At 40.6% G+C, this 144,179-nt stretch overlaps 1 protein-coding gene across 19 annotated transcripts; it reads right to left on the reverse strand.

Moving 5' to 3' along the window:
• Window positions 1-3,140: 3,140 nt before the first annotated feature.
• On the reverse strand, window positions 3,141-86,273 carry ELAVL2 (ELAV like RNA binding protein 2). 19 transcript variants are annotated; one of them, XM_064140838.1, is made up of 8 exons: window positions 85,272-86,006; window positions 40,671-40,761; window positions 37,983-38,223; window positions 24,187-24,290; window positions 12,251-12,404; window positions 9,831-10,056; window positions 6,696-6,797; window positions 3,141-5,891 (listed from the first exon to the last, which is right to left on the reverse strand). In XM_064140838.1, the coding sequence occupies exons 2-8, from the start codon at window positions 40,740-40,742 to the stop codon at window positions 5,561-5,563; spliced, it is 1,230 nt and encodes a 409-aa protein (XP_063996908.1). In that variant the 5' UTR covers window positions 40,743-40,761; window positions 85,272-86,006; the 3' UTR covers window positions 3,141-5,560. The 19 variants fall into 19 exon arrangements, with proteins under 19 accessions (XP_063996908.1, XP_063996909.1, XP_063996911.1 ...); XM_064140839.1 differs by lacking the exon at window positions 85,272-86,006 and adding an exon at window positions 83,247-83,338; XM_064140841.1 differs by lacking the exon at window positions 85,272-86,006 and adding an exon at window positions 82,905-83,079.
• Window positions 86,274-144,179: the final 57,906 nt, after the last annotated feature.

The following is a 144,179-nucleotide window of genomic DNA, read 5'->3' on the forward strand; positions in this document are numbered from 1 at the left end:
ACCTTTCTTGTGACAGAACAGGCTGCAACAGAACACCTCGTACTTCCAGAAGTTCATATCAAACATTTGAGACAGGGAGACACCAAGAAGGGGTGAACTGGCTTTCAGGGCTATTTAATTTTTTATTAGAGAATATTGTCTTTCATAAGCATTGGCAAATTGTCCTGTGATATCAGCAACCTGCTGAAGCTTTTATCAGCGGAACATTCACGTAAACACTTGAAACTAAGAAGATCCTTGCACTCAAAGCAACCGAAATACATGTGCTGTACTAAGCAAAGGTCCTACTGCATAAATGAGAATAGCTTAGGAAGAGTTGGTTCGCACTGTAACGGCAGCTCTTGTGGTTTTTGTCAAGTGTACAGCATCAGTACCCTAACAGCACTTTAGCAACTCTCCTTACAGTATTACAAGGTCACACTGACTTAAACTTGCTTACATGTAAAAATGATAAAATACATAAATCAGATGTTTTCTTAACATTCTACAGCTGTGCTTGTCTGTTTAGTGCTCTCAAGCATATTTGGAAAAAATTCCTTGTTCCCACTTATGCCTGTGAAGAATGTTAGGGAAAACAGAAGGGTAATTAGAAGATAAATGAAGTAATACTTGATAGCATAAAGTTAGGTGACCTCTTAACCAGCCCAAGTCTTGCTTTGAAGGTATCATAAAGTTTACATTGCTTCCTCAATCTTTGTCATACGTAAGGTGTGGGCAACAATCCAAGCTTTGTAATTAGAACTCCTCTTTACACCCGCAGCAGACTTCCCACTTTAATGTACCTGTTCTACCTTCTCCTACCACAAGACCCACTCTATAACTAAGCTTTCTTTAAAGCTGCATGGCCCAGATGACCTCTGTTGTGCTAGCACATCTGCTGGCCCAAAACATCAGTTGTCACAACAGTTTTGTAGATAGGTGTCTCAACAGTGAAGGGTACCCAGTGAAGTTTCTGTGTTAAGAACTGATGCATTCCTGGGTTTTGGATGTACTGAGAAATGCTGAAGTCTGAATGTCACATGTGAGCAGATGAAATGCAACGTTAAAGGCCGAGCAAGGACAGTTGACCAGGTGTTGACAGACAAGTAGCAGAATCACACACTGTTACTTTACCTGTGATGAAACATCTCAACTTGTGTTCATTTCTTAAACTGCTACAGTGAAAAAAACCTGAGGTACTCTCTCTATAGTGTCTTAATTAGTTGCTATTTTCCAAGATTAACTTAAGTCACCACTCCCACATATTTACTTTCATGTAGTGTCTGAAGTGACAGAGAGAAACAGACTGAACAGTCAGGCCTGCTCACTGCTCAGCAGTTTAGGCTAGTGTACCAGGCTTACTGGTACTTGATGACTCCAAGTGTTATGCAACCAACACACACCCTGTACAACCCCAACAGACAGCTGTCCACTCTGGGAAAAAAACACACAAACAAAACCCAAACCCCCTCACCCAACAAACAGCCTCCCCCTCCCCCCCGCCAAAATACCCCACCCCACAAACATCTTTTCCATTCACTGAATGGTAAATACTCCCTTGCAGAGGCTTTTCCAGATGCAGATGAAAATCTCACCCACCACTGCTGATTTCATTGTACATATTTTTTGCAGAAGAGGCCATTACAAGTCTCAAGCATATTTCTGCAGCAACAAAGCTCTTGCACATGTGCCCCAACTAACACTTGTGTGCTCCAGTTACAGCTTGCTCTCTGCTTCTGGACTATATATTGCTGGTAAGTCCCACACAGATGTCTGTAGAACCCTCCTAACACAGGAGCCATCCATTCTCTACCATATTGCATGAAGCAATTTCACATTTTTTTTTACTGTATAGATTTTTATGCTCAAGCAAAGGAAGAAAAATACTACCTCTGCATAGATCTGCATCACGTTCTTTTACTCCAGAGCTATGCAGAGGTGCTCAGCTGTGTCTAATCATATTTTCAGCACTGACCTCTGGGCAGCTGCACTTAAATTTTTTTGTGCCACCCCTTAACTGCCTGCTTATCTGCAACTAACCCTCGAAATAAATATAAACAGTCTGGATTTTAAACTTAAGGCAATTACATAAACATGTTTTGTCCTCATTTCCATATAGCAATTCAGTCATGGGTAGTTATGCTGTACTCAAACTGGTGTCAGTTGAGAACTAAGACTATCCTTCCATGAAAGAGTGCAAGCTGAACACAGAGATGTCCCTGCTGGGATACAAACTCCAAATATAGCTCCTCATTTGCTGCTAAGCACTGTATATTGCATCTTTTCACTACCCTAGCCACCAAAGAACATTAACTGTGTAAAAAGTCATCAATACACACTTTTTTCTCTAAGTAAACAGAGTCAGCTTGTTAACACTAGTTATGACTGGCATCTTGAGGTACTCCTATCTACAGACTTATGGCCCCATCATCCAAGTAAACTCAACTCTACCAGACTGTACTGATGAGAAATGCTTCATACCACATACAAGGATTTGAATTAAAATCTCACACTAAACATGTAAAAGACAGCGAATGAGAAATGGTTGAAAATAAAAGCTATACAGCATAAGCCACTTCTGGAATTGCATTCTGAAGAGTAGAAATTCACTTTCATTCAATTGAGCAAAGCAAATGAATTGTGTATGAGGAGTGTATGTACATTAAAAAGGCAAGAGACAGCAGACTGATTTTTAAAGAATTTCTTCAAAAGCCAGCAAAGGAACATAACAGCAAGCTAATGTTAAATGGATACCCACTCAATTAATGGAGACCATAAACTAATGCAGTAATTGAACAGCAAATGGACACTGCAATAGAAGTAAATCCTCCCCACTCCTCTCCATTTATCTTAACACACTAGGGCATTAATGTAGCTACACTAAATAGCAGCCCACGAGAGACAGCAAATTAATTTTTACTGAATGTTTTTAATGATCCTCATTTATTGTATCAGCTAAACTATTGAGTGGTTCATATAAAGTGAAGAGATTCAACATTGATTCTACATAACAGTAACTGAACTGTTACCATCTTACCTCCTTTGCTAGTAACTAGGATCCCTACGCTAAATTAAAAGAAACCCAAGAGAAACCTTTTGATCAGATTGCTTACCCATTAAAGGCAGAGAACAATATCGCAAAAGATCTGCTCAAGACACTGTTTTCCCTTCAACTTTGTTTATTGATGTACTGAACATGAAAAAGTACAAAGGATCCAAACACAAAAGAAAACATGTACAACCTCTTAAATACTCAACAGAATATATTTTCTATTCCAACAGATGTGAATTAAGTCATACTATACAACTTCAAATAAATACCAGCCTTATATTTAACTAAGTGCTCTGATAAACACTGTAAAGTGAAGCCAAATTTACATGCCTTCTCATCAATGCCGTTAGTTGCTACAGTAGTATAGGAAAGAAGCATGTAGCTACTGTTTTCCCCACATTGGAAAAGTTTGTGATTTCTATAGTATATACATTTTTTAATGCAGAGGATCAGCTTTAACAATCTAAATGCACCTAAGAATGAGGAAGTGCTCAGGAAGCCAATTGATTTTTGAATAGCATTGAGTGGGTCAGCATGAAAACTCGCTTATTCACTTTAGCACGCGCTTCACAGTATGTACTGTACTATACTGAAAGATTTATAACTACAATTTAAAATAATAAGAACCAAAAGCAACTGCAAAGATAGTGTACAACTATGTTATGCATAGAACATTGCCTTTTCTAAGGGGAAGCATATGAGCATCTCAGTTAATACAAAAAGCAGGACGTAACTACAGAGTTGTCAGTGCATCCTGGTGAAGGCATCGAACCTTCAGCTCTTTTTTTAAAAATTTAATAAGCTAGATGCTAATCAGAAAATATTCTGTATTTTTTCTTAAATTTATTCAATACACGGTAAAGACTTTTTTTTCTATTTCCCCAAATAGTGATTTAAGCGTCATACAAAGTTAAATTTCAATAGCATACAGGTATTTATGGTTTTCTTATGAAAAATGTAAGGAAATTTGTTCAAAATCTATGATTATACTTGTTTGGTTTTTTTTTTTTACCACAAACATATTTATAAACAAAAAATGTAGCATCACCATAAACAGCTGAAGCTAGACTATCTACAGACAAAAATAGCAACAGATCTGATGCACTGTAAATTCAAGTCCTCAGGACAATGAAAATGAGTAAGCAGACCTCAAGTAACAATGTTAATGCCATTTACAAAGAAAAAACCATACAAAAACATTCAAATTTGAACATCACTTGGCATGTAACTTAAAAAATAAACTAAAATAAAAAACAGCTGAAAAATTTGTAACTCAAGGTCTTATTTACATTACACAAAGCTCAGGTGTTAGCCTTGAACATAACCTTCAAAATACCTCCTCCAAATCTACCCAACTCAGGCCACTTCTGCTGATTTGCTGCATTGCAAACCATGCTCAATGTCTTTTCTTAAGACAAAACAATTCTTCAAACAATAGCAAGTACATCACAAAGCACCATGAGCTCTATTCTGAAGGGAATTCTTTAGGAAGAACAGATTTTTTTTCCCCCATCTCTCAGTATTTTGTTTCCTGCTTGCTCTTATTGTCTTTTTTTTTAAGTTTTAATTTGTTCCAAAATCACAAATTAATGTGAGCCACCTATTACTTAATAACCAGGATGATCAAAGACTCCACTGATGATTACAAAAATGAAACCAACAGTGCATCCCATTGACTCTACTTCTTAATACAAAGGTCTCAAAAGTATTTCTACATCATAAATCTTTCTAAATTTCCCCCAACAACTGAAATTTCCTGGTAAGTTTCAAAAGCTCACTAGGTGTCATATGAAGAGATTTCTCAAAGTATTCAAGTCAAAATATTTGTTCCAGGACCAGTAAAAAGTTTCTCCAAATTTTTTTATTTTTTATTTTTTATAAAAATAGATGCTTTTTCTTTTTTTCTTTTTTTTTTTTAAACCCACATCAAAGAGGCTCTTATCTCTTTGGCAAGGTACTGCTTTACGAAAAGTTCTCCAGTATTCTTACAATAAGCTTTTATAATGTGTTCCCATACCCCAACTCAAATGATAATGATAAAATAAATACTGCTTATAACTTTATAAATAAAATGTAAACTTCAATACTTTTCTTGAACAAAACAGCAATGCACTGAAACGTAGAAGTAAAAACACAAGGCAAATGAAGAAGTAACGAAAGAACAACTTAAAACACAAAGCCTCAGTATTTCCTCATAGCTTCAAGGCAGTCACGTACAAAGAAAAAACTTCTTCCTTTAGCTGAAACATTTTAAAAGGTCCACCTTCTTCAAAGAAGGCAATAGAATATGCATCGTGACAGGTAAAAACCCTGTACCTCTTGTCAATATTCAAACACAAAAGATATTTAAGAAGTTTTAATTCAAATATTAGCAATACAAAATCTCACATATTCTTAGGATGCTAAGTAGTCATTTTATCCCCATTTCCACACTGACATACAACAAAGGCATTTACTAATGCATAAAGCTTCTCATAAATTGCCTTTGTTGTATAGTTTTCATGTAATTAATGCACTGAGAAGAACTTGTTAGGCTTTGTGCGTTTTGTTTGTTTTGAAAGAGACCTGCAATACTCTGTCCCCAAGGCGGTATCCATTCAGGCTGGCTATTGCCATAGCTGCCTCATCATAGTTTGTCATAGTCACAAATCCAAAACCTTTGCACTTGTTGGTGTTGAAGTCACGGATGACCTTCACATTGGTTACTGCTCCAAAGGGTCCAAACATCTGCCAGAGGATACTCTCATCAGCATCAGGAGCCAAGTTGTACACGAAAATGCACCACCCAGTTCCTGCGTGTCCTGGGATATTAATTCCAGCCAAGCTGGTCATGCCATCGATGGTCATTGGAGGAAACCTACTAAGGAGGAAGAGAAAACAAAACAGTAAGTCAGCTGATCACAGAAAATCCCAAAGAAATTCAACAACAGAAAACAAAATTATACAGGGCTTTTCACAGCATAAAAATGGTAACTGGACTAACAAAGTAGCATTTCAAGTAATTTTCGGCAGCTGCACAAATACTGTGTACAATACTACACACTAACAGGGGAACAGTTTGAGGACCATCTGAAATGAAGTAACAAAAAGCAAAAGGAAAAGCATGCTAGAAAACCATGCTAATGGGGATTAGTAAATCATCTGCAGGCACTTTATGGACTACTACAAATGCATTCTTTCATGCAAAAAGGCACCTGAATGAACAATTCCAACAGGGGTCTCAACATGCAAAAGTCTAACTGAAGCTGTACTGAAAAGAGTATACAAAATGCATTATTTGCTTGTTGCATGAAGCCTCATAGTCCTTTTTTTACCTCTTTACTCCATAAGCCATGTTGAGCAGATTGTCCAACCTGCAAAACATTTAGCAGACTGTTCAGTCTTCAGACTTTTCCACCTGTTGTCTTAAGGACGCTTGGCATATTAATGTTGCGTCCTTTGTATTTTACCTCATGCAAAGCTAGAAGCATCACCACTGAATGAGCTGTGGCACATTACTACCTGATACAGTTAGTGAATACAGAATAGTTATTATTGCAGAGTGTCCACAACCCACAAACAGTTCAGAAAGTGCACCACTACCACAAGTTAAGCCTATGTCAAATACTGTTAGCTGAAAGTTATGGTTAGTGACCACCACAGTGAAGGTTTCTATGTTACTAACTTGTTTCGGATGGATTTTCTACCAGAGCCTCTGATACGTAGCTGACATAAACATGCAGGCAGGTGCAGAGTTTTGCAGCAGAAACAAATGTTAGGACACAAACTGCAAAGAAGAGTTGTAATTTTTGTACCGTTCTCAGAACGGTATTTTTAGAGCATATGCACACACACATTAGACTGTAAGCTTTCCTCCACGTATTTCTTTCCTCACCTTCCCCCAGGCTGCTGAACTGCAGAAATTAACTGCAGCTCTAAATCCTTGGGAGCAACTTGGCAGTGGTTACCAACCCTACTAATCCTATTCCTGAAGTCATTCACTGTCCTCCTCTTAAAAAAAAAAAACAAAAAACAACAAACATCTGTCCTAAAGAAGCTCTTTTTTTCCTCCTGGCAAGGCTCAAACATGTAAAAAGAAAGTTTTGTTAAAGGTTCTCTTCAGCAGTCCATAATGTAAGAGCTTAGGTAGAAAAGATAGTCTTGACTTAGTATTTAGTTTACAGTTACCTCCAGATCTCTATCACACTGTGATTTCTCTCCAGTAATGAGCTAAAGGATATATGAACCACTAATGGTATATGGAATCCGAACTCAAGTGCTGCAGTAGTTCAACTACGCTTGTCCACAAAAAAAGAAACCAAGAAAAAAAGTAGTGGGTCTTGTTTGCAGCCAAGTAAAAGTCTCCAAGTGGAGAGCACTATGATCCTGCACCAAGAACGGTTTGCAGGATGCACAAGAAAGTCACCAAATCCTTAAAAGAGTAGGAAAAGAGGAATTTTTTTTCTAAATGCAAGTGTCTGACTACTATCAGTAGACTTAGTGTAGATGTCACATGTCACTAACACTTGAGAGTGGAGAGGAAGGTGAAAAGTTTCAGAAACACCACCCACATGTCCCTGATATAGAACAGAAGGGTTTATGCAGTAATGGTATCATCATCATAGCAGTTTTCATATGCTACCTGGACAACATAAGATATTCTGGAAAAATTATCAGGTTTTAGGTTACACGTCCTATAGAAACTGAGAAAATTACATAGTTGCTTTTAAAAGTCCAGCCCAAATTTTCTCAACATAAAAAAGCCAAGAAGGATAGAAATTACTCTGTTTGTTGCTACTAGCGTTTATGCTGTGTAGTTTTATGCCCTTGTCAACCATTAGTAAAGACAGGGCAACTGCATCAAATAATCATGTCTGAAATGTCAACAGCTAAGATTTCTTGCATGTGAAAGACATGAAAGATCTGAAGAATGAGGTGCAATGTGAACTAGAGAGTCAACAAAAGAACTTGGCTGCTCCAAAAGCAAAGACCTAAAGCCAGAAAAATATTATTTTCCTTTGTGGTTTAAAAAAAAAATTAGATTTTGGCACGGATGCCCCCTTTAGGGAAGAAACTGAAAGCCTTCTCCAAAAAGAATTCTGAAGAAAACAGTTCATGACCTCCATTTTTGTCCAATCAGATCAGCTTTGTTCTTCCTCTCACATCAATAAAAGTGAGAATGACTTCTCTCTCTCTCCAATTCACTATGGGCTTTGTACCTACTCAGTTCTCTGCAACCACTATACACTTTACATTGAAGAAATCTTAACCTCTTACAATTGTTTCAGCCATCAGTTTACACTTAGGATCTCGGAAAACCCAAACAACAAAACTACTTTTCAGTGAAATTTAGATGGACATTCATAAAACTACCCTTTAAGCTGTCAAGCAATGTAATAAAATTTGAGGTTCAAAGTCTAATTTTGCAGAACAAGAGTAGGCTAATGAAATAACTATAAAGAAATTTTAAGTCCCAAAGACAGCAACTCCAGAAGCTGGAAATTTTTTACAAATCATAATAGATGTACCTGGAGTATCAGGCAGGTGCTATGCTAGTATGAGTAATAAGGAAGAGAGCCAGTTATCTGGAAACAAGTGCACTCAGAATAACAGAAGGACCCAGCAGGACAGACTTCCAAGAATATGCTGGAATATTCTAACACCCAAGCTGCGCAACAGCTCCCTCATGCACTGGGGTCCATCCTGCAATTACTTCTGCCCCTGTGCTCTGCCTGTGAAACAACAGCAAGTCTCCTGTCATTCAATATTCATCACACTTGAAATTAATTATTTTATTCATCCTAAGAAATGGCAGAAAAGCCCACTAAATGAATAAAACTAGTTATCCTTTTCCTCAGAGCAGAAAGCCTGCTTTACTGCTGACCTTCGCACCTGTAAAACACTCAGAGCAAGGAAGAATTGAAAAGCTGAAAAAAAAAGATTAGTTTAGATGTTGTGCTTGAAGTGCAGACCATGAACTCTGAATATTCAGCCTAAGACTGAGAATAGCCATTTTCAGAGCTTTTGAAGTTTAGCATATTTTTTCTGAAGCATACTGCCAGCTGATTTGATTTCTTGAAAAACAAACCAGAAACTGTTTATTACTGGTTTTAACACATTCCAGTCACATAGCCCAGGGGCAGAGGGTGGGAAGAAACAATCTCAATCACAGAAAAAAAGATCTGGAGGTACTTATGAATGTAGACAATGCAGTATTTGTTTCACTTTGTTCTCACCATCTGTCCTTTTCAATACACTAAATATCATAGGGAACATTTATCTGCAAAAACACATGTGCAGAAAATATTTGAACAATCTTCATGACTGAAGTTTGCAATAAGAGAACACAAATTGTAGCATGCAGGATTTAGACAACTGACTGGGAAAAAAGACTGAAAACCAGAACAAGGAACAAAGTTAGAGGCTGCAGAAGAGAAAACTGGCTGTGTCAAGCCACATGGCTAAGAAGCAAATTAAACTGCCTAGGTCAGTGTTAACCAAATAAACTTCTACATTTATCAGCAATAATGTAGGAAAATGAAAATAACCTTTAGAAAGGGATTTATATTTTTTAATGACTGAATGCAAGAAAAAGCTGTTTGCTCAGTTTAAGTATGTTTATTAGATACTGAAATAGTATCAGTGGGATAGAATACACTTTTATCTGTATCGAAGAAGCATAGCTAAAAATTCAACGTGTTCACATATTTTCCTTCACACAGAGGTATCTGACAAGAAGAGAAGGGAAAGAGGAGAGGGAAGCAGGACCATAGGAACACATCTTCCATCATAGTTGCAAAAAAGTATGTAGGTGACTTACCTAAAACGTTGAGCCTGCTGGGCTAAAGGTGTTGGATATCTTCTGTTTGGAGAATGGTACAGCTGGGAAAGGATGGCCTGATTGGTTTTTTGGCTTGGATTGTTAGCAAACTTTACAGTGATAGGCTCTGTGGCACTTGGAGGTTTCTGGCCATTCAAGCCCTTGATAGCTTCTTCTGCTTCAATTCGTTTGTCAAACCGGATAAATCCCACACCCCTTGATACCCCTGCATAGGGTGAAAGAAGCACATACTAATTAATTCAAACACTCTGGAATATTAGATGTTAATACTTGATTTTGGAATATTAGATGTTAATACTTGATTTTCAAAGCCAATTGATATGTTAATGACCAGTTGCTGTGAATGCATAATTTGGAGCTTATTCAGAACTGAAGTTTTGCTCAAAGTTTTCTACTGCAAGCACTGTATTTTATTTTTATTAAATGCATCAGACATTAAGACCCTGTGTAGAAAGCTTAGAAAGTTGAGAGAAAACAGTGAAGATGACAAACATTGCAAGCCAAAAGCTAATCATGAAGTAATTTTTAAGTAAAAGGCCAAGTTTCAGCATTCCACCATAATTTCATCGGTGTTATTTTTTAAAGGCAAGTTTTCTTGGGCCGTAGTCTTTCTTGGTATAGAAAATTCAAGCAGCAAGGTTCCATGGGAGGTCTTTGGAACATTGCACCTCAAAATTCTATTCTGTGGCTTAAATATAAACACAGGCGTCAACACCTAAGCCAACTAACACTAAAGCTACTACACCCAGCTCTAGTGCTGCACACTTTGTAATATTCATAAGTCTACTTAGAGGTTCCTTGTATTTTGGTTCATGAATAAACATACAAGTTAGATGCCCATCCTCAAGACAGACATTAAGGACAAGAAATGCATTCTTTTCACAAACAATGATGATTTAAACCATCAAAGTGACAAGAAGCAGGCATAAGAAAGCTTTAGAGAGGCAACTGTCACAGCTTCAGCTTTGCATTTTTTCATCTGTCAGTTTGTGTCACAACCTTATTATTCATACCAATTTGAGGCTACCTCTTCCAAATCATTAAAGAGAAAAAAGCTTACATCTGAACAGTCTATGCCAGCAAACTACTGTGCACATACTAGCATCTGAGTACTTGGCATTAGAGCACACATCTAGAAGTTTAATTATATTTACTTATTTGGCCCATTTGTCAAATCTCACCACTTCTATGCATGAATATACAGGAACACACTGTAAACAACTATTCATCACACAAAGACTGGAAACAAGACTTGCAGATCTACTGCTTCTGTAAGTTACTATTTAATCTCTAGCTTGCCTTTCCCTGTCTTCTCTACATTCTCAAAGTTCAGTATTAGAACAGTCCCTAAGCATTTAAGTATCATGTGTCAATTAGATTTGTGCTGATACAATGGAATTGCAAAAGAGTACATGTGGGTTCCTTTGACATTTCAACTGTCACAACACTGGGATGGACAATCCTCTGGAAGACCATTTGAAAAACTTTGACCTCCTGCATCTGAAAGCTGTTTGTCACCCAAGATGACAGATGACTTTGAAAAGGTCAAAACAAAAAAACAATTCAAGCCTGCTTATTACTCAGAGTAATTATGAGTGACTTAACTCCTCCACCTTACACCTCTACTTCTGTTGAAAGCTTAGTATTTTGACAGCCCCATTCCTTCGTATTTTGCTTTGCACTCTTAATACTTTTGTCATGTCATTGGCATTTAATTTGATGTCTTATTTTTGGAACAGGTCTAGTGGAAGCAGATGAGGTAGTAAATTACACAGCTCCTCAAGATCAGCCATTTGAGTCATCATTACTATCCAACTCTGAAGAGTAAACCAGAGTGTCACTGACACCACCCAGCCACTGGTTAAAGCGCACCCTGTAACAACAACTAACCTGTGAAAGCTTAGCACTTTAAGGCACTGCTCCCAAAGAACTCAGAAGTTCATGTTCTTCCGTGTGCCCAAACTTAACAAGGCAACCTTGAACACAGTCCTAAGAGCAATTACCAGCCTGGGACTTTTGTAATCCTAGCCTCAGAGAACCAGCTGTGCATTTCTGCATAAAAAAATTATGTGTTTAACAGCATTTCATATGGCATGTAGGGACTATTTCTATGCAGCAGCTTGGAAAGGAAGATTACAGCAGCTGTAAATTTATTACAAGCCATGAAAACAGGCTTCAAACCTGAACCTTCAGGGTGGAAATGACTCAAGCTGGCTCAGTACACTCCACAATCTATTTTTGTCCATGCATATTTATGAACAATCCCAGCAGAAAACTGCATTTTCTGGCCTACATACACCTTTCATATACTCTAGAGACAAGACTATTGTACTCAAAGGTGAAATATTTCTTTAACTGTCAGTCCAAAAGCGAAAGAAAGTACAAGACTGCCCACTTACCAGTGACTTGGTCAACCAGAATACGAGAAGTGATAATGCGTCCATACTGGGAAAAGAGCTGTTCCAGTTCTTTCTGGGTCATTGTTTTTGGAAGTCCACTAACATACAAATTTGCATCTCTGATAGAAGCTGAACTTGGTCGCGCATAAGAAACCTTAGGAAAAAGAAGCAGAAATCAAGCACTTTACCAGCAACTGAAATGGGACACTCATTTGAGACACTTAGATGGTTAGAAATGTAACCAGGAGGACTAACTGCAAAGGTAGTGGAGTCTTTTGGTGCTAGCTTCCATAAAAACACTAAAGCAACACAACAGCAACCATACAGGTGAAGCTGACTGCATGGGAGTACTTTCAAAGAAAGGAGATAACCTAAGTACATACTCCAGCAAGCCTTGAGGGTGAAAAACTGGTCTCAGCTAGCTTAATATAGGAAGACAAATTTAGGATGACCCAGGGACACCTTCCTTTAAATTACCAGTTTAAAAAAAACACTTAAAAATACAAGAAAACTTTATTCTGGCATCTTGGTTAAAATTACAGAAAGACAGTCCAAATACAAAAGGTTTTCATGTATTTTTTCAAGTGCTGTGCTCTTTGTCCATATGTTGAGCTTGCTAACAAAATAAGATAAACTCTGATACAACACCTTCACAGGCCTAAGACGAGGCAGGACTAAGACTACAACTTGCCAATTTTTGCAGCATGTCTTACAACAAAGTGCCATGGAACAGTGAGCTTCTTGGGTCCTGCTGGACAGAAGATTTCATCCCCTATCTCAAAGTGTCCACCAGAAATAATTTATTAAGATTATAGATTAGATTCCTCAACCTTTAGGCACACAGTACACACCTAGAATATTAAAGACTTCACTGCTTCCCACTGAAGTCTGTACAACTGGTTTATCCTTACTACAGGGAAGATTAGAACAGAATATCCATGCACATGGAACAGGACAGAACAAAATATTTTTGAATTTTCAACTATACAAAATGTAGAAGTAAAAAGGAGCTCTGTAAGCCATAATGCCTTGCTCTTTTAACAAGGGTCATGTAAGAGCTGAAGACTTGTGTTCAAAGTCATGTCTCCTGATCTCCCACACAGGCAGCTGGAAGCACTTCAGCCTTTCCTCTTAACTTAATCCTTCTTGTGAGGATATGCCAATTATCATCATAATGGAAAAGCTGCTAGCATCTAGTTCTGCAGTTAATGACAGAACTTCCCAGTTCTCATACAGTTCATTTCAATACCAGTGAAGCCACACTAAGGAACAGTTTATTCTTCACTGGAGACTACTTATTCCACTAAAGATTACTGAGTCCTGTCTCTTCTACATGCCCCTCTCACTTTTTGGTACTACCACGTTATGTGAACAGCAGTCAGATACTGTGTGCAACAGAATACTTAATTCTCAAGAGTCTTTCACAAAGTAAATGCGAAATTCAACAGAGTCCTTCAATGAAGGCAAACACATAATTCTCATTTCTCAAAACCTGACAGAGTAGATGCCACACTCAAGCCCCATCTCATCAGTAACAAACTCTGAAAGGAAGAAAGGAGAGACTTCACTGTTGTATTATTCTGCTATTCTTGTTAACTGTGCCCTTTTTTTAGGTATTTGCAAGACCCAGGACAATGAGAATTAGTGGAACTGGAGAACAGATAAACAGAAAGCAGTTAGGGCAACTAAGAGAACAGGAATCAGACTTCAGCTACTAGCTGTATGGTAGATTCTGATACAGCTTGATCAACTGAATGATTTTACCAGTTCTGTGCTGAAGTTTTGTAAAAACAGTTGTTTGGGGTTATTGTTTTTGTTGTGGTTTTTTGTTTTTTGTTTTTTTTTTTCCTTGAAATGTTAAATCTATGTAGCCAAAGCCTAACATTTTTGTGTTTAAAACTACATTCTTTTTTTATTATGGTGATTACCATAGCCCAGCAGTGGTAACCACACACATGGGTAGCAGTTCTTATGAAGCAAGCTGCACCCACAGGTACCAAGGGAGCTAATGGAGGTCACTGCAAGCTAAGTCTTGGTTGTCTGAAGGGTCACAGGGAACAGGGAAGAGTTACGTGGAGTGGGAGGAAGCAAGTAACACTCATCTTCAAGAGTGGAAAAAAACTCTTGCTGTCTGGGCAGCTACAGGCTAGTCAATCTTAGCCTCTGGGAAGGTAATTGAGGAACTAATGAAATCATCTCCAGTGACATGAACATCAAGAGGGGTGGATTTATAAAATCATGCCTGACCAACCTAGTAGTTCTCTACAGTAACACAAATTCCTTCCCAGAAGACAGGAGAACAGTGGATGTTGTTTATCGCAACTTCAGTAAGACCTGACACTCTGAATGTGATGTTAGCCATCAGCTCAGAAAGATGTTAGCCATAAAAAATTTTATGGGAGGCAGATTTTTCTCTGTAGTATCAATTGAAAAAACATGAGGCAACAGGTATAAAATGAAAGACAATGTAGATATTGTTCTGTAAGATGACATCTTTTCATGGTTAAAGGGTAGTCAAGCACTGGAATAAGTTACTCAGATTGTATACGCTGAAAACCCAACTAGACACAGCAATCTGATTATGCTGAACTAGCACTGAGCAAGAAGTTCAACAAGAGGCATCCAAAAGTGCCTCCAAACTCTGCCATTCCACAAATTTGCAACAAGAGGTAAGAAATCTTGTTGAATTTCTATCCAGAGTCTGGAAATCAGTAAGTATGAATTCTTTCATAGCAATCTGTGATCCAAGGTTATCTGTAACCCATGTCCCAGTTGGGCAATGCTATTTGGGATAGAGTTTAACATAGTAGTCAAGGCTTACATTGAATGCAATATACAGAACATAAATGAAAACAGCAACAAGGAGCAGAGTAAAAGTAACATACATCAAGCTGACACCTGTGCTTCATTATCAATATCCAAACACTATCTCAAGTCATCTTGCCAAGCACCAGAAGTTCTGGCCAAATAAGAAACTGGAAAGAACTAGAACTTCAGAAACCCAACATAATTGAAGCTTGACCTGTCCTGGCAAAAGATTACTAGTGATCTAGGATTATTACAAGTCAGCATCAATAGAGAAAAATTAAGGACAACAAAATGTTACAAATAAGGAAATCAATTCCCATACAAAAGAAGCTTGGCTGAAGTATGGGATACACATCTTCTACTCATTACTGATGTTCAAAGTCCAGCTATTTCTCTTGTGATTTAAATCAAAGACTTTCCAGATTCATCTCCCTACCTCTACCCTGTCAGTTTCCTTATTTGTTAACTACCTGCTGATAGTTTTAGATTGTTTCTTCAAACAGTATACATATGCACTGAGTTAACAGCTGTGTTAGAATAGTTCTTCTGAAGCTACTTCAACAGGTGAATGTTTAATAGAGAAATATTAAGGTTATGCAATGTCAAAAATGCCAAACGCAATACAGTCAAAAAGCAGCCAGAAGGCCTACAGTTTTGAATATTTAATGATGACACATAAAGTACAACACTGAACACAGCTATTCTGTAGACACCAATTTAAAAATCAGTTTTACTGGAATCTTCCACTGCAGTTAGGAGGAATGACATTTGTTTTTAGAAATGCAAACACTACCCTATCAAGTCCAAGTATTTTCACTGCTTTAATATTTAATTTCTTAACATCAAAATGAACAGATTTACAGTAAAAGTCAAAACTGTGAAAGTTAGCAGGCTAAACAAAGAGGCTGCAAAAAATAAGAGACAGTCTCTACAAATGAATGTTTTGTTTTCCTACTATCTGTTAATAGCTTTAGACGCCTCAGCAACATCTTTCCATTCTTTATCTTATAGGTTACTAATTGTATAGATGACAAAGTGTTTATATTAACTGCAAGAACATTAGGAAAATACGCTTTTAAATTCTAAACACCTCTAAAGATACTGTATATAGTTAAATAAAAAGTCTTTAAATGTTAAAACCATGATTTTTAATAAATGTTTAGACTAAGTAACTTCCAGTATAAAATTTCAGCTAAGAACACAACTTGCCTTATGGATAGAGTACCTGGTTCTTTTGAAATGCATGTTTCAGTGGAAAAAATAATATGCAAACTATCCAGTTTGTGCAGATAAAAATGGGTTAAGTCATCCCACAAGAGAGTGCATTAGGAATATATAAGCCCCTACTAGCAAGCTCAACAAAAACAAGGACATATTTCTTTGTTTTTTGTTATAGCCATGCTCTCAGAGACCACTGTGCCTGGCAAGTCTTTTTGACTTGCACTTAAAATCAGTATGTGGTGAGATACGACGATTGAAAAATTCTTCCTCCTAATTTCATTTTTAGTAACAAGATGCTACTGCAGCACACTGCAGAGGTCTCAACTGTCACTAGCTAGTGATCAGTTGTCTGAAGCTGGAGAGTACATTGCTGTATATTCATGTCTATTATGTCTCCTGTCAAATGAAAAACAGCTCCATTCAAAACAAAGCTTGAAGACCATTTTTCCCAGTATATACAAGACTGCCCTGTTAAATGTGTACATGTTGTGCTGAGTTTAAGTTCATTATGCCAGCTTGTAGAAGCATTTGTTTCTCTGAGCAAAGCAAATGGCAAACACAGTAAGACTGCCCTCTGTAAAGACAAATTTAGACTCAGCTCTGTGGAACTACAAAATATGCTATTCAACACAGCTTTCACCTGTGTGTAGATTAAACAAACCATATTTCATGCAGTCTTTGCTTTTACAGCCCACCCTGCAACAGGAAATGCATTCAAAACATGAACATACAAGTAACAGCCTTTTAGCACTTCCATCAGAAGAGTTTTTACTATTTTATATTTTGATCCTTGTCTGCTGAAGAGTGCCAGCTCCAACAATCATAACCAGCTGCTACAGTTGCAGGCCAGAGATCAGCCCCATAGGATCTGTCTTTTCTGTGCCCACACAGCTGATGACATGAACAGAATGCCTGACAGTTCGCTCCTCCACGAAAGAGACAACTAGAATCAGATTCGGCCATGAAGTAGTAACTGGTGGGGAAACACAACAAGTTATGCTCCAGACACAAATAGCTCAGATACACTGTGCTGATATCAGAGCTTTCTTTTCAAGGTCTGCACAGAACAAGATGTAAGAGATCCCTGAGGTTAGTAATTGTCTCACAATATCACAGCACAATTTTGATAGCTGCTACTTGACAAATACCCCTCAACCCTGGCATACATGGAGAACTACACTGATCAACCATTAAAATAGCCAAATCACATGGTGTTCAAAGTGATAGTAGTTCATGTAAGCATCACTAGTCAACATGAGTATCTGTTTTTATAAAACTCTTCCCTTGAATTAAGAGTAGTTTTATCTAGATAACAAACTGGCCAAAGAGCTGCATGCTGCACTAAAACTCAAATCCAATCTGAGGGGCAAAAATGACACAGGAAAGTGATTTTTAAACTGAGGAATGACCTCTCTGCAGGTAAATTCCACTGAGGTAAGGAAAAGTCTCCTTACAAATGCAGTCTTTTGCAGCTTTTGAGAAATAACTGCTCATAGGAAAGTCTTCACTGCTAGATATTTATCAGCTTCATTCTTGAGTGTGTCAACGCATAGTTTGGACACTGAATACAAAGGCTCCAGCATGTGAGGCTTCCATCAGTTTTCAGATTACCTAAGACAGAGAAGCATCACTGATGCAACCAGTACCAGAGAAAGATTTTTTAACTTCTGTTCCTTTTTGACTATATTTTGGTATCTGACTATACTTTGGTATCAAACACTGATCAGCAACTACAGTAGCCATTTGAGTTGCTCACCTGCAGCACAGCCCATGCTCTCCCCACTTTCCAGCAATGAGTCAAAATCCCTAGATCCATAACAAAGCTCAGAAACTGAGCCAGGCCCTCACATTACTTGGATCAACACTGAGCTCCTCTTCTATGGAGACTTTCAAGGCCTGTCTGGATGTGTTCCTCTGATCTGTGTTAGATAGTATTGTCTTGCTCTGGCAGGGGGGTTAGACTCGATGGTCTCCTTGGGGTTGCCCTAACATCCTGTGATATTCTGTACTCAGGATTCTGATCACTCATGCCCAACCAGTAAGAAAAAAAATCCAGACACCTCCAGGAAAAAAAAAAAAAACAACAAACAAAAAACCCCATACCATCTCAGAGTAATATCCAACCTTCCAACAGGAATACAAACAAAAGCTATCTCAGAATAGCAGACTCAAATTCTCCTGTTTTTGGAGGTGAAATGAATCTGTTCACAAGTTTTCCCCTCTTCTGAAAGAAACAAGTATACTTCAACTTCCCCTGCTGTGTCTAGGGAGCTGCTGCTGACAGACACTAGCAAGTACATCCCTTGGGTATCTCTTACATTATTCATTCCACAGACACACCTTACAGAAAGGCACAAAACATATCCATTGCTACTGTTACTGCTTTAGTAGAACATTTTGCAACCTTTCAGAAAAAAATCTTTAATTGGTATTACAGAAAAACTTGAAAGCAAATAACTCAATTCCTATGGAGAAAACAAATAGCTGGATTTAAAAAAAAACAACCCAGAGAGATCTCTATGACTAACATTAGCAGTGTATTGCACCCATGGTGTTGACCTCTTCTAACATCTCTCTGTTATATATCACCTGCACAGGCCCAGAAAAGATCTCACTGACCTAATCAGGGCTTTGGTTGCAATCTGCTCATCAGTCTTAGGGTGATCTGCATTGGCCCCAGGGAAAGCACAGGCACACTCGGTAGAAGATACTCTAATCAGCTGCATCCCCAACTTGGGGTCCAAGCAGGAAAACGGTTTAGTTGCTGAAAGTAAGATTTAGCACATTTTGCAGCTCTGTCTGACACACTGCTATCCCTCAGAGTGGTTAGGCATTAATGAACAACCACATGACCATAATGTGGTTTACAGAAAGTGACAGCAATATGCATTCAGAAACGAATTCTCCTCTCAATGTTTTTCAGCAACATGCAACACAAGCAACCAGCTTAGGCTGGTTAAGTAACATTCGAAGTCTGAGAGGATTTGAATTTTAGTGAAGAACATATTTAACCTGGGGGTGAAAAGGCATGTGTAGGGCGGGGGCTTAAAATGGAAATGCTGTCAAATCTTTAATTGTAACATAGCTAAAAGACTGTATAATTATCATTTATATAACTCCTGAAGAAATTTAAGGGAAAAATTTCCCACCTTTACCTTTGTTGCAAGACAAATTGTTCTTCTGCTTCAGATCTGCCAGAGCACTTCAATTTTACCTTGAGAATACAGTCCAGAGCTATTTAATTACTCTGTCAAGACCACTAAATGGCCTGGCACCATGCTCCCTATTTCAATCTTTGCTGATTGATAGTATCAGTAAAACTCACTAGCTTTAATTAAACCTCCAAATAAGATCCCCTTTTGCTGCTCACTAGATCAATGTTCTTTAGTGCTGGGAGAAAAAAAAATAATCAAGAGGGTAAGGAGGGTTTCTCTCACTGTCACAGCTCACTTGGCTCTGGTCTTTTAATAGACTTTTTACACAACTCATTTTATTGCACCCCAAGGGCATTAGTTAATAAAAAAATAGCTATAAAAAGGGACACCACCAAAATTTACCCCTGCAAATATCAACGGCAAAGACAGGACCAATTTTTTGCCTGTTAGAAACTGAATTAGGATGTTTCTTTTTTCATCATTTTGTTACTTTCCATTAAGTACAGAGCATTTTCAAGACTACTGTGTACAAGAGTGGAGCTCTTGAGCACTTAAGAGGGCAACTACTTTAGTCTTACTGGAAATCTAGGCAATGGTTCAAGGCACTGAGTGAAAACTGCATCCTGTAATGTCAAGTTCTAGGATGCTCTGTCTCAGAGGATACCAGTAAAGTTGTGGAACACTCTCCACTCCCCTTGCTGTACTGCGCTCTAAAAAAGACAGTTCAGTACTGACTCTTCTACTGAAGTCATAAACTATCTCTCCCCACTACACAGCTTTCTACAGTAGGGCAGTTAACTAGGTGGTGACAGCAAAGTAGGACGTCTGTACTTGTAGCCAAAGAATTTCAGACTTCATTCCAACATTAGCAGAACATTAAGTTTGATTTGTCCTTTTTTTAATATATGCAAAGCTATGAAAGAGTGGGAAGAAAACCTACAGATTTAATACTTTAGATATTTCTTAAATCTCTATTCCCCTGACAGGTGATAATTACTCATGTAAACACCCTAATGGTCCAAAGAACTGAAGAGGAGGAATTTTACTCAATCTAATTTTTAAGAAGCACTAGGCTAGGTAAAATAGAGATAGATAATCAATGTTATCTTACAAAAAAGAGCAATTCCTAGGCTTCTAGACTGGACACACTGTTTTCTTTACCCTTTACAATGTGTATTTGTATACATGTTCATACAGTTTTTACCAGCATTAATGAGTAAGAAAGCAAAGTTTGGTCCCTCTCACACTGGAGATCTGGTGTGACATGCCAAATAGGAAGTTCCTCAGCCCCAGATCACCTAGTGAGAGCATTGCTGCCATCTGCAGTGTCCCTTCGACAGCTACAATGCATAGAATGCCATATCCATCATTCAAGCAGTCTAGCATCCAAGAAAAACCAAATGGGTCAGTGTATTTATCCGATACCCCAGTAACCTAGGTTAAAACCTGCCTCCTACTTGGGCATCTTGCAGAGCTGTATGCCAGTTGAAGGATGAGACATCTGTTTGCCTGCACTTCCTTTGGGTAATCTCATCACACTCCTTGTTAACATAGAAGTCTTTTACATCACACTGAAATATATTCCTAGTCAGATAATTTCACAACAAATTCACCTATATGTTTTTACATTTTCCCAGGGGCAAGTGGAGGGAAAGCCACCAAGAATTTCTTCCCTCCCCAGTGGAAGCCAAGCCAACAAAACTTGCATAGTGTTCTGATCACTTTGGGCAAGTCAAAGACTGTTTTAAACCATTTGTTTTTCCCCCAAAGTGGAAAACTCAGGAAAAATCTTTCCAGGACAATCCAAAAGCAATAAGCAGAATAAAATAATTCATGTGCTCACTGGCTTTTTAAACAGAGAGAGCTTCCCAGCAGCAACTTCTTACCAGAAGAGGAACCATAGAAAACAGTTTGCTTTTGCTAATATACAATGTTTTCACACTGAAGCTGCAGCATTAAGTGAATCCCAAGCTTCACAGGCTACCTGCAATTCAAATCAGCCTATTTACATTGCCAATAAACCATAACTTATGCCAGAGAACACCATGTACAGTACATTGCCCTGCAGAATGCAGTTCAGGTATCCAACACCTAGACACTCTTTAAATGTCAAGGAATACCCATCCCACAGTTACAATATTCAGATCAAGTTCTTCAGAGGCCAGCACAACTGGCACCAGGTTTGACAAGACAAAGACTGCTATGACCTTTGAAGGCATGCATCTGATATTTGGTTAACGTGCTCTGCAAATAGTTCAATAAAATATTTCACAGAAAACATTCCACAAGATGTCATTCTTTTAGAAGAGGTATCATGTACTGCTGGTTAATACTGCTACTCACACACTCACGGCAGCATTTTGCAAATCCACCTTTTCAATGTATTTTATTTCAAGAAAACAGTAAGTGGCATCCCCTCTTAGGGATCAGAGAACTTCATTTAACAACTCACAGGTTAGTACAGAAGCAGTGGATCAGAGATATGCATCATGGGCCCAGTATAAAACATTAGGGGATCATGGGCCCAGTATAAAACATTAAGGGGAACTGTCTTCATCCTGATATCCAAGTGGGAATACTCTCAAGCTTAGTTACAATGTGAGGGTCCATGACCTAACCACTGAAGTTCGTTCCAGTTTTGTGGACTTTAGGGTAACAGGAAAACACTTTAAACCTTGCAAAGTACTTAGACATTTCTGTGGAAGTCCCACAAATGTAGAGACAAACAAACACTTTTTTTTTTTTCCCCCTTGGAAGTCAAAATATCCACTAGCATTATCTTATTCCACCATTTTTCTTAAGAAGGTGTATGTAAAAATCCCAATGACACTCAAATTTCAAAACTGACAGTAAATCTAAGGGTTGGATTCTGAGTTTGCTAAACAGTTAATTTAAGTATCAACCCTGGACAAACAGGAACGATGTCATCTGTAACATGTAAGTAGTTTGTGCAAAGATCTTGGCACTAAGATCTCATAGGTGACTCCCTCCGTCCCAGACTGCCCCAGAGACAAAGACCTCATTGACTTCATTTTGTGCCTCCAGGCTGATTTGAAGTTGAAGTGCTTCACAGAAGGCTAGACATTTCTGCTGGTTTGAAGACAAAAGTCAGACACTTCTGAGAAGCTTCCCTTGAAGTCATTGCTACATAAGCAAGTTCTTTTAACTGTTCAACGTACAAATGCCTTCAGGATGCACTTAGCTTCTGCCCCCCTGCAGCATTTAAATATCACACTAGGAGAACACCGTCATGAAGACCTGGACTCAAGATGAGTTTCAGGCCAAAACCAAAGATGAGTAAAGGACAGAGTAAAGCAGTTTTCCACCCCTCAGGTCATGCACACTGAAAAATGCTGCTTAAGTTAAGCAGGGATGGTTAGAATTTTACCTGGAACATGAACAAGCAACATTTACAGGTTATCTTTCTCCGACCTAAACAGACTATCACCTGCACTTGTATTTTGACGCCCTGAGAAAGCAAGGAAGAAAAAGCACCACTGCCATCACCCACATTTGTCTACACTCTTTTCCCTAGATTTTCTAGTCAGTTTCTGGTTGCATAAATACAGTAGTCTGCATTAATCACTTAGTAAGGGGAAAGGGGATCAAGAATTGAAATACTGGCCTTATAATGTAACTTACAAGAAACTCCCTCAAAGGATCATTTTGATTTGAGACACCTGGCTTGATTCTCTACAACATCTCTTTACTTGGCTACATAGTCACCAGAAATTCCAACACTATGGACATGTGCATTTTTTGTCTAATCCAAGACAACAAATGCCATGTACCAGCAATACTATCGTAATGCAGACCCTTTCCTTTTCTCAACACCACCTAACAAACATCTTCAAAGACCCTGGTACACAAGATTACATTACTCTGTTCTCCCTTAAAGCAGAAAATGAAACAGATGGCCTCTGGACAAGAAGTCTGCCAGAAGTACACAGGCAGTTTTCTCCAAAAGAGCATCTATCCGCGTCTTGTTATCGTAAGCCATGTTTCACCATGTCTTAATTTTCAAATAATGTAAGCCACTTTATTAAATCTGAAGAATCCAGAACCGGTATGGCATTCTAATCATAATTACTGCCCTCTTCTTTGTTGCCTCAAGCCATCATTAAATGACTCTGCATTGTTTCATAAGTTCAAATCTTTTTAGAGGTGAGCTCTAAAAGCTCAAACATGATCCTAGAGGGCAGTCACTACCCAAGTCATTAACTAGCAAACCCTGCTGTTTAATGAGAGAGAATGAGCTGGAACGTGGATTGCCTTCAAGCATCTATACCTGTGAGACGTGCTCAGAAAGCCCACATTTCACGGAATACTAACATGTTATTTTCAGAATTTAATTGTAAGGATTTGCTAGTGACAAGACACTAGTAAAGTGTAAAAAACCCAAATTAATAGGCAAGTTATCCATTTTCTTTGAGAAAGTTAAAAGGAAGTCCATAGTATTCAGACTATATGCAATATTTGAGTTCTGCAACTAAAGCATACAACACCTTAAAATAATTCAAGTTCAAATCTACAATGTTTAAGTAGATAAAAATCTCAAAGTTTTCTATACTTAGTCGTAACCTAAATTAATATTAACAGATTACAAAGGACCAATTCTGTCACATAGGGAAGTCCTACTGATATTAGCAGAATGGTTAGGTTACACTTGGAAAAGGAAAACAAGTAGTACATCTGATTAACAAGAAGTCAAAACATTTCAAGTTTCTTTAAATCACAATTAGCACTACATACTTTTATGGTTTTAGTCTGAAGTCTCAATCCATTCAGAGTGTTGATAGCTTTTTCAGCATCCTTGGGGTCGACATAGTTCACGAAACCGTAACCCAAGCTTTGTCCTATTTAAAAATAAGGGCAATCATTAGTGCTGCAGCATTACTAGTGGACAACTAACAGTGTTTAAAACCTATACAGACACACTGAGCAAAAACTGCTTATACTAAAAGATGACTATCTGCCCCAGACAGTACTTCAAATGCTCACAACACCTCGTTTTTACAGCAAGGTTAGTGGGTGTTAACTAGCTTCTGTTCTCATGGACTGTCTTACACTCAACACAAAAATGCCTACAGTGTGCTTAATGAAAGAAACTGCTATGCAAAATAGGTTCACGAGTTATAATCTGTTAAGATACTAGAAGTGTAGAAGATTGAAAGTTAAAACATCAGACATTCATTGCTTCCTTCTGAGCTTCTCAACTGAACACAAACTACAGCAAGAAAATACTGGACCAGTGCTTGAGAATGAGTGCATTTCAAATATAGTTCAATATCAGACTTTGAGTCAGATTTGAAGCTGAACACTTCCACGTTATGTTCTTCACAGACTGAATACAGCCTCTCAGAAATAATCATTTAAAGGCTTATTTTGTTCCTACATTCAAATGAGCTAAACAGCATCCAAAGATGAAACATTTTCTGGTTCTTTTAACATTAGTGATTCAGCTGATAGATGGACATAAAACATTTTTAATTAGCTCTTAATCACTGAACCACAGCCCATTTCCAACAGTGTGTTCTGTTCAAGCACTCTTTATTAAACACTTGAGAGTTTAGCAGTAGCCATCTCTTGGCAACTTCAAAATCTGAAGCATAGCATCCTTAAGCAGCATACTCTTTTAGAAGGTATTTTTAGTGTGTTGAGAATGTAAATAGGTAGAACAAAAGAATTAACATTAGCAATTCTGTGTTTCTATGACAAGCAATGTTGAAATACGCAGAAGTATTACTATATTCATTTACAGTTCTACCTAGATATAGCTAAGCTCCTTATCCTAAGAGTGTCTTTCTCCTTACTAGTTTGATTACAGTAGAGTGATTTCTACACTTGTCACCTTCATCACTCCCACTGTCTGCAGAAACTCTTCCCAGCAATGTCTCTTAAAACCAGCAATTTTTTATTCATAGCTTATTTCAGTCTTGCCTCCTAATATTGAAATGACGATTTTTGGTGTATTTATCTCCTAGGAATTAACCTATTTAAGCCATAACCTGAACAGATGTTTAAATCTCAAAGAGGAAGCTATTTCATCTAAGATGTTCCAAATACACTATCACTATCTGCTAATTCCAGCGTGAACAAAGTGTGCAGCAATGATTTCTTATATTTTCTGCTATGTCTCCATTCATGTGTTCTGTTTTTCACATTAAGAACTCCCTGACCACTCCAAACGAGCAGACCTAGATACTATAAAGGTCATAATTCGTAACTCATGCTGGAGACAATCTATTAGTTAAGTCTGATGAGTATTCACAGACTAGTCTAGGAAGCTGCACAAACAAATGCAGTCATTTGCTCAGGAAAAGCTTGAACTCATTTCTGCATATTTGTTCTGTCATTTTGCAACTGAAAAAATGCTTACACTATGAGGGTGGTGAAACACTGAGTGAAGCAGGCCATCCAAAGGGGCTGTGGAGTCTCCATTTCTGTAGATACTCAAAGTCTGAGTGGATACAGCCCTAATACAACTGCATCAGGGACAATCTGCTTGAGGAACAGAAGCTGACACAGGGAATCGAGTCTCTTCTGCCCTGAATGATTCTGTGAATCGTAGGAATGATTTGGGTTGGAAGAGACCTTAAAGAACATCTACTTGCAAACCTCCTACCACGGGCAGGGACATCTATTACAACAGGTTGCTCTAGCAACCTATGATAGGCTTCATCTAGCAAAGTTATGAACACCTTCATGGTTGCAGCCTCCACAACTTCAGGTAACTTGTTCCAGTGCCTCACCACTCTCATTGGAAAGAATTTCTTCCTGATAAACCAATCTTCTTCCAGTTTGTTGTATCACTACATGGCTCTGCAAAAAGTCCGTCTTCAGCTATCTTGTAGGCCCTTTTGAAATAGTGGAAGGCTGCTATTAGGTGTCCCTCGAGCCTTCTCTTATCCAAGCTGAACATTGCAAACTCTCTTGGCCTGCCCTCATAGGAGAGATGGTCCAACCCACAGATTATTTTCATGGCTCTCCTCTGGACTGGCTCTAAGAATGCCACACCCTTCTTTTGTTGGGTGCTCCAGAGCTGGACACAGTACTTCAGGCAGGGTAGCAGAAGAATCTGCTCAAATGTCTAAACTTTTTGCTTTTCAGACAAACCAAGCAGTAACTAGATGCACTTAAACCAAACCAGCCACCATTAAAAATATCTGAAGAGGAACTGTAATAATTGTAATCACTAATTTGTGTTGTCTGGACTCGGGGATTAACCTGAATGCTGTTGGAAAACAGTTCTGGATTCTTCCATCTGTGCCTCTTCTACACTAAGCTCCATTTGCCAAGCCAAATTTCTTGCAGAACACACTTCTTTCCAAATCTAGTAACACGCTTAAAAGTAGATTATGTGTCTGTGTCTACAATGGGGTGATAATTTTCAGATTTAAATATCTATTAAGGAGCATCTTACATCCTCTTATGTTCTGAGAGAGCTCCAGGATGCTTCAACTTTGTTTTTGCAACCAGTGTTTAATGACACTGTGGCTTGAAAAACTGGTATCTCTCCACGTTACCTCTGCCTGCTATTACTTGTTTCAATTACTCTGCATATCCATTTTACCATTTCTCTAAAATTATGGCCTAGTCAATCTCTTGTCTGTGTTGAGGTTATCTGTACACATCAGCTATTTATTCTGTAAATCAGACCAATAAACAGTATTATGTTTCACTTATCCTGAAGGAAGGAGCATCAGAGTTTATTTTTCTGAGTTATTAGTTGTGCTAGGCAGAAGAAAACATTCACCAGCTTCAAGGGAAATACTCTTCTTCTTTGCAGAAGTGAGTGAAACTTCAGAAATTACATGCTTCTCCTCAATAGCTCTTGTGGCTACTTCGCAACACTGTTTAAAAGCTGCTTCTGTACACATTTATGCCTGAGACATTATGAATATTAGACAATGTAGTGTAGAATAAAACTCAGTTCACTAAATGACTGACAAATGAAACCATCTGAACCAGGTCAAGTTAAAATGATAAAATGATCTGGAAGGAATAAGGAAAATAGTTAGTAAAGACACTCTGACTTGAATTTTGTTTCAAAGAGCCTGATATAAAACACCCCTGCAGAAGTGCCTCAAGTTTATAAAGAGCAAGAAACTTGAAGCAAAGATTATGATTTCAAGTTCATATTCATTAATTACATTTTATGTAGCTGATACTGGCAAAGTCAAATTCAAATGCAAGTGCCAAAAAAAGTCATTGCAGTCAGGCAACCTAGGAATGCTGTATCTGCCACTCAGTGGGCCACTGGCAAATGTTCAAGCTTTTACATGAACTGGAAAGCATTATGCTACTCTCATTTATGTTTCAAATTTATGAGCTTCATAAATATCATCTGACCCTCACGTACAATGATCATGTGAATTAAAGAATAAGTTGTTAGTGCCGAGTAACTATTTAGCATCAGTTAATACAAAATGGATTTTGAGGAGGGGGGCAAAAAGTGATTTCCAACAAAGTAATTCTAATCAGCCATTTTGAAGTAAACATTCAAGAGTTTCAGTGGAGATCCATCAGAAGAGTGAAGACAATGTAATTTTAACTTGAATAAGAAAGAAGTAAAGAGCACACTGAGGTGTTCAAGAAAAGACTGAATGAGGCACTTAGTGCCATGGTCTAGCTGACTGGAAACGCTGGGTGATAGGTTGGACTGGATGATCTTGGAGGTCTTTCCAATCTGGCTGATTCTATGATTCAGCATTTCAGAAAAATCAGCAGATAAACTTCACAGACACTGTTCAGCAAAAGACAAAACTAAAGCTAAAAAAGAGAAACGAAGAAACAAGAAGGTACAGCCATGGTAATAATGCTCCTAAATTTACTAGTTTGCCTTGTAAAATGTTCCTTTTCTTTTCCTCTAAAAATGCAGAGGCTCAAATTCACAAAACTTATGAGGAGAAAAACAGTCACAAAAATCAGTTACATCCTGCCCAGGCTGTCTCACCAGTGTTTATTGTAAGTTAACCCTATTTACATATTGAACAGAGCTAGGAAAGTCCTCTGCTGTTCAACACTCAGAGAAGGTCCCAAAGGGATGCCATCCACAAAGGAATTGGTCACACAAAACAGATGTGACAAGTGACACCTGTTGTCCATTCATGACATTTTTTATCTTTAAAAGTGGCAGCAACATGAGAATGGAACCTTTTGAACACAGATGTTAAAAACCAGCTTTTTCCTCCTGACAAGAACATTCAACTTTCTTAATAGGAATAACCTCATTCTAGAACTACACTCATGTGAAAGTACACCTTGGTTGCTTCCAGCAACTGCTTTAAAATTTTTAACTAGAAAGATTATAGTAGTCTTGTTGAAAAGATAAATTTTTTGAAGTACAAATCATGAGTGCAGACCTGCTGTAAAAATTTTTCTGTTACATTTTAAATCCACAAGCTAACATTCAGTTTCTGGAAGAACATTCCTTAAAGCCTCCAGGCACTTCAGAACCAAGAAGAAACCTATTTCAGCCGAGCACCAAAGGCAGCATCTTCACCAGCTCTTTACTTAATGCTGCTGGGCTAGATGCATAGTAAGAGAGTCCAATAATCTGAACGATGCAGCTCTGCTAAGAAGCATTCACTCTGAAAGTGCTTAAGTGTCACATGCAGTATGTTACATCTTAAAAAGAAGGCTTGAAAGGTGGCCAAGTATCAGCTTTATAGTAACAGATATTAAGTAAACTCCTTCAAAAGCTACTTAGGGAAAACTGAGAGCTCTATCACAGAGGGGTGGGTCCTGTGAGGATATGAATCATACTGCATTTTCAGTGGTCTCACACATTTTATGACTCTTGAAAAACAATACACATTTAATGCATAATGCTGTGATTACAGAGTGGCTAATTAGTATGGTAGCTTTATTTAGTAACTGATTAAAACACCTGGGTAGTTTATTAGGTCTTGTCTGAATTTGGGGCAGGGGAGGCATTAAAAGAAAGTCCTACCACAGAAATTTCTGGCCAGTATCATGCCTACTTATCTTCTGCTCTGAAGTTTACTGCTGACCAGGTTTCTGCTGAGTCTGTATCCTCATCATTCTTCTATATGCATGACTACAAGAAACCTGTCTTGCCCAACAAAATCTAATTGCTTGAGCACACAGTTGCTGTCTTTGTTTCAGTTCTGTTTCATAATTATACAACAGTATTATTCACCAGAGGATTAACCAGTGCTGAGAAAACAGTAGCTTTAGCACCGCAAGAGTTTCTATCACTGCATTTCTTCTTGGGAGTCAACTGCTTGCATTACTTCAACGTGTTCTCCTTAGTCAAATAAACTAAAACATTTGTTTTTGAACAAGGCAGCGAGAGGCCTTTGAAAGCTTGGCACACCCACCACACGAGGGAGTCCTTGGCTGCTGTTTCCTGTCAGAGCTAGCACCCAATAGAAGGGACTGAGTATTTGGAAATAGAACTGTTGATTACATTACCAGACTATCCAGCTAGTCCTGCACCTTGTCTGAAATTCTTAAACATTCCTGAAAGATCTACAGACCAAACAGAACAGATAAATCAAATGTTCAGGTAATTGCTTTTCCCACCAAAAGCAGTAACTAAAGCAAAATGTGGTACTAACAACTATCTGAACTCCCAAAACCCTCAGAATGCACTCCACTTGTAAGGTAGGAACTGAATGAGTTCTTAGAAAAACTGATTCATTTAAAGGGGTATGCAGACTTAAGTTCCACCTCTTCTAATCAATCTCTTTTACAGGTGCAAGTAATGTAGGCAAAAGTAGCACACCACTAATTGAATGCTGTCAGTGTTAATTCTTAGATGAAAGACTCCAAATCCATCATTCACTATCTCCAATTATCACCTTGATACACTTAATTTAAAAGCAAACAGAAATTTGGAAATACATACCTGGATAATGATATATCTTAATACACTCTACTAAGCTATGAAACTAGTCCCATGGTCTAGTAACAAAAAACAAGCACGTATTAGTCATGCAATTCACTGAACTGTAGAACTGTATGTACAGCTGTCTGAGCTGTGGACTTTCCAAAACGATGGGCCAAAGAAAAAAAAGAATGGAATATAATCAAGTGTTCCTTTCTTCCCATTTACTTTTAATGTAAATTATTGTTCCAAGTTTCACAGTCCTCTGGGATTTTGCAGTAAAGCCTGAACTGCATTTTAAAAGCAAATTCAGCCAAGTGAGGGAAGTTGCGTGAGCCACTGAGCAATCCTCAATTTAACTGCAGTTTGCTCATAGTTCCAGCAGATGGATTCTATCCACTGAACAGTGGTTACACAAACACCACTGACCTAGCACGTCAGGCAGCTTGTAGAAGAAAACATAACCACTACTAGATTTCAATATTTTTATATTTTGAAGCCTCTTTCCTCAAACTCAGTTTCTCAGCTATTACTCCAAATCTGGAAAAACTGAAGTTCAATACTGAATTATAAGGATCAAAGGCTGACTGAAGCATTCAACAGTTTATCCTGCCATACAGTGAGAAAGTAACTGTTTAACTACAGACATAACCAAAATTGAGATCACTTCATCAGTTCAAGTTAACATATGGATGAACAAACTGTTTAACCACTGAGGAAAATGGCTATTTTTACAATGCCTTGTAAGGAACAAGACAACTAACCGAATGAATCCCTAAACAGATCACAATGGATTTAGTCAAAACAGGTTCTTTTCATCTTTTTATTTGTAAAAACAAAGCCTATAAACTCCTGAAAGGTCAAAACAGTGCCAGGCCTGCAGAAGAATGAGAATCAAGTGGAAGTGTAAAGACAATCAAGCTCTGTATCTTGGGTAACATAATATGAAACAAGTTCCTTCATCTCCACCTGCTTGCGTGACTCATTCCAGGAGACACATAAAAAGCAATAAATTAGACGTTTTTGATGAGAAGCACAATAAATGCCACTAAGTAATTTTCAATAACATAAAATAGCAATATTCAGCATTAGGGAAGACTAACTACAGAATACAACATAATCCCCAACACAAGCATATCAATTTGTCAGAGCAAGTCCAAGGGAGGGCCACAAAGACGATCAGAGGGCTGAACCATGTCCCCTGTGGGGACAGACTGTGAGAGCTAGGGCTGCTGAGATTGGAGAAAAGTGGTTCTGGGGATATCTTACAAAGAGGCCTAAAAGAAAGCTAGGATTTTTCACAAGGTCTTGCAGCAACAGGATGAGAAGGAATGGACTGAAGCTGGGAGAGGGTGGACTTAGACTGGGTACTGACAAGAAATTCTTTACAGTGAGGATGGTGAGACACTGGAACAGGCTGTCCAGGGAGACTGTGGATCTCCCCTTCCTGGAGGTATTCAAGGCCAGCTTCATTCAGGCCTTGAGCAACCTGGTCTAATGGAAGGTATCCCTGCCCATTGCAAGGGGTTTGTAACTCAATTTTTAAGGTCCCTTTCAACCCAAACCATTATGTAATTTGATGATACCATATTAACAGGCTTAAGGCAAATCTCCAATAGAGCTCTAGATCTGCATACAAGACTTGTTTGAAAATAACTCCTTTAGGATTTTCCTGCAGTCCAGATAATAGGACAGTACTCCACCTCCTAGCTAAGTAGGCCAACTGCATTTTAGCCCAACGAGCACACAAAAATCCAAAATTACTTCATTGCTTCTGTGCTGCCACACACCAGCTCTCTCTGCCACATGAGAGGCTGTGTTTACAAAATTCAAAACATGGACTACCTTCAAAATGAAAAAGCTGGTTTTGACAATGCTTACCTTCACACCCATTCACAGAGAATCTATGCATCCAAGTCTTAAGCAAGATGCTCCGGAGATATGAGAGTCTGTCAGGGAACATCTTTTATCTACATCCTTACCTAAATAAGAAATTGTCAGGCAGCCAGAAGTAGTTCTTTAACCTTAGCACACCACTAAGCAGCAGCCCCCCAAGAATCCCTGCCTCTACAACTCCAACACACTACAAGAGCAGCTAGCTTCAGCTAGCTCCTCCTTTAGCTGTACTATTTCAGGTTGCAAGATCCTGAAACTTTCAAGGGTTACAAAATCTGAAGAATTTCAGAAAGCCTAAACTGTTGACCATAAAGAACCCCCACTACAAAATGACAGCTACCAGTCACAGGGCAAGTGGGAATACATTTTTGGAAAACGGTGTGCAAGAGGATCAGGCTTTCAATCAATATGTAAACATCACAGTAAGGCTGGAAAACGAAGCAACCAGCAAGAATATTCTGAATCAAACTTTAGATGGCAAGAGGTTTGATAGCAGGAGTGATGCAGAAAGAAACCTTCAGGTGGAGAGCACCTCAAAGAGTCTATTACTAGAGTTTCACACCCATATGAAGACCTCCAAGATCATCAAGTCCAACTCTTGTGTTTAGATCTCCAAACAGATCCTGCCCCATTTTCTAGGTAGCACAAGCAGGCATGCTTAACTGCAAAATCTACACATGCATTATTACTAGTTCAAGCACAATGTCAAGAAAGAAGAAAAAAATACCTATGAAGCAGGGTTTCGAGAAAAGTTCTGAATTTCATGATCATATGACTGTTGCAACAGAAAAATAGTAAAAAGCTGTAAAACTAAGAAATTCTCCCCAATTTATGACATCAAATTTCTACTGTTCTCTGAGTTTAGTCTGAAGTCCACAAACCACTCAGGGGCAGATAAAGAAGCAAAGGCTTGAAAAATAATTTCTAAAATTTGCAACTTGAAAATTATGCACTTCTCTTCCACATCTACAACTGAATTCACACCAAAGAAAACAGGCATTTGAAAAGGGCAGTCTTTTCTGTAAGGACACCACATTAATTGCCACTTTTACCTATATTCAAGTTACAGAAAAGCAGATTTAGAAAATGCAGTCTGTTGTATTACGCTAAGTCTTCATTTTCAAGTAGGAGGTACTAGCATGCTTTGCATTTTGTCAACAGCTGGCAAATCCATCTGTCTTACAGAAGCAGAAACCTTGCGCTCCTAAGTGCTTGAACACAGGTTCTTTGATAAATAGAATTTCATCCCATTTTACCTTCTTCCTTCACATTTAATACCAAGCTCAAAAAACTTTAAAGTAGAATGTTACCTGCTGCTTTTTTATATGTAAAAGTACTCGAAAATCTAAATTAAACCACTATGTAGAACTGATAAGAATTCAGTTATGACGGTATGTTGAGATTAGTCTCCTATCTCTTGTACAACTATGATTACTTCATGTGGTAGTTTTGTATGTTGTATTTAGATACATCTGCATTAGTCAAAAGCATGAGTTAACAGCCTCCAAAATATCTGGGCACAATGACTCATTCTGAACAGACTCTCTGGTTAGCAAGCAAGGGTGTCACATTTGTGCCCCGCTTCTCAAACACTGCTCTTGATGGGATTCTCACACGAATAGACAGGACCTTCAAAAATCTTCATTGGAATCAAGGTGTAATTTCTGCACTCTCAGTAAAGCAACAGAACAGCAGTCAGCTGTTTTAATTCTTGCTGAGAATACTTCCTGTGTTTTTCCATTAGCTAGGCAACTAAACTCCAATTCACCTACTAGGGCTGCCCCAACAGCAAAGTGTATTCATGAGTCGCGTGTGGCCAGAGACAGCAAGAAGGAACCTTCTGCAATTCAGCTTTCTCCTCTACCTCTCTCAACTAAACCTCATGATAAAAACCAGGAAGTGATGCAAATCTTGTTGACAGTACACTGCCAAGACCCATTGATTGAAACCGTTAAGATGTCATTTAAACAAATTCCACTCCACATAAATAGCATTACAGAAACTACTAGAACTGCCCTCTAGAACAGGACTTCAGATTGTTCAGATGAAAACAAAAGTAAATTCCTGTGTGCCTCTCCTTCCTCCAGCAGGTTTTTCAGAGACCACGAGGCTTTCGTCTCAGACTTAAAGTGTGAAGACAGCTTCAAAGAACTAGGGCACTGTCGTAATACAGTCTTTAAGTGCACTCTAGTGTTGCAGATGTGACTACAGACTGCATGTTAAATAAAAGAGTAGGAGATAATTTGGTTCTAATCCACAGGATGCTCTGAGAAATATTCAGGTCAAGATGGCAGTAGCTATTCTTGATCTCTTGGATTTTAATTGACCCAATATGTACTGGGCTTTGCACCTTCAAATTTGCTAGCACACCACATTAGAGTCTGACACCACCTAGTAATGTGCACACAAGTCAGCTGTTTGTCAAAAAGCCTCAGTGACAAAAAATCAAAACACACAGGTGAACAATATAATTTGCCAGACTTCTTAGTACTCTTGTAGTAGTGCAGCTGTCTTATCTGCTTGGCAAAAAGCTCTCTGTTCCAGCACATCATAAACAAAGTTACACCTCATGAAGTAGCCTGAGGTACATTCAAAACTGCTAAGGACCAACCTCAATTAGACAGTCAAATGCAGACCAGAGCTTTACCCCTTAATCGATCCTTATTTGCAACTTCGCCTGTATAAAAGGGTATTTCAAATTCTATGCTTCCCTAACTTCTAAAAGCATTCACACAGTACCTAGTGTACTCCTAACTAATTCAGTTAAGATAAAATTACCTGGTTTAGCTCAAGAATTAAGCCAATGTAACTCCTAAATTCATATTAAAACTTCCTTCACAGAAACTTGGTAATAATCCTTGTTCTGAATTGTAGAAACAAAATTTTGCTTTTCTAGAACTGTGGAACACCTGAAAATGAGTATGAAGAAGACTAGAAGAGTATTCTCTCTCTCATGCTCACAAACATAAGAAAGGTAATCTTGCTCCAGGCTACTTATCCTAGAAGTATTGCTCCAAATGCAGTTGTAAGGTCAGGCATTGCATTTATATTAAACTTTTCGGAACATGACTGATGGAATGGAGTGTTTTTGCTGGCAGCTGAAAGCATGCCTCAATAATGATACAATGTTCCGCAATAATGCTGAAACACCCATTCTATCTCCAATGGTTCTAAATTTAATTTAAATTCAGGATCCTTATTAAGCTGTCACTATATGCTACACAAGACGTTGTACTTTCAAACACTAGGTCTGAAGCTAAGTCTTGCTCCTCTGGAGACTTCCAAAATGTGTCTGGACATGTTCCTGGGCAGCCAGATCTAGATGAGATTGCTTTAGCAGGATGGTTGGACTGTATCTCCAGAGGTCCCTTCTGACCCCTACCTGACCATACACAGGTCTATGGGACCTGACAGGAAACAACCTGAAGCACCCGATTCATTACTTGCCAACTCCCTCTCCATGATATTTGGAGTGTCATGGCAGTTAAATGAAGTCCCTTGTTACTTGAAGAAGGGAAATAATGTGCCCATTTTTACAAAGGGTAGGAAAGAGGATCTAGAAATTACGAACCTGTCAGCTTCACTTGCATGCCTGGGAAGACCACAGAACAAGATCCTCCCAAAATCAATACTAATGCACATGGAAGACAGGGAGGCGATTTGAAACAGCCAGCATGGCTTCACCAAAGCCCTGCCTCACCAGCCTAGTGGCTTTCTACAATGGAGTGATTATATTAGTGGACAAGGAAAGACCAACAGATATAATATATCTGGACATCTGTAAAGCCTGTGACAGTTCCCCACAATATCCTTCCCTCTGAACTAGAGAGATGTCAATTTAGTATGTGGATTGTTCAGTGGATAAGGAACTGCTGGGTGGTTGCATCCCAAGGGTAGAGGTCAACAGCCTGATGCCCAGGTGATAAGTGGCATCCCTTAGGGGGTCTGTACTGGAGATTAGGTGGTCATATTTAGAAGAGATCCTCAATTTGGCTCATTCTGCTCACCCTCATCAGGTGCAAATGGACCAATGGACAGCATCAAAAATGATGGATTGACACATTTGTCTTATAAAGAAACACTGAGAGACCAGGGACTGTTTAGTCTGGAAAAGAGAAGACTGAGCTCTTACTAAAGTTTACAAATACATGAAGGGCGAGCATCAAGAAGGGGACAGTCTCTTTTCAGTGCTACTCTGTGATAGGACAAGGGACAATGAATACAGAACTGGAATACAGAAGTTTGACTTCAACATGAGGAAAAACTTCTTTATCGTAATGTGACAGAACACTGGAAAAGGCTGCCCAGAGAGGTTGTGGAGCCCCCTTCTCTAGTGGCTTTAAGACCTGTCTGGAGGCACTTGTGTGACCTGCAGTAGGTGATCCAGCTTTGGCAGCAAGATTGGACTCACTCTCTGAAGACACTGCCAAACGTTAGAATGGTATGATTGGATTATACTGTGAACAACTTGGAAATACTCCCTTTAGTATCTTTATGCTGCCAGATTCTTGTTTAAGGATCATTCTTGTAACAATGACATAACTGAGAATCACCCATCAATGTCGGAAAAAGGTGACACAGCTTCTTTAAGTTATGCTCTAGGAGGAATTGTGTCATCAGGACAAGAGGTGAAAGTAGGCACTGCATGACAGAGAAGCCCTGCAGTGCCAGAGCTGCCTGAAGGTTTTTAGCGCTTGTACTCCACTTTTCATGTACACAGCTGGGAAACATCTCTCTAGCATATACAAGCCATCAATATAAAGACGTACTAGGGGCTCACAACACACAATTTGCATCAATTAAAGCTCTTCTCTTCCCACTTCTCACTGCTGCTGCTCAGAACACTAGGTCAAAGGTTTTTTATTTAGCATGAGAAAAATGTCCACCTTCTGCCACTACCCTTTTGGAAGCAGGGAAGCACTTACTTCCACTTACTAAATCAAAGCATAGAGAGCATGGAGCCTTAGGCATAATTTTAAATGCAGAAGCTAAACAGCACATTTAGGAGCTGCAATCAAGAGTATGTTAAAGATGTGTTCTTGAAAGTTGTGTATTTGAGGTTTCTGCACAAAAAAGCCAGGAAATGTAACATCAGAAGTTAACACTTCTGAACACCAACTTAAGCGGCACAATAATGTTTTTTAATTTGAGAATTTAAGAGTTGAAAATGGAGACGTGACAATTGAACTCTGCCAATCATTCATTCTTGTTTTAAGGTGCAAGCATCCATCTGGTGCTCTTTTGAAGTTAAACAACTGGTCTAAATACACAAGACCTGTGCACCTTCTATTGTTAAAATGATTTACTAAATAGAATCCATTGCACTTGATTAAAAAATAACTTAAGTGCTGCAATGCAAAAGCAGCTTCACCTACAAAGTAAGGTAGCCTTCCCCTTTCCCAAGATAGAACTTTAATTACTTGCACCCCTGAAAAAGGAATTTTTGCATCATGTGGGGCTAATGAGGTCATGACTCCAACGCAGTTGAATAAAAACTCAATTAAACCTTGTAAAAATACCTGCTTCTCTGCATCTAAATCTCCTTTCCAAAGACTGTAAAGTTCAGATCTAAATGTCTGGTTCAATGACAGTGTTCTCACAGAAACCTGGATGAAATGCAAATACAGATACCTAATTTCTCAATGCAGAACCTAGATAATGACGAACCTAAGTTCCTTCCGATTAGCATCAACAGCATTGGTTTCCTTTCTCTTTCTTTTAAGATTGAAAGAATTGTTGAACACCACATGACTTCTTGGAAAACGAAAAAATAAAGAAGATCCCCATATCAACATACCTGTAATTTTGTCCCTGACAAGCTTGCAGGATTCTATCTCACCAATGCTGCCAAACAGGCTCTTCAGTTCCTCTTGTGTCATGTTTTGTGGAAGGTAGTTGACTATCAAATTGGTCTTGCTGTCTTCTGTGTTTCCAGAATCAACTGGAGATGAGCAATTATTTATAGTGTTTGAACTGTGGGCTGTGTTATTGCAGGTTGGTCCATTAGACAGTTGTGTTTCCATGGCACCAATTACCTGCTGAAAAATACAGAAAACAAGAACCATCAAAATTCATATTTCACCATATATTAGGAAAGTTCAGACAAGAACCCAGAATACTTGTTCCTAAGCAAAAATATAATTGTCTGGGCCATACACTGCCTCTGTAAGGGAAAAAAAACCAAACAAATAAAAAAACAACCCCATCCACCCATACAGAAGGATTTTAACTGTTAGGGCAACACTTTGAAAGCTTGTAGGCAAATAAAGTTGCTACTAAAGTCTTTTAGGAGCTCTCTCAATTAAGGCAACACTCTAAATTTCCACCCCCTCCCATTCTCTTCATTTAGATATCCCAGCCTTTCTAGTACAGATGTTACCAAGCAGAATTGGCCTGTTGCAAGGGTAACAGTTCAATTAACTCACAAATGATAAATGAAATTATATCAAACATAGCTTTTAAAGTTATGTACTTTCACTATTTTCAAAAACAGGTTAGAGCTAACTGTATCTTGACCCTATTTCTTATGAGCAGTAACAGGAAAATAAGATAAGTAACTAAAGAGATACTTTCAGTGATTTGTGTATGTGCTGGGATGGGAAATAAAGTCTTCCTTGATAACTGCTAGGTCAACTTTCTGTTACCACGGGTTGCAACAGGCCTTTAAATGTCAGTTTATTAAAAGCAATTCTTGATTCTCACTTCTTCCCCTTCCTTGAACCCTAAAAATACTTAAGTTTGTTAAATAGTTCATGTTCAATACTTTTGAGTTACTTGATTTACTTTTAGACAAAAGAGTAATCACCACTCCAGGAACTACTCTTTCACCCCAAAGTAACTGACTGTATGACTGGCAGGTAACAGCACTAATCAGTTGAAGTGACAGTACTTGCCTACAAGCTAACACAGAAAAGGTTCTCTGCCATCTCAGTCAGTCACTGAATTGTAACAGTTGGTAAATACAGTGCATTTTTAACAGCAGCCTAATATCCAAGACTTGGGCAGACTACTCTGAGACCAGCAACACAGGAAAACATCCATAGGAAAAAAGTCTAGAAATTAATTCTCCAGCAATAAACACTTCAACACAGAAGTAGAACTTATCAGGAAGTTTCACTAAAATTTTTTTTTTAAATCCAGCAAACACTGAAGTCCAACCCTGGATTTCTAGAAGACAAAAATGCCTACTGTAAAATGGCAACATAACCTCAGGAGGTTATCTGTCCTGACCATCCTGTTCAAAGCAGCATAGGCCACCAGTACATACTTAAAAAACTGATTAGGTCAACTGTATTCAGGGAGTGTAAATTTAAATTTCCTAAAAACATGGGGAGCTAAATTGTGTGACTTAAACCACAAAGCAAACATTCCTGGGAATACATTTCTCTGATCTGCACAAATTTTCCAAGATGTTACTTTGGCACAAAGTGGGAGAGAAAAAAAAGGGAAGATGTGTCTGTTAAGAAGATTTAATATAAAACTGTGATCTAGTTTCCCTGAGGAACAACAACTCGAACAACATTTGCCTCCCTTGTGACAAACTCCAAGGGATAACCCGCTCCTGGCACTTCAATGAAACAAGTCTGCTGAGAAGATGATAAAGCAGATGATCCTAATGAAGATAAATTACTTTTCAAAACACTAGTTTATCTGCAAGGGCTAGCAGCCACAAAAGATCTGACTTGAGCTCTCCCAGATTGCTTTTTCCCCCTTAATTTCCTTTTTCTCCCCTCAAACTTAAGTGTTCATTAATAAAAATTAGCAGGACTGAGCAAGGACAAACAATTCTCACTTAATTACACATTTATTCTTATGTTCAGGTGGCAAGAATGAAATCCTAAGCCAACGTTCAAGTGAACAGCTGCAGTAGCCTCTGTGTGCTGAAATTACAGCACTTCTCAGTTATAGAACCATCTGCTCTGAATGAAGTGATATAATATGTTGTACAAATAATGCATATTCCATTGATAGGCTGAATACAACTGTTCATAAAACACAAAGCACATCTTCGGCAGTTACCAAATATTTTCCACCCAGAAAAATAGTTTGAGATCAATTTACAGTTTTTAAACAATTTTCAGAATAAGTACATATACTTTTAAAATAGAAATCATAAATACAGAGCATACAGGTTTTAAAGTTACTGCAATTTAGTATTCAGACCATACCAAAACCATTTTAGTACAATACTACTCTTCAATTATCCACCAAGTATTTTGAATTAGTACTAAATTCTAATTGACATTTGAGGAAAGGCAAGCCACTGCAGCATAATTTCTACAGGAGATCACCAGATTATAGAAAAACTTGTCATGGTACACCAGTGTGCTCTAGGTTCTCACAGAATAGGGACATAACCTACAGCCTGTAATGAAATGTAGGAGAGAGTTAACATTCCAAATGAGAGATTAGAGTTTGGTATGGCCTCAGCACTATTAACATGTTAGAAAAGCAGCCTACAGAATTTAAGAAAAATCCCACAGACCCCAGTCCAAGGCTCTGCTGCCCACGAACCACTTCTAAGCAGAGAAGCCACATCACAGAGTCTGACTGCCATGTTAGTTTGGAGTTGCCGTCTGCAATATGGACACAAAAAGTACCGTATGTTAGATTAGCAAGATAATGCAACAAATCAGTTTGTACAAATTTACAGTAATTGCATTTATATTCCCAGCACGTCCATGCAGTGTGGCTTAATTGGATTTGAGGCAATTCCAATCTAATCTTTCCAAATTCAGTTCTAAAGTTGTTTTTCTTTCATGAAATAAGATGCTCCATCTACCATGGAAACTACCTCTAGAACCACACCATGCCTACAAGGGACTCTACCACAAAAGAAATTTTTTACATCTTCAAGACTGAAGAGGAAGAAAGTATAGTGAGTTGATTTGCCATTTGCACGTAAGATGACCTTGCACCAGTGAAAAACAGCTCTCCTTACATGCCCTTCCCAGCTAGAAAAATAAAACAAGACTATAAACTACATTGCTAGAATGGAGTTTATTTTTAAAATCCTGGGGTTTAAAAATTAAGTAAAGTCCTGCACAGGTAGTATTCAGTTAAGTTCCTCGCAATAGCTTTTTAAGGGTACCAATGGACATGCAAGTGGCAGCCGAGTCAAGGATTTCTCAAACTGAGTAACTGCAGCAAAACATGCAAGAGATTTTTGTCCCCAAGTACCTTTTTCTTAAATAAAACATCGTAGCAAACCCAGTTGAATTTGAATTGAACAGTGCTAGGAGGATACCACAAAAGCTAATGGGCCATTTACAGATAATTACAAGTAGTCGAGATGTTAAATATCACCACAATAATGGCATAAATAGGAAGACTCCTGGCTGTTGCCACAGCTTGAGATTGGTGTAAATAAGAGATTCCTCTTGCCCCTGGTTAGCAGATGCCATAAATCTAAACTAATAAAAGGACTCCAGTTTTTGGAAGGCTGCTGCATATCCAGGCTGTGTATATATATATATATACACATACTTTGAAACATCTTTTTCCATTATAAAACCATGTAAATTAGCCTTCACTTCAGTTTGCTGCTTCAGTCTGTATTAACTTACTTCATGCCTGGTCTTTATTTTTAACTTAGATTGATAAGAAGAGTTTTTTAAAAATTTAAAATTTACAAAATACCAAAATTTTAGTATCACCTGCAAGCTTGCAAACCATTTTTGTCTCAACCCCCAAAAGAATGCTAACAACTGCTGTTCTGAAGTTCTTCGTTGTGTATAACCTATGTTTAATGGAATGCTTATTACATTAAAAAAAAAATCCAAAGTCTCAACTGTTTTTAAATTCTGACAATTTTATTACAGAGGCTGCACTGAAGTGTCAGTCTACAACGGTCTGTCCTGCAGAGACTGTGGTGATGTGTAGGAGGATATATTCCAGTCTCCTTGACTCTCAGTAAAGCACCGTGACCTGGCAGATTTGCTTCTTGTAAGATACGGGCTGCAGATGGACAACTCCCATAGGACTCACACGCACAGGACTTCTGCTGAATTCACTACAAGGACTTCACAATGCCTTCAAAGAGCTCTTCTCATCTGAAGTACTTCCAGTTTACACAAGTATCTTCACAAGGTACTCACATCACAATCAGATTCTAACTACCACACAGCTGTCCCAAAACTTCGGTCCTCAACACAGAGTGAGCCGTGAATAGTCTAAAAAAAGCTTGCAAAATACTGCAGTACTGAAGAATCAATAGAACCATTAAGGGAGCAAATACAGCTTTTTACTATTAGACTCTCAGAGACAATATTATACTTCAGCTTATTAAAACAGCTCAGCAGTTACTGCACTCAAAACCGAAGAAATTAGTAAGTTCAGGAAGCTGAGTGGTCTTAAAATACATTTGTGTTAGGAAAAGAACAACTAAGTGAAACTGGGAGAAGAAATGTACTTTCTTTACAGTCCTGAAAAGAAGCAGAACTGAGTACTGTTGTTCAAACTGGGCAGTTCCCTTTTTTCAACATACAGAGCAGAGCATTGGGAGCCATCTACCTTCCAATAAACTTAACTGTGCTTGGTGAATTAAAAGATTTTAAATTCAAATACCCTATTGTTTGTAACATCAACTGCAGTTCAAGTCAGTCATGAATAAGGTTTGTCTAGCAGAGAAACAAATAGGCTTCTTCCTAAGACCAAAGACACCAGGAGTTAAAAAGCCATATGGTTTATGTGATTAGTTCTGGTTGCCATAGAACAGTTCCAATTATATCAACAGTAGATTTTTATATAACAGCTTTAGAAATGGAGTTAGCAAGATGAAGGCCAGCAAAAAAATAGTCACAGTGGCCTACTAATTTTCCCCATAAAACACATTTTTGGTATGCAACATACACAACTTCTGATGCTGAGCAGAAAATGGAAGCTGAGGATGGATCCTGACAGTCTTCAGACAGAACCAAGGTAAGATAAAACATAATAGCCTTCAACCACTGTTAGCACCTCAGGTATACATGCTAGGGAGAAATCTTCAGTGCATCACAGTCATGGGTCAAAGCCTTTCTGCCTCTTGTTTTGATTCATACCTGTGCATCCCAGCCACATACACACAAAATTCACATCAAATTAAGCATATAAAACCTATTTCTAGACAGCACTCCAAAAGCACTGCACAACAACATACTTCTAAATTATCTTAGTACACAGAAGTGATGACAGAAAAAAAACAATATCCTGAATCTAGGTGAGGAGTCACCAGATATTAGACACATCTGCCTCTCTTAACAGGTTACTGTTCTTCAGAGGCAACTGAAGCTGTAACAGGAGATGTTTCCAGTCTCCAAGGCCACAGAACCTTGAATAACTCTCCAGGAATGGGGCCCCAACCACCTCCTTGGGTAATCTGTTCCAGTGTTTCACCATCCTCATTGTAATGAGCTTGTCCATAGCATCCAGTCTAAATCTTTTCTTCCCTAGTTTGAAACCATTGCTCCTCAATCCTATCACTGCAGGCTTTGTAAATGGTCTCTCTCCAGACTTCTTGTAAGCCCCCTTCAAGTACTGGAAGGTTGGCATCAGGTCTCCCTGGTGCAAACCTCTTCTCCTCCAGGCTGAAAAACTCCCTCAGCCTCTCTTTGTAGCAGAGGTACTCCAATCCTTGATTTTTTCTGTGACCCTCCTCTGGACCCATTTCATCAGATACCAATCCTTCCTGCATCGAGGACTCCAGACCCGGACACAGTACCCTAGATGAGGTCTAGTGAGAGTCTTCTCTATGTGAGAATAAAATGGCAGAACCAGAACCATCTCTCTAAGTCTGCTGACTGCACATCTTTTGATGCAGCTCTGGGCTGCAAATGTGCACTGTCTGCTTATGTCCAGTTTCTTGTGTATCAGCACCTTGTGTATCAGGGTTGCCAGAACCCCTTTTATGCAGGGTTGCAGTCTATTACTTCAAGAGAAGGGGCAACAGACAGACTACAGCACAGGAAGTTCCACCTCAACATAAGGAGGAACTTCTTTAAGGGTCACAGAGCACTAGAACAGATTCTCCAGCAAGGTCATGGAGTCTCTGCTTCTCTGTAGACTTTCAAGACCCATTTGGATGCATTCCTGTGTGACCTGCACTAGATGATGGTCCTGCTCCGGCAGGGGGGCTGGACTCAATCTCTGGAGGTCTCTTCCAACCCCTAATATCCTCATTATTGTATTGATAATGAGGATTGTTATAGCCCAGGTGCCGAACCCTCAACTTCTCTTGTTTGTTCAGCCTGGAGAAGACTCCGGAGAGACCTAATAGCATACTTACAGTACCTGAAGGGGACCTACAAGGATGGAAAGAGACTGTTTACAAGGGCCTGTAGTGATAGGACCAGGAGCAATGGTTTCAATCTGGAGAAAAGCAGACTTAGAATCTATGTTAAGAACAGGTTCTTTACTACGAGGGTAGTGGAACACTGGAACAGGTTGCCCAGGGAGGTGGTCAGGGTCCCATCCCTAGAGATAATCAACATGAGGCTCTACTGAGCTCTGGGCAACCTGGTCAAGGATGCCCCTGCTGACTGCAGGGGAGAGTTGGACTAGATGACCTTAGAAGGTCCCTTCCAATCCAGATCATTCTGTGATACTATGAGGTTCACCTGGGCCCACCTCTCCAGCTTGTCCAGGTCCCTCTGGATGACACCCCATCCCTCTAGCACATGGAGAGCACTACTCAGCTTGGTGGAGTCTGCAAACCTGCTGATGTTGCCCCTGACCCCACTGTCTATTATCATTGACAAAAATATCAAATAGTACAGGTCATGGTACGGACCCTTACAGGGAACCATTTGTCACTGCTCTCCATCTGGACTTCAGGCTATTGAGCACTATGCTCTGGATGTGACCATCCAGCCAATTCCTTATCCACTGAACAGTCCACCCATCAAATCTGTACGTGGAGGATCATGAGGCCTTTGACATCCACAAGTCATCCCTTGTCCACTGACAGTCACTTTACCAGTCACTATGTTGGTCAGACAAGACTTTACCCTAGTAGAGGGTAAACTCTCTACAACTACCTGAAAGGAGGTCGTAGCCAGACAGAGGTTGGTCTCTTCTCCCAGGCACCCAGTAACAGAATAGGAGTACACAATCTCAAACTGCACCAGGGCAGGTTTAGGCTGGACATTAGAAATAAATTCTTCATGGAAAGAGTGATAGCCCATAGGAATGGACTGCCTGGGGAGGTGGTGGAGTCACCATCCCTGGGGATGTTTAAAAGGAAGCTGGATGAGGCAGTGCCATGGTTTAGTTAATTAGAAGGGTTAGGCGATAGGTTGGACTCAGTGATCTTAAGAGGTCCTTTCCAACCTGGTTAATTCTGTGAAAGCCATGCTGACTATCATGAATCACCTTCCAGTGTTCTGTGTGCTTTAACATGGCATCTAGGTGGATATGTTCCATGATCTTGCCAGACACAGAAATGAAGTGTGGCCTCCACTGGTCCCTGACAGCAGATATTGTAACGCAACAAAATCTTGGAGTTCCTGAATGTGCTCCAAAATACTCCGCTGATGTCTAACCAAGCATGATGACAGATATGCCCATATTAGGTAAGCAATGAGAAAACAAGTGGACAACTGAAGACAGCTTAACCAGAAAGCCATGAATACCAGCATGAGTTCTAGCAGAAAGAAGAACAAAGGGTAAATTATGTACCTAATGAAAACTTTTAGAGAGAATATTAAAAATTAGGCCAGCATAAAGATTTGCCATGGAGTTCTGAAAAATTCATAGTGCATGTACAAGTTGAGGACACTGCTTGACCACAGAGTCATCTATAAACCATGCAGAAGATTCTTCGGTTTGACTGAAAGCACTACGTTGCCAGAAAGGTATCAATTGCAATAATCTTCCATAAAGAAAAACATCTACATTCTGTTAAGTGATCAGTTCAAATGAAACTGCAATAAACTAAAATATTTTTTTCTCTAATTATTCAGGTCAATTTAGACACATGGTACCAGTTTTACCAGCGTAACTTATTCCCTGAGCAGGACAACTGACATGCAGCATTAATTAGCTTATGTAGAGGATGAAAGAACTCACCACAAAATTACATTCTTCCTTTTCATTGCCCTCTTTCATTTAGAAGTTGAAACCTAGCTCAGGGGAAACAATTACTTTTGTTGTAGCTGAAATCCTAACGAAATGTCATGTTGTACCTGTTTGAACGCAGCCAATATTGCTAATGTTCAACAACAGTTCCTCCTCAGGAGGAGGCCTCAAAAAATATCAAACCACAAATACGGTGGGAACAAATATAGATCTGATTGAAATGAGGCTGGTTAAAGGAAAGGATGTGCTCAGACTTTTCAGCTGCACCCTACCTTTCACAGTATCTTGCCAGCTACAGTTTTTGCTTCTTATTCAACACTTCTGCACACTGTCCCAGTCTTGTGTGCTAGCTCCCAGCCTTCTAGCAAAGCGCTCCCTAAGGCAATACAATTCTGTCAAAACACACATGTATCCTGCAAGAAGCAACAGTATCTTACTGCAGACATTTCCCTTCAGCTTTACACGTCAGAAGTCCTCTTGAGCCTACTGAGAGTAACAGAAAATCGATTGAATGGGGTGAAAGGAGAGAACTTGAGGACTCTTGAAATACAGCATCTTGATAGCTTGAAGGGTTTCAAAGTCAACATCCACTTTTAGACACACAGCGCCTGCTCCACTTGAACTCGTTGGGATGCCTACTTCAATTTTTCAGTGTTTACCTCACTGCATAAAACTTTTCTTTCACGATACACTTACACCCTTCTGCCCTACTGGCAATTTTAAAAGCTTAAGTTTTACCAATAGGCAGGAAAAGAAAGCAAATCAGGTTAGCCTGACTGCAAAAGAGATGCCCAAAATAAAAAAAAGGGCAAATAGTATTTTCCCAATCAAAGCAAGTGTCAACTTCAGGGCCACTCATTACTGCATTTACTCTCCCATTCCTCTCCCCCTTGAGAGAGCATGTAGCTAAAAGGTTTTGTCCCTCCTGACACCAGCTTTCCTCAACGCAACAGAGAAGCCATCAATGAATGCCTAGACTTATCTTCTAGATTTAAGATGACACAATTGGAGAAGCCTTCGCTTTGCTTATTTCACATGGCAGCACTCCTACTGCTCACAGCTACCTGGTAAACTGCAGTCAGTTGGGCCCAAAACCCAGCAGTAATGGAGATAACTCCAAAGTGTGTGCCCCAGCAGACCTACAAGGCCAGACTGAGAATTTGGAACCTCCATCACAGCTTAACCCCTTCAAACCACAGAATGAACCCCCCAGGTTTCTTCCCTTCAGAGGAGGTTTTTACTCTCACAGTGAATTTTGAGCTCAAATATACAGTAAGTAAGGAAGGAAGAACTCCACGATTGAAACCATTAAATCTTTTGGGGAAGTAAAGATCGCTACTAAGACAAGTGCTCAAACAAGAGGGCAAGATATGATGGAGTTTGCCATGAATTCACCATTACAGCAGATATCACAGCAAACTATCTAAACAGCACTGAATATGGCCTTGTCCAAAACAGCTTCAATGACCTGCATGATGTCATACAGATGTTAAACACTATTCAAATAGTAAATATCTGCTCCTCATCATTGATGAAAGGCCTTAAAAGTTACATGTAAGGTTAAAAAATGGGCATGTGTAGAACTGACTTGAGCTGTACGACCTGCTTCATGCTGGGTATGAGAAACATTGTTCAAATCAAAATACTTCCAATTAGCACTTTCTGCCCTCTACAGTGAGCTGATCAGATTGCTTTTAACAGTTTTATGAGGCTTCCATTACTTCACGTCTTTAAAAAAAAACACCAACATTTAAGATTATCCAGAATGAGGGAAAATACCAATAAGGCATTCTTGTTCAACAACTCATAATTGAGTAACAAAAAATTCTAGTCTAAGTAGCATTCTTAATGATGTGAGGTTAATAATCACATCTTTTAGAAAAGAAAACAAACTAGGCTTTAGCACAGGAGCAGGAAGTCACTGTGGTTCCATGAATGCAGCACAAAAGCTTCCAGTAGCAGACGAAGATAACTTCCTTAATCCTTCTATACGAGTAATGAATAATTCAACACAGATGTAACATGGCAGATCCATATGCTCTACTGAGATGACTTATGTGGAGAAATCTATTTGTATAATCCAATTAGAAATGCAGAGAGATAGATACTTAAGTTTTCCTATTTTAAAATAATCTTGCTCTTGCTTCCAGTAAGCACAGAAATCTTACCAAGTCCTACAGATTTCTGACCTCTATGGATGGGAAACCCTGCAAAAAGAAATTCAAGAACAGAAATATAGCAGACAGTATGCAGGGAAACTTTTTTGAGTATCTTAAGAATCTAACACTGCATGATTAATACTGCTGATCATATTTACCTGTCATTCTGTCCAGAAAATAAGTTTGAGGCCATTTGGCTTCCATACATTATCTTTCTCTAAACCTTTTTCTCATGTAAAGCGGTATCCAAATTCCACCTCTATTTTTTTCCAGTACTTCCATTTCCATTAAATTATGTATCACTAAATTGACTTATCTCTGTTCCTGACACAGGCTAACATATGTATTTTCATTTGCTTTTTTTAAGCTGCATTACTTTGTGCCCAACACTTGGCATGGAATAATGCACAAACTATTAAAACTTCAACTTGTTACCTTGTAGACATTTCTATTATCTAACACACTAAATACTGCACAGACATAACTGATATTTAGACCATGTAACAGCAAATTCCAAGTAATTTTCTTTCAAATTAGTTTTGAAATGAGAACCTCACTCTTAATCATTGTATCAAGAAACTGAATACACAAACTCATAGCAAAATTACATGCTAAATTCAATGGCAAGAAAAATAGTGGTCATAAAATACACCACAGCCACAAAGCTCCCACATACTCACAGTTGTATCTTTCCCAGTTTATTTTATTCTGTGCACACCTTCCAACTTTACTATGAAGGCAAACAAGAGACTTGTTTGCAAGGAATTTGTGAGAAGTCTCAAAATGACATGATGGCAAGAACAAAGTCAGTCCAACAGCACATAGCTCCAAATGAACTTTTTTCCTGACCAGTATCAGTGCACACCAATCACCAGAAGACACACAGCAGCTACTAAAAATTTATTTTGTCAACATCAGCAGGTCAAAAATACAATTATCCAACTTCAGAAGACACCCTACCTTTCTATACAGACCAGCCTGCATATTTTTATTATACTAACACACTCTCTAGTACAGAAGGTCTGCTCCTTTCACTGCGCACCCACATTTGAGGTCAGAAGCTAAGACCTGGTTATCCCAGTATTTGCTATGGCACGCAAAGACTCTCAAATGTCGACAAAAACTGAAAATTAGAGGGTGGGTTTCATGTTGTGACATTCCTCTGACATGGAGAAATGAATCTTAAAGTTTTTGTCTTTGTTTCATAAAAAATTGCTTCCAAAACAGCAACAAGACTACCTCCAAAGGGTGAACATTAGTCTCGGGGAAGGAGATGACATGCCAGAAGTATCAGTAAATTAACAGAAGCTGCTCAGAAATAGTATGTCTTTCTTCCCAGCATTTTTATATTGCAAAAAAGATGACAGTTGTTTATACTGAATTTTCTGACCTACAGGCTACTCCTACTCTACCAACATCAAGAATGTGTTTTATCAGAGCAGCTAAACAGAATCTTGAAAAGCTGGAAAGGTAGACGCTACACCAGTTTTTCTCTGTAGGAGCTGAATTTCTACAGACCTCATTTTCAGAACAGTGCCAGTCAGATTCCAAGAGATGCAATAAATAGTAGAAACGAGTTTGAAAACGTCTGTTTCATTAAGTGTCAGCATAGTGTAGCTAAAAAAAAAAAAACACCACCCGGAAGAAATCAATTTACTCTATACTATTCACTCATACAGGCTGCTCATTTAAGCTGCCCACATCTGAAACATAAGCGTTTAAATGACCAGCATAACTAAGAACCATAGGACAATCATCCACTTCTGGAACTGAACTTACAATCAGGATAGCCAAAATTGTAAAAGCAGTCAGTTTATACAAAGTGCTATACTGAGCCAGAAAGCATGGCTTCTTTTAATTTGCACTATATTTAAAGACATAATTTCCTGGAAGTAGTGTCATCATTCCACCTTCTCCCTGATACCAAAATAATATACAATATAGTAGAATTATCTTCCACCTGTTTCCTAATACACAGACCAGAACTTGTAAATCTTGAAATTCTGGTATCAATGACCCACACAACTCCACCTAGAACATCAAAAAAATTAATTGATTGTTGCATATTTTAAGTACATATTCAAAGACCAAGAACACAGGGTTATTTTAAAAACATTTTAGAGTCAAAATATACCTTCATCTACTTATTCACTCTGTGGGCATATTATCCTATTCTGTATTAAAAATAAACTTTCCAGTCGATACTCTATTTTTTGAGTTTATTCGTTGCTTTGTAGTGTTCTGGGGGAAAGCAGAAAGAAAAACTTTCTTACTGCTAATCCTGCACAAATGCTGTACAAAACTCATGGTCAATGCAAGTTACCTGCAAGTTAGTTCTGCAAGACAGTGTCTTGGCTGAAAGATCTGTAAGTGCTCAGCCTGTACAGAAAGGGTAATGCAAAAGCTTTACAGCTCTTTTACTGTAAGCAGATATACTGTTATCAGGGTCAGATGCCTAAGGCTAACAGTAGCTGGCACCTGCAGTAAAAACATTGAAAAAATACATTATATTAAAAAGACATTGATTTGAGACTCGAAACTGCAGATGTTCATCTAACCATACCAAAGTCCTGCAACTGATGTTCATAGCATCACAGACTAGTAGGGGTTGAAAGCAACCTATGGATATCACCTAGTCCAGCCTCCTTGTTCACAGTGGTATATCTAGATCAGGTTGCACAGGAATGCATTCAGGTAGGTTTTGAAAGCCTACAAAGAAGAAGATTCCACAACCTGCCTCTCCAGGCAGCCTGTTCCAAACTCCATCAGTCTCAAAGTAAAGTTTCCTTAAGTTCAAGTGAAACCTTCTGTGTTCTAGTTCATACCTGTTGCCTCTTTTCCTATCACTGGGCACCAATGTACAAGGCCCAGCTCCATCCTCATACCTTTCAGGTGTTTATATGCATCAATAAGATCACCTCTTGGTCTTCTCTTTCCCAGGCTGAAGAGCTCCAGCTCTCTCAGCCTGTTCTCAAGGGAGATGCTCCAGTCCCCTAATCATCTTCGTAGCCCACTGACTCTCTGTAGAAATTCCTTGCCTATCTTTAACTGAGGACCCTGGAAATGGAAACAACACTCCTGCTGCAGCCTCATCAGAGCAGAGTAGATGGAGAAGAACCTCCTCTGACCTACTGGCCACACTCTTAAGACAGACCAGGTCTGAGTCCAGGTCTCACTAAATGGCAGCAAGGCCTTCTGGTGTCAGCCACTCCTCCCAGTTTTTTATGATGAGCAAGTGTGCTGAGTACACTCTGTCCATTCATTCATGTTACTGATGGAAGACAATGAACAAGACTGGACTTAGTCCTGAACAGTGCAGAACTAGACACAAGCCTCTATCTAGACCCTGAACCATTGATTACAACCCTCTGTACTCTGTTGTTGTTCAGCTAGTTCTCAATCCACCTGTCAACCCATCTAACGCACACTTCCTTACTGGGATGTCAGAAGAGGATGTCAAAAGCTCTTCCCCTCATCTATCCAGCTGGTCACAACACTATAGAAGGCGTCAGTCTAATCAAGCATGATTTCCTTGGTATGAATACATACTCACTATTCCCAGTAATCTTTTCCTCCATGTGACCTGGAGAAGGCTCTGGGTAGACCTAAAGGGGGCCTACAAGAAAAGCTAAGGAGGGACTGTTTACAAGGGCATGTACCAACGGGACAAGGAGCAGCAGTTCTATAAGAGAGAAAGGTAGATTTTAATTAGACTTTAGGAAGAAGTTCTTTACTTTGAGCATGCCATATTTAATTCCAAGAAGGCCCTCAATTTCCTCACTGCATATGCGTGCAACGTTCTTATATTCTTCCCAAAGACTTCTAGAAATCCAGTGTATGAGGAGGCTGTGAAAACTACAATCATAGAATGGTTCAGTTTCAAACCCCTGCCATAGCCAGGGACACCTCACATTGGAACAGGTTACTCAAGGCTTCACCAACCTGACCTTGAAGACCTCCAGGTAGAGAGTATCCACAACCCCTCTGGCCAACCTATTCAGTGTTTCACCACCCTCACTGTAAAGAGATTCCTCCTAACATCTAGTTTGAATTTCCTCTCTGTCAGTTTAAACCCACTGCCCCTTGTCCATTACAAGATCTTGTAAATAGTCCCTCCTCAGCCTTCCTGTAGGTCCCCTTCAGATACTGGAAGGTCTCCTCGAAGCATTCTCTTCTCCAGGCTGAAAAGCCCCAACTCTTGTAGCCTGTCCTCATAGCAGAGGTGCTCCAGCCCACTGGGCATCTTCTTGGCCCTCCTCTGGACTCTCTGCAACAGTTCAATGTCGTTCCTGTGCTGGAGGCTCCAGAGCTGCACACTGTACTCCGGGTGGGGTCTCACATGAGCAGAGTAAAGGGTGAGAATCCCCTCCCTTGCCCTGCTGGCCGTGTTTCTCTGAATGCAGCCCAGGACATGGCTGGCTGGCTGGGCTGCACGTGCACACTGGCAGCTCATGTTGAGCTTCTCATCAACCAAGACCTCCAGGTCCTTTCCTCAGGGACTACTATGACTTGAGTCACAATGCCACAAACTTACAAGTCACTCTAGATTAAGTCCATACTATCAGAAGAGACAAACAAGAGAATGAGATCAGGGTATTGCACAAGTTAACCATGAAGAAGAGAGTCCTAATACTGAAGATCTGCCATGAAAGTATTGTTTGACTAATGAAGCAAAGAGTTTGTAGGAATTTGCAATCTGGGGGGGAGGGTAGGGAAGGGGAATTAAAAAAAAACAGTCATACTATGGGAAACTTTTTTCAAAATTATCAAAAACTGCCAGCAGAATCCTACACTAATTATAGGATGTGATACTCTAGTGTGTTCAAGATTAGAATTTGCTTTCTCTACTACATGCCCAGGAACAGGTATGCAACTGCTCTGTAAGCATCATTCTGTTTGCATACAACAGCATTGGTGGAAAATGGACTCAGCATAGGCAAATATTTTATGTTTTCTTACTTGTCTCAGCAGCTTTTGAACTCATTACAACAGCAAGAACTACTGAAGTTAAGGTCTATCAGGAACATCTCTGAACAACCTCCACTGAAACTACAAATTCTCACTAGGCTGCTAGAAGGTTATGCAACAGAAGCTGGTAAAAGGTCAGGCGTTAAGATTAAAATTTGTGTTATTTTTCAGTGTGAGATCAAAGTTTTCTCCATTTTGTTTTTAACTGAGATCTAAGCGAGACCCAGAAAAAAACAAACAACAGATTTCTGCAATATCCAACCCTACTAAATTCAGAGAAGTAAGTACCTTTCTTCCTAGATCTGTGTACAATGAGAGCAGCTCTCATTCAAAGCCATATGATGACTTCATCTACTTCAAGAAATCGCTAAAAATGTTTAGGCACAGCAAGTGCTTCAACACAAAGGTTGGCAAGTAGCAGAGGCTGTCCTCACAATAAAGACATCCCATATGGTAACTATTTTTAGTCTGCTAAGTATCAAGAGGTTAGAGAGAAATCACATGGGTGTCTCTAAACTACCAGCTCCTCAACTCATTTTTATCCTTTGCATATAGAAAAGGCAAGCTGGAATCATTTTTAGAACATAGCTCAAACTCAAAAACAGTCTCCTTCAAAATGTATTTAGCTTTCATATCTAAACATTCTTTTTAGTAAGGACTCAAAAGGAAAGCAAGGCTGGCTGTATGTCTGACAAAAATACCTAGAGCATTCAAAGCAAATCAGCAGTTATATTTAAGTTGGTTCTAATTCACTGCAGCTGCATCTAATGAACCACAAAGAAAAGCTTATTACAACAATGGAAGCGACACATCTCAGAGCTCAGTGGCTGAACACTTTCCAAGTTTCCAGCATCCTCCAGTTGGCTGTACTCTCCATCAGTGACTGAACAATCTCTATACTGTAGCTAAGCACATAAAACCATCACAGACAACACCACATCTACCTTGAAACCTCCTGGATACATTATCAAGGGCTGTACTACACAGGGCATGCTACCTGATATGTTCAGAAGGTTTCTGGTAGACAATGTCTGCATTCCTCAATCTCTGAAGTACTCGCTGGCTTTAAACTCCGAAAAACATAAATCCTCCCTTTGTGAAGGTAACTTATTTTGCCATCAGGGCTGATGATCAGCCACACTGAGATTAGGTGAACAACCCAATCTTGTTCATTTTCCCAACAGGTGACTACAGGTGGTGCAACTTGGACAAAGTTGGTTAAGAACAATCCACTCTTGACAGCTGCACTAATTTCACAGTAGCTCTTAAACACATGAAAATGTTCACAAATCCACTGGGAAATACAGAATGAGGGAGGGACAAAAAGCATAATAATAAACTACCACTACAGAGATCTCACAGCTTTCTACTTCAACAAAAACACACAACTAATTAAGTAAGCATCCCTAAATAAGCCTTTCAAAAGTCAGGTAAACATCAAGATTTAGATCAACACCACAAAGCTGCAGCATACAGTAGCAATGCCTTTAAACAGTCTTCCAGCTGGAGACACTAACAGGTATTTCAGAAGTAGGTTAGTATGCTCAAGCACTATGGCCTAAATTTAGAACGGTTTTCCCCAGAACGGCTTCTCTAATTCTCTTCTCACACAGCACCAAAAGCATTGTGTTCTATTCATCCAGACTTTCCCAAATCATCTGTAAGCACTACCTGTTCAGTGAAGTGCTTTTTCAGAATTGACATACCACAGTTAGCAAGTGTTTCTCCCCCTTAGTAGCCTCCTATGTCCCAAACCCAACAAGAACAGTGCTGGCAGGGAAAGTCTTTGAACAGTAAACCAGGAACTAACACAAAATGGTAGAAAGAAAAAAAAAGTATCCACATTACGAAAAACTATCCTTAGTTCCAGTATTTTAAAAATGTGATGCAGTCTCCCAACTGTCAGACCAGTCTGTTACATTCTGTTTTGCTCACGTAGAGTAATGATTGTTGTATTTCTCCACAGAATCCACTAGTTAAGTGGATTAACTACATAGACCAACACTATTAGCAAAATTCTCCTATGAAGCACTAAGAAGAGGTATGGCTCTGGGGGTACATTTCTGCATTTATTGAGACAAGAAAAGAAGCACTAGGAATATTTTACAGACCTCAGAAAGTAGTTAGGTAGTAGAAGAGATTCAGCTGGCTAAGAGAGCACACTTGACAAGCAAGTGAAGAAAAGCAACATTGATTGGTTGGCAAACCTATCAAAATTGTACTACCTGACCCAGAATAAACTGCATGAACATACAATGACCTAGCAGATTCTGTTCATCCCAGGGACCAATCTACTCTTGGGACTGTCTGCTCCTTCTGGTTTCCAGAGAAGTGTTTGTGATTCAGTAAATCAACAGCACATAACCATTTGATCTTGTGAGCTCATTATAGAGGGAAATATTCTTACTAACTCCCCAATGAAACAAATTCTGTCATCCCAAGAAGCTGTATTCCCCACACACTCGTGCTGCACAATACCACAAAACTAAACAGGGAATACCAGTTCAAGTTTCCTAGCTAAAACCAGATGCTCAAAGCTTACAAGTATGACAACTTGACATCTTAGTATGTTATTAATAACATCTACAAAAAGTAGTGTCTAGAAGAGACCTTCACCCACCTCCAGAAAATGGAAATAGGGATAGATAATTTGAGAGGAATACCAAGAGGTTGTCCAGGCAGCCAGAAATAAGTTTGGGAAATAAGGCCCAGGTAGAACTACATCTGTCCAGGGACATCGGGGTAACAAGAAAATCTATTACGATGTCAGTGGCAAAAGGAAGAACACAGAAAATGTGGAGCCTCTCCAGAAGGAAACAAGGGATCTGGTCACACAGGACATGAAGGCTGAGGAACTCAGCAACTTTTCTGCCTTGGTCTTCAGCAGTAAGGGCTTTAACCACACTAACTACGTTAGAGACGGCAAAGACAAGGGCTGGCAAAATCTGCCTACTGTAGAAGACAAAGTCTAAGACCATCTTAAGGTGCACAAGTTCATGGGACCTGATGAGTTTCATACACAGGCCCTAAGGGAACTGAAGTTGCAAAGCCACTTTCTACCATAGCTGAAAATTGATGGCAATCTGGTGAAGTTCCCACTAACCTGAAACAGGGACGCAACCCCCATTTTCAAAACAGGAGATAAGGAAATCTCAGGGAGGTACAAGCCAGGAGCACATCCTCCCAAAGACTCTGTAGAGCATGAGGAAAACAAAGAGCTAGCTGACAGCAACCAAAACAGCTTCAAAGACAAATCCTGGCTGACAAGTTTTGTGGCTTTTTATGATGGGGTCACAGAGGATAAGGAAGAGCCATGAACATCATATTCCTGGACTTGCAAAACATTCAACACTGTCCTTCATGACATCCTGGTGTCATGTGTGAAGAACATAAGTTTGATGGATGCTCTACAGGGTAGATAAGGAATTAGGTAGATGGGACAGATAAGGAATTTGGTAGATGGTTGCTCTCAGAGTTCTGATTAATGGCTCAATGCCTAAATAGAGACCTGTGACAAGTGGAGTCCCTCAGGGATCAGTACTGGAACTGGTGGTGTTGAACATCTTCAGTGGTGACATGAACAGTAGGATTAAGTATACCTTCAGCAGGTTTATGGATGACATCAAGCTGTGTGGCTTTGTCACAACACCAGAGGGAAACGAAGCCATCCAGAGGCAACTTAACAAGCTAGAGAGGTGGGCCCATGCCAACCTCATGAAGTTCAAGAAGAAAACCTGCAAGGTCCTGCACCTGGGTCTGACAAACCCCAAGCAGAAATACAGGCTTGGTAACAAGTGGATTGAGAGCAGTCCTGCAGATAAAGTTTTGGGGATGCTGGCTGGTGAGGTACTTGATATGAGCCAGCAAAGTACAGTCACAGCCCAAAAGGCCAACTGTGTCCTGGGCTGCAACAAAAGCAGCATTGTGATCAGGTCAAGGATGAAGGTTCTGCCTTTCTACTCTGGTCTTGCGAGACCCTCCCTGGAATACCTTGGGCAGCTCTAGAGTGCCCAACAGAAGGACACAGTTGTATTGCAAAGCTGAACCACAAATATAATCAGAGAGCTGGTGCACCTCTCCTAATAGGGTACTGGGCCTGCTTACCCTGCAGAATAGAAAGCTCCAGAAAGACTTTAGCCTCCTACTACCTGAATGGGGCATACAGGAAAGTTGGAAAGGGGCCTTTAAATAAGAGCATGTGATTGTAGGACGTGGGGCAGTGATCTCAAACTCGAGCAGGGTAGATTCAGATGAGACATGAAGAACTTCTTTACTATGAAGGTGATGAGATGCCGGAACAGGCTGCCCAAAAGCATGAATGCCTCATCCCTGCAAGTGTTTAAGACCTGATTAGATGTGTCTCTGAGCAACTTGGTCCAGTGGGAGGAATCCCTGTCTATGGCATTAGTGCTGGAACTATATGATCTTAAAGTTCCTTTCCAACTAAAGACATTCTATGACATTCCAATTCAAAACTGACATGTTAAGCCCTACCACTGATAAACTGACAATGTCTGAATGAGATCTTTAAGGTACTGGGAGCCCTCCATTACATGGAATCCTTTATTTCAAGCCTTGTTCATTTCACTTACTCTTTTTTAAAAAGCTACCAGTAATCAATTCGTACAGACAGCTGCTATAGGCAGATGTCTCAACAGCTTCTAGGAAATAGCTTTTAGATACACAGTAGCCATACCACTACTGTCAGTGCCACCAACTTGTCAATCAAATCACTGCTGAAAAAATCATGCCTCCACCCTGTCTGAAAACCCAACGATTATCCACATCAGACTTTTTCTAATCAGAGGGCTTTCAAAGGGCTTCCTAAGTTTAGCACATTAAGTTTATTACTAGGTGAACAAATATCCTAGCAAGGGACAATAATGCTTAGTATCACTGTCAAACATAAAGCCATCTCCAAAAAGTAAAATTCAACAACAAAGCTCACAAGCTTCTTGACTGAATTTGAATTTAGAGAAGATTTCACAATCTACAAAGAACACAAAAATTACCTTTCACCTGCAGACCTATTTTTGTAGACCCTGGCAAGCTCCAGCTTCCACAGATGCTCCAACAGCAGCATCTGTTTCTTAAACTTGAAATTCAGGTCAATAAAACACCATATACATTGTGATCAACAGAATCAGTGAATGTTTTGAGGTTGGAAGTAACCTCTAGACAACGCCCTGCTTGAATAGAGCTACCTAAAGCTAGCTTCCCAGGACCATATCCAGACAGCTTCTGACCATCTCCAAGCTGGGACACTACCACCTCTGTCAGCAACCTGCGTCAATACTTGGTCACCTTTACATTTTGTAGTGTTCCCTGATGTTCAGATGGAGCCTCCTCTTTTTGGGTTTATGCCCATTACCTCTGTTCCAATGACTGGGCACCACTGGCAAGAGTCTGCACCAGTCCTTTCATTTCCTTCCTTACCTTTCACTGGGCTATCTCCAATATTGTCCATGCCTCTCCTAAATTTAGGAAACTAGAAAGCAAGTAACCACCTCTGGGCATAAGCCAGGCAGAGGCTTCATTAAATGGGAAATTAAACTTGTTTCATTCCTACTAACTGTGCACACAAACTCATCTGAATTTGAACAAGAACAGAAATAGCTGGAAATGTAAAAATGTATTAGAAAACCTATCCACAGAAGGTACCACTGGCTGCTACCTCAGTTACTTTATTAAAATTGACAGTACTGTAAAAATGGAACACAGACTCTCTCTGCTATCACTTCCTAGCAATTTCACCAGAGTGATTTGGTCAAGTTCCGAAGAGATGTTAAATTAAGGATATTGCTCCTTTAAGTGACAAGTAAGTTTTCTCTGTGTTCATAAGCCATTTGAAGCCTTCTCCTGCCATGACAGCTAGAGTATATATTTCAGTAGCTTGAGAAGGACTCAAAAATCCAGAATACCTGAGGAAACAGCAAGCCAAATTATATACTTGCAAAGACCTTTCTTGAAACATGGGTAGAGAACAGAGATAACTGATTTAAATCATTGATCCAAACCTATTTAGGCTGCTCAAATTCAGCGAGAAATTAATCCAAAAAAGCTGTTTCCTCCACATCTGAGGATTTGTGAAAGCACTTTTCACTGATGCCAGAGTAGATCCGACTATTATGCTAAGTTTCAAAGCTTGGTCATCACCCTTTGCATCTTGCAAGCAGTGCATGTACACAAACACATATAAATCATGAATATAAAAAAAAATCCAACCCATAACCTTGCACTTAATTACCCAGGGCACTATCAGATGAAACACAGCCTTGCAGTTCATTTCTGCTTCTTCATACCAATAATACCTCAAGTTCCACCTGCAACTCCAAACACACTCAAAAGGCAACTTTCCTTGCACCTGAAGTTGCCCAAGTTCAAACCGTAGTGCCTGCATGAAAATAGGAAATCCCAAATTTAATAGTGGTAAGTAGTAGCCATATACAGCCATCAAAAGAAACTGCTAATTACCAGCATCATTTGTTTGTGCCTTAAATAAGGGAAGCTATTTGCTTCCTGGAACGGTTCCAACAAACATGTGGCACAAAAAAATGCTTCAATACACAAGCTGTTTCTTCAAGCAGGTTTTCTCCAATGTCTCATAAACCATACCAACAATCTCACACAATTCTAGCAGGTAAATTGCCTTCTGAACATTTTCCTTCATACTCTGTGAAAAAGTCTCGCTTCAAAAACAGTTGTTTGCATCAGAAGACAGCTGGAGTTCAAAAAATAGACAAATCAAGTCTCATCTTTATTCTACCGTTGAGATTATTTAAGACTACTTGTTTCTTTCCAAAAATTATGTGCATTCAATATTAAGTTTTGACACACCAGATACTTATCCAGCACACTGCACTATAACACCTGGCATCTGAAGATTAATTTGACCTCAAAAAAGGAAACTATGCCAAGTGGTGTCAACATACAACATCAACTTCACTTTTCCCAAATTACTACCCTACTCAACCCCTTTCATTAAATTCAGTTTTAAGAGTGACTTTCATGCATCAAGTGTTCCACTGCCATTCAGATTTGTTTATACTAAATTTCTTTCTATCTATTAACTCAGCAAATTAAACTCTTACCTTCCTCCTCAGCACAATCTGTCATACAGGGATAACACTGCTTCACAACCAGAAAATCTCATATAATGAATGATTCGAGCTTATTGGAAGTGTTAATGGCCATGAGGCACAAAATAACTTTTCCTTAGCTCACAAAACACTTCATTTTTGTACAGACTACCAAAGTCCTTTTAATTCTATTTTCTATTCTTCAAACTGGCTCAGCTCAACTGGTATGCAGGACACAAAGTTTTGGCACAGAATGAAGTTATTTAAACAGTGACAGCTAAACACAACCCAAAACAGATGGCCAGTTCCTCTTTAAGACTTGAGAGAGCCACGCAAGCCTTGGTGTGCTCACTATAGGCCTGGTTTTCTGATAAGCCAGGGAACGTAATGAACCTGCCAACTGAAGTTACTGCTTAGAAGTGCTACGACTAGTAGACATAGAATACCCTGCACAGATTCAGCCTGTCTTCTACCTTTTCATCACAATTAGACTTTGGACATCTGCTGTTTCTTCTGCTCAAAATAAAAGACTCGAGTCAAAACCTGTTAAAGCAAGGGAGTTCTTATTTGTGCCACAAAAACTAAACAGGCTGACACCCATCAAGTCAGCTAACACGACAGTTTCTCTTTGAAGTTCCTCACTCTAGCTCAAACCATGCAAAGCAGTAGTTCCAGTTCACTTTGGTCCACTCAGAACAAAGATAATTGCAGGGACTTAACTCTTCAGATTTTTCTCACACAAAGCTAGTCCAGAACCTACAGTACTTTGACTCTCAAGAGACAAAGAGATAATCTCTGGCTGTGATGCCGTATGGATGTAATAACATTTTCTCACAAGGGTCCTGTGAATGAAACTTGTCCAAGTAAGAGTCCTTTGACAAAAAATGACATTGAAAAGTACTACAAAAGTTTCTTCCTGAGCTCGCAGACCTATGACAGTTCATTTTCAGTTTCATCATTATTCTTATCCTTTATTTAGAAATTAAATTAGGATGAGGAAATGCTGAGTCTGTCGAAACCAGAATGACGCTAGAACTAGCTCAAACATACTTATCTATTTCTGTAGCAAGAAAATTATTTTTACCTTCCAAAGTATGTCATTTCTGTTGGTGCATCAGTTTATAGACAGAAAGCCATCATGTAGCATCCCTGATGCAAAACATGAAAAAAGAAAAGCCAACACCACAAACAGAAAAGGTAAATGCCACCATGCAAATAAAATTTTCAGTGAACATTACGAATGAGTATTTTATCCATTAGCTCCAAAATAAAACACAAACTTTAAAAAAAAAAGACAACTTTTAAGTAGTATATACCAGAATTTCATGCTGCAGCAGAATCCAAGCAGTCTCAAATGCAGATTAAAGCTGAGTATTACTTGTTAGAGGAATTAATGTTTTCTCCTTCAGTTTTACTGTTAACAGGTCTACGAACTGTTACGCAGATTAAAGACCTCCCATTCTCAGAATGAACATGAACAAGCACTGAACAACCTGCCCATAAAGGATACAGATGGTCTCTGGGCAGAACAAGAGACATCTGAAGTCCACTGTGCTGGGCAGCCTGCACTACGATAACCCTGCTTTATACTGGGAGTTGAATTAGACAATCTCCTAAAGTGCCTGTTAGTGTCTAAAATTCTGAACCACTCCAGTCATTAATATAGCTCAAGTGCCTTTGATAGTGCTTTAATGGACTAACAAAACTTTAGTATGCAACAAGAGTACTGTTAACCACTAGCACCAGCTCTAGTCATTAAAACAGCACTGAACACAAGCAGAGTGTATTAAAAGCCTGTGTCCCATTTTCCTGCAACCAGGATAAGAGTTACTGAAGCTTCCATCATCTCTTAAGTGGTTCAAACTTGTCTATCTGTCACAGTCAGAGGGACCGTGACACGCTGGATGGGTGAGAGAGGCCAGTGGGATGAGATTTAAGAAGGACATGTGCAAGGTTCTACACTTTGGCCACAACAACTCCAAGCAGTGCTACAGGCTAGGGACAGAATGGATGGAAAGTACCCAGGAAGAAAGGGACCGGGGGGTACTGGTAGATGGTAGGCTGACCAGGAGTCAACAGTGTGCCGAGGTGAGCCAGTGGCATCGTGGCCTGGATCAGGGACAGTGTCACCAGTAGGACAAAGGAGGTTTTCTTCCCCTGTACTCAGCACTGGTCAGGCCACACTTTGAGTACTGCGTCCAGTTCTGAGCCTCTCAATTCAAGAGAGTTGTTGAAGTACTGTGTCCAGAGAAAGGCAACAAAGCTGGTGAGGGGCCTGGAACACAAGCCTTATATGGAGACTTAGGGAGCTGGGCTTGTTTAGCCTGATGAAGGCAGCAACTCAGGCGTGATCGATCTCATTGCTATCTACAAATACCTGAAGGGAGGCTGTGGCCAGGTGGGGGGTCACTTTCTTCTCCCAGGCAACCAGCAACAGAACAAGGGGACACAGTCTCAAGTTGTGCCAGGGGAGGCACAGGCTAGATATTAGGAGTTAGTTCTTCCCAGAGAGAGTGATGTGCCATTGGAATGGGCTGCCCAGGGAGGTGGCAGAATCACCATCCCTGGAGAAGTTCAAGAAAAGACTGAATGGAGCACTTCATGCCATGGTCTAGTTAATTGGATAGGGCTGGGTGAGAGGTTGGACTAGATGATCTTTGAGGTCTCTTCCAACCTGGTCGATTCTATAACTCTGTGTTATTACCTACATGAAAACATTACTGTGTATTGTATTTTATGCCATTTAATGGCTGAAATAAACCAAAGCTTAACAAAAAGGCATTCTGCTCCACAGTATATTCACCAGAATGCCTTTTTACTACAAGCAGCAAGTTCAACAACTCACTTCTTTCTAGACAAATGTTATTTTTTAGCTAAAATTATTTTATGGCTATCTAAATTGCTCTTCTATGGGAAGATTTATTTTTCACTTAAAGACAAAAATGCTTGATTCTATAATCAAGCTATTATTCTGCAATGCCAAATAGTTCATTTGTATTGTATTTCACTAACATTCAAATGCATTTGTTAAGTTCAAAAGCTTACAGCCCTGCCACTGTTATCAGCATAATACAGATCACACTTTAACATAGCTGTTTAAGACAATGTTTCTGTCAGAAGTACTGTCCAACATTACCCTCCATTGTTTAAGGAAATCAATGCACTCCAATAGAATTAGCAAGAAAGTTCAGAATTTCATTATTTTATGAAGATGCACCAATGTAAGAAGTTGTACCTCCAGCTCTGTTCTGACATTTCTACTGCTCAGACTTCTCCCTCTTGCATATTTCTGACAGCTTCCTTATCAAGTGGAGACAAGACAACATGTGTCATGCCTTTAGAGGCTCCAGAATTCAATCCTTCAATAATACAGAACAGTTGTATGGAAAGCTATGAAAAGAAACACCTGGGAATGAAATGCAGAAGAAAATTGCCTTGAACAACAACTGTTGCTTGATGCATTGTACAAGTTCATCATCACTGTCCTGGTTTTCTGGGGTATTTTTCCCTTCACATATCAAATCTTGTCTATGGAATTCTTCACCAGTCTCCATTGACATCTCCTGAAATCACATATTGTATAGCTGTGTTACACTGAAATGATTTCATGTACCCCCAACTGCCAAGCTTTGAGAGTACACCTGTGTTCTGTTACAACCACCACTGCAGTGCTGTAGCTACCAACCACCTCCATCTTGAGTTAACTACGGACAGCAATTTTGCTTCCCACCCATCACTTCCCATCCTGATGGATGCCATAGTGAGTTTCACAATGATGTGAGGCAACATGTCTGGACAACTGTAATTACTTCTCACTTAACATTTCCACTCAACCTGACTTGCATCAAATGTCTACCTCCCAAAAAAAGTCTGCCTATTTAGCTGAAACACAACTAGAAACAATTAGCTCAAGTTTAATTAAGGAAAAAAAAATAACACCTTTGTTGATTATCCAAGGAACTATTTTTTTAAGCAGAACAGGGTTTTAAAATGCTGTACACATACACACAGAAGCATTAAGAACAGAGCAGGGATACTGACCTAATGAACAGTGTTGCACATCAGTAGTCCTGACATTCTTAGTCTTAGTGGTGTCCTGGCTCATGCTGAGAGAAAACTGCCACCACAGACAGTGTGTACCAGAACCAGGCACAGCTATTCTGAAGTGGCCACTTTTGCTTCTAGGAACAGGCAGGCAAGAACTCCTTCTAGCACAACTTCGTACTTCATGTCCTGACTCATCTTACATAATTTTGTGTTAAGTTCTATAGGAAAAAAAATGCTGACAGCTGATACCTAATTTTGTAGGTTGGGAACCAATTGTCCTACCAGAGAGATAAAATCCTCCAAAGGACCTGACAGACCAAGGGAGCTGACAGTCCATCCCAGAGGGAGGACATGGGGTATCACAATACGTCATTCCATATATATCCTGCATCTCCCCATATATGGGGCAGACCTCACAGTCATAGCTCTCCCTCCTCTCTTGAGCATATGGCTGCTGCTATCACTTCAGTCTGTGTAGGAGTAAGCCCTGGCTGGCAAACTATTTCTTACTGCATAGATGAGGCCTAATCTGGGCCTATCTTGGGGCCTGTGGTGGTGTAATCAGGTCTAAAACAGGCTGGGGGGAGGCTTGGATGGCTCAAGCCTGGTCCTCAGCTGGGCCAAGGCTGATTCCAAGCATGTATCTATCCTTTGTGCCTCGATACCTTTTGTCCTTTGGTTTATTTTTCTAAACAGTATTTCTCGTTAACCTCCAATTTTGTGCAAGTGTTTTTAATTTCACTCCTTTGGAGTAAAATACCTTCTGCCTCAGCTCAATCCAGGACACCTCATATTAACAACAGTATCTTACTGCTTGTGGACTGAAAGTCTACAACTGTAGTATCAACGGTTTGATCGGGGCAGGAAGCCTCTCGACAAACATGGCCACCTAAAGTCCCCACAGGTTGCGCTCACTGTCTCCAACTCAACAGTATTATACAGCACAGACAGCTTCACAGCACATTACACATTTCTCTCAGGGCAGTGGCAAACATGCCAGGTCATTTACAATACATGTTAACACAGTCCTTTCCCTGCCCAAATCCTTGTGGGGTAGAGGAAGGAAGGGAGAAAAAACAAACACAGGTCTGTATCCTTGTACCATTCCCAAGCATGTTTTACTGACATGCAGCAGTAATACTGCAGGTTTTAAGTGCTGCTACATTTAGCTTAAGCAAGATTAGTTTCATAATGCAAAAAAAAAAAAAAAACCAAAAAAAAAAACAAGAAAATGTTGATTAGACAGCAAGAAGTTGCGCTCTGGCTACACCCACGCAGTACACTAAGTCATGAGCACTTCCTAATAGAGGAACAGCAAAGCAGTTCAGGGAAAACGTAACTGTTATGAAGTGAGCTTTTAGAGGAAGAGCCGCAGAGATTGCCAGCTGCTCACTGTTAAAAGTATTCCAAATGCCACTCTCCTTAATAAACTAATACCACTTTGGGTCAGACTAGAACCTGACCTTGAGTTGAAGCTATTTTCTGTCATACAGGCTCAAGGATGTACAATTCTTTAGATTGAAAGGATGTCCCAAAAACTCATGCAGGTGTATAGGGTTAACACTCCTGGGGGAGTAACCCTGAACCTGACCCTAGGGGTCCTGGCCCCTCCCCAGGGGTGGGCCACACTCCAGGTGATGGTTAGCCACTGCCCCCACTTCCTGTCCTATAAACCAGAGGAGCTTCCTGCTCCTCTTGCTCTTTCCTTGGCTCCCTCTAGACACACACACACTCACACTGCATACCAGCACACCACGTGGCAGCCATGAGGCAGAGACACCATCACATTGCTTGGGTTGTATCCATCCCTTGTTGTATTTTGCTGTTTTTCCTTCCTTATCCTTTGTAAACTCCCCTACCTCCAATACCTTTTCTAAGTTATTGTTAAACTTTTCCTTTTTAACTTCCAAATTGAGTGAGATTGATTTATTGGGGTGTGCTTATCTCTTTTCTCTCTCCCTATCTTTGGGGAAAGGAGGGGGAAGAGGGGAGGGCACTCTATAAATTCTATAAATTGTCATTGGGTCTATTAAATTTATTAGAGTCTCTGGGAACCTGCATTTGAACCCAAGACAGCAGGCATTTTCAGAACACAGCAAACAAACGTCTTTTAAGTCAATCCTTCTTATCACTTGGAAAGGATGAGTTTCAAGGCCTTACCTAGACATGAGAAAGCAGCTATCATGGTAGAACAATCTATGAAACATCCAGTCACATAGCATGCATTAAGGACACTCAAAAGTGCATTATCATTAATGCATTATCACAGTATCACCAAGGTTGGAAGAGACCTCATAGATCATCAAGTCCAACCCTTTACCACAGAGCTCAAGGCTAGACCATGGCACCAGCCCGCCAAAGAGGTAAAGAACCTTCAGAGCTAATTCCAGGCTTCAAGTTTCTTCTGTTCCTGTTCATAACTGGATTCAGCAGCTTGAGTAGACCATGTTTTCCCCCATCACTCTCATGTTTTGGTTACATGGCTTGACGATCTATTTTTACTACCTCACTGAGCTCCAGTGCTCCAAATTCAGGCTTCTGAGAAAGAATTAATCAAGAGAGCAGAATGAAAAGGACTTTACCCTTGTTTTATTAGATGGAAACATTAATGTTCTAGCTCTGTAAAGCCGAAGACAAGAAGTGCCACATTTCAACACCACAATGTTCAGTTACTTCCAGTGTCATGTGAGTAATTTCAGATACAGTTTTCTTCTACTTAAAAACAAGTTCTTCTTCATCTTAAAAACTGTCTTTTGAGTTTCAGAGGTAATTTGACTGCACAAAACAGTAACTATTTTGGCTTGATCTGCACAGATAATCCCAGCTGCCAGTTATAGTGAATGGCCATGAAGTGGAATACACAGAATCACAGAATGTTAGGGGATGGAAGGGACATTAAAGATCATCCAGCCCATGCCTCCTGCCAGTGCCAAGAATCTTACTTTTAAGTGCCTTTAGGAACCAGCAGTATGACATATGTATTGCACTCTGACTGTAGACAGTAAAGGACATATCAGTATCAAAGCAAAAGAGCTGAAGTCATATTTTCTAATTCTCCAGGTAGTTACCTGGTTTACCCACAGAAGGCACTGGGAAAGCCCATTTAAGCACGTGTTTCATTCCTTCCTACCTTCAAGTTCTAAAAAAATCAAAAAGTCCATAATTAACACAATTAACTATTTTCTGCAGCAAAGTGAAGGAGATGCAGGACAGCTAACTATTGTTAAAATATGTGAATGAGAGACAATACCTAAATCATTCGCAATCCCTGCCGGCTTCTGCCACCATTGCCTTTTGTGTTCAGTAGAGTTCTTAAGTGTGTATCTGCATTCTAATTCTCTTAAGACCACCCATTATCATGTGACACAGAAACTGATAGCTAGCAAGGTATTGTTAATACAAATGAATTGTGGCCAACTGCTCACAAACTGGTAATTGCAGAAGAGGCTGCTTTTTAGGTATTATGCATATCAACCAGAAGTACACACCAAAAGCAATACTATCGACAAGTAAACGGTTATAGACAAAGCTTCTACATTTTTTATTTGCTATACAGAAGTCCTTCTGTTGCATAAAAGCATGCCAGACCAGCTGTTCTTTTGCCTCTACTATTTAAGTTACCATTTAATTACACAATGACACAGTCACTTCCACAAATAAGCAAACTGCCAAAGAAGCAAAATTCACCTCTGGATGAAATGGGATACCCAAGTCTTAACACACCATAAAAATAAGACACTATTCTGATGCATGAATGAATTTACTTCAATCACTACAGCCATTTTCAAGTCTTCTGACTCAGTCACATCTTCCTGTTCTTCCCTTCTCAAGCCACATCTCCTCTTGTTGCACCAAAGGCTGTTGTAAGAGAGAGAGTGCCTACACCCAGTTACCTTGACTGATAGGACACTATGCTGCCAGATACACATGTCTTATCCTATATGCCTATAGGATGCCCTGTCTGAAAAAAACTAAACCTGGCCAATGGTCAAATATGTTCTCTTCAAAGTGTGTTCAAAGCTCTCTTTGTCATCTGAATATGCATGCTCAAAAAAAAGGCCAAACATCATACAAGCTGATATACAAGCAACAACCCTGAATAGCTTCTACTGGGCACAGATTGAGTCAGTATTGTCCAGCAGCTCTCATTACAGATCACCTTTTATCCAGACAAAGCATAATTAACACACCCATACTGAACATCCCAGCTGTCAGGTCCTCTTTTGGCCAAGAACTGCCCTTAGGATTTTCCTGAAATGCCTTCTGGCAGCTCTCAAAAGTTGTTCATGCAGAGGCCCTAAGACTACTTAAAAATCTAATTATGAAGCCTGTTTGCCTCTAGACTGATGCCTACCAAGAAAGTGTTCAGTCATTGCTATTTATCTCTTTGTAAATTGACCTCCTGAGAGAATAACTAAATTCTTTCATTTCAAAAAGACCATCACACAAAAATCAGAGTATTTGACTGTTTCTACTACTAGTGAGAAAGCTTAAGGAAAAAACTTATTATATGCATTTTAAGTTATCATGCATTGAATGTATAGAAAACTCGTAAGCACAGCTTATGAGCTATTACCCTTGTGGGTAACAATAGCAGGCATCTAACTGCTGTTCCAAATACCTACAGCCTGCATGAAAGGACAGCAAAATGGTGCAAAGGACTTAATTTCACTTTAAAAGGCACTCAAAAACAGGTAGTGGCTTCACACAGTGCTGACATTTCTGATTAAAATACTTCAGCTTATTTGCCACCCTCTTCCCTACATAATGCTTAAGTCACGTAAAACTGAAAGCTACAGCAATTCTTCCAGACCAGTGACCTCTTTAAGAGAGCACAGATGACAAAGCAGAATCTGATCTTGATGTCCTCCATCCCCTCTAGTGTGTCACTCCAATACAATACTAGTTGGTTTTAAGGTCAGACATAGCAAATCAAAGCTACAGTCCCCAAACCAATTTGCCGACCATGCTATGAAAACAAGGTGCCTATTTCTTTAACTGTAGTTGAGCTGGCTTCCTCCTTCTCTAAGACTCAAATAAAATGATCTTGCCATGCCTGCATTCCACAGGCAAAATGAGGTTGGTAGAAGAGTCATAAAAGCTAGTAGGAACTTCAGGTCTCCCTGCCCAGAGTAGGCTCAGCCACATCATCAGACCAGGTTACTCAGAACTTTATCCAGTGCGGGCAGGATATCCTCCAAAGAGGGTTCCATCAGCTCTCTAGACCCCCACTATGAGATCTTGTCTGGGGAAAAGCTTTTCCTTATCTCTAGTATCTCCAGCCCTATTCAGCTTACTGCTTGCCTTCTCCCCTGCAGTTCCACCAGCACTGCTGCCTCTGTCCACCCAGGACAAGGCTGGATATTTTTCCTGCCTGAATTGCATAGAGATGCCTGGGCCTCTGGTCCCTCCGTCTGGACAGCATGACTGTCTTTGCGAACAAGAGCTACAATCCACAGTTTCTACCTGCACAATTAGTGAGGGTCAACTTTATCCCTTTCCCGGAGCCACTGAAGAAAACAGCAAATACAATACATTAGGTGGCAAGTCCCCAAGACATCCAGTTTTAACAAGCCTTCAGACAGACAGCACAGTTTTAACCGCTGAACTTCCAAGCTCTCAAATCCTATCAATTTTTGAAGTACCTAGTTGCCCATTCACCTCAGCCTTCATATTCCAAAGCTGTTACAAAGATTCTATGGGAAACCACATAGAGTCAAGCTCTACTCAATGCAGATGTCATCTACCACTCTTTTCATTCACAGAAGCATTTATTTCAAGATCGATTTACCAGTCAGTCATTGAACAGTCAATGCTAGACACCAATACCCTTGTTTTAAGTTTCCACATAAACTACTTCAAAAATAACCCACACAACTCACTCACTTCCAGCTCCTGTACACTTTTTTTTTGGCCTGGTAATGCTGTTAATTTTCCCAAGTGCTAGGAAACCTCCATGTATCTTGCTCTTCCAGATGAAGGGCAGACTACTCTCTCCTCTTTCCCAAAAGAATCTGTGTACCTCCACCACTGGACAGCATTCACATAAGCAGTGCCACTACATCTCAGTTCCTTCATTAGTCCCAAAGACTCTGCCTATCACTTCCTCCCACCTGGGCTACATAAACCTGTGTACAGGCACTCAAAGTCAGATTTCTTTTGGCCTGCTTTATCCTTTCCAGAGGATGCTCACATTCCTGTAACACTACCCATATTTAGAGTTCCAACTTCAATTCTCCTAACAACACACATACACACCACCCACCATATCTAATTTAAAGCTCTTTTCCCCAGGTTGGCAAATGCTTTGGCAAAGATACTCTCGCCTAAGTCAGCTGTCTCACATCTCTCACCAAGTCATCATTCCTCAAAGTGGGCCACACTGGCATAACAAGCAATATTTTGTGCATAACACTAGTCACACAACCATTAACTGTATTTGCTTCCACCAAAATTTTTACTGATTTCCTCCAGAGCTCATGTGTCCTCTGCTTGTATTCCCAGAGCTCTATGGTCCACTTCATTTACTTCAGTCTTCCCCTGGTTCTCACTTTTGCTCAGAGGAATAAGCAACAAATATGGGACAACTGTCCAGTAGCTGGACAAGCCTCAAGCCTCATCAAGGGCCCTAGAGGATCCTGAATCACAGATCTGGCAGCAATCATCCTTCTACGACAGTATGTCTTTAAGGCAGATGCCCCTCCACCTCAATAAAGTCTATCTCAAACCCCTACCATCAGCCTCTACTTTTACACTGATGTGTATTAAGGTTCTACACTGACACAGTAGAGCCAGATCATCATTTATTTACTATGGATGACGAAAAAACAAGACATGGGGTAACAAAAGGGACTATCTGCTTTTTAGCCAATGAAAACTATGACAAATGAACAGACAAGTATTAATGCTCAATTTCAATTACTATGCATCTCTCACTGCTCAAAAGAACAGAAAAAGACCTAGCAGAGTGTCACTGATGGAGAAGGATAATTGCCTATCTTTAAAAATGGTAGTGAACATCAGATATTGAACAACAGTTGCCTAGAATATAGACAGGTGGTAAAACCAACACCAACAGCTGACTTCTTTGTTTAGCAAGCAAAAGAATAATGGAGCAAGTCATAACCCATGAAACTATTCTCTATCTACAAACTAAGAAAACATTCAACTTCTGAATAGCTCATGTGAAGGACAGGATTTATAGCTGTCAGAAACACCTGCTCTGACAGGAACACCCATTCCACAAACTATCAAATGCCAGTATGAATTAGAACAAAAACCTGTTATTGTATACCATTGTAGAAATGCATCTAGCACCTATCTTGCCCAGGGCTCCACAATATTTACATGCAGCAACAATCTCTTCCTGAAAGCTCAGTTTAGAAGTACAGAAGAAAATGAAAAGTCACTTTATAGCCTGGTTATTCCCTCTTGACCAGGTGATAGTTTGGAGAAACCACAGCTCGCAGGCACACAACATGCCTAACTTCAAAAGCCTTTCAAATGCACACAGCACAGCCATCTTGACCCTCACATATTATTTTGCCTAGACAACTCTATGTCCAGCCACCATCACTGTTTTTCCAGAGTTTCAGTGACACACGCAAAGCTACCTGTGTGGTGGGCTTGCCAGACACCCACCTCCAACAGCATAAGGGCAGAAAACAATGAGAAATCTCATGGGTCGAGACAAGGTGAACACTTGCCAATCAGTGTCACAGGTAAAATGGATTCAACCTAGGGAAAACTCAGTGCATTTTAAAGTTAAAATGGGAGGGAAAAAAAATGAAAAAGACTTTCCCCCTTATTGCTAACCCACATCTTCCCTGGATCAATTTTAGCCCTTCATTCCCTACTCTTCTCCCACCTTCCCACCACCCCACACAGTGCAACAAAGAGGATGAATCATTATGTACACACTTTTCCTCAGCTCTAGCATGAGCATTCCTTCAGGAAGCATCCACCTGCTATGGCACAGAGTCCACCACAAGCTGCCATGTGTGCATCTGATCCAGCAGAGTCCTCTCCATGGGGTCCAATGCTGTCTCATCCTTAGGCTGCAGGGCCAAGTCTGTCCTAGGCCACTGCTGCCACTTTCTCCTCCCCTTCTCCAACCTCAATGCTCACAGAGCTGTTTTCTCCCATTTCTTCCGATCTGTGTGTTACTGTCTTTTCTGAGGTAGATTTTCAGAGGCATCAGAGTCCCCTGATGGACTTGTCTGAGTCCTGCAGCAGTGAGGCAATTGTGGAACTGAGTGGAACCAGCTGTGACTGGTACAGGCAGGCCTGAAACTCCTCTGTGAGCTAGCCCTGCCTTGGCTACCCAAGGCAGCAAGCTATCACTGCAGAAGAAAAGTTAGGCAGCCAACTCTTATCCAAGCCCAGGAAGAGGTGAGCATTAACTAACTAGGAAGTTTCTAAGTGAACAAAGAGGAAGCCCTCCTCAAAGTCTTACTTCCAGTATCATTGGTTGCTAGTTTCCTGGAGAAATCTGGACAGTTCAAGAGCCATCTAGGGAATTTCTCCTAAGTGTGAGATTTCAGACAAAGCTATTTTGCACACAGGATTACATAAGTAGAAAAAGTAGTATTTTCTTGGAGTGAAGCATCTCATCTAGGTGTCTATTACCATGTGAAGACCACAGCTGAGATACATAGAAGAACCTTCTAAACAAAGAAAAATTCTGCTGTGTTCCTTGGGCTCCAAGCTTCAAATTTCTGAGAGAGAGACTGAAATAGGTCATTTGGTTTTCATTCCCCCAGGGAAGCGAGTCACCCTAGTGGGGCATCTTCTCCTCCTGGCCTCCTTAATTCAGGACAAGCTGAACATGCTTCCTCTCAATGACTGTTACTTTTGACTACTACAGCAGGTCCAGGGGGCCACCACTTCTGTAAGTGACTGACTTTGCTGAACAATCTCTCTGGGAACCAACACCAGGTGGTTAAAACCAAGACAAGCTACTTCACCATTCAAGACGCCTGAGTATGTCCTCATTTGAAGCTTGTTTTCCTGGAACAGGGTGAAGGGAATGTGGAGAAAAAAAAAACCCAAACACTTTTAGAAATCCTTGTAGAATAAGCAAGGAAGCAGCCTGCTTCTTAATCTACCCAGAGAGCTTAGAGGTTCCTCTACTACAGGCATAATAGAGAATAGTCTCAACTATCTCCACAGTAGAGAATTTCCTCTACTATGGGAACAGTCCCTTCCAGTTTTGTGCTACACACAACACATCCATTTTTGAAAAACAGCCACCACAACACCAAGAAAAGATGCGGTTCTCAAACTGGCCTGGCAGAGCAGCCATCTGTACAAAACTACTCTTCACACATTCATAGAATGGTCTGGGTTAGAAGGGACCTTAGAGATCATGTAGTTCCAACCCCCTTGCCATGGGTAGGGACACCTGCCACTACACCAGATTGCTCAAGGCCTTATCCAACTTGGCCTTGAACACCTCCAGGGAGGGAGCAACCTGTTCAGTGTCTCACCTGTAAATAATTTCTACTATATCTAGTCTAAATCTACCCTACTAGAGCTTCAATCCATTCCCTCTTGTCCTGTAACACTTTTCTTGACCCAGTAGCTAAAAGCCTGATCTGACACTTTTTAGTTCTGTGGAAAATGACTCTCCATGCTAGGAGATACAGTGCATAACTTCCCTGGCCAAACCTAAAGCCTAACAGAAAAAAAAAGGCAATCTATACTATCTAAGATTACAAAACAATCTTAAATGTTTGCCCATCCATCTTCAAGTCAAAGAAGGGCAGAAGCTCTGTAATGAGTAGATCAACAAACAGCATAAACCTTTGAGCAAACTTTTCATTTAAATTGTTTAACATGAGAGCATGATGATACCATGAGTTTCAATGTGAAAGCTGTCACTGACTTTATACTAGCGTCATAAATTCATCTTCCACAGGTCAGGAAAGAACTGACATGTACCAGAAGGGCACATGTCTGAAAACTAAAGATTCAGAAGCTATCACAAACTGTCTGGCTGAGTTTTCACAGAACATTACAAGCTACAGGGAATCAAGCACACTTTAACGGATCAGCTTTACAAATTACCAGATTTAGGCCAGAGACACTGTTCAAATTATTCATCTTGCATTCTAATATGAAAGGAATTTTCCCATGTTCACTACATCCACAGTATCTCAAGTACTTTCACATTTCAAGAACTTGATGCCTCTACTCCCACTCAATCCCGTTGTACAACTTCGTTATTTTTCCACTAAGGATTGAGCAATCCTTCAGCACAGACATTACACTTCAACAAAACCTACCTCTCCACATTCAACTGGCCAAAACTGCCCATGTATTAGATGCTGTCTACGTCATGCTGTACCCAACTGCACCATTTTGTACCCATTTAAAGAGGTCAATGAAAAGTCTTGCACTCAAGTACTGCATTTCATGGGAATTTACTCAGTTATCTTATATAATTAAATTATATAATTATATATAACATATATATATAACATATATAATTAAAATCATACACAGTCTTAATATATCTGAAAAACCTGGCTAAGTGAAAACAGCAAAGCCTTATAGGTAAATAAATCAGAGATAAATCAATCGTTTTAATGGGTGAGTCATCCCAGCTTAACAAAGAGGACAGTCTGCAACTAGACAGTCATTAAATTTTCTGTATTACAATATTTGAGCAGGTACTAGCAACAGCCACTAAAATGAAGTCCTTGACCTTGTACTCTCCAACAGTACCTACACAAGATTATGTGAAATTGATAGGCAGAATTTTTACGTTAAATCTGACATTGCACAGTTAAGTCAGAAAAAAAAGAATCTATCGATTCCTGTCCTTACATATCACTTTGAAACCTTATGTATTTGATCATTCTATACAATTCACACCAAAGATGGGCAATTTGACACCATTTCTGCAGGAAAAGTGACATTTCTCATTTTAAAACATCTTAAACATGTTCCAAAACAAGTAATCTTTACTTCACTTGGTTACACATATGCTGTATTTGACAAGATCAAAAAAGGTCACATCTGCAAAAGCCAAACAGGCTGCATGTTTGATGGAGAAGTGTGCAGTATCTGCTCTTTTTGTAATGGCTATTTTGGAAAGATTAAATCTTAAATTTGATGTTGCTGTCTATATTTCTTCTGTTACTCAAATTGGACAATTAAGTTCCCCTCACAGACACTCTATCACAGAATGGTTTGGGCACAACCTTCAAATACATAGTTTTTAAAATCTCCTGTCATCAGCAGACATTTTCCACTACAGGAGGCTGCTACCTTGTACAGAATTTTGAAAGAAAACGTTCATGAAAAAGAACAAAAAGCCACCACCAAAACAGCCCTACAGCCTAGTTACCTCAGCAGACAAGAGATCCTTGATCATCAGATCTACATCCTATTAAAATAGAGAGGGCCCTAGTCTCCATCAGAATGGCTAGGTTTATATACTTAGCTGCACTGGTTCAGAGGAATTTTACTACATGAAACTCCCTACAAAAATAGCCCTTAAAGACAAGCGTGGCTCCATTTAATTTTCTTCAGTTTGCTCAACTGTAACAGAAAGAAGAAAAAAAAAATCAGCTACTCAGTTGGTTAATGAGGCTGTAATTCTCATCTTGCCTACCAACATCTCAGCCATGGATGCAGTCCAAGGCAAGTGCTATTGCTATGCCAAGTTTCACAGTTTAGCTATCTGAATGCAAAAGCAGCTTCTAAAGTCTTCCTCACTTTATGCAATTCACTTTGTCAGCAATTTTCGAGTTCTCTTCAGAAGGGGTGCTCTGGCCAGATTAGCAATAGCAGTTTTAGGTCAGGAACTCAATTCCGCCTATTAGCTCAAGATGTAAGCACATCAAAATGAAAAAGTGAAACTCATTAATAAACTAATTTCTTTGCTACTGCAGGCATGCAGTGCATGCATAGTTTTCTAAAAGAAGCATATGGTGTTTTAGAGTTACAACTTTAGTTGTCTCTCTTTTGGAAACAGAAAGCAGCTTTTAATTTATATTTGGATAGAAAAGAACCACAGCAGGAAGTCTGGCAATATTTCTAAGCATGTTACTAGAGATAAAAGTAATATCCTTAATTACAATGATAGTAGTTATTAGGATTTTAATATTTAAACTTGAAAGATTTAAAAGACCTTCTTAAGTCTACTGTGATATGCAAGCAGCATATCTCACTGTGTTGCTGGTTCAAGACTATAGATGAACAGCAGATACATAAAAAGTAAATATATCGCAAGATCTTGCTCTGCTTTTCAACTGGGTTGGATGCATTATGAAATTTAATGCTAATAGATGAATAGAACCCGAAGGCACAACATTAACTTTTATGGCATTTCTGGAGGACAAAATATGGACAACACTACAAACACAAAACAGCATCGTGAAAGCTGTTAGCATTTCTGCTATGTACTACCCATTTCAGTGCCATGGCTATGTATATATATGTTTAAAAAAAAATCAAAATCCAAATACCCCCTTAACAGTCTTTTCCTTTGCTATGCCAGCCACAATACCCACTCCCTCCTGCACCCAGTTTCCTCATCAGAAATAATATTTACTAGACCAGAGCTACAAGAGACCATCTCCTCCTCCCTCCCTTGCATACACTTCTCACAGGGTCTTCTGGACCAGTCTTGCCAGGACCTTGACTGCTTCTGCAGGTTAGTGCACTTGTGCAACACTAGCTCCATGAGCAATCAAAAACTATTTGGCCATTCAGTATACACTTCTCCAAATATCCTGCTTAAGTTCAGGCACAGTCATTTCATGTGGCACGTAAAGAAAGCAATCATAACTTCATGACTCTATTCAGATACCCTGAAAACATGGAAGCTGATTCCTGACAAGTGGAAAAGTGTTCCACTCTGTTACTGAAATAAAATATAACAGAAATATGTACAGAGCAAAGTGTCAAGCTCACAAGGCAGAGTATAAACACTAGGCAAACAGTTGCCCTTTTTCTGGCATTTGGAATACCAGAAATATTTATTTCTATATCCACTGTAGAAAGCCTCAAACATGGAACCTAACTCCATTTCCTAAAGGACCTTTATAGGTCTGTTATTAACCAAAGGTGTAACAATGAAATATTTTGTTAATTTTCATTTATATTAAGGTGTATCAGCAGTACTTTTCCCATGCCGTTACATAGGAACAAAACCCTGCAGCACATAAAGGTCAACTGTCCGAATGTCAGTACACATCAAGATACATTTTCAGATTCAAGACACTGTCAAAAGTCAAAGATGCTGGCTCCAAGTACTCCTTCTGGCCATAGCTCTAATTTTCTAAGATAATCTAAGAACAGTGTTGATAAGCAGTAGAGTAAGGAGCAGAGATGACACTTGTAGAGAAGGTAAATTCACATAATTTCTCCCTTTCCATAGCTGAATCTCATTCTCTTAAACACCGTAAGTTAAAGTGACTACAGCATTTGTCCACAAATGCTTAATTTTCTGGAAATTAAGTTTATCTATTCTGTAAAATAAACTCTAGTAATTTCATCTGTCAGTAAGATTTAAAGTACAGACGAACATCAGCCCTCCAGCAATCATGCAAGAGCAATACATAAAGCTTATTCATTTAAATCTAAGTAATTGGTTAAACAAGCTCACCTTCAGAAGCCTGAAATCAAATTCAGCCAGCACATGCCTACAGAAAGGCTGCTCAGCATTAACCCGTATTCCAGGACACCTTGAGCAGCCTTTACTATCAGTGCTGACTAAATTGTTAACAAAGCACTTAAATGTTTTATTTCTGCCCCCTACCAGTACTCAGGTATTTAAGTATTCAAGAACTTGCACATACACACTTTACACTGCTTTCTAGAAATCCAGTAACTGTCCAGTGTAACTTTTCTAGGCCTGCTTCATACTCAGATGAAGACTAGAGAAGCATCTATAGTCCTTAAGACCATTTTACAGAGTTTTGAGCAATTCAGTGCTTTCTAGCTTCCAAGTTATGTAGTCAAACACTGCAAGTTTACTAGGATAACACTGGCTTTTTACTAAACATCTAACAAAGATGCTAATTCTTGCAATACCTTACAGCCTCACCTAGCCTAAGTAAGCATCTGTTTGTGTATTTCCTGATCGTCAGCAGCAGCATTAGAGTCACTAGCAATATCAGGACTGTAGGAGAGAACAGAGAATCAGCATCACAAATATCTCACAAAATAAAGCTTAGGACTTCCTAGAATCATTCATATTATGATCCTAAGCTGGTGCACTCACAATCATGAACCATTGCTAAGACTTAAACATGTAACATTCATCTCAAAGTCCTATTAAGTAATAACAGCTTCTTCCGAACCCACACTACGGCTGGGCTTACTATGACTATCAAAACAAATAAGCTCCTGTTGCTTAAGTACTGGAGTAACACAAGGAACTTCGGTAGAGTTTTAAAAGTGATACTGGTTTAAGCTTCATGTGGAAGGCTTCACTCTTGTTCCAAATTTGTGTTTTGCAAATATATGGAAGACCTTCCCATCATGATTTTTACCATTCTATTATTACTGCTCCTAAAACTCCAGCTATTTTGCCAGCAAAGTCAGATTTAGACTGTAAGCTATTTTAAAGATTTGATGTAGGTTTGGAGTTAAGGAAGTTTCTGAGAAAGCATATTTTACTTTTCTTAACATTTGCCATAAATGAAATAGTTACAATCTGATTAAGTTACAGATAAAAACCCCAACACACTGCCTACAGTAACACTAAAGCATCCCACTGAGATCATCTTCCCAAGGTGTACTTTCTGAAAAGAGGTATACTAATAAGTCTATGCAAAACAGTAAGAATTTCAATTATAGGCAATACCAACAATTAGCTGTTCTCTAACCACAGCTTCTGTCAAACTTTGCACAATATTAAGTTGCTCAGTGGCAAAACATTAGATGCTAGGAGTCCCTACGGATCAACAGCAATGCCTACTGGGCAAAAGCAGTTTGATCAATGTTGGCAGCTTCTCCCAGCTGGAGTCAATCAAGGAGCTCACCTCTGCTTTAAGTTAGCCACCCAAAACTCAGGATGACTTTTCAAATTTCAGCAACAAAGATTAGGAGAAAAACATCCTCATCTAGTCCACTGATTGTAGTAGCTGAAAGCCATGAATTCTAACAGTTACACCAGCTTCTCCAGAACTAATCCTTCTGAGTAAGTCAAATTAGGTAGATTTACACAGGCAACAGATAAAAAAAAACATGTAGTAGCTTCCTTCAGATTTAGAACTACAGATGTCAAAACCCAAAGCACCATCAGCTAATCCTGCTAGATAGCACTGTGATTTTTCAGTTGATTTAGTGGATGCGAGGAAAAGAAAGCTCTGCACAAAGGTAACATTCTCACACTGTCTCAGCACAGCTGGTAGCATTCTCAGTCCTCTGTAGATAATAGCATCTATGAGAAGTATTAAAGCAAAAACGCCTTTACAACACGATTGAAGTGTATGTTCATCCCAAACTGATTTTATCCATCAGTTGAGTTGGTTTTACTGCTAGGAAGGGTATCAGTGGCGAAAAATACAATCAAAAGCCATTGTAAGACACCAAGACCCCTATAAAAGCAGTATTTCAACACCGCTGTTCTTAAGAGGGAGACTGTGCTTGCATTCTTGTACTATTTTTACCTGCACCATCTACCTCTGCAACGGCATAGTCTTATTTTAAGATACACAGGGAAGCTGAAGTATTTCTTGGGCTTTTAGGGTAATAGATCCTGTGTGATCTGTTTCCTAATTAGTCCCCATGCAAGCTTGGCATTACAGAGAACTGAACACAATTTAACTTGGGGCTTCACTCCAGCTTGAATATTGATATCCAGAAACCTCAGAAATAATCTGAAAGTGGTTTTGAGTTTGTTAGGATTTATTTTTGCAGTGTTTCAAGCAGATACCCCACAGATCTAATAGCTTTTTAGAACAATTTCAACTCACCACACCTAGATCACCCAAACTCAGTTTCAGGTGTGGTAGTTCACCTTTTTCGAAGAGGCAATACAACTGTAACGAAGAGCACGTTAATAAAAGGATCTGCCCCCCTCATTGAAGAGCAGCATTTAATACAAATTCAGGGAGAATGCAAATGGATGTTTACACCAACATGAAAAAGTTGCAATAAATTCACATGTAAAAATATTACACTATTATAATTAAGAAAGTAACAGAGGGGATTTATGCAAATATGAACATACTGAAAAGGCATCTGCCTTAAAGGCTACAGCAACTAAAAATATCTACAGCATACAGAAAGAATCGACCACTCCACCAGAATAAAAACATACAAAATTAAGCCAACTATTGCTGAGGAGATGAATCAGTTCAAGTGAAGCCATAAGATATTTGAAAGGGGCACTAAATATGTGCTTTGTCACATTTTAGTAAGCAGGATAAAATTCCTTATCTGTTTCAAGGTCACGTATTTGTCTATAGTTGCACATGCTCCCTACCAAAAAGCTTCAAATACCTACATTAAAAAAAGGTATTTAGAATTAACAATTTTGTATCTGAAAACAAAACAATTTAAGCACACTTCAGAACATTATCAAAGCCCACTCCTAAGCTGAAAACTACCACTCTCAATATAAAATTTTCAAAAGGGCAACAGAAAGGAGGTAAATATAATTTTAGGAGTTAGAATTCAAAGGATTAAAAGGAAAAATGCAAAACAAACTCTTTACTAATGTTCCAGTGCCCGTTTCCTTAAGAGAGCAAGTTCACACTTACTAGAATGTTCTGAACTCCCATCAATTTAAAACTGAACCAAGATAGCTAAAAAAGTCAATCATGCAAGTTTTTAGCCCATAAAAAAAAAAACACCACACACACAAAAACCTAACAGAAACCTCTTACATTCCAAGAAAATACACACATACACACACATTATGAAATACTAAACACATGGGCACTGCTACTTGATAAAATACCACTTTTAATAAGACCAGACACTGAATGATTCTATGAACACTTTTACATAGCTACTAAACCATATTAACAAAATCTTCTCAAAACTCCATAAATACAGCAACAAAACTTAGAGAAGGGTGGTGATCAGCTACAGTAAGACTACCTGAGGTTTTGTTAAGTACTGTTTTGCAGTTTGCTGGTATTGCTTTGGTTTATTTTAAATAATGTCCTGATTTACTATTCTAGCAAATTACACCTGTATTTCAACTGAGGTACATGGGCGATTATGAAGGCGGCAGGGACACCGAGCTATGCCGCTCGCTGCCCGCCATAGTCATCTCATCTTCAGCGCCACGCAGATGAAACAAAAGCCACCTGGCTTCCTAGGCACCCTTGGCAGTGTCACAGTACGGCGGACTGTAAAGGCAGGGAACACACAAGTCAAGCCCTCTGCAAACCTCAGTTATGTCCGAGCTTAAGGACATCTAACCCTGCCCCTAGGCAGCCACGTCAAGTCGGCCCGCGTTCCTTCACCGTACGCACAATGCAACCTTCGAAATAAAACATAAGCGATGACAAACGAGCAGCACACACAGCTGAGCCTCTAATCCTTGCCCTCCACCCCTCCCGGACTCACTTTCCCAGCGCGGTGAGGCCCAGGCCCACCACAGCCAGTTTGCACCGCGGGACTCTTCTCGCCTCCATTGTCTTCGGCCGCCAGGACTGGACGGGACAAGGTGACAGACCCGGAGCTAACTGCGCTTTCCTCTCTCGGAAAGACTGCTAACACAGGCTACGGAGCCCTTCCTGCCTCTACCTGCGCGCACCGTTCGCTCCGCCGACACGTCCCTGCACACCTGCCGCTCCGCTCTCACACAGGTGCGAGGGACGCGGCTACAAGCCACAACTGCCTTGCAGCTGACCCACTCCTCTGCTGCAAGCTACAGCCCTCGCGTCCAACTGTGTCTGTGTCCCGGGGCTCGGAGGAATGAACGGCACCTCCAGCACCAGATGAAGCGGCCTGGGCGGAAGACAGCAGATGCTCCGTTGTAGAAAGAAGCAGTCCGGTTACAGCAAGATCAGACCTGAACAAGAAAGGTGCAACTTGCGCGGAGAATAGAAGCCGCACTCAAGTAGTTGGGCAACGCACAAGGAGCGGCAAAGTCATTCAGAGGGATGCTGCAAACAACGCAAAGGGTTTGATGAACAGCGTTTTGTCGGGAGAACATGTGCTAAACTCGCTCAATTAGCACCACATGGGAAACAGGGGCGCCGAGACACTCAGAAAACCCCAAAGGGTAAGTCAAAAGGTGCCAGGAGGAGAAAAGACTAAAGAGCCGTTTGAAGAAGCAAAAATCAACGAAACAGAAGAAAACTACTAGTTAGCAACATAAAGCCCTTGCTGATGCAGTGCCTCAAACACCTTCAAAGTTCACAACCGGAGTGCAAAGGCCCACACGAGTCACCTACCAGAGGGTGAACGTCTCTGCACACGTCAAGCTCTCACCTCTTTTTCCCAGGGGCGGTCTAGTCATGTACTAGTGACCCCCAACTCAGCCTATCCTTCTGCTGTACTCCCCACGTGGGCTGCAGACCCGCTCTCCTCCGCGCGTGCCTCACCTCTGCCAGGACAACGCCGACGGCCCCACTTAAGTACCGGTGTTGTTACCCGCCCCTCCACCCGCTCCCTTTTTTGAAACCCCGGGACCGGCCGTGCGCGTGATTAGCGGGGGTGGCCGTCAGGAGGTCCCATGGAGCGTGCAGGCTGCCCAGTAAAGACAGAAGAGAGGAGGAAAAGGAAGGAGCCGCTGCCTCAAGTGAGCTATTCAGCATGCCGGAGCCTCCTCACCCGACGGCTTCAGTGGTGATAGTACCGCTGCCGCTCCAGTTCTGCCGCTGTTGCTCCGCCACAAGTAGGAGGTAAGCTACCGCTGCCGGGCTAATAAGGACAAACACTCTACCCCGCCCCCCCCCCGATCCGTCCTTGAGGTTGCTGCCTGAGTGACGTCGCCGGTGGCCACTCAAGGAGCCCCGCCGCCGCGGGGCCGCGCCCCCGGTGCCGGCGGACACTCCCGTGGTGGCCGCCCTGCTCTTTACTGCGGCTGCAAAGCCGGCCTGGCTTCGCTCCGCCGCCAGGCACCGCGGGATGCGGGCAGGGATAATGTGGCAGCGGGCTGGACTAAGCAGGATGGCGCGGAAGCGGCAGCTCTCTTTTATTCCTAGAGGGGTTAGGAATAGAGCCGCCTCAACGCTCTATCGTCTCCTTTGCGTTTCGCATTCTGCCACTTTTCCTTACAAAGCGGTAAGCCCCAAAGATCCTGCGCTGCCTCCTATCCGAACGAGGTCTGGCAGGGCAAACGAACCTCCGAGGCACTCGTCCCACGGAGAGCGACGGAAGAGGTCCTCTGCGGTCAGCCGTGATGGCTCGAAGGACCGCGGCTGACAATAGGTGCTGCGACAGCACCGTACCGCCGTTTCCCGGTGGCGTCCGACAGCGCAAGGACCTCCTGAACCCCCCGGTAAAGCGCAACTGCCGAGGGTCGTGGCCGCCTTCCTAGGCTCCGCTCCTGCAGGCCGGCAGTTGCTCGTCCCCCGGGCACTCCAGGGGCAGGAGGCAGAAGAGGGGGCGTCCCGTTCCCGGGAGGTCGCACAGTTTGTCCTTCGCTCTCCCAGCCCTGCAGTGCACAAGACTAGCCAATATAAACTCGTCTCAACGTTAGCATCACTGATCGGACCCGTAGGTGACCAAGGATGTCCAACTACCAATCTGACCCAGTTGTACAGCTCTCACAGTAACTATGAAATAGGTAAGTATAGAGCAACGTGCTGAGCATAAATTAAGCAACAATGGCAGTGCTCGGGCTGGTCCTTGTCGGGAGCACACGCTGCAGCGCTAGCGTTTACAATCGACCCTTCCTCCTACTACTACCCTCCCACCGACGCGGGAACGAAGGGCGAGCGGTCAGCAAACGCGCCCGAAGATGGGACGCCCCGTCCGTCCCTTGGCCCACAGCCCGGGTCGATTCACCGCGATCGCTGCCGGATGCAAACTCGCCCCCAGAACACACCGTGGACCGCCCCCCCGCGTCCCCGCCGGACCGGTAGGACCACGGACAGAGATCTGGACCACTTCCAACGCCGCCGCGCAACCACCGCCCCGCCTACGCTGCCCGCGCACCGCCGCGCAGCGCACCGAACAAAGGGACGCCTCCCCCCTCCTCCTCCCGCGGCGGGTTAATCATCTCCACAAAAAGACACGGTGTGTATCCTGTATGTGCCCCCCACGATGGTAATCAACTTCGCCCACAGCGCTCACCGGCTCTCCTCCGCACCTCGCTAATACTGCTGGCCGGCAGCGTATTTTGCGCGGTGACGCGCAGCTGCTTTGTAACCCCGCAGAGAAGCCACAAAACGCCGAGCGGATAATGCAATTAGGCGCAGGGGGTCTTATCCCGGCTCATCTGCAAATGCAGGTTTATCTCCTCAAAGCGATACGCCTCCTCTTTCCACCAGCCCTGTGCGGGTTCGTCCCTTCGGATGCTTTCCGCAATGGGCACACGTCTGGAGCCGGACGGGCGCGGCGGTGTTGGGAACTTTGCAAGAGCGGCAGAGATGCGCACATCTTAGCGAGCGGTAGTGCAGATGTCCCCCGGCCCTGCTGCCTCCCTTCCCACGCTGCAAACACCCACCCACCCACCCCATCCCTCCGCGGGAGTGAGCGAGCCGCCCGATTCAGCACCGCCGGCACGAACGGCGTTAAATGCGATGCGGGCAAGGGTAACCCGAGGTTAATTCTGCAGGGCACGCACCTCAGGCGTCCACATGGACCCCCTCGCACAGGCACAACCACGGGAAGAATCGAGCCACAACTTACCTTCCTCTCCTCGGCTTAAAAAATAAAGTAACGGTGCAGTTCTCTCAATAAAGAGGAGCAAGAGGCAGACGGACAGTTCTCTCAAGACAACACACAAGAGCTAGAATTGGGGACAAGTGCTAAATGGAAGGGGAAAAAAAACCAAACCCAAAAAACTCATAAAACAATCCTCTTCCCCCCCTCCCCCAACAGTCCAACACTGGGGAAAAAAATCAGAAACAAAAAAAATATGGAAAAGCAAAAAATGAAAAAGGGGGAACTCAAAAAGAGAGCGTGACAGGACGACCCTCCTTCCGCAACCCCGGCGAAAAAAAAAAAAAACAAAAAAAAAAAAAAAGGGGGAAAAAAAAAAAAAAGGAGGGAGGGAGAAATAAAGGAACAAAGAGCAGAGGCTGGAAGGGCCGATTTTAAAGACGGTCTCTCTCTCTGCTTCCCTGCCCGCCTGCCGGTCCCTTCCTAGCACCGAGCCGCCGGAGTCAGCTGCTGCATCGCGGAGAACGCGCGGGGCCGCGGCTAGGAGTGGGGGGGAGGGTTAGGGGGGAAGGACGCCGTGCAGTACGGTGCGGTGCCGTTGCTCGTGCTGTGCGATGCCGCGCCGTGCTGTGCCTTGCAGGGAGGCGGACCGCTCGGCAGATTTATAGCAGCCCCGCCGCCCTGCTCCCTGCTTGCAGCCGCCGCCGCCACGCCGTGCCGTGCCGCGCCGCGCCAGGGTGCGTGCGTCTGCGTGCCGTGCCCGGCAGCGCGCCCGTGGGGGTGCGCGCGGGGAGCGTGTGTCCGCGAGCGGCTGCGCCACCCCCACCTCCGCCCCTTCACCCCCCCCTCCTCCTTCCGCCAGCCCGGCGGCCACCCCGCGCGTACCCTGGCGCCACGCGCGGCAGCGTCTCCGTAACCACAGCGCAACGTAAGCTGCTGGTAGAGATGCCGCGTGTCCCTATTGGTCCAGCCACCGCCCCCTCGTCCCGCCCCTGGCGGGTGGCGGTCGCCCATTGGTCCAGCATGCCGCCACTCTGGTGAGGCCCCATGGCGCCCTGGTGCCAGGCTGCGTTGCGGCGCGCGGAGCGGCCTTCGCGGGTGGGGCTGGTGGGGTTACGGGCGGGAGGTTATGGTCCGCAACCGGCACGGCATCGTCGGCGCGGTGGGCTTCGCGCCTCCCTTCTCACGAGGGGCGGCGGAGCGAGGAGCGGAGCACGGCTCCGGCAGCTCGGGCAGCTGCGAGGGGAAGCAGCTGTTCGTATCATCTCGGGCGGCCACGTGGGAATGGGGCGGTGCATCAAGGCAGTGCCCGGGGCGGCCGCGTTCGGCGGACCTCTCCCTTACGGGGACAAATGCCGGGAGAGCAGCCGTTATGTTCCTTTTTTCCTTGCCATGCACTTCTGGTCTCAGGCGTCTGGGCACTGTGCGTGTGGAGGTGGTACTGCTAGCCAGGAACCGCTCCTGTCATTTGCCATTCCGAGAAGGGACATGTCAATGACTGATGAGGGAAGGGAAGGGAAGGGAAGGGAATCGGGAAGGAGAGGGAAAGCATGGATGGAAAGAAGGGAAGGAATAAAAGGGAGAGAGGAATGAAAGAAGAGCAAGGGAGGGGAAGATGGAGGAAGGTATGAGAAACAGGAGTGAAAAGGTCAGGAAGAAAGGTAAGAGAGGGGGGAGAGAGGAAGGAGAGGAAGGAAAGAGAAAAAAAAAAGAGCTCTTACTCATTATGCGATCGATTCCTAGGTCTTGCACAGATAAGTGCAGAGAAAAAAAGGTGGTTTGAAAGAAAAAAATACCAACACGGTAGTAAGAAGCCTTTTATTCCTTATACTCCTTGACCTTCATTGTGGTGGGTGGTAAGTTTTCCAGATTCCAAAGTGCTTCCTAGACAGTTTTTCTGACATGGAATACACAAGTGTATATAATGTGTTTTCAATAGCAAAGCACTTACACCTTGCAGAAAGTAAATGCTTATTCAGAATATTCTAGTATTTGCATAGAGCAAAGCACTAAAATAAAGAGACAGGCAGTTTCAAACAGAGACATAGTGTTCCGTGAGAGTGTCCTTGAGTGTTTATAAATGATTAATACAATGAAAGAGAAAATATGCATGTTTATGTATCATCTGTTTCTTACAATATTCTTATCCTACCACGGTGACAATAACTGAGTGTTCTACAGGGGCCGGTTTTACAAATTTATGTAATTAGTTATATGCTGGATGCATCCAATGTTTTTTATAGAGCACACAGTCTTTAGATAATTATTTACAATCTATCACCAAGGTTTTGAATCAGCAGCAGTCTGGAAAAGGGAGTAAGTCCCTGGTGGAATAAATGTCAAGCCAGCAGCTATACAGACTGAATAAATTACAAGGTGGCTACTTCCTCAAAGCTACCTGTACAAAAGTCCTACATGAAGTCATGTCTATTAGCACAGTTTGTAGAACTGCATGTGTGAACTGTGCTCTCAGAAGTGTCTAAGTATTCGAGAAGGTCTTCTGAGTTTACACTTGTTCAGGTTACATCTGATACTCTTGTCTAATTATGGCAGCTTACCTTTTGATGCAACAAAACTGCTTTTGAAATTCTTCTAGTGACAGCACAATTGATAACAAGCTCATGTTATTTATGTGGCAAATGTGCACATAAAAAGTGAAGTATATATTTTTTTAAAAAGAAGTGATTATTTGTTTTAGGCTGAATTTTGAAGGATGGGTTAGATCACACATTAAGTAGAAAACAGCTGCAAAACCCATGCACTGTGGAGTTGTCTTTAGAACTGCTATATTTAGTTGCTGGTTACTTTCTCACCTCATCCAGTTTTTGCTGAATGTATTTAAGTGTTGCTTAGCAGAATGTCAGACAGGTATGAAAAGAGAAAACAGGAGAAAGAAAATAAATAAGATCTCTGAAATTCCTAAGCATTGACACCGCTTACCAAAATCAACCGAACAAACAGAGTCATATGAATACACACCTGTTCTTGGAACTAAGGAGTATTGACTCAAAGGGGAATGCAAAATGTGTAACACTAGAAACAAGAAGTGTGACTGTCCAGACTTTCACAAAATTGATTCTGCTCCCAGCAACTCTCTTTTCAGGTTTGGTACTCAGGATTCCACTTCTATCTGCCTCTTTCACATCCCACCTCTCTCCCCCCACCATGCATCCTACCCTGCTACCCTCAGAGAGGAACAATCCTCCAGCTGTAATTAGTGGCCAATCCTCTAGCAACAAAAACTAAACCTTATGCATTTTATTTTGAGGCTTAATATCTCTACCAATAATGCACTCAATGTCTGTCATGTTTGTCAATATATGAGGCTGAAGTGAAATCAGGCAGAAAATAGCTGTTAAAGTAAATTGTCTTGTCATCGGCCTCTCTCTGGTGCGTTTTCAGAGGCCCTTGATGTTGGCAGCAGCAGCAGAAGGAAAGCTAAATTCTCCCCTCTCCCGGGAAAAACGCATTTTTCTGTGAAATTCCCCTTCATGTAGGTAGTATGTCTGGGAGGGAGTCCTTATGATTAGCAGTCTTTATGACAGCAGTAGCTGTCTGGACGTAGCCTTATGCAAAAACGTGTTTGGCTTATCAAATAGTCTTTGAACATAGGAAAGCTACAGCAGGAGGGAAGTGAACTGCTGCTGAATCACCCCAAAAGGCACTTGAGAGCTCAGCAAACGGTGGGGAAAGCAGCAGTGGCAACGGAGTAGCTGAAGGACGTTTAACAACTAGGAAAAAAAAAAAAAAAAAACAAGAAAGCAAACAAAAAAAAAATCCAAAACAAAACCATCACGAAAGGGGGAAAAGAAAGAAGAATGCAGGTAAGCACAGCTGGGCTTATCCGAACGCTGCCGGCCGGGCGGTACCGATGCCGCCTCAGCACCATGGACAGCGGTGCGCCCCGACGGCGCGGCGCGGCCCGACCCGACCCGACCCGGCTCGGCTCGGCTCGGCTCAACCCGGCTCGGCCCCGCCAGTCCGGGGCCGGCGTCTCTAACAGTGCACCAATCGACAGCTTTGCGACAAACCGGAATATAGTCCTTCCTCTCCTGCCCTCACCCCAGGAAATAAAACACCCGGGTAAGGTACGTGATGCAGGTTCGGCTCTCGAAGGCACGTCAGGCAAACGATTGGTGCCTAGAGGTGTCCGCACGCTCGCAGGGGTACGTATGTGTGTGCTACTGCACCTCGGAGAACTCCACGGGTCATTCCTGCAGTGCAGGCTTATGTCTGCTCCATTCACTTTGACAAATAAATGGTAATAGGCACGAGGGCTTCATATCAGGTCAAAAGGTTGCATGGAATCAGCATATGTGCCTGACTGTTACCACCTCCTTCTTTGAGCTCCTCTGTGATCATCAGATATGCATATTGCATAAAACTTTAAGAGCATGGATCCTGTAATTGAGACTGCTACATTCTCTATTACACAGCAAAAGAGGTTAACATTTGTAAAGTGTTTCACTTTTTTCCAGTTGAGACTAAATAGGTATTGCAAACCCGAGTTCCACACTAGGTAACCACAACTGCTTGGATTTTCTACAATCAACTGTGAAACTTTTATGGAGATAAATATAATAACCTGAGAGAAGCTGTCTGTTTATTGAAATTATTGTATCTTTGCTTGTTTCCTGCTGTGACCAGGCAAAGGCAGATTTCTGCTGCACCACTGCTTAGGTAGCTTCTTCTATTGGAGACTTTTATTTCCAGTGGTGTGTAATGCACATTTAATTGAAAAATAATAAGACTGTGTCACTTGCCAGTCAGTCGCTGCTATCGACCTCTTTTGTGCTTGGATCAAACGCTTTCACAACAGAGAAAGTGACAGCATCAGGGCACAGTGACAAAGCTGTAGTTTGCACCGAGAAATGACTGAGGCCCAGAGAGACACTGAAGCTACAGAAACAGCTGTCTTATCAGCACACTGCAGAGATGGAGATGGCTCAAGAGGTCCTCAACAGATAATGACTTGAATAGGTTTGCAATACGCCAAACTTCACGCTTGATAAGACCAGCCCAGTGTAGAGAGCAGCAGAGATCCAGCTCTATTCTATTTTATCTATGCTGTAAATTAAGAAATTGAAATTCAGGTGGCGCAGCCAGTGTGTTGCTGATAATCCAGGAAAGTAAACTACCATAAGGATATTTTCAGCAAAGGGAGATAGATTTATTTTATTTGTTGCTACTTTAATAAAAACACCTTAGCATCCCCATCCCAAATCACTGTCCCAGCAATAATTGAAGTGGGATGGAGGTTCCTTGTCTGTTTCATTCTTGTGATAGTTCTTTGAGTCTCACAGCAAACTGCCCATTTAGCTGTCAAGTTCTTTGCAGAGGACAAAACACTTCCACTTTGAAACTACAGCAGCTTATTTTCAATTCCCCATTTCCTCTGCAGGAGAAGGAACTGCACTGTGATTTTTAATAAACAACAGTCAAGCTTATATTAAAGCACACAAGCTCAATTCTGCAGCAGACAATAAAAGCATGTGTTTGTGAGCACAGATAAACTAAAATTAATTGCTGATGTGAAAAAGACCTATAATGACCTTTGGAATTATTCACTTGACAAAACATAAGCCATGGTATGCATTTAGCCATTTTCTAGGAACAGAAAAGCCTGTTTCAAACTGTGTTTTTTGACTCACTAATGGCATCAGATTAGAATACTGTAGCTCCACTTTTTTCCCCTCACAGAATAAATGCTTACTTTACATTGAGTTTAGTTTATCTTTGATCTGGAGATTGTGTTGGGTTGTTTGGTGGTGATGGTGGGGTTTGGTTGGCTTTGTGTTTTTTATTTAAGAAAGCTTTGTGGAAAATATAATTAAATAGAATGTAGATGGAGCATATAACCTGGGGTCACAGAACATTATTTTGCAAAGAAATGTAGGCTACATTCACTTAACTGGCTACATTCACTTAACTCCTTATGATTGATTCCTGAAGAGCCAGAGTTATTGTAGGTGCTCCTAAGCCATTATGTTACCTAATTTTGGCCATTAAGGCTAACTTTCCACCTACTTTGGATAATAATTTAAGACAAGGTTAACTTTACCGCTTAACAAAAGACAAGTTGCTAGGTACTTAGGCCAAGAGGAACTTGAAACCTGAACAGAAACATAAAGGCTTACAACTCAAGACTTGTTAAACGGAAGTCAGAGAGGTGAGACCAGTTCTGTCCTCTGGATAATGTAACCACATATATTTGTCTTTAGTCTGCCACTTAAGCATATGTGACAGCAAGGAGGAAGAGGAAGAGGAGTAACAAGGACCAATAAGGTATTTATTATCATGATTTTTTTTTTCATGATTTAACACAGCAAGCTTTCTCAGAGAAGAAAACCCAAATTGGATGGGGTAGAAAGGGAGGTGTCTTTCGCATATACACTCTGCTGGAAACTTATTTGCATTTGTCCCTGAAGTACGGAGAATGCTGTGGCAGAGAGCAACACAAGTGGACTGTGCAATTTTATCACGTACAAATTAGTGCCAAGTAGCTATTGCAAAAGCTGAAAAACACTTGTTTTATAGGATGCTTTTTAGTAGTTCACAGGTAGGTATGTAGTTTAATGAAGATCACAAATCAGAGAGCTCTACTGTAACAATATTTCCTTGCCCCTTCTGATTTGTGGGGAATATGTAACCAGAGCCTGAAGTGATTGATATACTTGCCAGTGAAGCATTGTGTGGATGTGAGGAAAAATAACCCTGTGTAAAACAGAGAAATCAAAAGCAAAAATGTAATCAATATTTTTAATGCTGTTTGTTATCCAAAAATAACAAGTCCATTAAAATTCTCCTCCAGTACATCATTCCAAATACTGTCAATTCAGTTAGATTAGACTTTCACCATAAGTTTCTCCAGGAAAGAGATGTATGGTTATAAACTTACTGTAATTAGTATATCCTCTCATGGTATTAGCGCTATAGGAATATTGACTTAAAAGATGGATTTTCCTCTTTCAAAAGCCTGTATTTGTTTTCATTTGAGGGAAATGCATGAATTAACTAAAGATAGCTTTTTTAGTATGCAAGCATATTTCCTGCAGACAGCATAGTGGAGTAAAATAGTGGCTGTTGCTACTGTATTGAAAAAGTCCTTAGAAATTCCAGAGTGTTTGTACAATACATAATTAGATCATTTTCAGATAATCAGATCACATGCGTAGCAGATGGATTTTTTTTTTCTGACCTTGTAAAGCAGTTCTTCAAATATTTCCCACAGCATTTATTGTACCAACTTGAATGTTGTGTTTTATTCATTTAACATAGCATGAATCCAGCTGGCAGTTCCAGTTCAGTGGACGTACACATGGTGTTCTTCAGTGTGTAAGGTGGGAGTTTAGAAGGTGTATGGGTGCACTGTATTTTCATCCTCCTTCAATAACACTCACCCTTGTTTAACATGCATGTACTACTATTTGTCCAGTGGTAGTGAGTCAATGACTACCTATACACTCTTAAGAAGAGATATTAAAAATATTTTATTCTTAGTATTACATTAAAAGCAGTTATCTCATTTTTCAGTCATCCCTGCATGCCTGTCACATAACTCCTCCTAATTCTTCACACTTTCTCTTCTATATATGACAATTCATTTACAAGGAAGTGGCTCAGTGTTGGAAAACAGTGGAATTAGACTTTGCTGATTACTCCTTGCAATTACTACCTGTGAAGATCAAATCTTAGATCTAAAATGTATTCGTCTTACCCTGATCATCAAGATGCAGCTTTGAAGGATTAGGCTAAAAATTACCTAAATAATGACTTTTTCTTCTTTTCAACGTCAAAATAATTCACTTGTGGATGGCTTAATGGTCTTTCACTGATGCTGGCCTAGTTTTCTTGTCTTTAAATGCTGGTGGGTTTCTTTCCTCTGCTTATGCAACTCAGGTTTTTTGCATCAGAAGTGTTATGCATAGCTCTGTAGTGCTTTGATTCTATTGGAGATGAGTCATCAGCAAAATCCAGATCGTAAATGATCATGTAGCTGCAAATACCTAAAAGGTTATTCAAACTAATAATAACATACTGCACTGTAATATGGTTTAGTGGAATATGTGACAAAATTACAGTAAACAATTCTGATGATGTCACAGACATCTCTTCACTGCCGATATCTGATCATTAAGAAATATATACACACACTGCAGAACGTGTTTAAAGGTGCTGTTTCTTGCCTTTTCTTAGAGAGAGATTCAGGAAAAAGAATACTTCTTAGTCTTATTTCTGCATCATAATTAAAAAATACAACAACAACAAAAAAAACCCACACTAAAAAAACCCAAACCTCCCCCAAAAATACAGCATTAAGAAATGCAGGTCTGCCTGGAAAAAAAATGTTGGCCCAATCCTATTTTCTTTTACAAACATAGCACACTGCATCAGGCAAAGAAATGTTATAAGCTGATTTCTGAAAGTTTGTTGCTAGCCTGCATTGCATTCTCATGGGACAAAAAGGAAGCAGAGTGTTAATTAAATTACTGTTAAAAGGGTGTACAAAACTATATCTAGAGAATATTAAGTGATAGTTCATTGCCACACTAATGGCTGTGTCAGGTGGAGACCTACTGGAGTGTATCTTTCAAGGTCAAGATATTGTTTCTGTCCATGGTTTGGAAGATGGAAAACAGTGAATGATTATGAAAACTGCGAGCACAAGTAAAGAGAATGATCGTAAACATCTGGTTGAATACAAAACGATCTTTTCAGGATAGACTACCCAGCAAGAAAAAGCTCGATACAGGTAAGTGGCAAGTGTCGGTGATTAGAAAGGTGAGACTGTAATAAAATGTGTAAAATAAAAATCGAGATGTGTAAGTAAGAACATGATTTGAAAAGACATACGTGTATACATTTCTTACTTCACACTGATAAGCTGAAAAGAGAACGATGTATCTAGTTTTTCTGATTTAAGAAAATCAGATAAAGCCACATAAGGAGTGTTTAAAAGTTAAGGTTTTAGAAAACACAACCTATGAATACATTTTAAAGAGAGAAATTGTTTAGAAGTAGCAATAGTGGTGAAGGGTATATGGAACTGCTCTTATAAGTAATCATTATTGACAAGTTATGAGCAAATAACCTCCATGTGCATTATAAATAAAAAGACTCAATTCACAACACATAAGAACTAGGTTAACAATTGGAAAACATTATTGGAGAGTGTTTATATACTGTACCATGTTACTCAGACAACTTTCTGGGGTTCAAAGTTAGACACACACTTTATTTTTCCCCAGAGAATTGTGACATTATCTGATATCTCTTTAAGCTCCCTATGGATTTACACTTCTCATTGATATCCCCCCCCCCCAAAAAAAACTACCAAATTGTGCTTTCCACTTTTTGTCTTTTAAGAATTGACTGAGAAAAAAAACAAACAAAAAACCACAAACATACACACGCAAAAAAACCCCCAAAAAAAAAAACAACCCACCAATCAACCAAAACCTAAATCCCTCAATTCCTCCACACACCCCCAGAAATACCCAAGACAAGGCCAAAACAAACCCGATAGGCTCAGTAAAAAAAAAGCTGTAAAATACTAAGCAAGATCTCTACATGTGTCTCCTCTTTTGTCAGTAAGCATTGAACCCAAGCAAATACAAGTCTGATGAACAAAGCTATTTGCATTCTAGCATTTTTTCTGTAGATTAATTCAAAGACTGACTGTTTTTCTGATCTTCTAGACGTCTATCTTCAAAGTGCTTTTCAGCATTTGGCTCTTGATTTTTAATTTGTTGTGGGTTTTTTTTGGTTTTGGGGGTTTTTTTTGCCTTTTTCTGGGGGGGGGGGAGGTTGGTTTTGTTTGGTTGGTTGTTTTAGTTGTTTTTTTTAGTTTTTTTTTGTCCACTTGAGACATGAGAATCCAGAATTAAGCTAGCTGCAAACAGTCTGCATTCTGAAAAATCATGCATCCTGTCCTAATTCAAATTTGAGCACCTTAAAAATGGTGACATATTAATTTACTAATTAAAAAATTGTGCTAAAAAACACTGGATCATATGCATAAATTCACATGCCTATCAAACTCCATCTCTATGAAAAGAAAAAAAAAACCTCTACAGTTTAGACATTGTTATCAGACATGACCAAGGAATTAACTGCACCTGTAACCTATTGAAAGTGAAACTCCAATGAAAGGTCTGTATTCTACTTTCAAATAACAAAATCCTAAAATATATGTCCAAATTTGATTTCCATAGTCTAGAAACAGGTCCTAATGACAGGAATTGCTTTTCCACAGCACTTTCTTGGTAGTGCAAAACTTGACTGAATTTTTCTTCCAAATATTTCCATAATCATATTTAGGTTATTTTCTTTATCCTTTGCAGAAAATTAAAGATATGAGACCTAAAGCTGATTTAAATCATGCAACACTTAATATCAGAGAGTGAAGTCACACCATGTGCCAAGAAGCTGTGAGATACCTCTTGGTACTTAAATTTGTGTTCTAAACGTAAGACCTGTCTTCCTTTCTCAGATCACTTTTAATGGCATAGAACTTTTTTCTCTTTTTTTAATGTGTTAAGAGGGAAAAATGGGGAGAATTAGCATTACAGAATGACTAAATATTGCCTTTTCCATTCTTAAAGCATACAGCTCCTTCCCAAAGACATGAGACCCATATTTCCAGCGAGCATTAAAGAAGATGAAAGAAGCAAACCTCATTAAACCACAATTATAAAAAGTCCTGTTAAAAAGTGTTACTCAATCTTTCCACCCACAGTCCTTTTCCTGTTCTCTCCTGCATGACAAATCTTGAAATTGTAAAGATTTATACCAGATGTATTTATTATAGCTAGCACTTAATCAGTACTCCTGGCGACTACAGTAAGACAAAAGGTAAATATCAGATTTCTTTCTAAATAGCTATTTTATAGTTGATGGGTACAGTTCCTCCTTAATCTCTGTAAAACATCCTTTTAACTGTCATTAAGCATTCAGCACAAGAGTACAATAGTTGAACTGTGAAAAGTTATATCCATCTTCTCACCTTATACCACTCAGATATGTGGCATCTACTCACTTTCAAATGGGACCTTTATTAGTTCTCCTGTTCTTTCTTTCACATATTCAGGTCCCCCTGATTTTTAAGCTTGTGCAAATAGACTAATACGTTCTTGTGAATTTCCCTGTGTTGACTAGGTGGTTGAGATCTGAAAAGCCTAATACGCAATCACTACACAAACAATCAATTTGTGTAATTCGATCTTCAGGCAGCACCTACTCTGTGGCATTTTGAGTTTGGAATAATTGTGTTTTCCTCAGATGAACTATTTTTAGCTTGTACCTGTGTAGAGTCACCATAGTTTTGATATAGTGTACATCTTAAGATAATCAATATTTAAATGCTATGAAAATGGTTTATTAATGTGCTGCCCAACTCCACACAACATGGGATAAAAAGGTTTTTCAAGGCACAGGCAAAATCTTTCTCATTACAGTTCAGTTGCACAGCTTCACCACCTAGTTTGGTGCTAACTTTTGCAAATGATGTATCACCCTGTGTCTGGAAGATGAAAGCAGAAAAAAGAAGCGACACCAGCAACTGGATGGGCTGTGAGTGTGAGGTCATGAAATGTTCTCTTTGTGGAGAGGAAACTCAGGAAGAGCAAAATAAAAGAGTGAAAATAGTTTTTTAGACTGTATACATCTGAATTATGAGAAACTGTCTTGTTTACACATAAGAAAATCACCCATAAAAAGAGACTGCATATAAGGAACCGCATCAATTAACAAAGGGGAGCTGTTGCCCTGGTTAAGTTTGGAAAGAAGGGAGAGTTTTACACTGAGGAGGTGAAGAACTGTAGACTTAATTCAAAATACATCTTTTTCATCCCTCAGAATCCGTTTTTTTCCCCTGGAACTTCATTGTCAAGCTACCTCCACAGCGCATGAGAACAGTTCATCTAACATCTCCCATCAGTCCACAGGGCTATGGCTTTCCTATTCCTTTACAATATTGAGACAAGGAGGAAAAAGGTTATGCAAACCACCAAAGCTGAGGTTAGTTCTGTATAATTGTTGCATTTTCAGCTTTCTTACCCATTTATTCCACTCCTACTCCCCAAGTCTCCATTGTAAAGTGCTGACTCAGCCATATTCAAGCACAGATACAGGCTGGGTGGCAAATGGCTGGAGAGCAGCCCTGAAGAAAAGGACCTGGGGGTCTTGATTGATGAAAAGCTCAACACATGCAGCCCAGACAGCGACCGTGTGCGGCTGCATCAAGAGAAGCACGGCCAGCAGGGCAAGGCAGGGGATTCTTACCCTTTTCTCTGCTCTTGTGAGACCCCACCTGGAGTACAGTGTGCAGTTCTGGCGCTCCCAACACAAGAAGGACATGGAACTGTTACTGTTACAGAGGAGGCCACGAAGATGCTCAGAGGGTTGGAGCACCTCTGCTATGAGGACAGGCTACAGGAGTTGTGCCTCTTCAGCCTGGAGAAGAGAAGGCTTCGAGGAGACCTTGTAATGGCCTTACAGTATCTGAAGGGGACCTACAGGAAGGCTGGAGAGGGACTATTTATGAGGTCTGGTAATGACAGGACAAAGGGTAATGGGCTTAAACTGGAAGAGGGGAGATTCAAACTACATGTTAGGAAGAAGTTCTTTACAGTGAAGGTGGTAAGCACAGGTTGCTCCGGGAGGTTGCAGAACACTTCTCAAGGATTTAACTGCCATGAATTTGTATTACATAACACTATACATGTATCACTTTGCATAATTTTTGTACTGTATGTAGGAGCTGCTCTCAAATGGAATAGCAACGTGCACCAAAAGCATCGCCTCCTTAATTCTGCAGTTTCATATGCTATGTAAATATTATTTTATATTAAGTCCAATATCTTAATGTAACTTGTAATAAAGATGGGTTTAAACTGTTTGAGTAGCAACAGACATTTTCGTTAATTGCTCTGGTATTATGTACTGTGAAACTACTTTTAAAAAAATTCTTATTATGTTTCTATTTTCCCTTAGTTTTCAGAGGACTGAAGAATCCTTTCTAGCCTTACAATGTTTAACTCCTATTATGCTGGTATTTTTCAATTAAGCTTTTTTTTTTTCTTCCCTAACATTGCCTTAGTTTTATCGCTGTTATCCATTCTAGATATTAATTCTTCTGTGTTGTTTTTTTTTTTCTGATTTCCCTCCTCTGTAATTCACAGACCTCTTAAAAATATTTGAGGATAAAGACACCATATTTTTTAAGTAAAACCTTGTAAAAATTTATCTAGTCAATTTCGACTTACACCTGTAAGTACTTTGACATCTTCATTAATTTCTTTATAACATCATAGCTAATTTTACTGGTCCTGTAAGGACATTTTCTAATTCTGTAAATGATCTAATTTAAGCAAGGCAACTAGACCAGAAGCAGACAACATAGGGTTGAGATCAAGGATCCTGAATAAAGCAAACCCTTAAAACTAATAAAAAGAAAACCAAATGCAAACTACTGTTGTTTTCCATTTTAATGAGGTACTCCTAACAGGGAAAATTATATTCTGCAATTCATTATGAAATATGGTACTTACGCACAGTTTTCTTTCAGTGCTTTTTTTTGCATATGTTTTCAATACCTTCCATGTTAATTTGGCTTAAGATGCTTACTCTGAATGATAATGTAACAAGAAGTAAATGTAAGCAAGTAATTACAGAAGGGGCATCAATACTTCCCCCTGTTGTAGACTCTAAGAACGCTTTGCCGCTAAAGGTAGGTAGGGAGGTTAGTTTGTAATGAAGACTATCAAGTACCATTTGCCATTGTGAAAATGCACTGTCTACAAAGAGTTTGGTCTGAGAGAGACGTGGCAGAATGCACATCATTATGTTATAAACTCATTAGTGCAGAAAAACATATCGATTAGTTTAGGAAGCAGATATGCAATTAAGCTACCTTAGAAAAGTTAATAAATGTAGAACCCAGATGTAGCAGTTTGTTTAATAAACCATTTATAAAAATAACTAATATAAAATTCCTTTTCTACACTTTGCTTTCCTGAAGCTACCTCCTGCTCCCTTCCTTGTTAAGTGCATGGCATTTTAAAAATACAATATTGCATTCCCAGCAGTGTGAAAACTGAGATCTAAATACTTAAGAAAATACTTAAATACCTAGAGTTTGAATAAATACAGATTCATAATAGATGAGAAATAATAAAAAAACAAAACAAAGAATCATAGAATCATGTAATCAACCAGGTTGGAAGAGACCTCCAAGGTCATCCAGACCAACCTATCATGCAGCCCTGTCCAATCAATTAGTCCATGGCACTAAGTGCCTCATCCACTCTTTTCTGAACACCTCCAGGGATGGTGACTCCACCACCTCCCTGGGCAGCCCACTCCAATGCCAATCACTCTCTCTGTCAAGAACTTCCTCCTAACATCCAGTCTATTCCTCCCCCGGCACAACTTGAGACTGTGTCCCCTTGTTCTGTTGCTGGTTGCCTTGAACAAGAGAAGTTTGAGATAGGATTCAGGATTTCCTAACCCCTGTTGCTCTGGATTGAGCTCTGATTTTCAGTCAGAAGCAACATGATCAAATGTTTATTGGTAATGAACAAAAAGAAGACAACAACTCTGATAAACTCTTACTTGCTTTTATCATCAGCCACCTATTCCTTATTTCCTTTATACATAGGACTGATCTCAGCATCATATTTCCTCTTTTGGCAAACAATTTCATTTTCCTGAGGATCTGCACAAGGAAGGGTACTGCTGCAGCCTCTGAAATCCTCCTGCCCCAGTGGGGCAAGTGAGGTTGGAAAAAACAGCTTGACTTGCACAAAAGTGAGTAACTTGGTCTGAAATGAGTGAAGTAGAGAAGAATGCGGCTGATGCAATGTCAGGCCTTTGGAGGAGCTACATGATGTTTCAGTCTGCTAAGCCATTTTCACAAGGAAAAGCACCTCTGCTATTTCTCAACCATACTGCTACCATAAAACCTAATCCAGGTCTGCATGTCACGGGGACAAAACAGCCTTCCATTCCAGCACAGACCTTGCCGCTGTGGCTCCTACATTACAGGAGAAACTCAGCTTGGTAATATGGGATGCTAGCTAGAGGTGAAACTGCCCCTAAATTGTTGGTAGTGCTGAATACAGCTTGAGAACTGAGCAGGCTGTGTTCTTGGCAGCCTGCTATATGTGTTTTGGGATTTGCACTGTCTGCCTTTTGGTCTCAAGGAGGTGTTGAGCATACTGCTGATGCTTAGAGCCTTGTTAGTTTACAAGAGCGAGTGCCTGACTCCTGCTATGGTACCAACGAAACTGCAGTCATTTCTTTGCAGAGTTCAGCTGTCTCTATTCAAAACAGACTTCTTTTCTTCCCGTCTGTAGGACCTGAACTTTTTTTCTCTCAGCTTACATACATCACTTTAGCCAGAACTCAGTAATATTCCAGAGAAGCTAGGAAGACACGAGCTGAGAGAAGTCTTGCTTCTGCAATAGAGAGAAGTTTCTGATAGTTGGCTAAGTTTAACCTCTTCTCTCATATTGGTATTTAAAAATAGGGGGAGGAAACCCACATTCATCCCTTTGTGAATTCCTGTTTTCTCCTGGTCATCTCCTTGGTAGGAACATGTCACATGGGAGACTAAAGCTGTGAAAGACTGATGCTTTCTTTGATGAAAGAACCAGGTTTTCTCACAGCTGCTGCAGTCTGTCTTTGAAGAAGAAACTGTTGATGGTACTGTGCTTTTTTTTTGTTTGTTTTTGTTTGGTTTGGTTTTTTTTTTACAGGTCCCCTTGAGTGGTAAGCTGTGATTGATACAGAAATGCTGAGCTGATTGCCAGTGTAAAGCAAGCAGCGGAGGACAAATGGCAACACATATGGTCAGGCTCCCTCCTGTATATTGCAAGAGCCTCACTTCAGAGTACAGGTAGGATAAAAAACCTCTCCTATTTACATTTGTAGATACATGTAGATATTCAAACGTAATTTTTTAAAAACAGTTATGTGAACCAAAGAATTTCTTTAGGTCTTGAGAAACCTCAGTGCCTTTCTACCACAGTTTATGCCACTGTTAGCAGACTGCAGCATCTTGATGCAATTCACAGTGACCTGCTCCTCTTCAGCACTGGTCTTCATTGCAAAATTTCTGCATTAGTGGAATTAATGGACTTAAACTGAAATTTATTATGAAATTAATTTTGGAGAAAGCTTCTGGTCTAGACCAGCTCATTCCAAACACCACTAAGTCTGACAGATATGAAGAGTGAACTTGTGATCAAAGCTTGTACCATTTGCCTATTTGATATCTATGCTTATGCCTGCTGTAACCTCATTTCCTCCTCTCCCATCTTTCTACTTACTCTGACATCTCAGTTCTTGTGGAGGAGTCAGGCCAGCAGATGCCTTACAAAAGAGCTGTCAAACTACTTTATATTTTGTCCTCCTGAAGTGGCCCTAACTGCAGTAGGTATCTTCTGTCATCTCTGGCCTCTAAGCACCGTATTTCAAGCTGACATGAAGGATCTGGTCTCCCAGTTGGCAACCCGATTATAGTACTGGCTACATTTGAGTGTTTGAAAGGAAAAAGCCTCCCAGCTTTAACACCTCCTGTTATCTCAGTAAAGTGATGTTTAAATAACTGAACTGTCTTGAATGAACTGTAGTTACCATTTTCCTGCTTCTTAGTGAGATAAAATGGAGATAATTATGAAGTGGATGAGCAGGTTTAATGAAAGCCAGTTTCTTTTGGTATATTCCTGAAGCAGCAATCATCATCTGTTTGGCTTTTGAAGAGCAACAATTATAATCACTTAAAATCCCAAAGGGAACAAAAATAGAACTTAGATTAGCATATAAAATATACAGCTGGATTGGGCAAGCCTATAAAAATCTGGGAAAATCATTCTAATTTGAAAGCTATTCAAAATCACAAGCAAAATGAGATCAAGAGTATTTTACATGTTTCTTCCTTTCTTTTCCTTTTCAAAGTAGTAATACAACAACATTTATAGGATTTTCCTAAAAACACAGAAATGAAAACCCAACACCAAGGAAGACACTAAGTCAAAAATAGGCTTAAGGTGTGCTTTTAAAATAACAGATAAACTCAGGTGTTGTAACACTGTCTTCAGCAAGTATTAATCTCCCAAAGCTCTGATATAACCATATTGCAAAGCCACATGCTATACTCCTGACCAGGAAAATAAAAACATTGCTGAGACAGACATTTCAGCTTTATCAGGCAGCTGAGAAACGATAATACCTGAAGGAAACTAACAACAGACAATGAAGTAATTTGCAAGCAGTGATGACAGCTGCATAGTTTAAAATAATTGAAGCTTTCAGTGATCATTTTATAGTAAACACAAACTTAGCAACTAAAATTGTTTTCTGTATGCTGTAATGTCCATGTTTTGAGCCATTACCTAATAACTTGAGGTTATGGAATTAATATGAACTCACAGATGGAATTGCCTTCTTTTCTTTTAATATTACTGAGTATGGAGTATTTTTAGTATTTTTTGCCTTCAAATACCAGATCTATTTCTCAGTTAAGGTTAAGTAAGAGAGTATGCACCTACAGGAGTAAGATTCCAGAAAAAAAAAAAATCATCTTAAAAAAAATTCTGTGAACAAGAACATGAGGAATTTGGATTGCTCCCTGTTTGTAATACAGAAAAACGTGCAAACATATATTCTCAGCATATTTTCACTGTCTTGCAAACTCTGCTTTATACAGGAGGGTCTGTTTAAGGTTCCCTAGTAGTAAATACGCTGTTTGTCTTTGATTAGAAGATGCTACATGCTTAGGGATTTTCATTAAAAAACCCAAACACGTCTTAAAGGCAGAACTGTTAGCTCCATAAGGAGACCTCTGAAACAACCATTAAAATAAAAAATTAAAGCTTGCAGAATTTGGCTTCTATTACATTGTGCATAAAAATATTTTAAATGGCCTGTGAATAAAATAAATCTTCTGCCTATCCCTGTGATGAACATCTACAAGAAAATGTCTGCCATTCCCCATTCCTTCACTGCAATTTTCTGTTTTCTTTCTTACATTATCAAATTAATTTCATTTTTTTTAATTGTTCCATTACCCTCAAATAGATACTTGTTTTTATATGTGATACTGTGATTGAGTAAGCATTCCTTCAGAAGCCTGAACTTGCCAAAAATTACAGCAGACTTACTCATCCTCTCCTCGCTTTAAGGTAGTATCAGAGAAGGCCCAGCAGGTCTTTTTGACAGTCTTCCCAAGCCATCTGTTTCATATTCTGCATGCTTTGAACAACATAGTGTGCTACCAAATAAAAAAACCCATCACAGCATTTTAATGTGGACTCCAATGGCCACTCACTTTTAAGGAAATAAAAAAGTGAAGCACTAATTAGGGAACTAGTTTTGCTTTTGCTTCTCTCCCTTCTCTCCCCCCCCAAAAAAAAACAGCCTAGACACTTTAAAAATACTTGGGGAGAGTCTTTCTTTATTATTTTTAAATAGTTATATTTCAATACCCATATTGAAACATTTTACAGCATCTGAATTTAGTACTTCAGCCTACTCTAGTGAACATACAGTAACTGAAGAGAAAAAGTGAACTCACAAACTTTCTGGTTGGAGAAGACCCTCAGGATCACCAAATCCAACCAATATCCCTATTCCACAATGTTCATCCTAAACCATATCCCCAAGCACCACATCCAAATGACTTTCAAACACATCCAAGCTTGGTGACTCGACCACCTCCCTCAATAGGCTTTAAGATCTTCATATAGCTCAGAAGAATTTAAACCTTGACTTAATGGTAAATACTGGCTAAACATAAACATAAGCATTCTCTATTCCCTGTGCCTCAATGCCCACTCCTGCCACTCTGTTTATAAATTATCACTTCTGCAGATTGTCTGAATGGTCAGTAGGGCTACAGGAATAAGAAAGTGTGAAATCATGCCCAGAGGAAATAACCAGCTGTACTTCAGACCATGCTGTTTCCAGCAGCTAAGGCACAAAGTAGAAAGAGTAGTCACGGAGGATGGAAACACTTTCATGGCACCTTAAATTGTGCTATTAGAGGAAAAAAGTATTTGAAATGCAAATATTTACAGATTTGCCTCTATACTGAGGCTGTATGTGGCCATACCTATTGACACTGTTAACGGTGTTATTAGAACTCCTACACAACAAAACAAAAGAGTGCTCAGAAATGTGCTAATTTCCCACTTCTGTGGCCATAGACGACTGTGTATATTTTACTTATGTAAGAGAAGTCTTAACTCCCAGTCTCAGCATAGGCATCAGGTGAACAGGGGAAGAGAGGCTTTTTCCCCTTAACTCCAGTAAAAGCATAGGCACCAACATCACAGCACTACAAAAAGACCAAACAAAAGCTTGTGCATTTTACAGAAACAACTTGTCACTGGGTCACGAAACAACACCCAAGGCAGGCAACACAATCTGTGAAGCTGGCTTCCAAGAAAACCACAGCTTTGATGAGTGACACTCTGCTGTTTACGTGGTTTGGTTTCCATACTGATTGTTCTTCATAGACAGTGCATTTTTCCTAATGCTAGAGGTCTATGAATGCCTGAAATCTGAAGTAATGTTCTTAATATCAGTAATACATTAAAAAAAAAATATTTTTAAAGCACTGAGGTTTTAAAAGATTTGATGACTTAACCGGTTCTAAAGTCCATTTTAATGTATTTTGCACTTCTACGATGCTTTAAAAAGCTTTAATTCCAAGGACCAGGTGAAATCACAAATGTTTTAGCTCTCTGTAGTGAGGAATGCATATCCATGTAGGTGTATCTGATTTGAAACTCCTGACAGTATTGTTTTGAGCATCAAAGATATATACAATTCTGAGGTTTTGTTGACTGCACAGGCATGCAGAATTCTTTGCAGGATTTGGGTCAGCAAGTTAGGAGAGTTAGCTGCCGTTATAATATTTGTACAAAAAAAGCCCAAGTAGCTTATAAGAAAAGCATTGCCTTTTTTTTGTTGTTTATTTTTCTGCATGTGAAATCTCAGAAGGCAGAAGACTCAGGGATGCAATTAACTAAGCTTAATATTTGGAAGTTGCTGCAGTGATTTTCTGAATTGGACTGAGCTAGCTTTTGTACATTTCTAACACTTCTGAGTAATAGACATCTGCATTATTTGAAGATGGAATCCTTGCAACTGCTGTGATCTTATATTTCTATGGCTTCTGTTCTCAAAGAAGGACAAAGGAGTCTCATTTAGAATGTCAAACATTTTTCTAAGGAGAGAAATCATTACTGAAAATGAGTATTTGAACCACTTAGTAGTTCATTTAGAAACTTACGAGGCAGCAGAAGAGGGTGCCCAGGAAACTCCAACTACTGTTACTTTAAATTTTCAAGAAAATCTTTCCTATTTGATGCAGTTCTGGTACTTTTGCTGTTGCCCTTCAATTTGAATTCTCATTTTTCACACTAAGGCTGGCCTTTGAAGTAAGAAAGTGTGATATTCATATGGATCGGAAGAATTTAAACTCATTTCCTACTTGTCTGCTATGAGGTTTGTACACGGATTTCCCACCCCTTGCAATTCCACACAGAAGTCTCTGTGAATTTTTGCTCACAGTCACTGCTCTAATTTTCAGTAGCATTTCCATCAGAATATCCATTCATATGTTCTTCAGGAAGGCAACATACACAATGTATTTGCATAAGCATGCAGACTTCTTCCTAGGTATTTCTAACAGCTGAGGAACATAAAGACTTTACTATCATCTACTTAGATTAACAAACTCTTGTCTCCTGCCAAGCAAGCTAATTCTATCAAATCTTGCATCCCTGTATCTCCTGTTTTTCTTAGCTGTCAAAGCATTTTCACAGCAGTCTGTATTAAAGTTGATCTGATGCATTGTTAGCTTTCATTTTTAAATTTTTTTAAACGTTTAAGGTCACTAATCGATAACCTGTGGTATCTCCAAAACCAGCTGCAGGTAAGGGTAAATTAAGGTACTCCCCCCCCCCGCACCCCCCCCGCGCCACCACACTGGCAGAATGGGCGAGCTCAGGTCAGGGAGCATGAAAAGGCTGAGCAGGTAGTTGGTTGAAGCCACCGAGGCTGAGCGCATCTGTTTGAGGTGTGATAAGAGAACAGACTAATAGGCACGAGTAAATCTATCTACCCTCAAACCATTAAATTAATGGCATTTGAGGAGAATATCTGCAAGAAAAGTGAGTTCCCTTCTAGTCAAGGGAGTTCCCTGGCAAATTCAACGTTTTTGTTCTCTACGCTCACCACTTTTCTCCTAAATAGTGGTTAAAATACCATGGAAATGAAAGGTGAAGCTACTTAGTGAAAGACTTCAAAATTTTAAGTACTTCTAGCACTTACATTCTGTTTGGTTTCCGTGCAAATGAACTATTAGTAAATGTGGTGGATCCCATTTCATTGAAGAAAGAGCCTTTCTGGCAGGAAAAAAACCCCAACCAACCTAGCTGCAGAGTTATGTGTACAGTTTACCACCTGCAGCCTGTTAGAATGGTTCAGGTAACCACTGCCAGTGCAGGGTCAAACTGCTGGTGTTGCTGCCCCTAATGAGTATTAAATAGAATGTACTCTTATACTTTATGGTTTACCGACTTTGTCAGAGGAAGAATAATTTTTGAAAAGATAGTTTAAGGCAAGCTGATGCAGGAATACCTTCATGTTCACTGAGCTGTATTTGTGGGAAATATTAACCTAAACATTACTGCCTTTCAATAGACGATTCAGGAAAAGAAAACCTCAACCCAAACAAAAAAATACATGCAAAACCAAAACCAAACCAAACGAAAAAAGAGGCAAACAAACCACAAAAGCCCATAATAAAACTCTTCTCACAGAAAAACAAACACACAAACAAACAACAAACTAGCAACAACAAAAAAACACCAACTAAAACAAACAAACAACAACAACAAAACCAAAGCACAGAAAAACACAGAAAACCTCCAAAACTTTCTTTATTAAAGATTGCATGTTAGGAAGAAAAAAGAACACCCAACCAAAACAGCCTCTCTCTATATACAGCTAGAAGTGTATAGCTTCTTCTTATCCAGAGAAGATGTAATTTTTCTTTTTATTTTTTGCCAACTGGCCCTTCTGTTTATTCACTTTAGACTGCATATAAGTTCTAGTCATTTACTGTTAATAGATAAAAGTGTTAAACAGAGCAGTGGTTAGATTTGTCATTGCTGATGATTATCTATATGGCTTTACAGAGAATCACAGAACATCAGAGGTTGAAAGCGACCTCCAGAGTTCATCGAGTCCAATCTCCCTGACAAGGCAGGCTCCCCTAGGGTAGGTCGCTCAGGAACGCAGCCAGGCGGGTTTTGAAAGTGTCCAGAGAAGGAAAATGCACAACTTCTCTGGGCAGCCTGTTCGAGCGCTCTGTCACCCTCGCTGTAAAGAAATTTCTCCTCCTGTGGAGGTGAAACCTTCTATGTCCCATTTTGTGTTTAAGTTACGGTGAACTTAAATAATAGCAGCTTACAGCTGATTCGTATAGAAATGATTCCGTTATCCACAGAACCAAGCTTGTGCAAGCTAACTGCTACCTGCCAAAGGACACAAACCCCAACCTACAGCTAAATGTCCCAATGAGAAAAGTTACTTCAGGTAATAATGATTATTCCTTTAGCTGGCTCAAGCAGCTATATCTGCCTGTCCCTTAAAAACAGTCGTAGTGATAAACAAACAAATCCTCAGCAAACCCCAAATCAAATACAATAAAAATAAAATACAATAAAAGAAATATAATTTTAAAAGAAAACTGAATACAGTCAAGTTGCGGTATCTGGCTTGTGTTGTGAACTACTGTTCTCAGGAGTGAGTGGGTGAGAGTCTTTGCTGTCCGAATGCAGGTTTGGGTGCACAGAGGCACTGTTTTTAAGGCCCCCCCGCCCCGGGCTATAGAGGACAGACGACGGGCGTGAAGGTCGCCCGCGAACGCAGCAGATGCGACCTGCCCTGCAGATCCGTGGGAGTGTTTTGAGGACGGATGGCAGCGTGGAGGAGCAGGAGGGATCTCCGACGTGCCCTAGGGAAACTGGGATCCCTCCCGGTTTTTAACAGTAGCGACGCCCCCTCCCATCCCTGCACCGAGGGCAGACACGAGGTTTATGTCGTGTGCGAAGGTTTTATTCTCCACCCTCCCCCATCCGCAGTGCTTCCTGCCTTCCCCCCCCCCCCCTTCTCTCTTTCTTTCCCCCCTTTTTAACCCTTATTTCCAGAAGAAATTGCCATAACTAAAACAAAAATATGTATATACACTTACCATTCTGACCCCATAGTGCTTTGCCATAGGCTTAGAGACAAAACCAGAGACACACGCACGTATTTATGCGTTCTCAGAATAGTTGTGCTGGGGCTAGAGGGGGCTGGAGGGGGGTGGGAGGAGAATTGCCGGCGCTTAAGGTACATCTAGAAAGCACCGCACAAAAGGAGGGCGAGCTCAGCAGACCTGATCAAACAATTCCCCCCCAGCCCCCTCCAAAACGCGCAGGAAAAGCAACGAAAGCGGCTGGAGAGACGTGGGCAAAGGGGAGGGGATCCACGCTCCCACCTCACCGCAGGGAACGCCCGCCTTAGAAACAAGAAAAGACAAACCCAAGAAGGGCAAACCATAGTAAGCTGCGCTTGGCTGCAGAGCCGGCGGGGTGCTGTGCCCCGGGGCTGCTGCTGGCGGGGCTCTCCCACCCGGTGCAGGTCCGGGGTTCACCTCGCCAGAGCTGAACGTCCCAGTTATTTTCAGGCTCTTTTGGAAATACGGCACCCTTCTCTTCATTTGCTCCACATGCAATTGATACGGTGCAGCTGCATCACCTGCATGCACTCCTTACCCCGCTGTCTTCTTAAAGCCTGGGCAGCCCATGGCACCCTCCGGGCACCTTTGCCTTTGCTTAACCTGCTCTTCAGTCTTTGCAGTTGTAGGTGGGGAGTCGTAACTCTGTCATGTAACTACAGTCAGTCTTGTCCAGAATGTTTCTTCAGGAGGTAGATAACTCATTATGCACGTCGGGAAGGTGGGGTTTCCTGCTGTCGAGTGCCATGTGGAGTATTGACGGTCACACATACTGGCATCCACACAAAAACTGTCATGTTTGCAAAGTACTCTTCCCTGTCACACCCCACCCCACACGGTTCCTCGTGTCCTTCCCAGACACTGGCATCACCTCTCTGTTACAGTCAGTCTGGTAGCCAAAACACCATGGCCCACTGCCATAGACATCTTTGACTGGATAATACAGGGCTGCTTCCCTAGTAGCCTTCCTTCCAGATCATTAATGAATACTGCTGCCTCATCCTCCTTTACTCGGCAGCTTTGCTTCACATCCCTGGGCTGTCTGATGGAGACTTTAGCTCCTTTCTAAAGATCAATCCACGTCCTGGCACAAGGGTGCACTCCATTCCTCTGCTTTGTAGTGCAAGTTTTGATAAGCACTTTGGATGTATTAGGTCAAAAGGATCTGGGCATGCAAGGGATAGTGACTGTGGATGCCTGAGCTGTGTTGATCCAAAACCTGTTTTGCTCTCTGGCGGTCTGGGTAGTTATAGGTTCACCTCCTTGTCTGAAATGAACACTTTTTAGGTGGTAATTTCATTTTCCCATCTGCTCAAATGCTGCCTGAGACCTTCAACAGGATGTTTGACAAAATGGAGATTCCTTGGCCCCTCCAGAGGCTTGTTGTAATCTGTCCTAGGGGAGAGGATAGTTCTCTTGTTTTTATCCAAATTCCTCTTGATGTGATCCTTCACAAAAGGCAGCTGTGATGCTGGTATTGATCCTGCTGATGCTACCCAACTAATACATGATGCTGTACCAGTCAGAAAACTTGAGTAGAAAATAGGAGGAATCCAGTAATTAATTTTTCACTTTTGGATGCTTAAAGGCATATCTCCTAAATCTCACTATGCATAGTAGGAACTGCCTACCTTTTTGTCCAAGCTGTACTGGCTTGTTGCAGGAGCTTAAAGGATCAGCAGATAAGAACGTGGCAAAGAGGAGAGGGCATAACTGCACTTTTGTTACCATGCATAGAACAAAAGTTGTGTCTGGTCTCTAATCTCGGGATTGCTCTGGGAACTTTTTAAACATAAGATTAAAACTGTTCAATGTTGGTTTCTGAACTACTCTAGTGAAGCGTTTTCCTCTTTGTGCTTTTTACTGATCTCATGTACTCTGAGTGCTGTGCTACAAAGGTGTATCCTGGTCTATCTAATTCTCAAATTTAGAAAATTCTTGAAAGTCCTTTATCCTAGCTCATCTGCTGTCTACTGTTTCTCCATCTGTGATAAGCACCAGCAGTATATTGCTGTTAACAATGCAGAGGTGCTTCTATCCAGTGAACAGTATCGAAGGATGGTCTGTGTATGTTAGTCGCATTTCTCTGTGCCTGACCTAGACCTGAAGAGCAGAATACACACACACAAAAAAAACCCCTCGAATCTTTTGTATCCAAACCTGATACATGCAGTATGCAATCTTAAAAAATAGCATTATTCTTGTGCATTAAAAAAACATACAATAGGCAGCCTGCATGAGAACCCAGGTTTTGGACCATGCTTTTGCCAAAGAATGTTTTCCTGTTAAGTCATTACCCTGGTCTCTACAAGAACTTCCATGGACAAAGAGATGAAGGTTTGTGTTTGGAAAACGTCTCATTCCACTCATAGCTCACAGGGAAATGTCTCTCTACTCTTTCACAAAGGCTTGTTTTAGACCCAGTGAACAACGACAAAGAATGATAGCTTGTCATTAAGTGTTAGGATGAATGCAGCCCTCAACAAAAATCCCTAAGCATTTGGTAGTTGCAAAGTGTTGTGGTCAGTGCTTATACAGGAGTGTGAGTTCACGATGGAAGAAATTATAAAAGTAAGGAGATAATTGAGATTGTGTTGAGCACTACTCACCTTTTTGTTTTCTTGTTTAGAAAGCATATACTGGATATGTTTGCTCCAAAAGTTTGCGTAAGTGGGAGTCCTGTAGTACTTTCAAGTACTGATTTTTGGCAGTTATGTCCTTCTCAGCCTATTTCATAACGTCCCTAATCCCTCTTCACCTTTTACAGGCACTCTCATTGATGCTATGTCCCATTAGCTATTGAAGTCAAAGGGCAGGTTTCTATACCATGCAGTGAGAGATGAATTGAGTAAAACTTCTTTTCCTTAGTTTGGTCTTAGATTCCTCTCTATATTTCCATCCCGCTTTCTGTGTTTGTTCAGTCTTAAGTTACTGAAAACATTTGGAAAATTAGTGAATTTCTTCATGGAGATCAGGATGATCATATCTTCAAAAGATGTCCTGTACACTGACAAGATTTCCATCCCTCCAAAAAGGCAGAGAATGAGAAAAAAAAAAATGTGTAACATTAAAGTAGATGCTGTAGGCTTTAGTAAGCCTACAGAGGCATTGAGAAAAGTGTTTGAGAAGAAAAATTGATCAGATAATATATAACCATGCTGATTGCCGTGGATCACTTTCTGACTCAGAGCTCTTTTCTTTTTTTTTTTTTTTTTTCCTTCTCATTGGAGGTTGTTCTTTCTTCTGTAGCTGATTTTATATCAGCTTACAGGTAGCTGAGCATGAGTGAAGTATGAATGCAAGGTTTGAGCTCTGGAGTCATTACAGTGTCCAATTATAAGGCACTGCAAAGCCAAAATTCTTCTAACAAAACTCCTATTTGGCTATCTGTCTTCACCGTTTCAGCAGATTTTTGTGCTCTCACAATCTGTGTTTTTAGGTCAATGTTATTTACGTAACATATGACAAACAAAGAACAATTAGTTTCTCATTAGCTGCTAGGCAAATGTCATGCCCTCGGATTTTAATCAGCCAATGCAAATATCATCAGAATATAATCTACTTGCTACATTCTTCTCATTATGTCCTCTAGGATAATGGCTAATATTTTTCATTTCAGTTCATGTGTGTCAACTTATTTTTAGATCTAACTTACTAAGTAGCTACTGGTTACATAAATATCCAAGTGTTTTATTAATAGCATTATGAAAAGAAATTCAAGCTTGGCTGTTCAGTGTGGAATTTAGTGAAACGTGTCTTCATTCTGGACTCTGAAATGTGAATATTAATAAATTCTAAACTTCTGGCCTTGGCATTCTGCCAAGACAAGATGGCTTAGGCTTTCTGCTACATATACCTCTTGGCACCTGCTGTGACTGTGTTTTGCCATCTCCAGTGTAGTTGTACTGCCCCCTTAAGTTACAGTCACTCCTGTGGCAGAAAAAAATGGGAGTCTCCAAGCTGAAAAGACAGGACTTGGCTTGTTTCTTTCTGTCTTTCATTTTGTGATTCTGCGTAAGCAGTTCCAAACTTTCTCTTCTACCCTGGGGCCTGGACATATTTAGGTACCATCTGGAAAGTGGGGTCAGAGTAAAGCATGTTGATTTTTTTTTCTATTAATAGAGTAATGTCTTATTCTAAACAAATAATTACTCAAGCTTTAGCAGTAGAGATACCTCATGCCATCAAACAGCACCATAGACAGGCACAAAGCCATTGCATTGTGGTATCACAGTATCACAGTATTATTAGGATTGGAGGAGACCTCACAGATCATCAAGTCCAACCCTTTACCACAGAGCTCAAGGCTAGACCATGGCACCAAGTGCCACGTCCAATCCTGCCTTGAACAGCTCCAGGGATGGTGACTCCACCACCTTCCCAGGCAGCCCATTCCAGTGTCCAATGACTCTCTCAGTGAAGAACTTTCTCCTCACCTCGAGCCTAAATTTCCCCTGGCGCAGCCTGAGGCTGTGTCCTCTCGTTCTGGTGCTGGCCACCTGAGAGAAGAGAGCAACCTCCTCCTGGCCACAACCACCCCTCAGGTAGTTGTAGACAGCAATAAGGTCACCCCTGAGCCTCCTCCTCTCCAGGCTAACCAATCCCAGCTCCCTCAGCCTCTCCTCGTAGGGCTTGTGCTCGAGGCCTCTCACCAGCCTCGTTGCCCTTCTCTGGACACGCTCAAGCATCTCAGTGTCCCTCCTAAACTGGGGGGCCCAGAACTGAACACAGTACTCAAGGTGTGGTCTAACCAGTGCAGAGTACAGGGGCAGAATGACCTCCCTGCTCCTGCTGACCACACCATTCCTGATGCAGGCCAGGATGCCACTGGCTCTCTTGGCCACCTGGGCACTCTGCAGGCTCATGTTCAGGCGGGTATCAATCAGCACCCCCAGATCCCTCTCTGTTTGGCTGCTCTCCAGCCACTCCGACCCCAGCCTGTATCTCTGCATGGGGTTGTTGTGGCCAAAGTGCAGCACCCTGCACTTCGAGCTATTGAACGCCATGGTATCCTTTTATAAAGAGATAATGACACATCAGAATTATCAGTCATTGTAATATGCACACTCTGTTTAATGATACACATGCAACATTACATAATTTCCCCTCCTTACACTTCACACCCAGTTGCAAAAGTCAGTGATTCACCCCACTTCATTTCCTCCTGATGATTAGAGAGATGCCATCTTTCCTCTTGAGCCTCTTAGCAAAGGTATCTGATTTCTCTTTGCTCTGTGATGTTACAACTACTGCTGCTCAGTTGATGTTACAGCTGCTACTGCTGTGAAACCTCCATTCCTTCAAAGTTTGTTATTTAAGAAAGTATAGGGGGGAAAATATGCCAGAAAGCTGTACCTATTTTCACCTAGATAGGAGATGTGTTAGCTTTCAATCTGATCCTTCCGGCTGCTGTGCCATCTCAGGCATATGGACAGATTTTCCCTTCAGCTAGAAAATTAAATAACCTCTGTAAATGTGGAAACAAAGGAAAAGAAAGTGTAGTTTAAAAAAATACAAGAGAAAAATCAAGAAAGTATAAACTCAAAAAGAAATTTTCGCTCAGAAAATGAATGGACAGACTTGAGAGTTGTGATAAAAGATCGTCTAGCCAATAGCTGACAAAATTTCTGCACATCCAACTTGTGTACATTTTGAAGAGTTGCTTTGTTTATCGTAACAACTTAAAAGAAACATGTGAATCATACTGCTACATCCGAGAAAGAACTTTGCCTTTATGTCTCCCCTCCTTCCACTCCCCTTCCATTAGGAAAAAAAACCCAACTATGGGAATGCTTTTCATCTTAATGAGTAGTGTCTGCATGTGGTTCATTCCTTTTTATCTAGTTGCACGGCAGAGAGCATTTTCTCCCTTTCAGGGATTGTTTAAGTCACTCTGGAGGCTGGTCACTGAACAAAAGTGGAAGCAGGTTCATTAGGAGAACTACCATTAGATATGTGCTTTAATGCATGTACAGTCATAACCAAGAGACTCTGTGGTTGCTGGAGGAAATGTAGAGAGAAAACATGTACTTCCATTATTTCCTTTTGAACAAGATAAATTTACAAATGATCTGATGAAAAATGGATTTTTGGAAGACAAGTCCTTGCCTTTAGGCAAAGAAAGATTCAAAGACACATGAGCAGACTGAAACATCAGTTTAATTTTGGTACACAGTTCAAGTGATTTGTTTCTAAAATAAAACTGTTTTTCACTTTCAAACTGCCTTTTACTCAAATGTCTTAGAATACATATAATTCATTGTCACCTTGGTTTTGTGAGATAAGTGCATTTTTATTACACATTTTGCAAATGGGTAAACTGAGTCAAAATCAATGAGAAATTCAATTTCCATCATCACTGTAATTTCTGTAGTGAAAACCCAAAAATCTGAAAAATATTTTCATGGGATTTATTTTATCTTTGAAAATGTGGTGCAACAGATTCCCACAACTGTACTTCATTTTAAGCACAAATTCTCTTTTCCCTCCATGACAGCTTCTGTTGATGATTCCAATAAGTGTTGACATATATAAAGACACTGGGAATATATAATCATAGAGTCATAGAAATGTTTTGGTTGGAAAAGACCTTTAAGATTATTGAATTCAACCATTACCTCACTCTATCAAGTGTGGTCCTAAACGATGTCCTTTATTACTACAACTGAACAGGTTAAATCAATGGACTGAGGTCAGTGGAATGAAGTCTAACAAGACCAAGTGCTGGGTCCTGCACTTTGGTTGCAGTAACTCCAGGCAATACTGCAGGCCTGGGGAAAAGTGGCTGGAAAATGGCCAGGTGGAAAAGGATCAGGGAGTGCTGGTGGAGGGCCAGCTGAACATGAGCGAGCAGTGTGCCCAGGTGGCCAAAGAATTCCCAATGGCATCCTGGCCTGGACCAAAACCAGTGTGTACAGCAGGAGTAGGGAAGTGCCTGTGCCCCTCTACTTAGCCCTGGTGAGTACTGTGATCAGTTCTGGATTCACTGTATAGAAAGACACTGAGGTCCTGGAGCACATTATCAGAGAACAGCAATGAGACTGATGAGGACTTTGTAGGGCATGTCATAAAGGAGCAACTGAGGGAGCACGGTTCTTTAGTCTGGAGAAGAGAAAGCTGAGGGGAGCACTTACTGCAGCTACCTGAAATGAGGTTAAAATGGTGCTGGTCTTAGTCTCTTCTCCCAAGTAACTAGTGATAAAATGAGAGGAAAGGGGTTTAAGTTGTGCCACAGGAGGTTTAGATTGGACATTATGAAAAACTTCTTTACTGAGAGAGTAGTCAGGCATTGGAACAGGCCTAGTGGAGTCACTATCCCTAGAGGTGTTCAAGAAGTGTGTAGATGTGGTGCTTCAGGACATTGTTTAGTGGGCATGGTATGTTGGATTCAATGATCTTAAAGGTCTTTTCCAGCCTTAGTGATTCTATGATTCTGTAATCTCGGCATCTTTTAAACACCTCCAGGGATACACAGAAAATAGAGAAAGAAAGAAAACTTACACACCCCCAAATATTGGTACAGTTGTTATTTTATGTAATGAATTGCGTGGAGAAGTTGCTACCAAAGGTAAGCACCAGGCTGTATATGCAAAATTATATGCTTACAAACCTTTCTGTCTATGTGTTATAGTAATAGACTCCTGTTATCTGTAGAAGTCTTTGATGTAGCATCACCAAAGATTAGCACTAGAATTAAAGGTTTCTAGTATTCTTTGGAAAGCATTGTTTTTTTAATTAAGTGTATTTTAAATTTCTGAGATTTATTACTGATTTGACTGAATTTGGTGATTTGTTCTGATGGAGGCCACTTTGCTTCAGAAGTCAGACCTTTGAACATGCTCTATGCTGATGGATCAGAGTTTTAAGGAAGAGGAAGCTCGAAAGGATGTAAACAGAACTCATTGGCATACATAGTTAATTTGCTGTGCAAGGTGTTTTCATGTTAGAATAGGCACCCAGAGAGAGTTGAAAGAATGCTTGTAAAACACTTCTGGTCCCATGCTATGTGAAAATCTGTCTCAGTATTCCCTCACCTTTAGTTTCACTGTATCTTTATATAAGGTGGGTGATGGTCGGAAGAGCTCGTGTGAACCCACGGCCTCACAGTCTGTTGGTGAAATCCTGGTTGGCTATTATGAGGCCAAGGTTTCTCTTTGCTTTTCAGACCACACTAAACTTGGTTTGTGAGTGCAAATGAATTGCTGCACAAACAAAGCACACAATAGGTGGTGGTGGGTTTTGTGTGAGGGTTTGGCTGCAGCAGGACTTCACAGCCAAGCAATGATGTTGTGAGTGATCTGGTGAATGATTACAAAGCCTGAAGGATCAATAACAAGAGATATTAATTTCCACTCTCACCTCAGACCTCACATCTGTGATTACATTTAATTAAAAAAAAAACCTATTTGCAAGTAAAACAAAAGGGAGGGAAAATAATTTTTTTTCTCATAGACTGCAAGAATCTATTCCTAAGCCTGAGTGCTTAACAAAACTCAGCACTCATCACAGCAGGTTGGAAAAGTAGCTTAATTTGGAAGACAATGAACTTGCCATGCATACATAGGAGGTCCCATTCACTAACTTGTTGTGGTTTTGTGTTAACATAAACAGATCCTCTAGACCAAGTTTTTCTCTTCCACCTCAGATCAAAGGCTCAATGACAGCTCTCTGACTGCCTAGCATGAAATTACTAAAAGAATATTTTTTTTCTCTATCCAGGTTTCCTTTTTTTTTTTTTTTTTTTTTTTTTAATTAGGCTTTGTTGTTGTTGTTGTTGTGTGGTTGGGTTTTTATTAAAACCAGTTAATGGATACTACAGATGGTTTGTGTTGGGGAAGTTTAATGGAATCAGTAATGCACAAATTCAGAACACAGTTAAATTTCCATTAAAAAGGCACAGACTTTTTGTGACACTTCAGTATGAGCACCTAACTTTGTCCTGGTCACTAAAATGTAGTTGTTGCTACTGTTCTACTTCAATTTGGATTATTTTTTTTCAGCTGTTACTGTTTTCTTGTAATCACATTCTCCAGATTTTTCCCATCCCTGAAAGGAAACCACATCTCCCACTTCAGAGGTATGGAAGGTCTTCTAATCACAGGTCCCACTTCAGACATATGAAAGATCTTCAGAATGAATATGCAAAAACCTTAATCAGGGAAAATATGTGCTTGTTTTCAGTGACGTATGAAATCAAAACCGTGTCCAAGTGTCCATGAACTAAGAAGCTTCTGATATCCTTTTTTTACACAGTAAAAACAGAGTAGAAGACAACCACTTGTCATTATCAAACAGTTACTTGAGTTTACTTGTTTATGTGAGTGGCACAATTAAGTTACCACCTCTGCAAGCATGCAGGAAGAATGGTTCATTGAAAGCATCCTGGTTATTCAAAACACATATGGCAGTGGCGACCAAACTAGTTCTGAAATGGAAACAGTAGATCATTGTGACAGGATTTCTAGATTCCAGGAATAATGAGAAGGAAAAGGAAAGAATAATGAGAAGTAAATGGAAAGGGGTCTGAGAGAGTGGTCAGGGATTATAATAGGCTGTCAAGGGAAGTGGTAGATTTGCTGTCCCTGAAAGCGCTCAAAATACATGCGGACGTGGAATTTTGTGTGGTGTTAGTTTAATGGTTGGACTTGATGGTCTTAAAGGTCTTGTCCAACCAGAACAATTCTCTGATTCTATGAAAGAAGATGTAAAAAAATGTAAGAATAGTTTGTTTCAGTGATATAGGTTATATGATTTTACAGACAATGCATTCTTGACTTATTCTAATGTGGACATTTTTGCATTGGGTTTGTGTGTTAACACTTTTGATATCACAGAGGGCGACAGGGGAGTCCACAAAGAGTGGAAATTCTTCGAGAAGGAAATCTTAAAGGCACAGGAACAGGCCATCCCAGTATGTTGTAAGATGAGATAGTGGGGAAGTAAGTTGTCATGGCTAAACAGAGAGCTTTGGCTCAAAGTCAGAACATGATTCTGCTGTCTCCTGGACAAGACGCATCACTGCCGTGTCGCTTTGTTGGGATATACATACATCAGAGTCACCTCCATTTCTGCTGAGTAATCTGAATCCCTCCTTTTCCCTTATTTTGCCAAGGAGAAATTAAAAGGATAACACTGCAGTTTAGCTAGTGACACCATCCATGGTTTGCATTTGTTGCTTCAGAAACTCAGTCTCAATGTTGTTCAGTTTTTGCGAGTGTGAGTCTCTCAGTGTCTCTTTGGTCATAGTCAGCAAGAATATAAAGGATGATAAAAGTGCATTTTAGGAGGAAATTTGAGAATATTACTTAAAGAGATGGTCTCAGATAAAAGAAAAGAAAGGAAGTGTGCTAAACATTGTCCTGCAGTGGTAGAATGTTTTAATGGTTTTAGTATATGTTATCAGGGACACTACCAGTCAATGTTTTCATGATCTTCTGCTTCACCTGATTGTGTGCTGTGCTTTCCCAGATTGGTTCATAAGGTGAAGTGTGTAGGTACTGATAAAACATCACAGTGGCAAAATGGTATTTGATATATTCTTTTGCTATATGTAGAAAACAAAACCAGATTCTAAATCTGTTACAAATTTGAAATAAACAACCATTAACAATAATCCTCTTAATTCACTGGTTCTGCTAAGAAATTGTAAAATTAAACAAGACAGGATCAAGTGCATGAATTCTGCACAAAGTAGCACAAGAGCTTAGTGTGGAATACTTGGACGCAGGACAAGTTGTGTAATAGGTCACTTCCTGCAAGTTTTTCCTATGTTCCTCAGGAGAGCCACAGTTCTTATGCATGTTTAAAGTACTGTAGAAAATGTCTATTCATACAGATTTCATTTTGAGGGGGTGGTTTTGAGTGTGCTGTTCAAGATTTACCTTCCTTTTATTACTGTGAAGAGGCTCCTGATAATTGCACTTAAGACAGTTTCCTGCATAGGTTCCTGCTTATTTATGATTTCTTTGCAACATGCGTGCATCTTATAAATGATAATTAAATTAATTTATGTCAGAGCATCCTAGTCAAGACAAAAAAGCTTTGCTTTTGTCTGCAACATGGCATGAAGACTCTCCATAAGTGTGTATTTATTTTCTCTTGCTTCAGCTCATGCTTTTTATTCTTTCCTCTGCATTGGAATAGAGGAGGAAGGAGCACAATTGTCCTAGTCCATCTACCTTTCAATAAAGTCATGTTGGATTACAAAAACCCCTGAATCAATCCCCTTTAAATCACTTATGCCACTTCAAGTATTCTGAGGATGAAATGCTGTTATTCAGTTTAAGAAATGAATCTAAGCTTTTCCCCAGATTTGAGCAAGTATACTGTGGACAGCTGTTGCCTTTTGATTTCTATGGTGGTATTTATTTCCCTGAGGCAGCAAAGCTTAACTCAGGCTATACAAAGGGCCCAACATAAATTTAGATTTTATCCCTGTGGCTGTGCAAAATCTGCCAGTGCAGAGATGTGATTACAACACAGTGGTTCACTTTATCTTCTGTCATTCAATGCCGCAGAACGGGTGGTGCACACAATGTGAGGAATGAATCAGCTGCTGCTTTTGCTGACTTGGTCTAGGATAGCAATTCCTAAGAAAATTCTTCTGTGAGTTTTTGGCCATAATTCACCAAAGGCTGTGGGGCTGAGGACATAGAGAGCTAAAAAGCGCAGTGGATACCTTATGTATTTATCTGCGTTGGTTGTACACTTTAGTAGACATGTGCCTTCTCATAAGTGAAATAGTTTAATCTACTGAAACTATTCAGAGTTCCTCCTTCAATGAACAGATCTGAGCAGCTCAAAGTAGCTTAAGAGATGTATCTGTGCTAACAAATAATCTAAAAGAATAATGCCTTTCAAAGTTCCTGCTTCTCCACTCTTAATATTGTGTTAATATTAAACATAGCAACCAAACTGATAGTATCTTTGAAAGCTTTTAAGCCTTTGGAGAACATCCTGAGGTACACATAAGAAAATGAAGAATTTTTAATATCTCTAATAGATAAAGGTCTTGATGTCCCTGTGGAAGGGCACCTCTGAACAGCAATGGATATATGGACTCTATGCTTCTTAGTCTTCTGTTAAACTTTGCAATCTGGTTTTAAAATTTGCATGGGTAGTCATGTTCTACCAAAATTGTCTGATAGTTAGTAAGCTGCAGCATCTGCAAGTCAGCAGATGCCAACCTGTTTGCACCACTTTTATTCTACCCACTGCTTTTACTTTGGCTCAGCTATCCAACCTGGTGGTGCTAATTCAAAACAACTACTGAAAAAAGCATATTTAGTTAAATGTGTCAGAACTGTGCCACAGTTAGATCTGGTGAGCAACCTCTCTGTCAGTTCAAGACTTCACACTTATTTAAAAATTATTGTAGAAATGTTCCCATTAGAGGCAGGAGATATTTTTATACCAGTTTCTACCTAAGGCTCAGTGTTGCCCTTGTCTTAGTTACAGCCTCATGAATTTATACTCTAAGCAGACCAGTAGGTTATATTTGTTTTCAATAAATATAGGTTCAATTACATTTAATGTGAAAATCATGAGGCTAGGAAAAAAACAAGATTAAAATTAAAACTGTATCCTCACCATTTATTATATTAGAAAAAATACCTCTGATAATGCATCTTTGTTTCAAATTAACAAAAAAGTCAGACATTACATCCTAGAAGCAGAGAATAAGAAACTAAGTGTGCATAATAGAAAAAATACCTGCAGTATCCCTTAACACACCTGAAGACATGCCAAAAACACTTTGCTGACTATAGGAAATTATCTAGTTATGATTACATTATGGAAGACTGCAATATAATTGTGTGGCAGTCCCTCCAACCTTTATTAGTCCTACTTTATTCTCAAAGGGTCATGAAGATGCACTTTTTCACAAATTAATTATTGCAGTGCACCAGAGAGACATAGTACTTTGTTCACTTTGAAACTGTGAAATACCTATTATGTTAGGCTCATATTTTTGATCTGTCCTTTAGTCTTTCTTTTCTCTTTTGTGCTTATTTCTCAAGCTTGAAGCTCATAGGTCATTATTTTTCTGAGGCACTGAATGCCTGCAGACTCGTGTAGGTTTGTATGACCTTTGAAAGCCAGAATCTAAATGCACTTAGGCAGTGGCTGCTTCTAACAAATTTGATCTTACATGACTTCCTAGACCTAACCTTTTCTTCATATCACTAATATAAGCTCTGTACTTCTGCATCTTGCATTTCAGAAATGTTCAGAATTGCCATGTCTCTGTTTCAAACTCCTCCAAAATGGAAGATTTAACACTGACCTCCTGTGGAACTGAACTTGTGGTAACTCTTTCCAGGCCACTTCTTTGATGTTGTTAGATTCATCCTAAAGCTGGTAAAAGGCAAGTCTATGTGTTTACAGAGACAGTCAGTGCTTTGAAATATTTACACTGCTGTGATATATCCTACATACAGACTTCTGTCTGATGTGCTCTTAAATCAAGTTATTAAAAGCTGAACCTCGAGCGACCAGAGTTTGCTTGAGCAATGAAGTAACAGTGAACATCACTTGAAATTGCTAAAGAAATATGGTATGAAGAGAGGCACAGCTATGTTTCATGTACCCATCTTGAAAGTATCATCTACTTTACTACTCGTGTAATATCATGTCCTTTACTACTCGTGTTTACATTCATAGCTGAAGCTGGAGTGCTAGTCAGCTGGATATGTTAGAGGAACGCATGATACCTGGTCCTACTGTCCTTTTAAAGACAATACATAGTGTGTCACACCTGAGTTGCAGGGACACAAAAAGGATGTGGGGAAAATGATAAATTTGGAATTGATAGGGCTAACAAGGTGACAGATGGGAAATTTCATTGCTTTCCTCAAGTGCTAGGATATGACCCACTGTTATGAACCAGCATTTTTGCTGTTAAAAAGCATTTTTGTCCAAGTGTAGCCTTTCAAGCTGTTGCCATTCCTCATGCCTTCTGAGGAAAAAACCCAAAAAAACCCACAAACAAAAACCCAACAAAAAACCAATCCCAAAGAAAACAGCAACAACAAAGACGATTGTCTTTGTTGTCATTTGAATACTTTGTCCCTGTACAAGGACACCCAACTGCTCACATCATTAGACTGAGACTGAAGAGATCACAGGGCCAGGAAACGCCAGGGACACCGAGCCCCAGATTTCTCTTCAAAAATCACCTACAAATGGGAACAGATCACGTTTCTCAAAGGTGAGCAGTGCCAGTGGCTGCCCTGTATGTCAGCAGCTGCTCTACCCTATCACTTTCACTTCTTCGATCCTCAGCCCTTCCCAGCACTCACCTTCTGCATCAGGACTTGTCTTTCCAGTACATTGAAGGCTATATGGTTTACTCCAACTAAAGATGAAGCCCTCAGCTTCTTTTGCATCAAGTGATTATTTATCACTTGAGAAGGAATTTAATTTCTATGGTAGTTGTTGTTTAGTGTTCTGATTTAACAGATTTGTCTCTCCTAGTCACATAGATTTCCAAAGTAGACAGTGTCCATTTGTTTTTATGCAGCTGTTTTTATTAAAGTAAATGTAAACTAAATTACTTCAAGCATATTTCAGAATAGTCTTTCACATTTAGAAGAAAAATAATCTGTAAAAACTCTGGCTTCGGGAAAAAAAATGGCAATCTTTCAGAAGTCTTTAAGGAATGTTTAGCAAGACCATCTTGTAAATGAGGGAGGTTGTCTCTCACATCTTAAGTAAGAGCTAAAGGCCAATACTTCATTATTACTATTTTTAATCAGAATCAAAGCCAGCAAGAGTTTCTGATGGGAAGATATAATATCAAAACTATATTTGCCCCCAAACATATTGTATCTGACTGGATGATAATTACAGATGTTGGAGAGATGACCTTTTAATGGATGTGAGAAAACAAGTTATAAATAAATAGATGAGCAAACAAACAAACAAATAATTAAATAAATACATTTTTTTTCATTAAATCACTTGCTTCCTGGTGTGGAATTTGCCTATTCTGGCAGCTAAGACCCTCAGCATCATATCTGACAGATTGCACTTGTGAAACTGTTGAACAGTACCATGAACATTGAGTTGACCTTGGCCAGGTCAGAACAGAGAAGGATTCAAGTTTTGCATTCTGGAGTTTTGTGGGTTGTAGACCTTACTGCCTCATACTGCACAACAAAAACTAATTTAGTGTCACTGAGAATATTACTAGTGATATTACAAGAGTTTTTGTCAATAATGTTACAATCAATCGAGAGTCTGCTTTATCTACTGCTCTCATGAGGGTCATCCAGCCCCAAACTGAAATGCCAAATCCCTGCAAGGATTTCTACTCGAAACAGAGCATGGCAGGGTTGCTGGGCATTATACTGGCTCTTGTAGTTTTAAATTTCATATTAAACTTCTTTTCTTCCTGAGAACTGGGGTAAGGTTGAGAGGGGCCGGGGGGAAGTGTTGGGGTGGTTTGAGAGCCCCTCCTGGGGACTCAGGTTTCTGGGAGGGGAGTTGTGCTTTTGTATTGTTTATCCTTTGTATATTTCTGTATATAATTGTATATAACTGTATATATTGTAAATAGCTGCTTGTAAATTCTGCTAGCTGTAAATAAATTGCTTCATCTATATTCCCAGAGTCTGTCTGAGTTAGCTGGGGCAAATACAAAGTGTGGGGGGGTGGGGTAACCCCCAAACCATCACACCACACCACCTGCATATGTTGTGGTTGTTTTTCTCAGAGTTCCTTCCAAAATCACTGACAGCACAGGGAACTTGGTCTTTGGATGCACTCTTATCATATGTCCATTGTGTCAGTGAAATAAGGTGAGTAAAGAGTGTTTATTTATGGATTTGTTGTTTGTGTTTCCTGATGGGTTTGTTGTTCTTTTTTCCTTTATTTTTATAAAAAAAGCCAATCCAACCTACAAAAAAACCCCAGAAACAAAACCACAATCAAACCAACCACAAAGCAATAAAAAACCCAACCCCAAACCAACCAAACAACATTAACCAAAAGAAACCACCACAACCCCCCAAATGACTGTATTCTACTTCAGAGAAAACCCCCAAAGTTTAAAATCTTATATCCTAGTAGCCTATATTTGTCTTCTCATACTGGAAGTGTGCCCTGAAGAGCAGAAAGCCTAACTTCCCATTTACCTATGCTCTTTAGTTGCTGCCAGTCTCCCAGGCAATTTAGTGTCAGAACTCTGTGATTTCCAGTAGAATTTCTTAAATTGCTATGAACTCAGCAAACTTTTTTTTTTCCCTCTGCAGATTGTGTTATGGGATGAGTAGAATCTGTTAATTTGATGATATTCAATACTATGCTGCTATGCATGTCAGCTTCAAAATGAAAGGCTCTTCTCACTTGCTCCCTGTTATAGGACAAGGAGCAAATGGATTTAAGTTGCAGCACAAGAGGTCCCACCTCAACACAAGGGGGAAATTCTTTACTGAAAGGGTCACAGAACACTGGCAGGGGTGTTGGACATGATGATCTCTTTGCTTCCCTTCCAACCCCTGATATCTGTGATCCTGTGAAAGTGCTGGCTGGAGCAAAGTATCATGGGGCTTGAAGTTCAGATTGTAACACAAGAAGCTTCCTATTCTGGTTGCTCCAATTTATTCCCAGCTTTGGGGTGTTTCTTCTCCGCTGGGCTGGCTGTGGGTCAGGGAGTGACTACTGCTTCTGCATTTTGCTGTGCTTTTCTGCAAACAGGCTAAGGTAACCATGAACATTATCATCTCATTAAGTTCTGTTTATCTCAACCCAGAGTTTAGGGTTTCTTTTCTTCTCCCATCTGTGTGAGGAGAGGCTTGTGAAAGCAGGATGTGTTAATGCAGAACACACGGAAAGCAGTGGAACTGTAGAGATGAAAAAATTGTGCAGGTTTCATTTACTCTCTAGTTCATTATATACCTCTGTGTGTGTATACACACATAGATATATACATATATAGACTCATAGAATCATAGAATCAGCCAGGTTGGAAGAGACCTCCAAGATCATCCAGTCCAACCTAGCACCCAGCCCTGTCCAGTCAACTAGACCAGAGCACCCATCCAGTCTTTTCTTGAACACCTCCAGGGACGGTGACTCCACCACCTCCCTGGGCAGCCCATTCCAATGCCAATCACTCTCTCTGGGAAGAACTTCCTCCTAACATCCAGCCTATACTTCACCCAGCACAACTTGAGACTGTGTCCCCTTGTTCTGTTGCTGGTTGCCTGGGAGAAGAGACCAACCCCCACCCGGCTACAACCTCCCTTCAGGTAGTTGTAGACAGCAATGAGGTCACTCCTGAGCCTCCTCTTCTCCAGGCTAAACAACCCCAGCTCCCTAAGCCTCTCCTCATAGGATTTGTGTTCCAGGCCCTTCACCAGCTTTGTTGCCCTTCTCTGGACATGTTCCAGTACCTCAACATCTCTCTTGAATTGAGGAGCCCAGAACTGGACACACTACTCAAGGTGTGGTCTGATCAGTGCTGAGTACAGGGGCAGAGTAGCCTCCCTTGTCCTACTGGCCACACTGTTCCTGATGCAGGCCAGGATGCCATTGGCTCTCTTGGACACTGGCCACACTGCTGGCTCATCTTTAGCCCACTATCTATCAGTACCCCCAGGTCTCTTTCTTCGTGGCTACTCTCCAGCCACTATATCCCCAGCCTGTAGCGCTGCTTGGGGTTCTTGTGGCCAAAGTGTAGAACCCTGCACTTGGTCTTGTTAAATCTCATTCCACTGGCCTCTGCCAACCCATGCAGCCTGTCCAGGTCCCTCTGCAGGGCTCTCCAACAGATCCACACCTGATCCTAGCTTGATGTCATCTGCAAACTTACTGATGCTGGACTCAATGCGCTGGTCTAGATCATCAGTAAAGATGTTGAACAGGACTGGGCCCAGCACTGATCCCTGGGGAACACCACTAGTGACTGGCTGCCAACTGGATGTGGCACTGTTCAACACCACTCTCTGGGCCCAGCCCTCCAGACAGTTCTTGACCCATATCAGAGTCAATCTGTCCAAGCCACAAGCTGCCAGCTTGGCCAGGAGCTTGTTGTGGCAGACAGTGTCAAAGGCTTTGCTGAAGTCCAGGTAGACTCCATCCACAGCCTTCCCCACATTCACCAGGCAGGTAACCTGAACATAAAAGGAGATCAGGTTGGTCAGGCAGGACCTGCCCTTCCTAAACCTGTGCTAGCTGGGCCTGATCCCTTGGGCATCCTGTAGGTGCTTTGTGATGGCACTCAAGACTACTTGTTCCATGACCTTGCCTGGCACTGATGTCAGGCTGACAGGTCTATAATTTACTGATTCTTTCTTCTGGCCTTTCTTGTGGATGGGCATCACATTGGCAGCTTCCAATCTTTGAGGACCTCTCCAGTGAGCCAGGACTGTTGATAAATGATAGAGAGCAGCTCGGTCACCTCAGCTGCCAGCCCTCTCTGCACCCTAGGATGGATCCCATCTGGTCCCATGGACTTGTGTGGATCCAAGTGGCTCAACAGGTCTTTTACTTCTTCCTCCTGGATTACATTATACATATGTACATTACATTATACCTATGTACATATACATAGGGGTGTGTGTGTGTATATATATATATATATATATATATATATATAAAAGATAGGATCCATATTTTGATTGTTCATACAGAACACCCTAATATTAAAATATCTAGAAGTGAAATATAATTTCCAAAATGTTTTCCTCAGTGACCATCTCTGATTCTTAAGAGTGACTTTACTGCTCTCTTTTAGAGTTAGCCTCTGATTCTTTCTTCATGCTTAGAAATGTTGGGAAATAAATAAATAAATAAATCCACATCTCTTTAATTTCTCCTGATGCTTTTATTTTGTGAAGGCAGGAGTCTGAACGATATCCTTGGCTGAGCAGCCAGTAACCTTGGTGGAGGCGGGATGGGATTTGCTATTTAGAGTTCTTCCTTATTTCTAATAGCCTGCAAAAAAACAAGTGGCTAATGATGATCCTCAGCATCGCTGTGATGGTTTGGATATTACCTGCCCTCCCACGCTTAAGAAAATCACCCAGACTAGACTCAGCCACTGGGAATTGAATGAATGAAGCTATATTTACAGCTTAGCACAATATACAAGCAGGTATTTACAATATATACAGCTATAGACAGAAATATACAAATTAAAAAGTAATACAGAAACACAACAGCCTTCCCAAGAAACAGAGTCCCTAGGAGAGGCTCTCAACCACCCTTCCACCTTCTCCCCAGCCCTCTACCTTAACCCAGACTTTGCCTTATGCTCAAGGTAGTGTGGAGGGTTGGCTGGGGGTGGGGATTAGGAAGCAGATGGGTTGGTTAGTCAGGCAGGTTAGAAAGAAAAGTGAAGCCCAAAAAGCCTAGGGAGAGACTCTGTTATCTGTGTTTATGTTCTTATTCTTATACATCTCAGCAAGCCTATGAGTGAAGTAGACATCACCATTGTTTCTTTTTCACAGCCTATTATCTAATTCCTCTCACCAAAATATCCCAGCTAGGCTCAAACTAGCATGATCACCTAATATTTCTGTCAGAGACACACATGATGGGAACATGTACCGATGGAACGATGGAGAGAAATTTCATTCTTTTATCTCGGTAAGTTTCTTAAAGGTTTTACATGAAAAATGACCCCAAGTGAGGAATTTTCCTGTACTTGGATGTCAGAGACTTGGATTGAAAAGCAGAGCAATCATACTTTACTCACAACAGTCAATGTGAAGTGTTTCAAAAGAGCATGGAAAAATAACCTCTGCTGGAGCAGAAAAAACAAAAGTTGAAATTGTTTTCCCCCGTCATCTTTCATCATCTGCTGGTAGCTTGACACAGGACAACTGTACTGTACATAAACTTTACTACTTTGCTTTAGAGGGCCAATTTTAGTCTCTGCAGCTTACACATAGCTGCTGGTTGCTATGTGTAGACTCCTATGTATCATGGTGGTCTACAAATGCACAGTGGCATGAAATTCAAATGAAGAATGTAAAGGCTTAACCCTCCTGGGGGAGTGGTCTTGACCCAGACCCCAGGTGGTCCTGACCTTTCCTCAGGGATGGGTCTGAACACTACCAGGTATGGTGGTTAGCCCACTCCCACTACCTGTCTAAGATAAGATTAAAGCAGGGGGACTTGCTATTTCTCTCTCTCTTTCCCTACCTCCTTCTTGCCAGCAAATCACCATCCTGATTGCTGATGCTCTTTGTTTTACCATGTGGCCATCACCCACAAGGCGGACAAACCACTGCCATCAAATCTGGTTTTATTTACATATTTTGTATCTTGTTTTTCCCTTCCCTATACCTTTGTATCTTCCCTACCTCATATACCTTCTATGTATTGTTAAACTTTTATTAACTTCCAAATCAAAATGACATTATTTATTTGGGTGTGCTTACCTTTCCCCTCTATACATCTAATTTCTTTTCTTTGGGAAAGAAGGGGGAAGGGGGAAAGGCATCCTATAAATTGTTATTGGTTCTATCAACTATATTTGAGTCTCTGGAAAATTTAAATTAGAACCAAGACAATGAAAAACATAGAAACTTTTTGTTTCAGTTTATTCAGTTCCTTGCCATAAAAAGGTACCCTTGCAAGTGTAGGTTACATGAGTTATAAATAATGCTTCTGATTATTTATTCAACCTGCTCTTAATGATACTAATTAAAGTAGATTATAGGTATCCAATTTAAAGTAAGATTACCAGTTATTTATTAAGGCACTTAAAACTTCATGTGCCATCTGTATTCAACAAGATATTTCACTTCATCTACAATTAATCTCTTGTGCTTATGTGGTTCTTATTTTGTGAACTGGTCCTTTGGCTCCATTTCCCTTTGGTTAAATTAAAGGCACGGTGAAAACTGTGAAAATCTTAAAAAGACCTAGATAAAAGTAAATCACCTGCCTAATTTTATTTTGTATGGGCTGATAAGAAGTTTAGATGAATAACCCATGTACGTTTATGACTGACTTCACTGTGTTTGAGCCACAGGTACATGTTTGTGATTCTGGGAATAGATATGCACTGTACCGTTAATGCATGGGATGCACTATTAAAACATCTTTGTCTGAATTACCTTGGCTACCTCGGAGGGAAAGTATAACTCTGTAATAATCCCACAGTGTTTGTGACCACTGCAGAATCAATGCTTTTAGCTTCTGAGAGTGAAAATAAGTACATAAGTTCAAGTTTTAAAGCTTGTTTTTCTAATATGACACTTAGGATTGACAGAACGACTTCGGCTTTTACTCTTTCAGCTCAAAAGAACAGTGTGCTGAGGCCATGCATGAGGTGAATTAACACAGCTCTCTGTAGGGAAGGCCTTGCTGCCTCATTGGCAGATAAAAAAGGCAATCGTTTTGGTTGCTACGATTAGCAACCCCATGCTGTACATACAATTGGAAAAGTAAACCATCACTATAAATAAAAGGAAAGGGGCTGAAGGGCTGAGGGAGGTGGTGGAGGCACCATCCCTGGGGGTCTTCAAGAAAAGACTGGATGAGGCACTTAGTGCCATGGTCTAGTTGATTGGATAGGGCTGGGTGATAGGTTGGACTGGATGATCTTGGAGGTCTCTTCCAACCTGGTTGATTCTATGATTCTATGATCCAGTCATACTGTTTATGAAAACTGATGGTTTGTAATGGGTGTAGGCAAAAGAAAGGTGCAATTACTTATCTCCTGCTGCTGGACTGTCACACTCCTCTGCCTGCAGGGAGCCTTGCAGCAGTGAGGCTGGGGGACTTGAGGAGGTCCTGTCCTAGCTGCATTCTGCTGGCAGCGGCCAACAGCTGCAAAGCAGACAAGATGTCACATTACACATATTACAGGATGAGTGCCGTTCTTTTGTCAATGCACACAACTACTACAGCACCGTACATGAGACTTCTAAAGGAGGTGGTGGCAAGTAGGTGGTTGGAAGGTAGGAGAGCCCTGCAGAGGTTGGAAGGTAGGAGAGCACTGCAGAGGGACCTGGACAGGCTGGATGGGTGGGCAGAGGCCAAGGGGATGAGATTTAACAAGGCCAAGTTCAGGGTTCTGCACTTTGGCCACAACAACCCCAAGCAGCGCTATAGGCTGGGGACTGAGTGGCTGGAGAGCAGCCAGGAGGAAAGGGACCTGGGGGTACTGATAGATAGTAGGCTGAAGATGAGCCAGCAGTGTGCCCAGGTGGCCAAGAGAGCCAATGGCATCCTGGCCTGCATCAGGAACAGTGTGGCCAGTAGGACAAGGGAGGTTATTCTTCCCCCATACTCAGCACTGGTCAGGCCACACCTTGAGTGCTGTGTCCAGTTCTGGGCTCCTCAATTCAAGAGAGATGTTGAAGTGCTGGAAAGTGTCCAGAGAAGGGCAACAAAGCTGGTGAGGGGCCTGGAGCACAAACCCTATGAGGAGAGGTTGAGGGAGCTGGGCCTGTTTAGCCTGGAGAAGAGGAGGCTCAGGGGTGATCTTATTACTGTCTACAACTACCTGAAGGGGCATTGTAGCCAGGTGGGGGTTGGCCTCTTCTCCCAGGCAACCAGCAATAGAACAAGGGGACACAGTCTTAAGTTGTGCCAGGCTAGGTATAGGCTGGATATTAGGAAGAAGTTCTTCACAGAGAGAATGATTTCCCATTGGAATGGGCTGCCCAGGGAGGTGGTGGAGGCACCGTCCCTGGGGGTCTTCAGGAAAAGACTGGATGAGGCACTTAGTGCCATGGTCTAGTTGATGGGTTAGGGCTGGGTGCTAGGTTGGACTGGATGATCTTAGAGGTCTCTTCCAACCTGGTTGATTCTATGATTCTATGATTCTAAGGGGGAAAAGGAGCCTACAAAATGTTTTTCATACCTCCAATGATGATTGCAATACTGAAAGCATCTTTAACATTGCTGAAATATTAGGGGACTGTGATTTTAATTACCAGTTTAAGTTACACAGTGTTGCCATATCACACAGCCTACAGTTTCAGAAGACAACTATTTTTTTTAAACAATATGGTTTTCTTGGCTTATTTCAGAATCACAGAAAGAGTAAGATTGCAAGTCTTTTAACAAGGCAATTACATGCAGACAAAGACTAGATCTCATGACACAATAGAATTTTGCTGTGTTATTCAGTATCTTTTTGATATTTCACTGTCACTAGACAAAAACTTTGAATAGTAATGTGACAAGTCTATTGAGGAGACAACAATACAATATTCTTTAATTGTGCTAACTTGCATGCCACACAAACCTGTACTTAATTTTCCTGCCTGTTTTGAAAACATTGAAAGAAAATAATACTTAGATTCATCAGTGCTTTTAGTGCTTTATCTGTGAAGTCTACATTTTGTATTTGTAAAATGAAAATGTTGACATAGTCAATCACTTCATTTTCCCCATATAGTGAAAAATCTTATAAACTCCTTATTTAAAATGTCAATCTTAATATAGAAATGATTTTCTCCTCATTAAAAAAAGGCAAAAGAACTGAGCAAAATGCAGACTGTAAAATGGCAAGCTGTTCTGTTTTAAACATGTGTAGTCTATAACCTCATGTTTGTTTTCCCAGTGCCTCCCGTAGACATGAGAATATAGCTTCTTGCCATAGTTTGTTTTGTAAATGACATGACAGAAGTACTGACATTTTTACCTTTTTCTATGCTGAAGTAATATGCATTTAAAAATGTGCCATAATACCCAGATTTTAGCAGGAGGTTAAGTTAGAAGCATGTTGCTTTTCAGGAGGCCATGCTCCATGTTGACAGCAAAGTGATGATCAAAGCCAGTGCTACCTGCATTCCTGTGCATATTTCCATGGAAGAAGGTCACAGGATATTCCAAGTAGGGATGGAAAAACTCTGCCATAAGTTAGCTTTACAAAGGCAAAAAAAACAGTTAAAAGACAAAATTATAACAACTTACATGTTTAGTCCTCTATATTTGAAGCTATCCTGAGAGATGTTCACCAAACAAGTGGTGATGAAATTTTTAATTTCAGTTATAGAAATAAATAAATACATGCACTTGTAATAAATATATATAAATTATTGCATGTATATAAATACAACATTTTCATAGCAATAATTAAGTCTTTTTTTTTCTCTTCTCGTCTCTCTTACTGGAATAAGCTCATGCCTGTAGGAGCCCATTGTATTTGAAAGATAATTTTATTTAATTCCATGTTTAGTGCAGCAGTAGCTTTCTGTTTTATTGCTCTTGTTCAGAATATGAATGTGTTTACGTATTATTTGTTCAGAACAAGCCTTAATTCAGGTGTTTGGTTTTTTTTTTTGTTTTTTTTTTTTTTTTTAAAGAGCACTGTTTGGCCTCATTATATGGCTATAAATTGTCCTTAATTGGCCAAATATGATTGCAACCTCAGGAAAGAAAACAAACTTCAGCAAGAGAGCCAATGGAGACCTGACCTGTATCAGGAGCAGTGTGGCCAGTCGGACAATTCTTCTCCTGTTCTCAGCACTGGTCAGGCTACACCTTGAGTACTGTGTGCAGTTTTGGGCCCCTCAATTCAAGAGAGATGTTGAGGTACTGGAACATGTCCAGAGAAGGGCAACAAAGCTGGTGAAAGGTCTGGAACACAAATCCTATGAGGAGAGGCTGAGGGAGCTGGGGTTGTTTAGCCTGGAGAAGAGGAAGCTCAGGGCTGACCTCATTGCTATCTACAACTACCTGAAGGGAGGTTGTAGCCAGGTGGGGGTTGGTCTCTTCTCCCAGGCAACCAGCAACAGAACAAGGGGACACAGTCTCAAGTTGTGCTGGGTGAAGTATAGGCTGGATGTTAGGAGGAAGTTCTTCCCAGAGAGAGAGTGATTTGCAATTGGTATGGGCTGCCCAGGGAGGTGGTGGAGTCACCATCCCTGGAGGTGTTCAAGAAAAGACTGGCTGAGGCACTTAGTGCCATGGTCTAGATGACTGGCTAGGGCTGGGGGATAGGTTGCACTGGATAATCTTGCAGGCTTCTTCCAACCTTATTGATTCTATGATTCTAAGATTCATCTTCAAGCTTTACCTTTGAGTTTAAAAGTCTTTCTTTTGCAACAGATGCTAAAATTGCAAATAAAGTGCATGACATACTGCCATTTTTCAGTGAAAAGTGCAGGTTTTTCAATCTACCATTCTAGTTTCACAAAAATACGATAAATAAATAAATTCCTTATTGACTTTGCCTCAAATGGTAGGGCCACGTGATTAGACAAATAATCAAATATTGGCACAGGGAGAGTGAAAAGTCAGAAGCAATCTATGGTTTGAACTAAGTATTTTGTAGTGCCTGGCAGGATTTATGACCAAGTAGGACATAATTCCCAGTTTCTGTGTGTCTGGTGAGCTGTTCTCCAGTGTATTACTTTCAGTTTCCTGTTAGAATTTCAGATGATGGGTACAAACTATAAGACATATTTTATAATGAACTTTTCCCTTAAAAAAAAACCAAAACACCATGATCTTCCTGCACACCTCTTTGCTTCCTGCACACCCAAAAGTGTTCTGTCTCCCTTTCTGTAGTATTTTTAACTGCTATACTGCTAAGGCACTGAAGTCACAGCAGCTAAAGAAAGTCTTTGTTGGTTTAATGTGCATGTTTTAAGATGGTGTGGAAAGAATCAAGAAGTAGACATATAGAAGCTCTGTCTTGTGTCAGACATTTCTGGAGTAGTGTCATGAAATGAAGAGCATGGAAACATGACTGAAAAAGGTGTAGTACCATAAGCCTCTTGCACAGTGCATGTGCCACACAAAGTCATAGTAACAACCCCATGTGTCAGTATGTTTGGGACTGACCTGTTGGAGAATAGTGAAGGGGAAAGGGACCTGGGAATCCTGGTGGTTGGGAGGTTGACCATGAGGCAGCAATGTACTCTTGTGGCCAAGGAGGCCAATGCCATTCTGGAGTGTATTAGAACTGCTGTGGCTAGTAGGTCAAGTGGGGTTCTCTTCCCCCTCTGCTCTGCCCTGGTGAGGCTTCATTTCATAGAATCATAGAATGGATTAGGTTGTAAGTGACCTCAAAGATCATCCAGTTCCAACCCTCTGCCATAGGCAGGGACACCTCCCACTAGAACGGGTCACTCAAGGCCTTTGTAATATTCTGTCCAGTGCTGAGTCACTCAGTTCAAGAAGTACCTCAAGGAACTGCTTGAAAGTGTCCAGCACAGAGCCATGAAAATGATTAAGGGGGTGGAACATCTTTCTTACGAGGAGAGATTGAGGGAGCTGGGGCTTTTTAGCTTGGAGAAGAGGAGACTGAGAGGTGACCCCATCAATGTTTATAAATATGTAAAAGGTGAGTACCAGGAGGATGGAGCCAGGCTTTGCTCAGTGATGTCCAATGACAAGACAAGGGGCAATGGGTGGAAGCTGAGGCATAAGAAGTTTCATGTAAACATGAGAAAGAGTTTTTCACTGTGAAGGTGACATAACACTGGAACAGACTGCCCAGGGCTGTAGTGGAGTCTCCCATTCCTGGAGATGTTCAAGACCTGCCTGGATGCATTCCTGTGTGATCTGGTGTAGTTATTCTGCCCTGGCAGAAAGGTTGGACTAGATGATCTTTCAAGGTCCCTTCCAACCCCTAACCTTCTATGATTCAGTGTGATTCTGTAAAATTAGAAACCATTTTAAAAAATAACTATCTCTATCAATAAAGTAGAGTAAATTAAATCTGTCAGGTAACTGGAAGTGAAGAATAAGATGATCAAAACCTGTTGTGCTGTCTTCGTGTGGCTACCTCTGTTTACCCTTCTGCATTTTGAACCTTTGTGCTACTTCTGAATTTGCAATGACAATTTACAGACAGTGCCATGACCTTGCCATAGATCTTTTATTTCCAGCTATATAGTGCAATACATCAAAATAAAAAATATAACCCTGAACACAATAGTCAGAGTTAGATCTCAGAAATGGGTCTTTGTAAGTAAAACTGTTTGCAAAGTGTGGCAATATCTACTGCCACAAACAATCTACTGATTTGACTTTACTGAGGTTGTGAAGACAGTGGACACCAAGCCTTTCACTGTACATTATTGCAGTGTTATAGAATCATAGAATCATAGAATCAACCAGGTTGGAAGAGACCTCTAAGATCATCCAGTCCAACCTATCACCCAGCCCTATCCAGTCGACTAGACCATGGCACTAAGTGCCTCAGCCAGTCTTTTCTTGAAGACCCCCAGGGACAGTACCTCCACCACCTCCCTGGGCAGCCCATTCCAATGGGAAATCACTCTCTCTGTGAAGAACTTCTTCCTAACATCCAGCCTATACCTACCCCGGCACAACTTGAGACTGTGTCCCCTTGTTCTATTGCTGGTTGCCTGGGAGAAGAGGCCAACCCCCACCTGGCTACAATGCCCCTTCAGGTAGTTGTAGAGAGTAATAAGATCACCCCTGAGCCTCCTCTTCTCCAGGCTAAACAGGCCCAGCTCCCTCAACCTCTCCTCATAGGATTTGTGCTCCAGGCCCCTCACCAGCTTTGTTGCCCTTCTCTGGATACATTCCAGTACCTCAACATCTCTCTTGAATTGAGGACCCCAGAACTGGACACAGGACTCAAGGTGTGGCCTGACCAGTGCTGAGTACAGGGGCAGAATAACCTCCCTTGTCCTACTGGCCACACTGTTCCTGATGCAGGCCAGGATGCCATTGGCTCTCTTGGCCACCTGGGCACACTGCTGGCTCATCTTCAGCCTACTATCTATCAGTACCCCCAGGTCCCTTTCCTCCTGGCTGCTCTCCAGGCACTCTGTCCCCAGCCTATAGTGCTGCATGGGGTTGTTGTGGCCAAAGTGCAGAACCCTGCACTTGGTCTTGTTAAATCTCATCCCATTGGCCTCTGCCTGTCCAGCCTGTCCAGGTCCCTCTGCAGGGCTCTCCTACCTTCCAACACATCAACACCTGCTCCCAGCTTGGTGTCATCTGCAAACTTACTGATGCTGGACTCAATCCTCTCATCCAGGTCATCAATAAAGATATTGAACAGGACTGGGCCCAGCACTGATCCCTGGGGAACACCACTAGTGACTGGCTGCCAACTGGATGTGGCATCATTCACCACCACTCTCTGGGCTCTGCCATCCAGCCAGTTCCTGATCCAGCACAGAGTGAATCTGTCCAAACCATGAGCTGCCAGCTTGGCTAGGAGCTTCTTGTGGCAGACAGTGTCAAAGGCTTTGCTGAAGTCCAAGTAGACTACATCCACAGCCTTCCCCACATTCACCAGGCAGGTAACCTGATCATAAAAGGAGATCAGGTTGGTGAGGCAGGACCTGCCCTTCCTAAACCCATACTGGCTGGGCCTGATTCCTTGGCCATCCTGTAGGTGCTTTGTGATGGCACCCAAGATGACCTGTTCCATGACCTTGCCTGGCACTGAGGTCAGGCTCACAGGTCTGTAGTTTTCTGGCTCTTCCTTACGACCCTTCTTGTGTATGGGAATCACATTGGCCAGCTTCCAGTCTTCAGGAACCTCTCCAGTGAGCCAGCACTGCTGAAAAATGATGGAGAACCTTATGTTGGAAGAGTGTAACAATGGTCCTGATAATTAACACATTATGTGAATGTCAGTGTGTGTCAAGGAAGATAAAGGGGACTTAAACTAGAATTGACAATTTTTTGTGTGTAAGCTACTTTTTGTCATGACCAGTGAAAATGGGTACATTGCAGAGCAGTCTGTTGGTTCCAAATAATAATTAACCAATCCACACACAAGGCTGCAGTTGTATCTTAACTACCCTTTCACATACACACAATTAAAAATAGCCCTATAGGCATACCTCTACTTGTGAACGGTTGTCAACATTGTATTTTAGGACCACACAGATGACACCTGGGAACTCTGCTGTTTTTTTTTTTTTTTACACTAAAATGACAGGTATCTTTTAACCTGTAGCAAATTTACTGCCTAAAGCCATGGTAGATTCTCTTCCCTCTTTTCCCTCTCTCCTTCTTGACCCTGCTCCTCACCCTTGTGCATGGGTTGTCGTAAATGTGTTGCTTCCCGTGCTCTGAGTGCAGAAGCTGCATTTTACAAGATGCCATAAAGAGATTGTTTCATGCAAAATCAAGAAAATGTCTGGGTGAGCTACATGCAAGGAGATGTGCTAGCAAGGACCATGCCTCTGCCCAGCAGGTGGAACTGAAGGTGGTGTTTCCTGGTTCTGGGATGTCTTCATTGACACCACTGGACACCACTAAGTATCTGATAACCTGGATAGTGCAGCCAGCAGTGACAGCCAGTAGATGCAGCAGTTTACACTGCAATATCTATGCTCTACTTCTTTGAGTTCCTCTTGAGATTACCTTGAGCTTCTGGGCACTTCGTATAGCATCATGAAGAGGAATGTAAAAGTGGTGTTCAGTCAAGCAGGACTGGTGTTAAGAAAGCCAAGGCCAATCTGGAATCTAATAATAGAACAGAACTGTAGAATGAGACCATTGAGACCATCACCTCCAACTCCTTATCTAGGGCTTGCAATTCCGTGACTACAGCCTAACCATTACCCCTAAACCATGTTCCTAAGCACGACATCCACATGTCTTTTAAATGCCTCCAGGGATGGTGACTCCACTGCCACCCTGGGCATCCTGCTCTAAGGCTTAATTATGTTTTCTGTGAATAAATTTTTCCTACTATCTGAACCTCCCCTATCATGACTTGAAGTTGTTTCCTCTTGTCCTGTCACTTGTTGTATGTGAAAAGAGACATTCTCTGTCTCAGCTCAACAACCTTTGAAGTAGTTGTAGGGGGTGATGAGGTCTCGGTTCCCTTCAGCTTCCTGTTCTGAAGACTGAACAACCCTACTTCCCTCAGTTGTTTCTCAACAGACTTGTGTAAGGGCCCTTTCCCAGCTTTGTTGCTCTTCTTTGGACATTCTCCAGTACCTCCATGTCCTTGTAGTAGTGTAAGTAGGTAAAAAATGAACAAGTATTTCAGATGTGACCTCACCAGTGTCAAGTAGAGCAGAATAATTGCATCCCTAGACCTGCTGGTCACACTATTCCTGGTGCCAGCCAGGATACCATTGGTTTTCTTAGTCACTTGAGCATACTGCTATCTCATACTCAGTCAGCCATCAACACCCCCATGTCCCTAGCAACTGGTGAGAGCAAAGAAGAGGTTTTTACATGTATGTAAACAGCAAAAGGAAGACCATGGAAAATGTGGGCTCTCTGCTGAATGGGGCAGGGATTGTGGTGGCAATAGATGTGGAAAAGGCTGAGGAACTCAACTTTTTCTTCATCTTAGTCTTTTCTGGACAGCATGTATCCAAGAGAAGATGTGAAAGGAAGCTCCCCTTCCTCCCCAGCAGTCACATGGCCCATCAGCTCCAGAAGTCCCCTTTAACCTTTTGTCACCTATCTACCACACTTTTTTTTGCCCCACCCCGTATTTGTGTCACCATTTTGTAAAATACCATAACTTCTCCACTCCATGACACACCTCCCTTCTGCTCTGCTCTTATAAGAGCCCACCTGGAGTACTGTGTCCAGTTCTATGATCCCCAGTGCAATAAAGATACAGCTCTTTTGGAGCAGGTCTAGAGGAGGACTGCAACAGTGACTAGAGGTCTAAAACACCTTTCCTGAGAGAAGCTGGGAGAGTTTGGACTGTTTAGACTGGACAAGAGAAGGGTCTGGGGAGACCTGACTGTGGTCTTTCAATACTTACATGAGTTTGTAAGAAAGAGAAGGACTTGTACAAGGCAAGGGACAACAGTTTCAAGCTGAAAGATTAAAGATTTAGGGTGGACATAAAGAAGAACTTTTTTTATTATGAGGGCAATGAGGCACTGCAACAGGTTGCCCAGAGAAGCTGGGTGGGTGCCACATGCCTTTCTAAGTATTCGAGGTCAGGATGGGCCTTTAGGCCTTTAAGAAACATGTTCTAGTGAAAGGACTGTCAGGAGGGTTGGACTAGATCAACTTTAAAGTTTTTTTCCAATCTATATGTTACTATGATACCCTCATGTACTTTCCTACCTGAGTGATTTCAGAGCACCTTCTTAGTGGCTGCCTGTTTCCTTTGCACCAAGAAGTGCCTAGACATAAAAGTACCTGCATTTATATATATATGTGTATACTTGTGTATACATATACTTTATATGTATAAAAGATATAAATGTATGTTTTTTCTTTCTACATAGATACACATTCTATGTGTATTTATGCTCATGTGTGTTTATATGAGTATGTAAATTAAGCACATGTATATATATACATATACACATATATATGTGTATATATATATTTAATTTAAGCACATGTGTGTGTATATATAGATATATATGTAGGAATGAAGCATGTAAAGTATCATTTAGAAAGAGCTTATTAAATCAGCAGTGATGGGGCTCCCTCTGCTACTTTCTTAGGAAACAGACCATGCCAGTAATTCTGCCCTACACTTGTACAGATAGGTAGGCAAGGTGAGTGGGTGACCTTCCATTTCAACACAAAGTCATTCCTTGGATTGATAATCAGCAGTCTCAATTTATTGTGAAAACCCTTGTGAAGGATTTTTTCTTCTAAATTCAGCACTTTTTGATCAAGGCCTCTTGCTTTTGAACGTCACACAGCTATTAAGTTTAAGGCAGCAATTCTGAGATGCTAAGCATCAAGGCAGACTTAGGGACATGTCTCAGCCACCTGCCATAATGATATGTGGCGATACAAGCATATAAACCTAATGTTCTGTACACCATCAAAGGGAACACAACAGTGCAGAAAAAGGGTGGGGATCATTTACTGAACACTACTGGTGCCTGGCTTTCTCACTTGAAAAATAAACAACTATTAAATCTAACCAACCAACCAAAACACAGAAAGAGTGGAAATGATTTTGTCCTTTTCAAAACTTCAGACTTTTTAAAAGTGTTTTTCTTAAGATACCGTGGCTTTGGGTTAATTTGCTCTTGACACGACTCTTACTTGAAAGCTTTGATGTAATTTTAACAGGTACAGTTACAAAAGACATGCCTGCCTGTCCATACTGTCAATTTAGAATAAATGCAATAACATTTAAATGTCAAAACATTTCTTGCTTTCTTATTTTCTAATTCTGCGATCTGTAGCTACAACTACAGCAAGAAAAGGCCAGACTTTACCAACAGGGGAAAGAAAATCATTGTACTCCTTTTATAATCTTTAGAAATTTTCTGGTCTAATAAATATCAAAAAGTGCAGGTCAGGACGTAGATCTAACCCAAAAGTGTTTTATGGATCTGCTTTTCACATTTTAGAAGGCTTCTGGTAACTACGTGGCTTTAAAGCTCCTGTTATTTTTTTGTGGTTTAGTGTCATCTTTCAGATTCAACACCACCATGTGTAGGTAAAGTGATACATTATTTCTTATAATCCTGTAATCTAAGTTACTAAAACAGTCTTTTAGATCATTGTTACATACAGAATAAGTAAAGTCAGTCTATACTCTAGAGTCGTATTTTCTGTTCTATCAGATCTATTAAAATGTTTTTTTTTTTTCCCTACTAAACAACATGTTGGTCAACACTTGAACTAGAAGACATGATTCAGCTGTTGACCATTAGACATGGAGTAGCAAGCCAAAGTGTGGGTTGATTGTGTTTGAGATTATGAGACATCATACAGATTGCAGAGGCTTTCCCATCTCTTGGCTTGTCACTATCTACCGATCCATATTGTGCTGCTCTATATTCTGCTGCGTGCTGTGCCACTTTACTGGGAGTGCTACCCCACACAAAATGTGAACTGATATTTGGCTAGAATCACGTGAACTAAAGACAAATATGAAGGTGAGAAGACAACACGAATGCTGTGAAAGTGACTAAAGCATGTGAAAGGCTTATACAGACAGACTATGGAAAGAAAACCTCTAAGCCGAGGCAAGACTAGAAAAAATTATCCCACTGTGTTGCTGGTATTTAGACTCCAGCTGGTGGGAAGACTAATTCAGGGAACTTTCACCATTCCTTACAGTAACAGAGGCTGCACTGTTATTAAAATCAATTGAATCTGAGCTGTAGATATCAGAAAGCCTTCCCTCTCTTTTTTTTTTTTTTTTTTCTTCAGCCTAAAGTAAAATCTGAAATCCAGTCTAATCAATGCAGTCATAGAGTGGAGGAAGTTCTAAGCTTCATTTAGCTGGACTCTGTACAGGGTTGTGAAAGACACCTGGAGGCACTTCTTTATAGTAGTAACTTTAGGATAATGCTTTCAAGCAGAATTTTCTGTAGGCTGTAATGTCTGGCGAGGTTTGACTCTTCTTTCTCTTAGATTTGTCATGATTTTACAGTCAGGAGGCTGATATAATGATGCTATCAGCTTCTGCATAATTGCTGGCATTTTTAGACACCACGAGAATTACAATTTGTACAATCATTTATGTTTTTTGTGAGTGAAAAATAGCAACCTGCTGTGCTATGATAGGTCTGCATACAATATAATTGGACACTAACGTAGATGGATGAGAGCTGTAAAGTACCAAAGGATAACACTAGCTCGAGGCTTTCATGACTGTGCTTCCCCAGAGGCAGAAAAATATGGCTGTCCCCTTGACAGCACTGAAAGTAGCATGCCTCTTTTCTGGCTCAACTTAGAGAAAAAATGTCTTTTGTCATGACCAGTGTTTCCACAGCACATATGTAGACACATTGCTTTGGGTGTATGATCTGCAGGTAGTACACTGCTTTTGGCATTTATCTTCAGACCTCTTCTCTGATTCTAGCTATGTCTTAGAAATGCGCTTTGTGCTGTAAAGGAAAGAGACTTTGGTGAAGCCTTAGCTACTTCTCCTATTCCAAAAATAACCAGTAATGTCCATTAGTACTATTTGCACAGCTGAGCATGACGGTAGGAAAGATGTGCATGTATTAATGACTACATTATCTGTTGCTTTGCACAGTTTATGTTAGGCTGTTCAATTGGCAACTGCACACATAACATCTGGGGGGAAAATAAAGTCTGTATCGGTAATTTTTCAGATACCTTATTTCTAATTTTATATATATATATAATTTTTTTCCCCCTCAAATGTTGCTCTTCCATTCCCAGGTCCATCCCTCCTGTGGGAGATTTGAGCTCAAGTCTTTTTTTAATAGTATTTTCATGGAACAAATATTTTGGTGTCTTTATGCCTCAGTTTCCTTGACTATGAACAAGACTTTTTGTTATTGTTGTTGTTGGTGGACCTTTATCACACAGATGAAAAAGACCATGAAAATTAATATGTTTGATCAGTTTGTAGTATTTAGTTCTCTAACAATCAGCGTTGCTGCTAATTCAATGCTTCCTACTTTCATTTTCATCTTGGATGGCTTAATTGCATAAAGCTGGCATTCTCTGCTCATTTAGACAAGAAAGGAACTTCCATCTGGAAGAACAGAAGACAGTCACCAACCCATCAATTTGGCTGTCTCTTCATAGAATCATAGAATCATAGAATCATAGAATCAACCAGGTTGGAAGAGACCTCCAAGATCATCGGGTCCAACCTATCACCCAGCCCTAGCCAGTCAACTAGACCATGGCACTAAGTGCCTCATCCAGTCTTTTCTTGAAGACCCCCAGGGACGGTGCCTCCACCACCTCCCTGGGCAGCCCATTCCAATGGGAAATCACTCTCTCTGTGAAGAACTTCTTCCTAACATCCAGCCTATACCTACCCTGGCACAACTTGAGACTGTGTCCCCTTGTTCTATTGCTGGTTACCTGGGAGAAGAGGCCACCCCCCACCTGGCTACAATGCCCCTTCAGGTAGTTGTAGACAGTAATAAGATCACCCCTGAGCCTCCTCTTCTCCAGGCTAAACAGGCCCAGTTCCCTCATAAATAGCTTCCTGTTTGGCATTGAGATATTGTGTATTTCCTCTGCTAAAGTACACTAGAATTTAATTTCATCTTATAGTACCTTCTGAGATCAGCCATTATACAGATCTGAACCTTCTGAAATCAGCCATTATATAGAGCTGAAATATGCAAGTTATCTATTGCTAGCTCTGTGGAGTGCACAAGAACTGAGATAAACAGCTTACCAGTCCATTGGCCTCTTGTTTTAGCCAACTATAACAATATAACAGATTTATTATTTTAATTGAACTACCAAATGAACCATTCTTCTGTTATCGTGTAAAGGATGGTGATCTTCCCTTGTCTACCTGAAATGTCTGATTTAAGATTCTTTTCATCGCAAGAGGACATAAGATGACATTGGAGCTGTTTCTCTAGACCCATGCCTACTCAAATCAGTATCAAACACTTTGGTTTCCTATCTGGATTGGATGAAAGCTGATATGAAATCCATATCTGTTGCCCTTGCTGACTGATTGCTGAGTGTGGCTGCTAATACAGAGACCCAGATCTGACCCAGACTGTACCTTCTCATAGTTTGCACAGTCTTCTAACATTTGTGGGCTTCAACATGTCTCTCTGCACCATCTTTGGTGCTGTTCTGGTGAAGGGCTCATAGAATACAAGTGCACAGTTATACTATGTAGAGGAAATTCCTTCTTGTTTCCAGCCTATGGAAAGTCTGTATGAGTGCATTTGTTCTTGCACTTCACTACCTAGTACAGTGCAATGTGGGCATGAAGAAAGAGAAAAATACATTAAAAGTAAATAAAGTAAATAATAGTATTTGAAAAAAATGGTAAAAAGAAAACCCATTTCTGTCCTAGTGAAGTCTAACTGCTGACA

The sequence above is a fragment of the Pogoniulus pusillus genome, chromosome Z, assembly GCF_015220805.1.
Source record: "Pogoniulus pusillus isolate bPogPus1 chromosome Z, bPogPus1.pri, whole genome shotgun sequence".
NCBI lineage: Eukaryota > Metazoa > Chordata > Aves > Piciformes > Lybiidae > Pogoniulus > Pogoniulus pusillus.

Bases quoted from the DNA above. Each gene is read 5' to 3' on its own strand.
- ELAVL2 (XM_064140835.1), bottom strand. From the start codon at position 86,258: ATGGGCGACCGCCACCCGCCAGGGGCGGGACGAGGGGGCGGTGGCTGG. The intron at 24,291-37,982 runs GTATGTTGATAT...ATTTTTAAATAG, and splicing joins TGTCAGGGACAAAATTACAG to GACAAAGCTTGGGTTACGGT. The intron at 12,405-24,186 runs GTATGTAGTGCT...CTTTTTCCTAAG, and splicing joins TTCAGACTAAAACCATAAAA to GTTTCTTATGCGCGACCAAG.